The 144179-nt window shown below is 40.2% G+C and overlaps 2 protein-coding genes and 1 pseudogene across 14 annotated transcripts; all 3 read right to left on the bottom strand.

Moving 5' to 3' along the window:
- Positions 1–37799: 37799 nt before the first annotated feature.
- FMR1NB (FMR1 neighbor) lies at positions 37800–96057 on the bottom strand. Of its 2 annotated transcripts, XM_070784274.1 has the most exons (7): positions 92949–96057; positions 83783–83851; positions 59012–59131; positions 55422–55562; positions 53409–53505; positions 39631–39779; positions 37800–37954 (listed from the first exon to the last, which is right to left on the bottom strand). In XM_070784274.1, exons 1-7 carry the CDS (start codon positions 93031–93033, stop codon positions 37938–37940), a joined length of 678 nt encoding a protein of 225 aa, XP_070640375.1. In that variant the 5' UTR covers positions 93034–96057; the 3' UTR covers positions 37800–37937. The 2 variants fall into 2 exon arrangements, with proteins under 2 accessions (XP_070640375.1, XP_019811163.1); XM_019955604.2 differs by lacking the exons at positions 83783–83851; positions 92949–96057 and adding an exon at positions 77452–77848.
- On the bottom strand, positions 44012–44758 carry LOC109555056 (proteasome subunit beta type-6 pseudogene; annotated as a pseudogene).
- A 226-nt stretch (positions 96058–96283) lies between the features above and the next one.
- FMR1 (fragile X messenger ribonucleoprotein 1) lies at positions 96284–135962 on the bottom strand. 12 transcript variants are annotated; one of them, XM_070784267.1, is made up of 17 exons: positions 135675–135960; positions 125706–125758; positions 121500–121593; positions 118931–119002; positions 118507–118655; positions 116747–116840; positions 116535–116651; positions 114170–114340; positions 113996–114074; positions 109951–110060; positions 109135–109269; positions 108568–108630; positions 105891–105977; positions 103322–103517; positions 101600–101746; positions 100819–100901; positions 96284–98210 (listed from the first exon to the last, which is right to left on the bottom strand). In XM_070784267.1, the coding sequence occupies exons 1-17, from the start codon at positions 135723–135725 to the stop codon at positions 98100–98102; spliced, it is 1812 nt and encodes a 603-aa protein (XP_070640368.1). In that variant the 5' UTR covers positions 135726–135960; the 3' UTR covers positions 96284–98099. The 12 variants fall into 12 exon arrangements, with proteins under 12 accessions (XP_070640368.1, XP_070640366.1, XP_070640365.1 ...); XM_070784265.1 differs by having other exon boundaries at positions 101600–101782; positions 135675–135959; XM_070784264.1 differs by having other exon boundaries at positions 96284–98261; positions 135675–135959.
- Between the last annotated feature and the right edge of the window lie 8217 nt (positions 135963–144179).

The raw sequence follows: 144179 nt of genomic DNA, 5'->3' as shown, positions 1-144179 counted from the left end.
AAGAAAAGGGGGGACTGAAACCTTATACAAGCTCCCATGTCCCTGTATTTTGAAGTAGAAGGCTCTTACTTTAGTCTCCCAGGCCTCTCCTGAGTCTCAGAAAGCTGTCTAATGAGTAGGAAGTGTGAAGATGTATTGTTCTGTAGGTGTTCTGTGGGTTGACTGCAATATGTCTAGATGGGGATTTTGTTTTATTGCTTAGAATTCATTTTGGCTTACTGGATCTGAGGATTGGTTTCTCTCAGCAATTTTGGAAAATTTTCAGCAGTTAATTCTTTAATATTGCTTTTTACTTTATTATCTCCAACAAAAGCACCAATTACATTAAGCCTCTCATTTAGTCCTCCATGTCTTTGGTATAGCTTTCATGTTTCCCGTCTCTGTATTTCTGAACTATATTATGGAGGACTTCTTCACGTCTATCTTACAATTCATGAGTTTGTTTTCTAACTGTGTTTAATCTTCTAATATAGTCACTGAATTTTTAATTCCAATTATTTTAAGATGATTTTATAACATTCTTTTTGTACTTTTTTGTATTCTTTACGTTATTTATAATTAGAAATTTTCCTTTATAACAAAACATTTCTAATTGTTTAAAAATTTTGAATGATGAATGAGGAAGTAACTTTGGGGACTATCTAGTATAACTATTTCATTTTACATGTAAGAAAATGAAACTGAGATCCGATAACACACTATTTCAAGGTCACACAGTAAGTTAGGGCAAAACCAGACTTGAATTCAACTCTTCTGACCCGCAATTCCAGGTTCACTCCACTGCACTCCAATTCTGAAACAATGCTCCTTATACAGAGAAATGGTACTGCCACCTCCCCAAACTGTACATTTTTCTTTTGTTTTTTTTTTTCTTTTCTATTTCATAATAGTTTGTTGAGATAAATCATCTGTTTTAATCCTTAAGTTCTAAGGTCCCCTTTGACTGATTTCACTTTTGCATTCATACTATCATTTCTGAGATAACATGAAATGATATCTCAGAAAAGAGATCAGTTAAAATGTCCTCCATGTCATCACTTCAACTAGAAATTTCTATGTAAGACATCAAATTAAGCATTCTAAAGTTTGTTCCACTCTCATAGACCTACCACACTCTGCAGTTTACAAAGCATTCTCACATTCACTACTTCTGGGATCCTCACCAATCCTGAAGCAGGTACTCAGAGGTTGTTGTTTCCCTAGAGGTGGATTCTCTGTACTAATGAATCAAATATCCCTCTCTTACACTTCACTTTGTTTTTGTGATTTTTTTTATTACTTTTTCAAGAGGAGAACCCAAACAGTGTAATCTTGAGCCACATAAAACCTGGATCTGACCTTGATAACCTCCAGACAGCAACTGAGGCTAAGTGAAATTAAGTGATTTCACCAAGATATAATGGCCATTAAATTATGTGTATAGAGCAAGACCAATTAATTATTCTGAAGTGAGTGTTTTTTCATAGGCTGTCATGGCAAAACATCCTGAACTGGACCACATTTCCACATAGTTGTTAACTGAGCTAAGATGACTTGCTGGTAGAATATTCTGAAATATTCCCTGGTGTTTTTCCACATTCACATATCCCTGCACTACACAAGCCCAAACTTCTGGAGCATTCCACACACACTGCCTTCGAGTTAGTACTGTCACTGCAGAGAGGTAGAGAAGAGAGACGCGAGTGGTCCCCTCTTGAATTTCAGCTTTTGAAGCCCATGGCAGACATACCTGTAAGGAGACAGTCTGGCAGGAGTTCCCTGTACTACCACAGCATAGGAACCATACGGATTAGTGCCAGAACAGTACAGATTACAAAGGGGTGAAATTAAACCCTGTGATAACCAGAAATGGTGTGTGTGAGAGAGAGAGGAGGATATCCCCTTATTCCCGAGAGAAAGTATGAGCTGGTGGGCCCAAAAGAATCATATCGTTGTGAGGAGGGGACAATGCTGGATAAAGTAGCATGCACCATACAATGGGAGGCCATGGGGACAGTCTCAGAGGATGCTCCATGGAGGTGACAGTGGACAAAAATCATAGGGGATGATGGACCTCACGGGAACAGCTGGCATGACCCATGCCATAAAGTTTCATAAACCCCCTATAACCTAGGGGCTTCCCTTGTGGCTCAGCTGGTAAAGAATCTGCCTCCAATGCGGAGACCTGGGTTTGATCCCTGGGTTAGGAAGATCCCCTGGAGAAAAGAACAGCTACCCACTCCAGTATTCTGGCCTGGAGAATTCCATGGACTGTATAGTCCATGGGGGTCGCAAAAAGTCAGACACAACTGACGGACTTTCACTTTCACTTTCATAACCTAGAAGGCAGTCAAGGGGAGGGAATGGGAAGAAGGATCCTGATGTGAGCAAAGACCTAAAAGTAACTGACATTGCACTTTGCACCATCTAGCAAATTCAGGACTTGAGAAAGAAGCCAAATTCACTTAGAAAAATAGTAAACCAAGTCGAGAAACTGAGTTGTGTGCACTATGAAATTTGTATCCACTATATGAGTATTTTTCAGCAAACATTACTATATTGGCAGAAGGTGTGATTTAGTAGAAAAGACTTCTACTTAGAATGAGAGTGTGTATCTTTAAGTCCCAGCTCTGCCAGTTACTAACTCTGTGATCTTGAGCAAGTAACTTAACCTCTCTGAAACTCAGTTTTCTCTTTTTTTTAAATGTATTTATTTTAATTGGAGGCTAATTACTTTACAATATTGTAGTGGTTTTGCCTTACATTGACATGAATAAGCCACAGGTGTATGTGTATTCCCTATCCTGAACCCCGCCCCCACCTCCCTCCCCATTGCATCCCTCAGGGTCATCCCAGTGCATCAGCCCTGAGCACCCTGTCTCATGCATTGAACCTGCACTGGTGATCTGTTTCACATATGATAATATACATGTTCAATGCTATTCTCTCAAATCATCCCACCATCGCCTTCCCCCACAGAGTCCAAAAGACTGTTCTATACATCTGTGTCTCTTTTGCTGTCTCGCATACAAGGTTATCATTACCATCTTTATAAATCCCATATATATGCGTAGTATACTGTACTGGTGTTTTTCTTTCTGGCTTACTTCATTCTGTATAATAGGCTCCAGTTTCATCCACCTCATTAGAACTGATTCAAATGTACTCTTTTTAATGGCTGAGTAATATTCCATTGTGTATATATACCACAGCTTTCTTATCCATTCATCTGCTGATGGGCATCTAGGTTGCTTCCATGTCCTGGCTATTATAAACAGTGCTGCGATGAACATTGGGGTACACGTGTCTCTTTCAGTTCTGGTTTCCTCAATGTGTATGCCCAGCAGTGGGATTGCTGGGTCCTATGGCACTGTCACAGCCGCCCATGTCCGAGGTAGGGGGCAGAAACCAGGAGAACCCCATGCCCGAGGGGCAGCGGCCGAGAGGAGCTGCCCCACATCCGAGGTCAGGGGTGGCGGCTGAGAGGAGCTGCCCCATGTCCAAGGAGCGGTGGCTGTGTGGGCGCCGGAGGGCCTAGAGGAGCTATTCCACGTTCAAGGTCGGGAGGGACGGCCGTGAGGAGATACCGCTCGTCCAAGGTAAGGAGCAGTGGCTGCACTTTGTTGGAGCAGCTGTGAAGAGATACCCCACGTCCAAGGTAAGAGAAACCCAAGTAAGACGGTAGGTGTTGCAAGAGGGCATCAGAGGGCAGACACACTGGAAATATTCTCTTAAGCTGTGTTAATGAAACTATGTATTTGCTTGGAAACCTGCCTATCTTCAAGATTCATGTCAATTGTTTTATGGCCCAGGATGACTCACCTCATGCCAGTGCTATCTCAAAATGCATGTTGTGGGTGAGGGGTCTGGTGTGGCTCTCTCAGTTTTGAGGCATTTCTTGTCTCTATGCTATAAATTAGTAAGGGGGCACTCTTTCTGCCCCCTTCTGATGTCTATGTTGGAAGTTTTCTCTATCTCTTATATACTTTAATAAAACTTTATTACACAAAAGCTCTGAGTGATCAAGCCTCGTCAGTGGCTGCAGATCGAATTCCTCTCCTCTGGAGGCCAAGAATCCTGGCATCATTCAAGGCTCGTAGCAACAACCTTTCACTTGCCTCTTTAGTTTCTGGCAGTCGCAGGTGTTCTGGGGCTTGAGGCTGCACTCCTTGATCTCTTCAGTCTCCATGCCTCCCGTGTCATGTGGCATTCTCCTCTATATCCCTGTGTCCAAACTACCCTCTTTCTGTAAGGATGTCAGTAATTCTGGGCTAGGGGAACATATGACTTCAACCTAACTTAAGTAACTACATCTGCAAGGACCCTATTCCCAACTGAGGTCACACTCTGAGGTGTCTGGGATTAGGGCACCAACATATCTTCTGAGGGGACACAATTAACCCCCAACACCCTGTAAGGTAACGTATTCACAGGTTCTGGACATCTTTGTCGGGGTGGAGCATTCTACCTACTGCATCCAGGTTCTCCAGGTCGCTCCACTCACCCACAATGGGGAGACCTCTAGGCCTTGCAGGAGAGGTAAGGGCGAGCCAGCATTGGAGAAGGAACCGGCAACCCACTCCAGTGTTCTTGCCTGGAGAATCCCAGGGACGGGGAAGCCTGGTGGGCTGCCGTCTCTGGGGTTGCACAGAGACGGACACGACTGAAGAGACTTAGCAGCAGCAGCAGCAGCCTTCTTTATGGTCCAATTCTCACCATACATGACTTCTGGAAAAACCATAGCTTTGAGGCTCAGTTACATCATCTAAAAACAGATCCTAAGATCTCCATCTCCTAAGGGTAGTTTTCATAACTCCACGAGGCAAGTCTGTGAAGTGCCTGGCCCATCGAAAGCACAAATGAAATGGGAGCTGTTATCATGTGTCCCCACATCCCAATTTTTGAGGAAAAAAAGTAAGACTGTGCTCCATATAATTACTCCCACTGCTACTTCTATTCCACTTTGAAACAATAGATTTGTCTGTGTGCCCAGGTGGCCGTGCCAAGGCAGAGGAGGAGTTAAATTAAGAGGCCACATGCCAGGTAGGGGCAGGAGAGACCTAGCAGGCCGCTGAGAGACTGTTCCAAACCCCTGCCTGGAAACATCTTCCCTGTGATGTGACTTTGTTAACACACCAACCTTAGCAGGAAGGTTGTATTTGTTTGCTAGAGCTGCCATCAAAACAGGTACCACAAAACAGCTTAAACAGGAGAAATGGATCATCTCACACATCTGGAGGGCAGAGTCCCAGACCAAGGTGTCAGCAGGGCACTTTCTCGCAGCTTCTCATGCTGTTGGCAGTCCCTGTGTTCACTCCAACCTCTGCCTCCCTCCTCACATGGCCTTCTTCTGTGGCTCTCTGTCTTCTTATAAGGGCATTGGTCATTGATTAGGGCCCACCTTATACCACTATAACCTCATCTTAACTAATTACATCTGCAGCAACCTTATTTCCAAGTAAAGTCACATACTGAAGTACTAAGGGTTGGGACCTCAACATCTTTTGGGGGTGACTCAGTTCAACTTAGAACAGAGGTGAATTAGGCCACGTTTGGTACAAAAATCCAAAACACAGCCTGCTGAAAAGGCTTTACTATGTCACACCAGAATATCTCAACCTGGGCGATTCTGATCCCTGGGAGACACTTGGCAGTGTCTGGAGACAGTTCTGTTCTCCCGTTTGGTGGAGCAAAAGTTCTGTAAGGTGCTACTGGCATCTAGTGAGGAAGGGCCAGGGATGCTGCCAAACCTGCTAGAGTGCACAAAGAGAAGTATGGGCCCCTGGTGCCCAAGCTGAGACCCTTTGTGCTACAGGATCCAAACTGCATCTGTCTCCACTACTCTCCCCATCAGAAGAGTGTCCCACTCTACCCAACCTGCTCCCCAAGACCTGTCCCCTCTCTCTCTCAGGAGCCATTGTTGGCCTTTTGACTTCCAGTGCTGTTTATTCCCCTCCCCTCCAGACTTGCCTATTTGAGGCAGGGTCTTCAAATTGATGATTTCAAAGGTTTCTCCTCTGCCATGCTGCTTGGCTCCTGCCTGCCTGCTGAGCCAACAGATGAAGTTGTGAGGGCTGCTGGCCTCCCTGCATCTAATCCTGAACCTCGACAACAGCAGGGAAGGTGGCAAATGTTGAATAGCTGTTGTTGGCAAAGAAGCACAGCAGTGGCCAGACCCACTGATGCCACTGCGTGTGCAAAAGCTGCTTTAGCAAATTTCTCCTCATGATCAAATTTGCAACCGGGACAAAGGTCTCTGCTGTGTGTGGGTTCTGGGCACAGGGAAACACAGAGCTCCTTTTTAATTCTTTGCTGGTTAATTACTTTGGATAATTGGCTGAGATCTATTCCACTTCTGTGATTAATATTGATAAATTCACCTGATCTGTGAAATGCAATGGGGGATGAACTTATGTGGCAGTAAAATATAAAGCAGAAAATTTCCACATGAGTATGGTTTTATCTAAAGTAAAATGGCTTCTGCACTGATTAGGCTCTGGTCAGCAAAGCATAATAAACTACTCGCCCGTTTGCTAGATTACATTAATTAATTAATGATTGGGTAATACTTGCAAACTATAAAGGGCTGATTAACAGCGAATAATCTTACAATTAGGCACAAATGTGATTTTTGTTACCTCCTGATAGAGTCTTTGGGTTTCTATTCTTGTCTTTTAACATTATTATGTTTGTTAATCAAATAGCAATGTGTCAGAATTCAGTAATCCATCCTTTCAAATCCTAGCCATAAACATCAGATAGTCACATAACCTTGTATTTAATTTGGGAGGAAAATGTCATCTCAAAATTTAGCATTTGGGCCCTAGCTACCTGTTGTTTGAATCGGTTTGGATTTGGGATTGAGGAGTTGGCAGAGGTTCCTACTGTTCTTCTATTTTCAGATCAGCTGTGCAATCAAGGGCAAGCAGTCACCCTTGCTCAAACAGCAAGTCGGCCAGTGTCTGTTACTGTTTCCACGGTGAAGTATTCTTCCCCAGCACCCTCTGTTAGTTCCCTTTGCCCACAGCTCCCTCGTGTGATTTGTCACTATAATTGTAAAGCAACCACAATGAACAAATATAGCTCTTTTTGTTTGAGAAATGCCAAGCCTCCGTTTTAAACTACTCATCTCATAAACTCTTTGGATCCTCATCTCCATCGGAAAGCATGAAATATGATAGAGTATGAATTCATTTAGAAAGTACAAGCACCTCTTTTGGGGGTTATATTTTGCTTTGGGGACAAGACAGTCAAATCTGCTGTCTTATGGAAGTCTGGCACTTGAGAAAGTGACTCTAAGCCAAGCTAAAGAGAAGGCGAAGTCTATATTCCTCAACTTTTATCTGAGTGTCAACTAGGGGTCAACACAGGGCCTGGGGTCCTGAATCCCTTTGATTTATCTTTTTAGTTCAGTTCAGTTCAGTTCAGTCGCTCAGTCATGTCTGACTCTTTGTGACCCCATGGACTGTAGCACGCCAGGCTTCCCTGTCCATCACCAACTAACGGTGCTTACTCAAACTCATTTCCATCGAGTCAGTGATGCCACCCAACCATCTCATCCTCTGTCATCCCCTTCTTCTCCCACCTTCAATCCCTCCCAGCATTAGGGTCTTTTCCAGTGAGTAAGTTCTTCGCATCAGGTGGCCAAAGTATTGGAATTTCAGTCTCATCAACAGTCCTTCCAATGAACATTCAAGACTGATTTCCTTTAGGATTGATTGGTTTGATCTCCTTGCAGTCCAAGGGACTGTCAAGAGTATTCACTGACACCACAGTTCAAACGCATCAATTCTTCAGCGTTCAGCTTTCTTTATAGTTCAACTTTCACATCCATGAGCTTGCCTAGTAGCTCAGTTGGTAAAGAATCTGCCTGCAATGCAGTAGACCCCGGTTCAGTTCCTGGTTTGGGAAGATCCCCTGGAGAAGGGATAGGGCTCAGCTGGTAAAGAATATGAATGCAATGCAGGAGACCTGGGTTCAATCCCTGGGTTGGGAGATCCCCTGGAAAGGGAAAGGCTACCCACTCCAGGATTCTGGCCTGGAGAATTCCATGGACTGTATAGTCCCTGGGGTTGCAAAGAGTCCAACATGACTGAGTGACTTTCACTTTCACTCACAACCATACATGACTACTGGAAAAACCATAGCTTTGACTACATAGACTTTTGCCAGCAAAGTCATGTGTCTGCTTTTTATGATGCTGTCTAGGTTGGTCATAACTTTTCTGCCAAGGAGTAAGCATCTTTTAATTTCATGGCTACAGTCACCAACTGCAGTGATTTCGGAGCCCCCCAAAATAATGTCTGTCACTGTTTCCATTGATTCCCCATCTATTTGCCATGAAGTGATGGGTGCTATGATTTTAGTTTTTTGAAAGTTGAGTTTTAAGCCAGCATTTTCACTCCCTTCTTATCACTTTCATCAAGAGGCTCTTTAGTTCTTCTTCACTTTCTGCCATAAGGGTGCTGTCATCTGCGTATCTGAGGTTATTGATATTTCTCCTGGCAATCTTGATTCCAGCCTGTGCTTCATCCATCCTGGCATTTTTCATGATATACTCTGCATATAACTTAAATAAGCAGGGTGACTATATACAGCCTTGATGTACTCCTTTCCCAATTTGGAACCAATTTTCCGTGTCCAGTTCTAACTGTTGTTTCCTGACCTGCATACAGATTTATCAGGAGGAGAAGGTGGTTTGGTAGTCCCATCGCTGTCGAAATTTTCCAGCTTGTTGTGACCTACACAGTCAAAGGTTTGGCATAATCAATAAGGCAGAAGTAGATGTTTTCCTGGTATTCTCTTGCTTTTTTGATGATCCAACAGATGTTGACAATCTAATCTCTGGTTCCTCTGCCTTTTCTAAATCCATCTTGTACATCTGGAAGTTCCTGGTTCATGTACTTTGAAGCCTGGCTTGGAGAATTTGGAGCATCACTTTACTAGCATGTGAGATGAGTGTAATTGTGTGGTAGTTTGAACATTCTTTGGCATTGTCTTTCTTTGGGATTGGAATGAAAACTGACCTTTTCCAGTGTGGCTACTGCTGAGATTTTCAAAATTTGCTGGCATATTGAGTGCAGCACATTCTCAGCATCATCTTTTAGAATTTGAAATAGCTGAATTGGAATTCCATCACCTCCACTAGCTTTGTTCACAGTGATGTTTCCTAAGGCCCACCTGACTTTGCATTCCAGGATGTCTGGTTCTAGGTGAGTGATCACACCATCATAGTTATCTGTGTCATGAAGATTTTTTTGTATAGTTCCTCAGTGTATTCTTGCTACCTCTTCTTAATATCTTCTGCTTCTGTTAGGTCCCTACCATTTCTGTCCTTTATTGAGCCCATCTTTGCATGAAATGTTCCCTTGGTATCTCTTATTTTCTTGAAGAGATCTCTAGTCTTTCCATTTCTATTGTTTTCCTCTATTTCTTTGCACAGATCACTGAAGAAGGCTTTCTTATCTCTCCTTGCTATTCTTTGGAACTCTGCATTTAAATAGGTATATCTTTCTTTTTTTCCTGTGCCTTTAGCTTCTCTTCTTTTCTCAGCTATTTGTAAGGCCTCCTCAGACAACCGTTTTGCCTTTTTGCATTTCTTTTTCTTGGGGGTGGTCTTGATCACTGCCTCCTGAACAGTGTCATGACTTTCCGTCCATAGTTCTTCAGGCACTCTATCAGATCTAATCCCTTGAATTTATTTGTCACTTCCACCGTATAATCATAAGGGATTTGATTTAGGTCATACCTGAGAAAACCACTAGACCATTCAGGTATGACCTAAATCAAATCCCTTACGATTATACAATGGAAGTGAGAAATATATTTAAGGGACTAGATAGATAGATAGAGTGCCTGATGAACTATGGATGGTGATTCTTGACACTGTACAGGAGAGAGGGATCAAAACCATCTGCAAGAAAAAGAAATCTGAAAACGGCTCTCTGAGGAGGCCTTACAAATAGCTGTGAAAAGAAGAGAAGCGAAAAGCAAAGGAGAAAGGGATAGATATACCCATTTGAATGCAGTGTTCCAAAGAATAGCAAGGAGAGATAAGAAAGCCTTCCTCAGTGATCAGTGCAAATATAGAGGAAAACAATAGAAAAGGAAAGACTGGAGATCTCTTCAAGAAAATTAGAGATACCAAGGGAACATTTCATGCAAAGATGGGCTCAACAAAGGACAGAAGTGATATGGACCTAACAGAAGCAGAAGATATTAAGAAGAGGTGGCAAGAATACACAGAAGAACTATACAAAAAAGATCTTCACAACCCAGATAATCATGATGGTGTCATCACTCACCTAGAAGCAGACATCCTGAAATGCGAAGTCAAGTGGGCCTTAGGAAGCATCAGTATGAACAAAGCTAGTGGAGGTGATAGAATTCCAGCTGAGCTATTCCAAATCCTGAAAGATGATGCTGTGAAAGTGTGGCACTCAATATGCCAGCAAATTTGGAAAACTCAGCAGTGACCACAGGACTGGAAAAGGTCAGTTTTCATTCCAATCCCAAAGAAAGACAATGCCAAAGAATGTTCAAACTACCACACAATTGCACTCATCTCACATGCTAGTCAAGTAATGCTCAAAATTCTCCAAGCCAGGCTTCAGCAATATGTGAACTGTGAACTTCCAGATGTTCAAGCTGGATTTAGAAAAGGCAAAAGAACCAAAGATCAAATTGCCAACATCTGCTGGATCATCAAAAAAGCAAGAGAGTTCCAGAGAAACATCTACTTCTACTTTATTGACTATGCCAAAGCCTTTGACTGTGTGTATCATAATAAAATGGAAAATTCTGAAAGAGATGGCAATACCAGACAACCTGATCTGCCTCTTGAGAAATCTGTATGCAGGTCAGGAAGCAACAGTTAGAACTGGACATGGAACAACAGACTGGTTCCAAATAGGAAAAGGAGTATATCAAGGCTGTGTATTGTCACTCTGCTTATTTAACTTATATGTAGAGTACACCATGAGAAATGCTGGGCTGCATGAAGCACAAGCTGGAATCAAGATTGCCAGGAAAAATATCAATAACCTCAGATATGCAGATGACACCACCCTTATGGCGGAACGTGAAGAAGAACTAAAGAGCCTCTTGATGAAAGTGAAAGAGGAGAGTGAAAAGTTGGCCTAAAGCTCAACATTTAGAAAATTAAGATCATAGCATCTGGTCCCATCAGTTTGGTTCAGTTCACTTCAGTTGCTCAGTCATGTCCGACTCTTTGCGACCCCATGAATCGCAGCACGCCAGGCCTCCCTGTCCATCACCAACTCCCGGAGTTCACCCAGACTCACGTCCATCGAGTCAGTGATGCCATCCAGCCATCTCATCCTCTGTCGTCTCCTTCTCCTCCTGCCCCCAATCCCTCCCAGCATCAGAGTCTTTTCCAATGAGTCAACTTTTTGCATGAGGTGGCCAAAGTACTGGAGTTTCAGCTTTAGCATCATTCCTTCCAAAGAAATCCCAGGGCTGATCTCCTTCAGAATGGACTGGTTGGATCTCCTTGCAGTCGAAGGGACTCTCAAGAGTCTTCTCCAACACCACAGTTCAAAAGCATCAATTCTTCGGCGCTCAGCCTTCTTCACAGTCCAACTCTCACATCCATACATGACCACAGGAAAGTGAAGTGATGGGACCAGATGCCATGATCTTCATTTTCTGAATGTTGAGCTTTAAGCCAACTTTTTCACTCTCCACTTTCACTTTCATCAAGAGGCTTTTTAGTTCCTCTTCACTTTCTGCCATAAAGGTGGTGCCATCACTTCATGCCAAATAGATGGGGAAGCAGTGGAAACAGTTTCAGACTTTATTTTGGGGGGCTCCAAAATCACTGCAGATGGTGACTGTAGCCATGAAATTAAAAGATGCTTACTCCTTGGAAGGAAAGTTATGACTAACCTAGACAGCATATTAAAAAGTAGAGACATTACTTGGCCAACAAAGGTCCATCTAGTCAAGGCTATGGTCTTTCCAGTAGTCATGTATGATTGTGAGAGTTAGACTACAAGAAAGCTGAGCACCAAAGAAATGATGCTTTTGAACTGTGGTGTTGGAGAAGACTCTTCAGAGTCCCTTGGACTGCAAGGAGATCCAACCAGTCCACCCTAAAGGAGATCAGTCCTGAGTGTTCATTGGAAGGACTGATGTTGAAGATGAAACTCCAATACTTTGGCCACCTGATGTGAAGAGCTGACTCTTTGGAAAAGACCCTGATGTTGGGAAAGATTGAAGGCGGGAGGAGAAGTGGCCAACAGAGGATGAGATGGTTGGCTGGCATCACCAACTCAGTAGACATGAGTTTGGGTTAACTCTGGGTGTTGGTGATGGACAGGGAGGCCTGGTGTGCTACACTCCATGGGGTCACAAAGAGTTGGACATGACTGAGTGACTGAACTGAACTAAACTGAACTGAATGGTCTAATGGTTTTCCCTACATTCTTCAATTGAGGTCTGGATTTGGCAATAAGGAGTTCATGATCTGAACCACAGTCAGCTCTTGGTCTTGCTCTTGCTAACTGTATAGAACTTCTCCATCTTTGACTGCAAAGAATACAATCAATCTAATTTCAGTATTTACCATCTGGTGATGTCCATGTGTAGAGTCTTCTCTTGTGTTGTTAGAAGCGGGTGTTTGCTATAACCAGTGCATTCTCTTGGCAAAAATACTCTGTTAGCCTTTGCCGTGCTTCATTTTGCTTCATTTTCGCCAAACTTCACTGCTACTCCAGGTATCTCTTGACTTCCTGCTTTTACATTCCAGTCTCCTATAATGGAAAGGACATACTTTTTGGGTGTTAGTTCTAAAAGGTATTGTAGGTCTTCATAGAACCGTTCAACTTCAGCTTCTTCAGCATTACTGGTTGGGGCATAGGCCTGGATTACTGTAATATAGAATGGCTTTCCTTGGAAACAAACAGAGATCATTCGGTCATTTTTTAGTTTAACCCCAAGAACTGCATTTTGGAATCTTTTGTTGACTATGAGGGATACTCCATTTCTTCTAAGGGATTCTTGCCCACAGTAGTAGATATAATGGTCATCTGAGTTAAATTCGCCCATTCCAGAACATTTTATTTCACTGATTCCTAAAATGTCCATGATCACTCTGGCCAACTCCTGTTTGACCACTACTAATTTACCTTGATTCATGGACCTAACACTCCAGAGTCGCTATGCAACATTGTTCTTTACAGCATTGGACTTACTTCCATCACCAGTCACATCCACAACTGGATGTTGTTTTCACTTTGGCTCCATCTCTACATTGTTTCTGGAGTTATTTCTCCACTCTTCTCCAGTAGCATATTGGGCACCTAGCAACCAGGGGACTTCATCTTTCAGTGTCATATCTTTTTGCCTTTTCATACTGTTCATAGGGTTCTCAAGGCAAGAGTACTGAAGTGTTTTGCCATTCCCTTCTCCAGTGGACCATGTGCTGTCACAAATCTTCACTATGACCTGTCCATCTTGGGTGGCCTTACATGGCATATCTCATAGTTTCGCTGAGTTAGACAAGGCTGTGGTCCATGTGATTGTTTTGATTAGTTTTCTGTGATTGTGGTTTTCATCTTGTCTTCCATCTGACAGATAAGGATAAGAGGCTTATGGAAGCTTCCTGTTGGGAGAGACTGATTGAAAATATGGGAAACTCATTCATTAACATAAAAAACCCAATATGGGAAATCCATTTATTAACTAAAGCCTCTGACCTTGATCAGGTCTCCTAATCAGCCAGCCCTTGAGCCAAATAAGAAAAGTAGGAAGTCAGTCACAGGAAGGGCTTCTCATGGTGCCATCCCTGCAGATGCCTCAGTCTATAAAATAACCTGAATGTTTCTACAAGACTTCTCAGGAAAAAAGCACAATATAAGATGCTTGCTTAAACTTCCAAAATTCATCTAGAATATAAAGTGATTCAGCAAATAAAAATCTAGGATACCCAGTTAAATTGGTGGTGGGGGGGGCACCAGAGAAGCAGCATCCCTATTCAGAGTCATACCATGGATGAGAGCAGAACCCCAGCTTCTCCAAGGGATGGTTTCAGAGCTACTTTGGACAGCTTTTTCCAATGAAGGACAGTCTCTCCCAAAGTACAACATGATGCATGCTCAGTCACTCAGTCGTGTCCGACTCTTAGCGACCCCATGGACTGCAGCTCCATGGGGTCGCTAAGAGTCGGACACGACTGAGCGACTTCACTTTCACTTTTCACTTTCTTGCATTGGAGAAGGAAATGGCAACCCACTCCAGTGTTCTTGCCTGGAGAATCCCAGGGACGGGGGAGCCTGGTAGGCTGCCGTCTGTGGGGTTGCACAGAGTCGGACACGACTGAAGCGACTTAGCAGCAGCAGCAGCAGGCTTCTCTAGCCATGGGATTCTCCAGGCAAGAACACTGGAATAAGTTGCCATGCTCTCCTCCAGGGGATCTTCCCAACACAAGGGTGGAACTCACATCTGTTACATCTCCTGCACTGACAGGTAGATTCTTGACCACTAGCACCACCTGGGAAGCCCCTTCCCAAAGTACTAGTGATGCCTTACTGGAGCAACACTGTGCCAGATGTCTGTGTGCTAAGGGCAGCTGTGCTTATTTTAGTGTTGAGTTAGCTATTTTATCAGTTCAGTTCAGTCACTCAGTCATGTCCTACTCTTTGCAACCCCATGGACTGCAGTATGCCAGGCCTCCCTGTCCATCACCAACTCCCAGAGTTTACTCAAACTCATAACCATTGAGTCGGTGATGCCATTCAACCATCTCATCCTCTGTCGTCCCCTTCTCCTCCCGCCTTCAATCTTTCCCAGCATCAGGGTCTTTTCAGATGAGTCAGTTCTTCCAATCAGGTGGCCAAAGTATTGGAGTTTCAGCTTCAACATCAGTCCTTCCAATGAATATTCAGGACTAATTTCCTTTAGGATGGACTGGTTGGATCTCCTTTCAGTCCAAGGGACTCAAGAGTCTTCTCCAACACCACAGGTCAAAAGCATCAATTCTTCGGCATTCAGCTTTCTTTATAGTCCAACTCTCACATCCATACATGACTACTGGAAACACCATATCTTTGACTAGACAGACCTTGGTTTGCAAAGCAATGTCCCTGCTCTTTAATATGCTGTCTAGGTTGGACATAACTTTTCTTCCAAGGAGCAAGCGTCTTTTCTTTTCATGGCTGCAGTCACCATCTGCAGTGATTTGGGAGCCCCCCAAAATAAAGTCTATCACTGTTTCCATTTCTTCCCCATCTATTTGCCATGAAGTGATGGGACCAGATGCCATGATCTTCATTTTCTGAATGTTGAGCTTTAAGCCAACTTTTTATCTCTCCTCTTTCACTTTCATCAAGAGGCTTTTTAGTTCCTCTTCACTTTCTGCTATAAGGGTGGTGTCATCTGCCTATCTGAGGTTATTGATATTTCTCCCGGCAATCTTGATTACAGCTTGTGCTTCTTCCAGCCCAGCGTTTTTCATGATGTACTCTTTGTGTCCAACTCTTTGTGACCCCATGGACTGCAGCACACCAAGCTTCCCTGTCCTTTACCATCTCCCAGAGCTTGCTCAAACTCATGTCCATTGAGTCAGTGATTCCATCCCACCATCTCATCCTCTGTTGTCCCCTTCTTATCCTGCCTTCAATCTTGCCCAGCATCAGGGCCTTTTCTAATGAGTCAGCTCTTCACAACATGTGGCCAAAGTATTGGAGCTTCAGCTTCAGCATCAGTCCTTCCAATATATATTCAGGATTGATTTCCTTTAGGATGGGCTGGTTTGATCTCCTTGCAGTCCAAGGGACTCTCAAGAGTCTTCTCCAGCACCACAATTTGAAAGCATCAAATGTCTAAGGCTGATATTTATTTCAAAAATTAATGTAATATTTGAATTCAGCTTAATAATTAATCCATTTTAATAGAGTAAACATTATTTATCTTTGAATAAAACATACACTAAAGGCAAATGTGCTATGCTTATTGTGTATCACAGATCAATGGTTCTCAAACCAAGATTGCACTAGAATATGGACAAAACACCAAGAACTACAGATTCTCGAGCCCAGTGCAAGATCTTCAGAATGAGAATCTCTAAAGATGCACGGTGAACCAGGGAACTGGAATATCTAAATGCCTCCCCCTAGTTGATTCTGATGTGAATCCTCATTTCACAACAATTTGTTTGAATCATCAGGAAAATAAATATGTATTTGGACTATATCCCCTCAGTTTCCACAAAGAGATTTTTTTCTGCGACAGAGTTATGATTTGACATTTTGGCTCCATTTTTAACAGGGTAAGTGAAGAAAACATTCAGCCAGAAGTTTCTGTGTCTTTGATAAACATAAAAACTACTGTCTAATATGTCACTTAATGTTGCTTATATAAGACACCATACAATAAATTTCTTTAAGTATTTTCCTTCAGTATATATATACAAACAACCGAGCAAACCTAATTACCATTTTTGGTTCGGAACCAGAAACCTCAGAGCTAAACCCTGTGTTTTATTTAATAGAAAAGTCATTCCATATTTCCAATACAGTTATCTCATTCCCTCCAAATGGTTATTTCATTTCTTCTCAACAATTTGTCATTTTTAGTTTATACATTTATTTTTCTTGTTCCACTTCAGGTCTTTTAATATTGTAAACAGCTTCAAATGTACAAAGGATATAAGTTAACTAATTGGTTTTCTTTAGCTTTGGTCTATTCAAGATGAATGCCAGAATTGATTATACTGAGCAACAATTATATTCAGCATTATGAAGGTCTCACAGGATTGCGCCAACATATGTTCCTTTATATCACAATTTATTCAGATTACATTCTCATAAAAAATCCAGACAACAGAAAAACATATAAAGTAGAAAATACAAGTCCCCTTGCACTGCAATATACTGTCTTCCTCACGACATAAATAATCCACTTTAAGCAAATTAGTGAATAATCTCCTAGATCTTATTTTCTGAACATATAAAAGAAAATATATATTTCAAACAAGGATCATACTTTACATATTGTTCTGCAACTTGCTCTATTTCTCTTATAATTCAGTTTGGATAACTTTCCATGTCAATATTTATGAGTCCATGTCATAATTTTGAACAGCTACATACAGTCCATCATATGGATGTGTCATGATTTATTTAACCAGTTCTTTACCTAACATAAGTTTTTCTACCAAAGAACACAGTGTTTCCACTGGGAATACAAGAAGGGAGAAGTTAAAAGTTCCTTTCTAAAGACAAGATTATTTTGCTATTCAGTCTTTCACTTGCAGTCATATTGCTAACTACTGGTAGTTTATAGACCATCAATAAGGAAGTCTCCAATGCTAACCAAGTTGAGAGAGTGAAAAATGGTAAGAACTCAGTAAATGATAATTTAAACCAACTACACGCTGCCAATGCATCTTAAATGGGCATTTTATTTTTCCTATTACATGACCCTCTTTTAAAAATGAAGGTGCTTATTACCAAGGATTTTCTTTTATAATCGAGTCAATATGCAGGTTTTTAAGATAGCTATCTACCAGGTTATTTTCAGTTCCACAGAAACCAAAGCCCACTCTTCGGTTAGTGAATCAAAAAGAGAAGAGTGTTCTATGGCTTATCCCTCACATTGCAAGCTGCTGACGTTGCAATCTGTAGAAACCTAGACCTGATACAAACCAGGAACTCTTGGAGGAAAATGAGTCACAGGTGACACTCACAGGAGACTAGAAACTTTCTGTAATCACAAGAAGCTTGGCTCACATTACCCTAACAAATGAACTCTTTTGATATATGTTTACATAGAAAGTTTTATATGGCTAGCATCTCCATTGACCAATAAACTATTTTTCTTTGAGGAATAAAAAAATAAGCAGAGGCAAATGACTGACTCTGGTAGGGAACTGCTTTGTTGTTGCTGTTGTTGTTCAGTTGCTAAGTCGTGCAACCCCACAGACTGCAGCATGCTACACTTCCCTGTCCTTCACTATCTCCCAGAGTTTGCTCAAATTCATGTCCATTGAGTTGGTGCTGCTATCTAACCATCTCATCCTCTACCGCCCTCTTCTCCTTTTGCCTTCAATCATTCCCAGATTCAGAGTCTTTTCCAGTCAGTTGGCTCTTCACATCAGGTGGACAAAGTATTGGAGCATCAGCTTTCAGCATCAGTCCTTCCAATGAATATTCAGGCTTGATTTCTTTTAGGATTGACTGGTTTGATCTCCTTGCTGTGCAAGGGACTCCCAAGAGTGTTCTCCAGCAGCACAGTTCGAAAGCATCAATTCTTCAGCACTCAGACTTCTTTATGGTCTAACTCTGACATCTGTACATGACTACTGGAAAAACCACAGCTTTGACTATATGGACATTTGTCAGCAAAGTGATGTCTTTGTTTCTTAATACGCTATCTAGTTTTGTCAGGGCTTTCCTTCCAAGGAGCAAATGTCTTTTAATTTCATGGCTGCAGTCACTATCCTCAATGATTTTGGAGCCCAAGAAAATAAATTCTGTCACTGCTTCCACTTTTTCCCCTTCTATTTGTCATGAAGTGATGGAACCAGATGCCATGATTTTCATTTTTTGAATGTTGAGTTTTAAGCGAGCTTTTTCACTCTCCCCTTTTACGCTCATCAAGAGGCTCTTTAGTTCCTCTTCACCTTCTGCCATTAGAGTGGTATCATCTACATATCTGAGGTTGTTTATATTTGTCCCTGCAATTATATGACCACAAATATTTTGCTAAACACTTTTTATCTTGGTGCATGGGTTTGAGGAGTTGCGTGGAGATGAGGGACACATAGCTATTACATTTACACCTAGGTCTTCTGGCTACCATCCATACACACCCACTCATTCCTACAGCAATCAGTTTAGCAAATACTCAGTGCCAAGACTCTTCACGAAAACTCAAACACTTTTAGACAACTTATTAAAAGAAAATAACAAGTTACCAGCAACTCTGATATGGTTAAGGCATTGACCTAGTACCACTTTCTTGAGCCCCTCGAGCTCGTCAGTGTGGGGACAGATAACTACTGTGAGACATGGTGAAAACTGTGGATATGCTTATCAGAAAAATGCTCATTTACACAATATCTTAAATACATTTCAGAAGTGTTGTGGATCAAATTTAACAAAATGGTGTATTTTTTAAATATTTATATTTATTTATTTGGGGGCACTGGGTCTTAGTTGGGGCACACAGGATCTTTGATCTTTGTTGCAGCACACAGGATCTTTAGTTGTGATATGTGGGATCTAGTTCCTCAAGCAGGGATTGAACCCGGGCCCCATGTATTGGGAGCATGGGAGTCTTAGGCAGTGGACCACCACGGAAGTTCCAAAATGGTATTTATTTCAACAAAAGCAATCCATAGAATGATACAGCCAAATGGCATTTTGTGTTCGTGCTCTTGTTTAACTTTTCATATAAATGTATTCACAGAGCAAAAGTAATCCTTTGTTGGATCTTGCATCCTGCTTCTCAGATGAGAAAATAAGGTCACCTTATAAAAGGCTACAAAGAAGCACATAAGAGCATTCCTCTACTGCCATCTTGTGGGTTTTGGCTGAAAAACAGCAGAAGGCTACCAGGGCTTTTCTCCCCCTTCTCATTTTCAACGCCTTCATCTATGTCTGCCAATATTTAAATCTTGCAACATCCACTCCATCTCTCCACACACTCACACATCCAGTTTTTCAAATCACACTTTCATCACTACACTTCACCATGAAATATGTCAGTATACATTTCCCAAGAGTAAGATCCCCCTGTTTAACTATAGTATAAGCACACCTAAAAAAATTCACTATAAATTCAGTATCAAGCATCCAGCCCATACTAAATTTATTTTATTGTTCTCAAAATGTCCTTTATGGATTCCAGTTTTCCAGTCCAGGATCCATTCAAGATTCACTCCGAGCATTTGACTGCTGTGTCTCTTTAGTTTCCTGCAATCCAGAACAATCCCCCTGACTCCCTCTGTTCTTCATGACATCAAGTCCTTTGAAGAAATCCAGGTCAGTTGTCCTTTATCATGCTGCACACTGTAGAATTGTCTATTTCCTTCACTGTAGAATTGTCTATTTCCTTGCAATGAGATTCAGGGCAAACATTTTCAATAAGAGCATCACATAAATGACATTAGGTACCAACCACTGAGTCACACTGAAAGCACACAGTGTTAGGTCAAACCACTACTGGCAATGACAAGCTTGACCACTTGGATAAGGTGACGACCACCAGACTTTTCCATTGTAAGAACATATTTTTGCCTTTATGAAAAGTAATCTATGGAGTGATAACTTCATACTTGTTCCCAATAACATTTTACCCAGTCATATTTGCATCAACTGATCATCCTTATTCAAACCATTTATTACTTTGGAGATTATAAAACAGCAGTTTTCTAACTATATTATTCTTTCTACATTGAGTAGCTGACATTCTTCTGTAAAAAATAAGAACAGAGCTTTCTTCATCCTTACCTTTCTTTACAATATGCACCATGCATTTATGCATTTTTCTTAATTAAATGCATTATAAACCTTTAGCATCATTTTTTTGATATTCAAACAGTTCCACATTTAGCCATTGGATGTCCTTTCAAGTTGGCTTCTGTGTCCTTATGACATGTTCCCATCATTCTTTGGTCACTGTCTTACTTTCTCATACAGCAGGATACCCAGGCTTGTACTTGTACTTTACTTGAAACCAGCCATTTCTTTAAGGAAATCTGATTCATCTTTAGTGAGAAATGATGCATAGAAACAAAGATCAAGTGCTAGATGTGCTCACTGCTATTGGAGAGTTATTGCTCCTATATCCTTTTGGTCAACATACAGAAAAATGTACAGGGGAACTACACACACACATTATAATCATGAGCTCAGAACTATGATGGCATAGCTTTGTAGTAGACCAATAACCTAACAGAAAAACTAGAGGGTAGGATGATTTGAGGAATAGCATTGAAACATGTATATACGTGTACACCTGTGGCAGATTCATGTTGATGTATGGCAAAACAAATACAATATTGTAAAGTAATTAGCCTCCAATTAAAACAAATAAATTTAAATTTAAAAAATAAAATTAAATTAAAAAAAGAAAAAAATAAAATATGAATTAATTAAAAAAAAAAAAAGAAAAAGAAAAGTTCCATCATCTCTGCTTCCCTATTCTTGGCTTTTAAAAAAGATATCCATTCAACCTTGAGGGTATTATGCTATGTGGAATAAGCCATAGAGAGGAAGACAGATATTGTATGATCACTCTTATTTATGGAATCTTAAATCAAACAAACAAAACCAAGCTCTTTGATAGGTGAGAACAGATAGGTGCTTTCCAGAGGGAGAGGATGGATAAAGGGTGATCAGAATGGGTGAAGAGAGTCAAAAGGTAAAAAATTCCAGGTATAAAATGAATGTCATGGTGATTTTATGTATAGCCTGGTGACTAGTTAAGAATAATGTATTGCATATTTGAAATTGTTAAAGAATAAATGTTAAAAGTTCTCATTACAAGAAAAAAAAACATGTATATTACCATATGTAAAACAGATGACCAGTGCCAGTTCGATGCATGAAGCAGGGCGACCAAAGCCAGTGCTTTGGGACAACCCAGAGGGACGGGGTGGAGAGGGAAGTGGGAGGGGGTTCAGGATAGGGTGGACACATGTGCACCTGTGGTCAATTCATGTTGATGTATGGCAAAACCCACAATATTGTAAAGTAATTATCCTCCAATTAAAATAAATTAATTAAAAATATCTTTTGTGAAGAAAGAACTGGAGAGCTACTGAAGCAGTCAGGACTTGAGAGACGAGATCTAGAAGGAAGTCTGGCAGCTTGTTAAGGTGAGTCTTACTTTCCGCATACTACTTTTCCCTCAGGATAATTTTGGCATGGAGTTGAGACAGAGAAGCCAGCAGATTAGCTTTAAGTTGCCTCATGGGCTAGGGAGACTAAAAATGAAGTTTGGCTGCCAAGGCAGCTGAATGTTGACAGGCCAAGATCCTAGAAAGCCAGGAAATCATGGAATAGAATACAATACTAGAAACCAGATTTATTTAGAGGAATTAACAGGTTAAATTGTACAGAGAATGAGGCTAAGAAGTCAGGGAGAAAGCATGAGCAAAGCAAAGCAAGTCTGTGACAGGCGCACAGTGCTGAAGAGAGAAAAAGTGGTTTATGACCTACCAGGTAGGAGGCGCCCTAGCAACCAACCTTGATTCTTAGTTGGAACTCCTAGAAGGCTATGCCCTACAGGTGGGGGTTAACCAGAGGTAAACCTGGACATATAAAGACTGCATACTAGCCTTGAGACAGCCAAGTCCCTAGTTGAATTAAGGTGATCAGATCCTCTGCTGCCTGCCAGAGGAAAAGGGTAGTTCTCTCTGGAGTAAGATAACATGATCGACAGTCACTACCATTCTCATACATAACATTGAGCATTCAATAAAAATTTACTGGCATAAAAATACACAAGACAAGGGAAAAAGAGAGGGGGTAGAAACAGAAACATAGATGATATTGTAGTTACCAGACACAGACTTTGAAATAACTGTGATGAATAGGTTCAACAAAATATATGGCAACAGAGAGATTTTCACCATAGAACTGGGAAATATAATAAGAAGTCAAACTTAAAGTCTGGAACAGAAAATAAATGGCTAAAATTAAGAACTCAACATATGGGTTTAAGAGTAGATTGGGCAAAATTGAAAACATGATTAGTGCACTAAAAAATAGGTCAGTAGATATTAGCTAGAAAAAAGAATGGAGAGAAAAAGGATGAGAATTCTTGAAAACAACATAAGAGACATATGAAATATGGTAGGGCCTCCCTGGTGGCTTACACGGTAAAGAATCTGCCTGCAATGCAGGAGACTCAAGTTTGATCCCTGGGTCGAGAAGATCCCCTGGAGAAGGGAATGGCTACCTACGCCAGTATTCTTGCCTGGAGAATCTCATGGACAGAGGAGCCTGGTGGGTTAGAGTCCATGGGGTTGCAGAGAGTTGGACACGACTGAGCAACTAAGCACGAGCATGAGGAAAGTCTAACGCAAGCGCAGTTGGCAGACCCAGAAAGAAAAAAGCAAAAGAGAATGGGTCAGAACCAGCTCTAGAGGAAGTGGAGAAATTCCTTGAGAAACGTGAAAGGCTCCTATATCTCTGAAAGACATAAAACCTGTTCTTTAAAACCTCCCAATGAAGTATAACTCTAGGCCTAAATGGCTTCATGATAAATTATTTCAAACACTTGAAGAATAAATACTTCTTACACAAATACTTCCAGAGATCAGAAAGAAAGAAAAAGAATACCTGCCATCTTATTTTATGAAGCCAGCATAACTAAAACTTGAAAATTACATAACATAGTAATGGGGAAGGAAGAAACTCTGCAAGAAGATAGATATGTCTAGGATATTTATGGTGATGATGGTTTCCAGGTACATGTAAAGTGAAAGTGTTAATTGCTCAGTAGTGTCCAACTCTTCGTGACCCGGGGACTGAACCCAGGTCTCCTGCATTCCAAGCAGATTGTTTACAGTCTGAGGCACTAGGGAAGCCCTCCAGGTACATGAATTCATCAAGTTTTATACATTAAATAGGTACAGCTTTTTAACATCAATTATAACTCAATAAAACGGCTTTTAAAAAGAAATCAAAATTATGTATAGATGAAAAGTGTGTGTGTTAATCTACTCCAATGATATTTAACAATGATAGTATATCTCAAACAAGTAGAGTTAACGGGAAAATCAATTAGTATAATTTACTATATTAGCATGAAGAGAAGGTAGAAAATTATATGATCACTTCAATAGATGCAGAAAAGGCATCTATTTTCTGCAATAGATGCAGAAAAGTCAAAGATAAGACTGAATTCTTACTTGTGGTTAAAAAAAAAACTCTTAGCAAATTTGGAAGAAAAGGGAAATTCCTTAATCTGAATAGTAACTACCAAAAAAATCACATTGTTAAATTATTTTTTAAATTTCACCTGAGGTCAGGAATAACACAAGGATGTTTGCTAGCAACACTTCCATTTAACACTGTACTGGAGGTCCTAGACAGTGTAATCAAGCAAGAAAAAGATATAAAAGACATAAAGATGAGAAATGAAGAAATTAAAACTATCATTTGCAGATGACATGATTGCATACATAAGAAATCCAAAAGAATCTACAAACAATGTGAATTGATAAGTGGGTTTAATAATGTTGGTATAAGGTCAAAATACAAAAAGCAATTTAATTTTTACAGATCAGGACAAGTCAGTAGAAAATAGATGCTTTTTAACTTTACATTACCAACAAAAAGTCATAAAATACCTAGAAATAAGTCTAACAAAAGATATGTAAGATCTTTACAATGAAAACTAGAAAACACTGTTGAGAAAAAACTTATGTATGTCAATGTAGGAATATACTATGTCCATAGGTTAGAGTCTAAATATGTGAATTGATTTATGGAGTCAATGAAATTCCAATGAAAACTGCAGCATGTTTGTGATGAAAACTGACAAGTTGGTGTGAAAACATATGGAAATGCAAAAGGCCAAGAATAGCCAAAGCAACCTTAAAGAACAAAGCTGGAGGACCTACCCACCCAGATATCAAGACCTATTATATAGCTATAAAACAGTGTGGTATTAGGGGAAGAAGGAACACATCAGTGTAGCAAAACAAAAAGTTTAGGAACAAACCACAACTATATGATCACCTTATTTTTATATCCTTAGGCTATATCCTTCTGAGATTGTTCAGAGTCAAATTTGCTTGAATTAATTTTTTCCTCTGTGATTATGTTATCACTCTAAACCATTTGTTTTTGTAGGTATTCAACTTAAGGTTTGCTTCTCTTAAACCCCTTCTGACTTTACCTTTTGAATATATAAAATATTTACATGGTTCAAAAGTCAGAACTATATAAAGAATGGAAATAAAACAGCACATTTCTTAATAATCATATGATCAAAGACGAAATCACAAGCAAAATAATAAAATACTTTGAGATGAATGAAAATGTAAAACACAGTATAAAAAATTCACAGGATATAGCTAAAACCCACTGTTTAGAGAGAAATGTATAGTTGTGAAGAACCATATTAAAATAAAAAAGATTTCAAAACAATAACCTAATATTCCACCTTAAGAAACAAAAAAGGAAGCCAAAACTAAACCCAAAGCAGTCAAAAGGAAGGAAATAATACAGATTAGAGCAGAAATAAACAAAATAGAGCTGAAGAATAGAGATTAGTGACATCATAAGTTGGTTCTTGGAACAGGTCAGCAAAAATGGAACATTTTTAACTATATTAACCAAGCAATAAAGAGAGAATTCAAATGATTAAGAAATGAAAGAACATCACTACCAAACTTAGAGAAATAAAAACAATACTATGAACAATTATATTCCAAAAACTTAGACAACTTAGATGAAAGGAATAAATTTCAAGAGAGGAAAAAATTAAACTCAAGAAGAAATGGAAAACTTTAAATAGACCTTTTAAAAGTAGAGATTCTATCAGTAATTTTAAAAGTATTCCCGAAGAGAGGCCCAGGTCCAGACGGCCTCACTGGTCTTTACAATCTCTTTCAAATAATATAAAAACAGGGAAATTTTCCAACTCATTCTGAGGCCATTATTATTGATACCAAAATCAGACATAGACAAAGAAGCTAAGCCAATATCTATTATGAATATAGACACAAAAATCTTCAAAGAAACTACCAACCCCGCAACATATAAATAGGATTATATACCATCATCAAGTGGGACTTATTTCAAGAATGAAAGGTTGGTTCAGCATATGAAAATCAATCAAGGTAACACAATGTATCAGTAAAAGCAAGGGGGAAAGCACATGATCATCTCAATAATCACAGGGAAAGCATATGACAAAATCTAACACCCTGTCAATAACAACAAGCTAGGAATGAAAAGAATCTTCCTCAACCTGATAAAAGGCATTGAGGAAAACTACACAGCTAATGTCTACACAGCACATTGCAAGGCAGAGACAGCCCTTTGCTGACAAAGGTCTGTATAGTCAAAGCTATGGTTTTTCTAGCAGTCATGTAAGGATATGAGAGTTGGACCATGAGAGTTGGACTCAGAAAGCTGAGTGCTGAAGAATTGATGCTTTTGAACTGTGGTGTTGGAGAAGACTCTTGAATGTCCCTTGGACTGCAAGGAGATCAAACCAGTCAATCCTAAAGGAAATCAGTCCTGAATATTCATTGGAAGAACTGATGCTGAAGTTCCAATACTTTGTCCACCTGATGTGAAGAGCCAACTCATTGGAAAAGACCCTGATGCTGGGAAAGATTGAAGGCAAGAGGGGAAGGGGGCAGCAGAGGATGAGATGGTTGGATGGCATCACTGACTTAATGGACATGAGTTTGAGCAAGCTGGGAAATAATGAAGGATAGGGAAGCCTGGTGTGCTGCAGTCCATGGGGTAGCAAAGAGTCAGACATGACTTAGCAATTGAACAACAATATCATAATTAATGATGAAAGACTGGAGACTCCTCCTAAAGATCAAGAACAAACATTTCCATAACTCTTTGAGTATATACCTGGAATTACTGACTCGATGGATGTGAGTCTGAGTGAACTCCGGGAGTTTGTGATGGACAGGGAGGCCTGGTGTGCTGCGATTCATGGGGTCGCAAAGAGTCGGACATGACTGAGCGACTGAACTGAACTGATGGTGTTACTATGTTTAACATGTTGAAGAACAGTCAAACTAGCAAGGCAAAAATGTTCCAATTTCTCCAAATCCTCACCAACATTTATTATTTTCTTTCTTTTTGACTGCAGCCATGCTCACAGTTATGAAGCAATATTATTACAACTCTGGTTTTGATTTGCATTTGCCAATGGTTGCTGAGGTTGATCTTCTCATGTGTTTAGGTCAATTCTATATCTGTTTGACACATTATGTCTTAATTCAGCACAATCTGTATTAATTGTGCATTAGTCAATAAACTTCAAACGGAAAACTGATCTCTTTTTTCCAATTATTAAATACATTACCTTAAAAGATACTTCCCTTGCTCTCTCTATCCACCCACCCACCCCAACTGCCAACTACTGCTTGATTTCTTTGTTCTCTGAAGCAAGTCTCTCAAGAGTTGCCTATATCTGCTGTCTCTAATTCTTTTTAGTCTTTTAAAACTCATTCCAAGTAGGCTTTCACTCTTTTTAGTTCATCACAGGGATCTCATCAAGGTCCACAATGACCTCCATATTGATAAGCCTTCAAGTCTAAGCTCTAATTTTACTGATCTATCAATAGAATTTGAACATGGATCACAGTTTTCTCTTGGCACTCCCAGCTTTCTTTCCTGGTTGTCCTCTTTTTCCCTGTATCAATTTTGGCATGGCCCAGGGATTAGTCTTTGGTCCTTTTCTTTAACCATCTTATTCACCCAATGTTTGTTGTTTAGTCACTAAGTCGTGTCAGACTCTGTGACACCGTGGACTGTAGCCTGCCAGGCTCCTCTGTCAATGGGGTTCTCCAGGCAAGAATAATACAGTGGGTTGCCATTTCCTTCTCCAGGGGATCTTCCTGAACCAGGGATTGAACCTGTCTCCTGCATTGGTAGGTGGATTCTTTACCACTGAGCCACCAGGTAAGTGGCAATCTATGGCTTTAAATACACTTCTCAAGTTTTTATTTCTAGCCCTGAATTCCTGACTCATACATAATATATCCTGACTCATATATCCTATTCAGCATCTCCACTTGAATATCTAATAATCGTCTCAAATTCACCATGGTTGGTTCTTATCCCCTGTAACTTGCTTCCCCGCCAGCCTTCCCTGTATCAGTATTGACAGTAACTCCATCCTTCCAGTTTTTCCTGCATTACTAGCTTTCCCTTACACCTCACATCCAAACTGTCAGGAAATCCTATCAACACTTCTTAGTACCCCCAGGATCAGACCTTCTTAACACCACTTCTCACCTTGCTTCCACACTGGTTTGAGCTACCTACACTGCTGCAACAGGTTCATAACTGGTGTCTCTGCTTCTCCTCTTGCCATTCTATAGTCTATTATCAACACAATAATCTAAGTGATTCTATTAAAACACAAGTCAGGTCCCATCACTGCTCTGCTTGAAACCCCCCACCAGCTCCCATCTCACCCAGAAAGAGCGCCCAAGTCCTCACCACAGCCTACCAGGCCCCTTCTGTCTTCTGGCCCTGACCACTACTCTCATCTCTTCGCCTTATCCCCTCCCCTTGCTCTCCGAATCAGTCACACAGACCTCTTAGCTCCTCTGCAAACAAGCCAGGCACATTCCTGCACTGGGGCCTTTGCTCGGACTGTCTCCTCTGGTGGATGTACTTCTCTTGGATATTAGTTCAGCTGACTCCTTTACATCCTTCAAATCTTTCCGCAAATCTTCTACCTTGACTATTCAGTAGTACAACCTGTGCCTCCCCTCGATGCCACTCTGAACTCTCCTTCTGCTGTTTTTCCACAGTGTTTATGACATTCTAACATATCACATGATTTACTTATTATGCCTATTGTTTCTTCTCTGTCTTACCCCGCTTCTCAGTAGAATGTAAACTTCTTGATGGCAAGGTTCTTTACTGTCTCCCATGATGTAGTCTAAGCACCCAGAACATTGCCTGGAATATAGTAGGTACTCAGTAAACATATATATTAACTTTTTTGCAATTTCTTTTAAAATTTTTATTTATTTATTTTTGGCTGTGCTGGGTCTTTGCTGCTGCTGGAGAAGGAAAAGGCTACCCACTCCAGTATTCTGGCCTGGAGAATTCCATGGACTGTATATATAGTTCATGGGGTCATAGAGTCAGACACGACTGAGCGACTTTAAATGTAAATGTAAAAATGTGCTGGGTCTTTGTTGCTGCGTAGGCTTTTCTCTAGTTATAGCAAGTGGCAGGCTACTCTCCTAATTGTGGTGCGCAGGCTTCTCATCTCGATGGCTTCTCTTGTTGCAGAGCACAGGCTCTAGGGCATACGGGCTTCAGTAGTTGCAGTTCCCAGGCTCTAGGGCACAGGGCTCACTAGTTGTGACACACAGGGTTAGTTGCTCCGCGGCATGCAGGATCCTCCTGGAACCGGGATCGAATTCTATGTCTCCTGCACTGGCAGGTGGATTCTTTACCACTGAGCAAGCAGGGAAGCCCCAATAAACATACTGAGCGAACAAACAAATTTGCTCCAGTTTTTCCAGAGAAAAGTCACTGCCACTGCTGCTCTTGTCCTTGAGAAACTTCTATGCTCAGGATGCTGTCTTCCAGTGCTCTCAACCTGCAGCTTCCCTTCAGTCCTCATTGCACTTTAATCCTATGTTCTAAGGTGAAATAAAAAATGCTCTTTTCTCCTTAAGACTCCAGCCTAGTCTATGGTGGGGCCAGTTAGAGAAACAGGCACTCTGTTCATCCACTCATCACCAAAATTCTGCCTCCAAGAGTCGAACATAAGCCAAAGTTCCCCAGGAGCTAGACACAAACCAAACTAGGCTCCATACCCTAGGTGACAAACCTGTGAAAATGGATGCCTAGATATATCAGAATCTTAGCTTTTAAAACTCAGCTATAGCTTTTACTCAGATATAAACTTCTGCTATATATAAAATGAGGTAATTGGATGAGATAATTTTTGGTCTTTTCTAGTTCTTGATGTTATTGTATTTAAACTTAGCTTTAACAGTTAAGGTCAATGTCCTAATATACTAATTATACTAATACACTAATTAAAATACCTAGTATACTAATTACTTTAATGCCCATTTCAAGTATGATTCTCTACTTTAAAAAATTATAAGTCAAATTGCCTAAAAGCTGTTCTGTGAGCTATTTTATCACGAACGTGTATCTCATGTCTGTCTATATTAAGTGAAGGACTTGACATCCTGATTCAATTCATTAGGTGATTTTTTTTTCAGCCTCCAGTAAATAAACTGGTCATTTGACTGATATGTCTAAATAAAACAGTTGTAGAATAATGTTTTAGAAGGCCATTTCTCTAACCGCAGCAAGACACTGTGGCCTATATAAAAGTGAAAATGAATAAGGCTCTTAAGTCTGTATTTATCTTTCTGTCATCTAAGGCATAATTTGGCAAGGCACACAAGTGCCAGTCAGCCCAAACCTCTTCTGCCAGCCTTGGTACCCAACTAAGACAAAACAGGCATGTATTTGGGGGTCATGTTGGCTTTTCCTGGGAGATGCTAGTCTACATGACCCATTTTTTGCTGTTCTTGTCGTGTACACCCGTGGAAGATTCATGTTGATGTATGGCAAAACCAATACAATATTGTAAAGTAATTAGCCTCTAATTTAAATAAATAAATTTTAAAAAAACCTTTTATTTTGAAATAATTCTGAATTCCTTGGAAGTTGCAAAGAGAACAAAGCGGGTCCCACAAATCCTTCACCCAGTTTCCTCCACTGGTTACATCTCACATAGCTACAGTACAATTATCTGAAACTAAAATAATATATAAATCAAATATACTTCAATTAACAGCAAACCCAGGAAATTGACATTGGTAGTGTGCAATGCCATTTTATCACATGTGTAGGTTCACTGTTACCATTACTGCAATCTGGATATGGAACTACTCCATCATCACAAAGATCTTCCTAGTGTTCCTTCTTTATATCAATAGTTACACCCATCCTCCTCCTTCCTACAAAACCTATTTTACATAACTATTTAAGGAATATACTTCCTCAGGCAGGATTTCCCTATTTTGATGCACTTATACCTAAAAATTCTAAGAACAGACCTCCATCATTTTAATGACTAAGAAACCTCTTAACAACTCATCAAAGCTCTGTTTTGAGCCTGGGTTTACAGATACTGGATTGTTTAATTAACATAAAAAAAAACTTGAACCACATCAGAGTCTTTCTAGGACTAATTAACATTCAAATGTATTTTAGTTAACTTATTTTATTCTTTCCCTGGTTAATGCACAGATTTTTTAAAAATTCCCTTAGTAAGTGATTGTTTAAAATGCCTGCTCCAATGACCTAGCTGCTGCTGCTGCTGCTGAGTCACTTCAGTCGTGTCTGACTCTGTGCGACCCCATAGACGGCAGCCCACCAGGCTCCCCCATCCCTGGGATTCTCCAGGCAAGAACACTGGAGTGGGTTGCCATTTCCTTCTCCAATGCATGAAAGTGAAAAGTCAAAGTGAAGTCACTCAGTCGTGTCCGACCCTCAGCGACCCCATGGACTGAAGCCTTCCAGGCTCCTCCATCCATGGGATTTTCCAGGCAAGAGTACTGGAGTGGGGTGCCATTGCCTTCTCCAATGACCTAGCTGCATGCTCACTAAGACAATGTAATCTGGATCCAGGTCTCTGATGAATAACAGTTGATCACCTTCTCCAAGATAAAAGTAGTCAGACAATGTGAGAGAAAGAGCTACAGGTTGTAAGTGTTTAAAAATACAAACTGTCTCACTGTAATGAAATCATTCCCCCTTGGTTATGTCTCGCAGTCTTCACCATTTTTCTCTCCTATCCTCCATCCTTCCCCCTTTCCAGCTGCTCATCCTGTAAGATTTCTTTTCCATTTATCCATAGTCATCTCCTCTGAAAGAGACTGAAGTCAATTCTATCTGAAGTTCTGCTAGCTATCTCAAAAATTTTCAAAGATGTGAATACATATCTTTACAATAAAAACAGAGTTGTATAGTCTGCTTTTTTTCACTCTACACATGAACATTTGCTCGTGTCATTAAATGTTTCCTTATTCTTAAAGGTTTAATAAGGGAAATTCTGGCAAAAGTAAAGATGAGCTGATGCAGATCCATACCTTATGCTAAAAATATCTAGAAATGCTGGATAAACTGTAATATAAAACAAATTTAAATACATAGCCTAGCTTGAAAGGAAATATCCAGGGGTTATGAGAGAAGAAAGAAATCCAAGTCAGAACTAGGGTGACTGTTTCATTTTTAGCATGGAAAATTCTGCATCCAGGGAAATCCCTCAGTCCTGGGCAACCTGCAGTGGCATACTTGCCCAGAGCAGTAAGAAGCTGACAAATATTGGATATCTGTGGACATACCAGGACTGATAATGACTCTAGGGGCTAGATCCAACACTCATTAGTCCCAGCGATTTGTAGATTTTCTCAGATTGTCTATGTAAATGATATTTGTATGCAAATAACAGTTGTTGTCTTTTAGCCATTACAAATCATGTTTCTATTATATGATTCTTTGACTAGACCGTCTAGTATTATGTTAAATAGCAGCTGTGATACAGGGCTTCATAGCCTTTTTCTTGACCTCAACGGGACTGCTTCTAGAATCTCTACATTAAATATGTTTAGTTTACTTTTAAAAGGTCAGCGGAGCTCCCTGCTATTCCTAGCTTGCTAAGATTTTTTAAAATCATAAATGAGTGTTGATATTTCTCAACTGGTTTTCTTCACGTTTTCAGAAAATTGTATCATTTTTAACCTTCAGCCCGTTGTGATTCTATTCCTCTGCATTCCAGCACTGAAACATACTTGCACTTCTGGAACAAAGCCTACTTAATACATTATTGGATTCAGTATACACACACACACACACTTGTGGGATTTTTGTATCCATGTCCTTAAGTTAAATTGGCCTCTGATGTTCTTTTCTTGCACGCTCTTCTTCTGGCTGTGTTATCTACAACACACTAGCTTCATAAAAGTGATGGACAGCTTTTTCTGTTATTCTACTTTCTGAAACAAAATGTGTAAGATTGGAGGTCTCTGTTCTGTTTGTAAGAGTCACCTAAGAATTTGGGGTCAGATCTTGGGGGCAATGAAGGAAAAATAAAGAGTGCAACTAGAAGCCTTTGGCCTAACCACTCTGGCATCTGTAGGCCTAGCCATCTCCCACATTTCCCTTCATATACTGACTCTGCCTGGGGGCCTTTAACAGGTTTTTAGTTGTTTGATGTTGAGTTCCATTAACCTCCTTATCACTTTTTTAGCAGACAGGTGTGAAGGTGGTGGAGGAATCCATATACAACTTGGTTTGCCATGTCACAACTATTCCCCAAGGTGTGCATGGATATGCAACCTGTGTGATCACGTAAGGCCCAGCTCCTTGAACAGCCCTGTACTTGGTTTAATGTCCTGTTGTCACCATCTTAAAATTCTTAATAATTTTGAATATGGAGCCCTGTATTTTCATTTTGCACTAAGCCCCACACATTCTATAGCCAGTCCTACTATTCCTGGATACCTTCCCATTTGAGTATCACCTCCCTTTGCTCTGTCTTCTACCCTAAAGCAATAACCCATGCACAGCTATGTTTTCTTAGCAAGTCTCTGAGGTCTGGGGCAGGCAGCAAGTAACTTGGATGGTCCACATGTTACAGCTTGGTCTAAGGCTCTAAATTCAGCCTAGCAATTCCATAGTAGGTATATCAGTTTCGCAGTCCTCCTAAGGGCAAGTTGTGAATCACTTAGGCCATAAATAGACAAAAAAATAGTCACAAAATGCCATAGCGAATAAAATAGGCCTTTATCACAGTAAAGAGAAGCCCTTCTTTTATGGAGAGCTCCAATTATCTGTGACAGTGACATTCAAGAAAGATTTTGTCCTCATTTTCCAAGTGACCTAACTTTACATCTATCCAGATTCTTTTTTTTTCCAAATAGTTGCGCTACACAGCATGCAGGATCATAGTTCCCTAACCAGGGATCGAACCTGTGCCCCGTGGCACTGGCAGTATGGAGTCTTAACCACTGAACCACCAGGGAAGTCCCTCTATCCAGATTCTTTTACCAACATCTGGTTGGCCAATGATCCAGATATGAGATCTTTTGAGTGGTGATTTATAATTTAAAGTCTCAACGCCCATGGAGTTTGGGAGAATATCTATCACTTCTAATTTTAGAGCAGTCACCATGATCAGTTTAAGTTCAGGCTCTGCATCATAGTACTTATCACTTCACTAGTATCTTTCCATTTGGAATAGATATGGTAATAACTTAAGGGAAATGACTCTGTGACTGTTAAGGTTTGAATGCTAGTGACATATGTATGATCTACTCATCTGTCTCGTTGGGCTTGATCATCTGTGTCAGACCAGACTTTAGTACTGCTGACTACTACTGTTGTTGTTGGCACTGTTGTTGGGAGCCAGCACTCTGAACCACCTTATTTCCTTCCCACTCCTGTGAGGGTCCCTTTGGCTTTTAATCTTTGATAACAGCAACCTTCAATTGTTTCAGCTTTTCATCTTGGGTCCAGTATTTATTTGGCTGCCACTTATGTTCACATTCTTTCCTCTCATGTTACCCACTTCGTGGTAATCTCTGTCAGTAGACCCTGCAACTCAGCTTCTAATCTGTTAAACAGAGAAGAGTTGCAGATGTTCCTCTCTTTTGCTTTCAGGGTACTATTTGTTTCAGACTATGCTTATATTCTGCATAGACTGCAGCAGCTTTTGCTAAAATCTCAATTTTGTATTCTAAAGTATTTGTTTCCTTATGGAGTTGTCTTACTTATTTCTACCAAGAGAAATTTTTGGTTGTTCTTTTTCATTTAGTTTTCCCTGAATGCACTTCTTAAAATTTAGAGAAGCAGTATTAGATTCTTGGGCAACAGCTTTAAAAGCAACCATTTGTTTTACTGAACTGTTTTTCTTCCCTAAGAGTTCAGTTCACTTGAAAGTATCTGATCATCATAGCAAAACATCTTTTTTCCTAATCTAATCATTCAATAGGTATTTTATTTGTTGAGCACTTACTATGTGCCAGACACTGTTTGAGGCACTTGGGAAATATCACTGAACAAAACACATAAAAATCCCTCCCCTCAAAGAACTTATATTCTGGCACAGGAAGACAATAAGCACAAAAATTATTAAATTACATAATATATTAACAGATGATAGATGCTAAGGAGAAAACAGAGCAGGGTACGGTCCCCACGGATCAGGAGGGCAGATGGAAATGTCCCTACATCCCCAGCCTTTATACTCAATGTTCCATCTACTCTTCTACCTTGAAAAAAATTATTCTACCCCATTCTGTTACCAATTGATCACTGCACTGTTGTTTCTGATTCCTTTCAGAAAGTTTTTCAACAAATAGTCTATACTCTTTCACTTTCTCACTTTCCAGTTACTCTGCAACTCAAAGTCATCTAGTTTCTGCTCCTACCTCTTCCCTGAAACCGCTATTGCCAAAGTCACCAATGACTTCCATGTTATCAAATCCAGTGGAAATGAATCTGAACTTTGATACTCTTGAGTACTTCTTCCTTGAAACATGCCATCCTGCTGAATTTCATTATATTGTTCTCTCCTACCTATCCTCCTACTCTTCAGTTTCCACTGATAGCCACACTACTTCTGACCATCCTATAAATCCCAAGGAAACCAGAATTGAAAGAGACACATGTACTCCAATGTTCACTGCAGCACTATTTACAACAGCTAGGACATGGAGGCAACCTAGATGTCCATTGGCAGATGAACAGATAAGGAAGTTGTAGTACATATACACAATGGAATATTACTCAGCTATAAATAGAACACATTTGAGTCAGTTCTAATGAGGCGGATGAACTTAGAGCCTATTATACAGAATGCAGTCAGTCAGAAAGAGAAAGACAAATACTGTATACATGTGTGCTAAGTCACTTCAGTCGTGTCCGACTCTGTGATCCCATGGACTGTAGCTCACCAAGATCTTCTGTCCATGGAATTTTCGAGACATGAATATTAGAGTAGGTTGCTATTTTCTTCTTCACAAATACTGTGTATCAACACACACACACATACACACACACATATATATATGGAATTTAGTAAGGTAGTAATGATGATCCTACATGCGGGGCAGCAAAGGAGACACAGATATAAAGAAGAGACTTTTGGACTCAGTGGGAAAAGGCGAGGGTGGGATAAATTTTGAGAGTATAGCATTGAAACATATACATTACCATATATAAAACAGATGACCAGTGCCAGTTCAATGCATGAAGCAGGGCACCCAAAGCCGGTGCTCTGAGACAAGCCAGAGGGATAGGGTGGGGGGGAAAGTGGGAGAGGGGTTCAGGATGGGGGGGACACAAGTATACCTATGGCCGATTCATGTTGAGGTATGGCAAAAACTGTCACAATATTGTAATGTAATTATCCTCCAATTAAAATAACTAATTTTTTAAAAATGCTTGGGATGCTTGCAGTGTTCCTCTGGATTCTATTCCAGTCCCCTTTTCCCCCCTTATTCCTTCTATTTAGAATCAATCATTCATTGTGATTTCAATTATCATCTATATATTGATGACTCTCAACTTTTATATGCAGCCAGATCTTTCTCCTGTGCTCCAGAACCTAGTCATATCTACTTGGATGGCCCACAGACACACCCGTGGCTGATTCATGTCAATGTATGGCAAAAACCACCACAATATTGTAAATTAGTCTCCAATTAAAATAAATAAATTTTTAAATAAGAGCTCATTCAAAATGACCCATCTTCCCCTGCCAAACCTGCCCTTCTCATTGGTCCAGCTCAGCACCACTATCTTTCCAGTTGGCCCATCACTGAGAAACCTGAAATTCATACTCTCCTTTCAGCATGCTAACTCTTGCCGCACATACATTAATCACCAAGTCCTATTGATGCTACACACTTAACAGCTCTCAAATCTACCTCTATCCACAAGTGCCACCACCCCAGCCCAGGACACACTTTCTCATCCACATTAATACAACAGCCTCATAACTGGTTCCCTTGACCCCAATATTGTTCACTGCCAATTATCCACACAATAGTCAGACTGACTTCTAAGGATTAGATCTAACCATACCATTCTTTTGCTTGAAATCCATCATTGTTTCCTTCTGTCCACAGGATAAAACCCAACCCTTTAATGTGGGTTATAAGTTCTTCTGATTTAATATCTAAGTCAAAGTTGCTGCCACCCTAAACTGTTTGCAGTGCTTCACATAGTCCATGAAATTTGGCCTTCATATCTGAAACATTCCTGCCACTACAGTGACTGCATGGCAAACCCTGTTCAGCCTTCTTATCTTTCATTTTATATCTCTTTCTAAAGTCTGGGCTAGTTCCCCTGCCATCTACTTCCATAAAACTTGGTACTCCTGTTACCACAGCCCTGTCATTACTTTATGTGGCTTCCTCCCCAGCTGGATGGTGAGCTCCACGAAGGAAAGGTTAAGTCTATCTTGCTCATGACTATGTCCCAAGTACATACCCTAGCAGGGGCTAAAGCAATGTTTGTTGAATGAATGAGCAACAAGCCCAGGTAAACTTGAGCCCTAGACATTTCAAAGAGGAAAGTAAATCATAAAAAAGCATCAGTTTCTTAAAAAGTCAATTTTACATATGTCACAGGATGTAACTGTTTCTTTAAAAAGTAAAAAAAAAAATATATATAGTAACAGTGTTCAGCTCTGGGTGGTGGATTATGGTTGATTTTTCCTTCTTTCTTCTACATAACCTTTTTACCAAGTTCTCTGTAATGAGTGTGTCTTACTTTCAGGGTGGAAAAAACGCTATAAATTATAAACTACAAAGAACACTAATATAAAATACTTTTACCTCTTTTCCTCAAAACAAAGTGTCATATAGAGTGAAATTTGATCACTTTTTTTTTTCATCACTTTGCTTGAAGGTGAATAACAGCGTGATATCTCTGCCTTATTTAACACCAACAGAAGTATATATGTTGATAACATAACCCAAGTTGCAAAAATCCATCACTGTCCAGGACCTGAAATGCAAGCAGTACTTTTCATATGCTTTTTTTTAATTCTATAGAAGCTACTTTTAATAAGAATTCGGATTATGGTTTGATGCACAAAACTAAACTACAACTTTATTTTATATTTGAAAATAAGCACAACAAAAGTTTTTATCCTTCTAAAACGTTCCAGCAGATTTAGATGACTGGGACAGTCTCCTCTTCTCTGAAAGGTACGCGTTCTTCTCACTGGGAAAATAATGCTACAGGAGAAAAAGTAAAGCAGAGTTAAAACAACTTCAGAACTAGTATACGTACATCATACTTTGTTATACAAGGAACTGACTGCAACAAAGTTCTCAAACTATATACTGAATGCTACAATTAGTTTATTTTCAGTTTGCCAATGTATCATCTTATTACAGTGAGGCATACAGACAAAATATTGATATACTACAACAAATATCATTACAATGACAATTTCTGAATAACAAAGGTAAATCTCATGCCCTGAAGAACTGCCCATAGAAATCAAGTTTTGTTAGTCTACTTATAATTTCATATGTATGTGCATATATATATGCATGTGTGTACTGCATTAAAGTTATACATGGTAATATATAGGTATGTGTAATAATATACATGTATTACTATTATCATATATACTTATGTATTACCTTATATAAATAATATATCAATTACATACACATATATAATATCTTGTATAAGGATTTTATTTTGTTTTTTCTGATATAAGTCACTTTTCTTATTCATATAGTCCAAATCTCTATTTTGCAGTTTAATCAACTGAGCAAAGGTAAAGGGACTTACCCAAGCTCCCATTGTAAATAACAGGAAAACTAGGACTAAAGCCAGAATCTCCTGACACTCAGTTTAATGGTCTAGTATTCCACTCTTGCCCTTACCCATAAGTGAGGCTAGAAATTAACACCTTACATTTGAGTAATGCGCTGCAATTTTCAAAGCATTTTCACATATGTTATATTGCTGCAGGTACACACACACACACACACACATACACACACAGTATCTCAGCTAATCAAGGACCTGAAAGGTTACTTGCCATTGGAAACACTAGTTAATGTCCTGAGTCCCCTGACTCGCAATCCAGTCCTCTACTCCTTGAAGGACACTCCTTTTCCCACAAATCATTTTATTCTCACTTGGTCCCTCACAATTAATTTGGGATGAGGGAATCCAGGCCAAGGCTCAGGGATCTGTAAGCCTACACAAGTGAAGTGAGGCCCAGGGAGTCCCTGGTGTTTCATTCTGAGATCCCCTCTCTGAACCTTTTCTAATACTACATTGTGTACCTTTGGGGAGCAGGAAGCTGAAACTAGGATTAGCTAGGATCTAGGACTGGAAGAGTTGACTCATTGGAAAAGACTCTGATGCTGGGAGGGATTGGGGGCAGGAGGAGAAGGGGACAACAGAGGATGAGATGGCTAGATGACATCACTGACTCGATGGACATGAGTCTTGGTGAACTCCGGGAGTTGGTGATGGACAGGGAGGCCTGGCGTGCTGTGATTAATGGGGTCGCAAAGAGTCGGACACAACTGAGTGACTGATCTGACGACTGGATATGTCATGTAGTCAACACAACATGGAGGACCATGGCCACTATTATACTTAGCAAGGGTGTCTATTATGGAGCTTCAGAATTAGGGCAGGCAGATTCTATTTCTTTGTTTCCCTGAAGGGCTGAACTACATATACCAAATAGTATGGTACCCAAACAACCTAGCACATTTCTTGTCCACCTTCTTTCCATCCAAATGGTAATAATGACATTATTTCAGAAGCTGATACTCCTGTGGTCCAAACATTTGCAGGATAAAAAAATAAGCATCAACTGAACCAAGATGAGGATAACAATCAAATATCAAATACTTCAACTTTAAATCCTTGTCATTACCTGTAGTCTCCTGGTCCTTTTCATCACCATATCCTTCCTCATCCACTGCTGTTTCCAACATTTCAGTATCCCTCTTTGGTTTCTTTCTGTGTTTCTTCAAACGCTTTAAAGTTCTGTTGAATCTTCTTCGTAAAAGACCAGCCCATCTACTGTAATATTAAAAGTTCAAAGTGAAACTTTATTTCTCAAGACTGATAAAATAATAAATAAAGGAAAAGGTTATTTGGTAACATAACCCTTTACTGTGAGGAGACATCCCACGTCCAAGGGCAGAGAAGCCACAGTAAGACAGAAGGAGGGGCAAAATTGGGACCCAGAGACCCCAAAGAGACTGAGACAGAAATGTGTTGAGTGTCTACTGAGGAGGTACGGGTCAGCAGTGGACTGCTGCAGCAACAGGGGCTCTGGGTGCAGTAGACCTGGGTATGGCATAAGCACTCTAGGAAGAAGTCGCCATTAACCCAATCATAGAGCCGCCAGAACTTACACAGGACTGGGGAAACAGACTCTTGGAGGGCACAAATAGAACCTTGTATGCACCAGGACCTAGGAGCAAGGAGCAGTGACCCCACAAGAGACTGACCCAGACTTGCCTGTGAGTGTCCAGGACTCTCTGGCAGAGGTGTGGGTGGGCGGTGGCCTGCTGCAGTGGTGGGGGCACTGAGTGTAGCAGTGTCTGAATGGGACCTTTAGAAGGAGGTCGCCATTAACTTCATTACCTCCACCATAGTTTGGCCTCAGGTCAAATAATAGGGAGGGAACATAACACTACTCATCAACAGAAAATTGGATTAAAGATTTATTGAACATGGCCCTGCCCATCAGAACAAGATCCAATTTTCCCCTCAGTCAGTCTCTCCCATCATGAAGCTTCCAGAAGCCTCTTATCCTTCTCCATTAGAGGGAAGACAGAATGAAAACCACAATCACAGAAAACTAACAAATCTAAGCACATGGACCACAGCCTTGTCTAACTCAGTGAAACTATGAGCATTGCTGTGTAGGGCCACCCAAGACAGACAGGTCATGGTGGAGATTTCTGACAAAATGCAGTCCACTGGAGAAGGGAAAGGCAAACCACTTCAGTAATGTTGCCTTAAGAACCCCATGAACAGTATGAAAAGGCAAAAAGATAGGACACTGAAAGATGAACTCCCCAGGTCGGTAGGTGCCTAATATGCTACTGGAGATCAGTGGAGAAATAATCCCAGAAACAATGAAGAGATAGAGCCAAAGCAAAAACAACACCCAGTTGTGAATATGACTGGTGATAGAAGCAAGGTCTGATGCTGTAAAGAGCAATACTGCATAGGAACCTGGAATATTAGGTCCATGGATCAAGGCAAATTGGAACTGGTCAAACAGGAAATGGCAAGAATGAACGTTGACATTTTAGGAATCGGCAAACTAAAATGGACTGGAATGGGAGAATTTGACTCAGATGACCATTATATCTACTACTGTGGGCAAGAATCCCTTAGGAGAAATGGAGTAGCCATCATAGTCAACAGAAGAGTCCAAAATGCAGTACTCGGATGCAATCTCAAAAATGACAAAATGATCTCTGTTCGTTTCCAAGGCAAACCATTAAGTATCACAGTAATCCAAGTCTATGACCTGACCAGTAATGCTGAAGAAGCTAAACGATTCTATGAAGACCTACAAGACCTTTTAGAATCAACACCCCAAAATGATGTCATTTTCATTATAAGGGACTGGAATGCAAACGTAGGAAGTTAAGAGACACCTGGAGTAACAGGCAAATTTGGCCTTGGAGTACAGAATGAAGCAGGGCTAAGGCTGATAAGAGTTTGGCCAAGAGAACACACTGGTCATAGCAAATACCCTCTTCCAAAACCACAAGAGAAAACTTTACATGTGGACATCACCAGACGGCCAACACCAAAATGAGATTGATTATATTCTTTGTAGACAAAGATGGAGAAACTCTATACAGTCCACAAAAACAAGACCAGGAGCTGACTGTGGCTTAGATCGTGAACTTGTTATTGCCAAATTCAGACTTAAACTGAATAAAGTCAGGAAAATCACTAGACCATTAAGCTATGACCTAAATAAATCCCTTACGATTATACAGTGGAAGTGGGAAATAATACTTAAGGGACTAGATCTGACAGACAGAGTGCCTGATGAACTATGGACGGAGGTTTGTGACACTGTATAGGGGACAGGGATCAAGACCATCCACAAGAAAAAAAAATGCGAAAAAGCAAAATGGCTCTTTGAGGAGGCCTTACAAATCACTGTAAAAAGAAGAGAAGGGAAAAACAAAGGAGAAAAGGAAATATATACCCATTTGAATGCAGAGTTCCAAAGAAGAGCAAGGAGATATAAGAAAGCCTTCCACAGCAATCTGTGTAAAGAAATAGAGGAAAACAATAGAATGGGAAAGACTAGAGATCTCTTCAAGGAAATCAGAGATACCAACGGAACATTTCATACAAAGATGGGCTCGATAAAGGACAGAAATGGTATGGACCTAACAGAAGCAGAACATATTAAGAAGAGGTGGCAAGAATACACAGAAGAACTGTACAAAAAAGATCTTCATGACCCAGATAATCATGATGGTGTGATCACTCACCTAGAGCCAGACATCCTGGAATGTGAAGTCAAGTGGGCCTTAGGAAGCATAACTATGAACAAAGCTAGTGGAGGTGATGGAATTCCAGTTGAGCTATTTCAAATCCTAAAAGATGTTGCTGTGAAAGTGCTGCACCCAATATGCCAGCACATTTGAAAAACTCAGCAGTGACCACAGGACTGGAAAAGGTCAGTTTTCATTCCAATCCCAAAGAAAGGCAATGTCAAAGAATGCTCAAACTACTGCACAATTGCACTCATCTCACATGCTAGTCAAGTAATGGTCAAAATTCTCCAAGCCAGGCTTCAACATGTGAACTGTCAACTTCCAGATGTTCAAGCTGGATTTAAAAAAGGCAGAGGAACCAGAGATCAAACTGCCAACATCCGTTGGATCACTGAAAAAGCAAGAGAGTTCCAGAAAAACATTTACTTCTGCTTTATTGACTATGCCAAAGCCTTTGACTGTGTGGATCACGATAAACTGTGGAAAATTCTGAAAAGAGATGGGACTACGAGCCACCTGCCCTGCCTCTTGAGAAATCTGTATGTAGAACTGAACATGAAATAGCAGACTGGTTCCAAATCGGGAAAGGAGTACATCAAGGCTGTATATTGTCACCCTGCTTATTTAACTTATATGCCAGAGTAAATCATGAGAAACGCTAGGCTGGATGAAGCACAAGCTGGAATCAAGATTGCCGGGAGAAATATCAATAACATCAGATACACAGATGACACCACTCATATGGCAGAAAGTGAAGAAGAACTAAAGAGCCTCTTGATGAAGGAGAAAAAGGAGAGTGAAAAAGTTGGCTTAAAGCTCAAAATTCAGAAAACTAAGATCATGGCATCTGGTCCCATCACTTCATAGCAAATAGATGGGGAAACAGTGGAGACAGTGACAGACTTTATTTTGGGGGGCTCCCAAATCACTGCAGATGGTGACTGCAACCATGAAAATAAAAGACGCTTGCTCCTTGGAAGAAAAGTTATGACCAATCTAGACAGCATATTAAAGAGCTGAGACATTACTTTGCCAACAAAGGTCTGTCTAGTTATGGTTTTTCCAGTAGTCATGTATGGATGTGAGAGTTGGATTATATAGAAAGCTGAAGAATTGATGTTTTTGAACTGGTGTTGGAGAAGACTCTTGAGAGTCCCTTGGACAGCAAGGAGATCCAACAAGTCCATCCTAAAGGAAATGAGTCCTGAGTGTTCATTGGAAGGACTGATGTTGAAGCTGAAACTCCAATACTTTGGCCACCTGATGCTAAGAACTGACTCATTTGAAAAGACCCTGATGCTGGGAAGGTTTGAAGGTGGGAAGAGAAGGGGACGACAAAGGATGAGATGGTGGGATGGCATCACCGACTCAATGGACATGAGTTTGAGTAAACTCTGGGAGTTGGTGATGGACAGAGAGGCCTGGCGTGCTGCAATCCATGGGGTCACAAAGAGTCGGACATGACTGAGTGACTGACCTGAACCGCACCTTTTTTATGGAGTGTGACTTTCTATCTTGGATACTTTTATATATTTTTATTAGACTATGTGCCCCTTGAAAGCACACACCATGATCTGATTCACCTTTTTGCCCTTCGTAACACCCAACAGAAGGCCTGGAATCAGTATCATCTTGAATGAATTTTAAGTTCTTTTTTTTCTCACTGACAGAATGAATTTTAAGTTCCTTTTTTTTTTCTCACTGACAAACTGTTTATTGAATTTTGAAGCAGTATGGGGTGTCTCTTATTGTATCTTAGAATCTCAGGATTCAGAGAGGTGGTAAAGTGGCATTGGTGAATTTGGGACTCTGGTCTCGAAGAAGTACCTGCCACTCTACCCCTGATTCCTCAATGGCTGCCAGGTGGATAACCCCTCCACTGGAACCATCCTGCTCCATGTCCAAAGTGAAAGCACTGGCAGTAAACTGCAGGCATTCTTCCTTGGTCATGCCTTCCCAGTAGGTAGCATTGACACAGCCAAAGAAATAGGAGCTCCTGGAGCCCCCAGTGGCAAAGGACTGTTGTACTATCATACTCCCCATAGGCACTGAGTACACCTGCCCCCTTCTTGGGGGTTCCAGCCAGCAGTGATGATTTCTGCCATCAGGTCTTCTTGGTATCAATAACACATTTCCTTAAAGAGGCTGGCTGCCGTGTATACCAGCAGAGGCTCATTCAGCTCAATGCTGTGGAAACCAAGCTGATTAAGTGACTCCATCAGCTACTGCCTGGGTATATCAGCTGCTGAGCCTGAGTGGCAGCAGAAAATACAGTCATGAATAGGGGTCAGAAAACACAGTCACAAATAGGGGTCAGCTTGTCAGTCACTCGATTGGTGATGTACAACCCAGTGGTTGATCTGGAGTCGGTTCCTAGAACCACGCCCTCAGCAAATTGCATGGCCATGACAGTGGTCCCTGTGGAAACTTCCCTGTTTTCCCAGTCGGAGGCAATGGCCTCAGGCCCCCAGGATGGTGCCAGCCCGGCTCCCCAGCAGCCACTAAGGTGGTCACCATCTTCCTCTTCCAGTATTGCCCAAATTTTAAGTTATTGAATGATATAATGAGATGAAATAATGCTGTTTTAGGGAGATAAGCCTGGCTGGATGTAACAGGGTGAATTAGAAGGAGAGTAGATGAGGAATTCATGTATACATCCAAATTAGCTTGGCAAGCATCCTTACTCACTCCCTCCATGTGAAAGGCACAGCCATACTCTTCAATTGAAGTACCAGGAAAGTTCTCCAGGACCTAACTCTTAGCCATCTTCTAAACTCCACTTGCAGCCCCATTCCAGTTATTGTCTCTCTTGTATAAATTCTTTGGATTGGATGCATCATCTCAATGTTCTCCTCAGTTTCCAATTCTGCATTTGCATTTGAATGCCAGCTAGCCTCCTGTTACAGACTGAATGTTTGTGTCCCTAAAATTCATGTTGAAGCCCTAGCTGCCAGTATGGTTGGATTTGAAGACAGTACCTCTAGGGAATACTTAAGGCTCAATCAGGTCATAAAGGTGGGGTGCTGATCAGTAAAATTAATTTCAGTATAAAAATAATAAATTTTTGTTTTACTAAAAATCAGAATGCCTGCTCATCTTACTCTCACACACATCATAGAAAGGCCATGTGAGCACACAAAGAGAAGGTGGCCATCTGCAAGCCAGGAGAGCCCTCACCAGAAACCAAATCAGCTGGCATCTTGATCACTGACTTCTAGCCTACAGAACCATGAGAAAATAAATGCCTATTGTTTAAGCCAACTGTGGTATTTTGCTACAGCAGCACTGGAAGACTAATACATTTTGCCCTTCTTTTGCACCTCAGGAAACCACTTGCTCATTAGGACAGCAGGTGACAAGAGGACTACACCTGGACTAAGCTGTGACTATAAAATATGAGAAGAGGTGAATCCCCAATTCACCCCAAAGGAAACCAAAAAAAAAAAAATGACAGGGAGTCTGAAAGAATAGAATTACATATTAAAGATAAAGGAAATAGTCACAGATGATTCCAAGGATTCTAGCATGAGAGACTAAAGAAATCACTGAGAGAAATGAACAGGTGTCAAGGGGATATGATTTGGGAGAAAAAGAAGTCTAGTTTTGCACACATTGCATTAAATGCAGTTAAAAATACAAAATAGGTGGAGGTGATTTCAGGATGTATGAGTCATTTATCCAGAGAAACCAAGAACACTATGTTCAGAAAGGACTTCAGAAATTAACTCAATTTTCTACTCTAATATTATGAGAAAATCAACATCAAAAGAAGTTAAGCTCACTATAAAACTGGTAGTAAAGGCAGAACTAGAACAAAGATCTTTTAAAATACTCTTTCTGCTACATACTTGTAATATTTTCTGATAGATGAGAATAAGGCTTTGGGAGACAACCACAGTTGGGAAAACAAAGAAAACCAAACTGAGGTGGATAAGAATGGGAAGGGGAACAATGAAATCCAAGGAAGGAAACTTTCAAAAAGGGAGCAGTCAACAGTGTACTTATGTGATAAAAATGTCAAGTCAGATGGAAATTCAGAAAAGGTCACTGAATTTTGCAATGAGGTTATTAGTTACTTGGCAACAAATTCTTCCTTTTAATAGTACCTAATATCCCAGAATTTTAATATCCCAGAATTTTCTAAAATGCTGCCCTTGGAGTCCTTGCAATAGGAACACCTTGGACATATAATCCACATATAATGAGGTTCTCTTATTATTTCAGTAACTAAATTACCTTGAATGGGGTCCAATAAGAACTGGTGTTATGTGAATTTCAAGTCTATAGTGACTCATGTTCAAGAAGGGTTCCAGTTGCTCACATTCTCATCTGATCGTATTTTATCAAAGTTCTTAGAGCCCAGCAATACTTTTATAGACTCTATTTTCTTTCTTTGAATTCATATGTCTATAATCCTAGGAACTTCAAACCTTTCAGCAGTTGGCTAATTACTGCATAAACCTTTTCAAAATAACATTACTAATTATATTGTACAGTATAATGAGACAAACAAACATGGGGTTTTGAAAATGTAAATGCTCATTTTTAAAATTCAATGGGTCATGATTTTTAGGCAATTTTTGGCATATTTATTCCCAATTCTTTACCTCCCATTCTATGAAAGTAAGTGGTAATAAGACTGTCTACATAATGAAAACCACATTATAATACAGAGAATCACTCAGCAGGATTTGTCTAAATGTAGAAATTTTCAGTAGCAGCCATCTGGCAAGCAGCAACATTGAAAGAGTATGGGGGATGTGCTATTTACATCATCTGTGTATCAGATGATCTAGAATCTTAAAAAACACGGTTTTATTAGTTGAAAGAAACATAGTCTTGTCATTTTCACACTGAGTTCTGAATTTTCTTAATTTGAGGTTACAAATTCAATCTGATAGGAAGAAAAAGAACATGAAAATACATTTCATCTGATTTGAACAGGCACTGCATTACAGTGTTTGAATCTTTCCCCTTGCCAAAGCTATGTATACACTCAAGTATCATATCCCTATATAATACACAGATGTTTAACTGGCATATAAATACAGATTAAACTTTATATAAAAACAGGTAAATATTAGAAGCTAAATTCGCACTTTAAACTACTGTTCTTGGCACTCTACAACTGTAACAGGAATAATTCAGCCACTCTCCTCTCTCACTCTAGAGCCCCCACCTGCTTTCTTTTGTCCCAATCCACCTGATATTTTTGCTTTTCATCTCTATGTAAGTCTTAAGTCTACCAGTGACACTTAAACCTAATGAGGTTTCTGATCCCTATTAATGAGAATAAAAATAGATTTTACATAACCTTGAGGACATAATGAATTTCAAAATGCATCTTATATACGTTAATAAGGATATCAATAGCAAATTCTTAGAAAGCTTTTCACTAATATTCTCTGCTCCCTATTGTATATGTGAACCAGTTCAAACTAGCTTCTCTGTTTACATTTGAACTCAAGTAGAAGTAAACTACACACACAAAATAAGTAAACTACAGATTCAGTTATAGATTATAAAAGGGACAAAGTTCAGCCACTCTTGCTAAGAAATGACAGGCATTTAAGGGGTCTATATTATTAAGGAGACTACATCTCAATGTAATGAATTCTGTGGGAGAGCCCCCTTCCCACCTAACCCAAATGTTGTTCTCCCTTCAGAAATTTAGCTCAAATATCATCTCCATCATGGAGCCCACCTGCTCTCTACCATTCAACCTGATTCCCAATGCCTCAGAACTTTTACAAGTCATTGTCACCACTAATTTTAATCCTTAATTATATTCCACCTTATATTGTTCTTAGTATGTCATGCTTGGGATTTATTTTAAGGTATATTTAAGTTCCTCAAAATGAAAATCCATCTCTTAAGACATTTCTGTATCCTAATATCTAGCATAAGTAGTGACTGAATATGGTCAATTGCAGAAAGCCTGAATTAGGCATTAAAAATGAAATGCATTTGTCTTTGGAAAGTGACTATCTTCTTTATATAAGCTGCTTTCATTTCTCCCCTCTCCTCATATTATTTCTCATTTTTCATCCCTCCAACTCTTGCAGGTTGTTAGCTCCTTAGGTTGGGGATTCCCTGGTGGCCCAGATGGTAAAGAATCTGCTTGCAATGCAGGAGACCTAGGTTCAATCCCTGGGTTGGGAAGATACCCTGGAGGAGAGCATGGAAATCCACTCCAGTATTCTTGCCTGGAAAGTCTCCATGGACAGAAGAGCCTGGCCAGCTACAGTCCATGGGGTCATAAAGAGTTAAGACATGACTGAGCTACTAAGTACAACATAGCTCTCCTTAGGTTGCTGGTGGTTGTTTAGTTGCTAAGTCATGTCTGACTCTTTGAGACCCCATGGACTGTATCCTGCCAGGCTTCTCTGTCCATGGGATTCTCCAGGCAAGAATACTGGACTGGGTAGCCATTCCCTTTTCTGGGGGGAATCTTCTTTGAGATGGAAAACAGAAAGTGAGTTAATGGGATAGCTCTAAAAAGATACCTTGCCCCTCTAAAGGAGGATTTAGCAGACTTTGGCCTTCATTTAAACTCCTTGTTTGGTATCAAGGATAGGATCTTTAGTCTAACACAATGATTGCCCTTGACTATAAAATGAGCTTACCAGGAAAAGCTGCCAATGCCCCATCCACCCTCAGCCATCCATTGTTCCTGAAACTTCAGCTAAGCAGCAAGCTGAAACTGACACCTGCTCTGAGGCTGCAACGAACAGCTCAGGACGACTGAAGGTACCTACTACTATTACACAAAATAGTAAAATAAGTAAGGAAATAAATAAATCATAGTAAACCAAAGTTTATGGTGTTCAATATATACATACTATTCACATTGTTTAAGTCTCTCAAGCAGTTTGTTTATTATGTAAAACGAAGAAAATATATTCCTATCAAGGGATAATCCTCTGGAATTCATTTTAGAGAAAAATCCAGTGTACTTTAACATCCCCATACCTTGTCAGAGGAACACTAGGAGGGACCATAACAGAGGTATTATACAAGGCAGAATATATCAGACACTCTAAATTGCTTGGCAAAATGCTAGGTCTGATGCTGTAAGAGCAATATTGCATAGGAACCTGGAATGTTAGGTCCATGAATCAAGGCAAATTGGAACTGGTCAAACAGGAAATGGCAAGAGTAAACGTTGACATCTTAGGAATCAGCGAACTACAATGGACTGGAATGGGTGAATTTAACTCAGATGACCATTATATCTACCAAGAATACCTCAGGGAAAATGGAATAGTCATCACAGTCAACAAAAGAGTCCAAAACGCAGTACTTGGATGCAATCTCAAAAACGACAGAATGATCTCTGTTCATTTCCAAGGCAAACCACTCAATATCACGGTAATCCAAGTCTATCTCCCGACCAGTAATGCTGAAGAAGCTGAATTTGAACGGTTCTATGAAGACCTACAAGACCTTTAGAACTAACACCCAAAAAAGATGTAATTTTCATTATAGGCGACTGGAATGCAAAAGTAGGAAGTCAAGAAACATCTGGAGTAACAGGCAAATTTGGCCTTGGAGAATAAAGCAGAATAAAGCAGGGCTAAGGCTTATAGAGTTTTGCCAAGAGAATGCACTGGTCATAGCAAACACCCTCTTCCAACAACACAAGAGAAGACTCTACACATGGACATCACCAGATGGTCAACAGCGAAATCAGACTGATTATGTTCTTTGCAGCCAAAGATGGAAAAGCTCTATACAGTCTGCAAAAACAAGACTGGGAGCTGACTGTGGCTTAGATCATGAACTCCTTATTGCCAAATTCAGACTTAAATTGAAGAAAGTCAAGAAAATCACTAGACCATTCAGGTATGACCTAAATTAATCCCTTACGATTATACAGTGGAAGTGGAAAATAATACTTAAGGGACTAGATCTGACAGAGTGCCTGATGAACTATGGACGTAGGTTTGTGACATTAGACAGGAGACAGGGATCAAGACCATCCACAAGAAAAAGAAATGCAAAAAAGCAAAATGGCTCACTGAGGCGGCCTTAAAAATCACTGTGAAAAGAAGAGAAGGGGAAAACAAAGGAGACAAGGAAAGATATACCCATTTGAATGCAGATTTCCAAAGAAGAGCAAGTAGAGATAAGAAAGCCATCCTCAGTGATCTGTGCAAAGAAATAGAGGAAAACAACAGAATGGGAAAGACTAGAGATCTCTTCAAGAAAATTAAGAGATACCAAGGGAACATTTCATGCAAAGATGGGATCAATAAAGGACAGAAATGGTATGGACCTAACAGAAGCAGAACATATTAAGAAGAGGTGGCAAGAATACACAGAAAAACTATACAAAAAAGATCTTCACAAATCAGATAATCATGATGGTGTGATCACTCACCTAGAGCCAGACATCCTGGAATGCAAAGTCAAGTGGGCCTTAGGAAGCATCATTATGAACAAAGCTAGTGGAGGTGATGGAATTCCAGTTGAGCTATTTCAAATCCTAAGAGATGTTGCTGTCAAAGTGCAGCATGCAATAAGCCAGCAAATTTGGAAAACTCAGCAGTGGCCACAGGACTGGAAAAGGTCAGTTTGCATTCCAATCCCAAAGAAAGGCAATGCCAAAGAACGCTCAAACTACTGCACAACTGCACTCATCTCACACGCTAGTAAAGCAGTGCTCAAAATTCTCCAAGCCAGGCTTCAGCAATACATGAACCGTGAACTTCCAGATGTTCAAGCTGGTTTTAGAAAAGGCAGAGGAACCAGAGATCAAATTGTCAGCATCTGCTGAATCATTGAAAAAGCAAGAGAGTTCCAGAAAAACATCTACTTCTGTTTCATTGATTATGCCAAAGCCTTTGACTGTGTGGATCACAATAAACTGTGGAAAATTCTGAAAGACATGGGAATATCAGACCTCCTGACCTGCCTCCAGAGAAATCTGTATGTAGGTCAGGAAGCAACGGTTAGAACTGGACATGGAACAACAGACTGGTTCCAAATAGGAAAAGGAGTACGTCAAGGCTGTATATTGTCACCCTGTTTATTTAACTTATATGCAGAGTACATCATGAGAAATGCTGGGCTGGATGAAGCACAAGCTGGAATCAAGATTGCCGGGAAAAATATCAATAACCTCAGATATGCAGATGACACCACCCTTATGGCAGAAAGTGAAGAAAAACTAAAGAGCCTCTTGATGAAAGAGAAAGAGGAGAGTGAAAATGTTGCCTTAAAGCTCAATATTCAGAAAACAAAGATCATGGCATCCGGTCCCATCACTTCATGGCAAATAGATGGGGAAACAGTGGAAACAGTGATAGACTATTTTTTGGGGCTCCCAAATCACTGCAGATGGTGACTACAGCCATGAAAATAAAAGACTCTTACTCCTTGGAAGACAAGTTATACCCAACCTAGACAGTATATTAAGGAGCAGAGACATCACTTTGCCAACAAAGCTATGTCTAGCAAGGCTATAGTTTTTCCAGTAGTCATGTATGGATATGAGAGTTGGACCATAAAGAAAGCTGAGCACCGAAGAACTGATGCTTTTGAACTGTGGTGTTGGAGAAGACTTTTGAGAGTCCCTTGGACTGCAAGGAGATCCAAGCAGTCCATCCTAAAGGAGATCAGTCCTGAGTGTTCATTGGAAGGACTGGTATTGAAGCTGAAGCTCCAATACTTTGGCCACCTGATGCGAAGAACTGACTCACTTGAAAAGACCCTTATGTTGGGACAGATTCAAGGCAGGAGAAGAGGGGGACAACAGAGGATGGGATGGTTGGATATCATCATCGACTCAACGGACATGAGTTTGAGTAAACTCTGGGAGTTGGTGATGGACAGGGAGGCCTGTTGTACTGTAGTCCATGGGTTTGCGAAGAGTCAGACACAACTGACTGACTGAACTGAACTGAACTGAATCCTAGCCACCTATTTCTAAGAAATAATATTTCAGTTTTATTCATGGGTTTTCTTTTACATGAACACAAGCTTTGAAGGGAAGATGTAAGGATCAAAAATTCTACTCCTATTCCCATTCAGCTGTGAAAAGAAACAAAAGAAATAAACCTAGGAATAGAGATAACTCACTCAGTATAAGACACTAAGTAAAAACTGAGAAAAGAATTGACAGTCATGCAAACTGGAAAAGCTGAAAGAAAGGCTGTGATCCAACAGTGTCTTCAAATTCGTCTGAGAAAGTTATGAAAGCATGAGAACGTTTAAATCAATATAGAACTGCCTTCCAGGCTAGCCATCTCCATCCACCATATTCCTTTATTTGTTCAAGTACTCATTTATTCAACAAAAATATATTAAGCATCCACTGTATCTGAGGCACTTTGCTTTAAATTGAAAATACAATGAAGAAGATGACAGGTTCACCAGACTCAAGAAAAAGGTACAGAAAAGAAAAAAGACAGAATCTTTTTTTTTAAGACAGAATCTTTATGCAAAATAAGATAACATGTATAGTCTAAATCTTCCAGTGAAATCTAACTCAAATAAAAACATAAAAGATGCTTAATCTTCAACAGGCACTTTATCAGAAAATGTAATAGGTACTTGTTCTCAGGGTTGTGCTAGTGCCAACCCTGTACTTGCACAAACCTGACAGTGAGTGCCTCACTCACTCCATCTTAGTCCTGGCCCTGCTCTCTACCTCTACACACATTCTGTCTCAGTAGGCGAGAAGCTATTTAAAAAAAAAAAAAAAACTTAACAAGCATCATGCCAACAGCCCAATGGGATTTTGATAAGAAATCTGATACAAATTGGTTTGAAGTCAGATCAAGGTTTTCCAACCCAATAGTAGATGACCATCTATTAGATGGAGAGTAGCGCTTCTGGGAATCCTTCTGATTTGCAGTTAACCACCTCTACTCCACATACCCTCAGCTCGCTGATTTATTTTTCCTTTCAGTTGGGATTTTGTTTTGTTTGATGAGGGAATGTACAAACTAGGACATGCAAGAGGATGTCTTAAATGGGTGGAAAAATAAAAATAGCATGCATGAAGAAATATTCTGGTAACTTAACTTTTTCCCAAGCTACCTTCTGTTAAGCAAAAGGGACCAAAACGTAATCCCTGTACTTTTGAAGCTATGAATGAATGTGTCTACACAGGAATGCTCAAGTATACGCAGCACTTGGCAAATAAAAGTTGTTTGCCTACCTCTTCCAGCAAAAAGAGCAGCAATACATGGGCAGACATCCCAGGAAGACCATGCTCATCGCACCAAACCCAAACATCCGGAACATCTGCGTAGGCTCTGGTGGTTTAATTATATCCTGTTACTTTTATGACTTAAGCAAGAGAAGCAAATCTGAGCTCTTTCATAAAGTCTTTATTAAAAAAAAACTATTAGTTAATAAAGTAAAATAAGGAGATATTCTTATATGGCAGGTAAATATCATTGGTACTCTATAAGCAGCAGGAGTTTATGAAATGTTCTAGAAATACAACTAAAGGTTCAGTTTGTGTGTTCTCTCCAATGGACATGATTTAGCAACTGAACAACAACCCCAAAGGAAGCCTTAACAAAACAATCCTGTTTTTGTTAATATACTAGATTATTACTATTCAGACTATATATATTTCTTCCTGTGACGTAAGCATGTTTTTTCCTTGGCCATATGTTATACATTCTAGAATACTCAGGGAGTGAATCAATCTATGAATAGCTAACTTGAGAAAGGAATGGTTTCTTAAATGTTTACTTCTAAGTATAAAACATTATATTAAATGAAAAATCAAGAATTTGCAGGTGATTAAGTATATTTTTTCTTATATTCATTGGGAAATGTATTCTAATATGACTGGGGGATTGTAAGTCATGGTTCAATTTTTCCCTCTACAAGAATCAAATGTTTCTTAACACATAATATAAAGACTACATAAATGAATGAATTATAACACCATATGACATTGTTAAAACTGTAATACTATATTCACGATCGAGTTTAGGTTTCCATCATTAATACTAGATGCTCAATAATTGAATGCGGAGAAGGCAATGGGAACCCACTCCAGTACTCTTGCCTGGAAAATCCCATGGGCGGAGGAGCCTGGTAGGCTGCAGTCCATGGGGTCACACAGACTCGGACATGACTGAAGCAACTTAGCAGCAGCAACAACTGAATGGGGCCTATACTAACCTAAGACACTGTTTTGCATGCATCCTTTTAGTACCATTTGTTAGTGCTTAATCATATAAATCAAATATGTCCATAAAGGGACCAACTGGTAGGATGTCCCCACTATCCAAATGAAGGAGTAAAAGCAGATGGTCTGGTGCTCAAAACATTGTAAAGAAAAAAAATTCTTAAGAGAAGAACCTAATTCAAAAACAAAATAACAAAGAAAGAAACTGATAAACAGACTGAACAAGAAACATTCAATTTACTGTTACATACTGAGATGCTGAAGAAAAAGATAAATGAGAAGAATTCTACTCAGGAAGAGAAGGTGGGAAGAGAAACTAAGCTAAGAAATATATTTATATATATATAAGACTGGTATTATCTCCCAGGCACATTGATGGTTACATCTCGTAGAGCCTGGGATCTATGGGAGAAGATAGTGACTAAAACAAACTCAAACTGCAACAGTTAGGACTTCCCTGGTGGTCCAGTGATTAAGGGGCTTCCCCGCTGGATCAGCAGTAAAGAATCCACCTGTAAGGCAGGAGATGCAGAAGATGCGAGTTGGATCCTGGGTAGGGAAGATCCCTGGAGGAGGAAATGGATACCCACTCCAATATTCTTGCGGGGAAAATCCCATGGACAGAGGATCCTGGTGGGCTACAGTCCATAGGATCGCAAAAGGTCAGATACAACTGACTCAGCAACTGAGCATGCAGGCACCAGTGGTTAAGACTCCATGCTTCCAATGCAGAGCATGCGGATTTGATCCCTGGTCGGGAACTAAGATCCCATGTGCCACTTAGCCAAAAAATTATAATAAAAACAACAACAAAAACCCACCATAGTCACACCTAAGGACTATGCAGAAACAGCTCATGTATAGAGGTCTCCAGGCCTTTCTACAGATGGTAGTATTGCTCTAGGGCTGGGAGCCTCCTTTAAGGGTTAAGCTAAGAGATCCAACTGTAAACATATGCCATTGTGACCTGTTTATTCAATTTTAAAAAACAGGAATATAATAAATGTAAAAGGATTAACTTACTGTCTCTCAGAGGGGCAAAACAGCTAACCGTAGCGGTCTCGATTGAAGAGTAACAGCATTTGTATTTCAAACATTCATCCTTGTTAAGATCTTGCCCCTGCTTGCAAGGCGTTAGCACCTGACCCTCCACTGGAACGCATGCTTTTAGAAACAAAATGCAAGAAAGAGATTTCAGCATGGTTAATAAGCACTTCCCCTAAATTAAATAATTACACAAGACAAAACCAAGGAAAAAACAAACAAGCTTGTACATTTAAAGAAAAGATTGAATGACATATACAAATAGTAATGAATGCTGAAAAAATAATTACTTAACATCACATTTCCAATTCTAGATGAACTCCAGAAAAATATAAATTGTTAACAGATCATTGGTAAGGTAGTTTTAAAATGACTTTAAACTTAAGTTGAGCAGTAGTGATACAAATATAACACAGAACAGAAGGTGTTAAATAGCTAGAACAGGCCAAATGCCTTTAAAACTAACACCTTGTTAAAAGAATACTACAGATACCCTCTTACTCAATGTTACTAAGCTACAGAAATGTACTGAATTCATCAATGAAAATGAATGTAAGTAAAATTCACACCATTCACTGCTAGAAAATACAGTAATATTATTGGCATCGACCTAGTTTCTGTCAACACTTAATCATATTGGCACTGCAATATGTTTTAAGATTCTTCCTTTTGGCCTTAAGTTACAACTCTAATTCTGAATAGGCAATAATTTATGGCATGAATACCAAGATTCATGCAACTACAATAAGTTCATACATAACTGAATCTGTAAAATTCACAAGCTCAAATAGCTGATTTTTTTAAAACACCTTGCTTTATATGAGAAACAAATGACAACTAAATAGACAGATATCAGATTTTTATTCAAAAAGAAAACCTCTACAGTATGGCTTAAGGTCAGCATAGAATCAATCTCCAATATTATCAACAACTACAGACTTAGAAAAGTAGTTAAGTGATGTTTTACAATCACTCTAAAGCACTTCAACATCAGCAAAAAACAACATAATGGTTATATTATTACCTCCTGGTATATTCTTATTATATTCTGCTTCTTTAAAGATTGACAATTCCTGAAGCTCAGGTAAAAATAATAACAGCTACCATTCATTAGTCATCTATTTGGGCCAAGTATCTTGCTTTACACATATTATTTCTAATCTTCACAAGAAACTCTCAAAATTGGTTTTACAATCTCCAGTTTTAAAATTAAGAAATAAAGGATCAGAGTAACTTGTGCAAGGTCACAAATTTAATACATTACTGGTTGGCCTGGATACTCATTTCCCAAACATTTTAGACATGTGAGAGATTAGCCTACTTTGTTGTTATACTCTAAACAAGTTGTTCCTCAATCTTGCCAGGCCCAGAGTGACTCTCCTCCCCAGGATGGACTGCATCTGGAATACCATGTTCAGTCCTGGACATCACACACTCAAGAAAGAGTGATAACTGTCAGGCTCTGGTCAGAGAGCTGATGAACTTCCTGTGTGCTGAGTTCCTCACTATTGGTATTATTCAAAGACCACTTTCCAGGAATGAAAATCACACAAGAAAAGATTTTAAATCATAGAAGAGACTGGGCTAGATCATCTGTAAGGTCCCTTCTAATGCTGGGCTTCTGTTATTTTATATCTAAATTAGTATCTGGAGTTTATGCCAGATACTAAAATTAGCTTTCAGATTCAATCACCAATTTTGAATAATAAAAAGGTAGAACAATTTTTATCAGCTATAAGTATATGATTTTGTCCAAAGGGAGAAGAACTGTGGGACCTCTCAAAGTTCCCTGTCTGTCTCAACATTATCATTTAAATCTGCAAGAGATGAATCTACTACTGTGCGTGCATGCTAAGTTGCTTCAGTCGTGTCTGACTCTTTGTGACCCCATGAACTGTAGCCTGCCAGGCTCCTCTGTCCATGGGATCCTCCAGGCAAGAATACTGGAGTGGGTTGCTATGCCTACTAAAATACTAAAAACAGTCTAATAATGAGATGACAGTCTTTTTGCTAGTGCTTAAGTGGGATGGATATTCATTTTTAATTACATAGGGGAAGAAATATATTGGCTAAAAGTACTTCATATTTTATGAACTTATAGTTTTTCTTTTTTGAGAATAAGGTATGTACATTTGTAAGTATTAATATTTAATGACTGTTGAAAGATGTGAATCAACCTGTGCTGTGTTTAGTCTCTCAGTCCTGTTCGACTCTTTGCGACCCCATGGACCGTATCCCGCCAGGCTCCTCTGTCCATGGATTTTTCCAGGCAAGAATACTAGAGTGGGTTGATATGCTCTCCTCCAGGAGATATTCCCAACCCAGGTCTCCCATATTATGGGTGGATTCTTTATTGTCTGAGCCAGCAGGGAAGCTCTGAATCAACCTAGGTAAGATATTTCTCTTAAAATGGGACAGTTTGATTTTACTGGGCGAAAACATCAATTTATAAATTGGTTTTCACTCAACTTACTGCACTAGGTTGGAGGAGTATTTCATAAATGCAGATACTTTATTTAGACTATTTTTAAAGGTGGCTTCAGTGTTTGTATAATGTACTTATTATAAGTAGCTTGGGATAGTTTACATCTGCTATCTTCTTAAGCTCTAAAGCTTGAATCATCATTTGTTGTTTATGACCAACTCCAACACTCATTAAACTATTCTCTTAGCTTCACAACAAAGCACCTTATCAGACTTCTCTTTCTCCAATCCATTTAACTGTAGAAGTATTTTAAACAAATTATTTGAGTTTCTTTATTTTGCTATTCTCATTAGTAGTATAGATGTTATAATGCTTGTTTTGAACTTGAAATCTCTATAGAGAAACATGAAGAGATTTATGCAAAGTCACAGAAGAATTCAGTGGTAGAGTCTGGAATTAAACAATGGACACAATTTCGTGCTTGTATTTATACATCAAATTTTGTTAGAATAAACTCTGCATGACTTTTAATAAAAGCTTCATCTTTGTAATTCACATGTCAATTTATTTGAACTTTCTCCTTGAAAGGGCATCACATGCTGTACAAAATGAAATGTGTTTATTTGTGGTTAATCTCAGGAGCCATCATGTGCTTGATAAACACATTATATACAGAACCACAAAAAGACAAAGATAATGTGACTTGAAGCCTGAACTTTTTATCATTAAAACAGATGGGAAAACATCTGGTATATTCCATAATATTAGAGCTACACAGTACCCTGATTAATGCCACAGAAGACACTGCTTTCACAAAACTGGATCAGTGACTAAATTTCAAGCAATGCCATTAAGGTAAATTGAGGTTTAGAAATTTGTAAAGGAAAAGTATTAACAAGCATTTATGGAATGCCTTAAAATACTGCCTCAATTTACTTCACAATTATTTCTGATAAGCATTTTCATTTTAATGATGAAGACATTGAGGCTCAGAGGTTATCTTGCCTAACGTAAAGGGCAGAGTCAGGATTAAAAATCAGGTGTATCTCACTCCACTACCAATAGACTACACTGCCTCCTGAACATTTAACTACTGGTTTCAAAACAAGGACACTGGGAGGAATAAAATAAAACAGGAACTTACTTGTTGGAAAGAAAAATCTTATCAGAGATCTCAAGGCAGAAGTTTCATTCAGAGATTGTCCATCAGCATTTTCACTGCTCCACAGAATATAGTTATTTGCAGATACAGAATCCATATACCCTTAAGAAAAGTGAAATTATTAACCCCAACATAAAGTTATCACCTTCCTTGACCCTTTAAAAGTAATTACCTTTGCTTAAATTAAATATGCAAAGTCTAAGAACTAACAGACATTGTATTTAAAACTCATAGCTGCTGCTGCTGCTGCTAAGTCACTTCAGTCATGTCCGACTCTGTGCAACCCCATAGACAGCAGCCCACCAGGCTCTCCCGTCCCTGGGATTCTCCAGGCAAGAACACTGGAGTAGGTTGCCATTTCCTTCTCCAATGCATGAAAGTGAAAAGGGAAAGTGAGGTTGCTCAGTCGTGCCCAACTCTTAGCGACCCCGTGGACTGGAGCCACCAGGCTCCTCCGTCCACGGGATTTTCCAGGCAAGAAAACTCATAGCAGCTAGATACAATTAATAATCAGAATACGTTTTTGCTGTGAAACAAAAAACTGAGTATTAAGTTTAAATAAATTAATTAAAAAATACATTTTAAGATGTTTAAACTATAGGCCGGAACATGCCATTGTTGAACTGTAAACTACAATAGTCAATTTGCCTCTGATAGTCTTGACATTCGGTGTGAAGATCACTCAGTCATGTCCTACTCTTTGTGACCGCATGGACTATAGCCTGTCAGGCTCCTCTGTCCATGGAATTCTCCAGGTAAGAATACTGAGTGGGTAGCTGTTCCCTTCTGCAGGGGGTCCTCCCAACCCAGGGATCCAACCCAGGTCTTCTGCACTGCAGATGCATTCTTTACCATCTGAGCCAGAAGGGAAGAACAAGAACACTGGAGTGGGTAGCCTCCACTTGTGGAGGATCTTCCAGACCCAGGAATCGAACCAGGGTTTCCTGCATTGCAGGCGGATTTTTTACCAGTTAAGTTTCCAGAGAAGCCCTTGACATTCAGAAGCCCAGTCAATTAACAACTTGGAAACAGTATGTATTCCAATTAAATTAGATGCCATCACAGGAACTCTTGGCAAATATGTTGGCTTCTTTATTTACTGATTTAAAAAAAAAACAACAAGGTTTTAGACATTGTAAACATTATCTCCTTCCTCACCACTTCAGAACAATCTGGTTGTAGTTTTACTGGCATAATTCCCTCCTATATAAGGGGAGAGTATATCCATCCTCATTCCCATAATAAGGATTTGTCCATATCATTAAGGATTTTCCAACATTGTCTTTAATAACTTAACGGCATTCCATTATACAACTCTATTATAAATGAGTTGATAATTTCTCCCATACCAAGACATTTAAGTTTTTTACAATTTATTGATATTACAAAGAACACTGGAGAAGGGAATAGCAAAGCACTTCAGTATTCTTGCCTTGAGAACCCCATGAACAGTATGAAAAGGCAAAAAGATAGGACACTGAAAGAGGAACTCCCCAGGTCAGTAGATGCCCAATATGCTACAGAAGTGGAGAACTAACTCCAGAAACAATGAAGGGATGGTGCCAAAGCAAAAACAACACCCCAGTTGTGGACGTGACTGGTAATGGAAGCAAGATTGTAAAGAGCAATATTGCATAGGAACCTGGAATGTTAGGTCCATGAATCAAGGCAAATTGGAAGTGGTCAAACAGGAGAGGGCAAGAGTGAATGTCGACATTTTAGGATTCGGCAAACTAAAATGGACTGGAATGGGTGAATTTAACTCAGGTGACCATTATATCTACTACTGTGACCAAGAATCCCCTAGGAGAAATGGACTAGCCATCAGTCAACAGAAGAGTCCAAAATGCAGTATTTGGATGCAATCTCAAAAACGACAGAATGATCTCTGTTCGTTTTCAAGGCAAACCACTCAATATCATGGTAATCCAAGTCTATGCCCCGACCAGTAATGCTGAAGAAGCTGAAGTTGAATGGTTCTATGAAGACCTACAAGACCTTTTAAAACTAACACCCAAAAAAGATATCCTTTTCATTATAGGGGACTGGAATGCAAAAGTAGAAAGCAAGTAACAGGCAAATTTGGCCTTGGAGTACAGAATGAAGGAAGGCAAAGGCTCATAGAGCTTTGCCAAGAGAATGTACTGGTCATAGCAAACACCCTCTTTCAACAACACAAGAGGAGACTCTACACATGGACATCACCAGATGATCAACAGTGAAATCAGATTGATTATGTTCTTTGCAGCCAAAGATGGAGAAGTTCTATAAAGTCTGCAAAAACAAACCGGGAGCTGATTGTGGCTTAGATCATGAACTCCTTATTGCCAAATTCAGACTTAAATTGAAGAAAGTCAAGAAAATCACTAGACCATTCAGCTATGACCTAAATCAATCCCTTACGATTATACAGTGGAAGTGGGAAATAATACTTAAGGGACTAGATCTGATAGACAGCGTGCCTGATGAATTATGGATGGAGGTTCATGACACTGTACAAGAGACAGGGATCAAGACCATCCACAAGAAAAAGAAATGTGAAAAAGCAAAATGGCTCTTTGAGGAAGCCTTACAAAACACTGTAAAAAGAAGAGAAGGGAAAAACAAAGGAGAAAAAGAAAGATATACCCATTTGAATGCAGAGTGCCAAAGAATACCAAGGAGAGATAAGAAAGCCTTCCACACCAATCCGTGCAAAGAAATAGAGGAAAACAATAGAATGGGAAAGACTAGAGATCCCTTCAAGAAAATTAGAGATACCAATTCTATGGGAAATTGAAATACCAATTTCAAGGGAACATTTCATGCAAAGATGGGCTCGATAAACTACAGAAATGGTATGGACCTAACACAAGCAGAACATATTAAGAAGAGGTGGCAAGAATACACAGAAGAACTGTACAAAAAAGATCTTCATGACCCAGATAATTATGATGGTGTGATCACTCAACTAGAGCCAGACATTCTGGAATGTGAAGTCAAGTGGGCCTTAAGAAACATCACTACGAACAAAGCTAGTGGAGGTGATGGAATTACAGTTGAGCTATTTCAAATCCTAAAAGATGATGCTGTGAAAGTGCTGCACTCAATATGCCAGCAAATTTGGAAAACTCAGCAGTGGCCACACGACTGGAAAAGGTCAGTTTTCATTCCAATCCCAAAGAAAGGCAATGCCAAAGAATGTTCAAACTAGTGCACAATTGCACTCATCTCATACACTAGTAAAGTAATGCTCAAAATTCTCCAAGCCATGCTTTAACAATATGTGAATCATGAACTTCAAGATGTTCAGGCCGGTTTTAGAAAAGGCAGAGGAACCAGAGTGTAGGAGACAGGAAGAATAAAAGAAAAGCATGTCCCGCTAAGGGCCACAAAAGAAATTTATAATTATTGATAAACTGGATGCTATGATACTCTTGGAACCAGTCCAGAGGGAAGAGTTCATAGTCTTGAAAACAAGATATGATCCTAGTTGCTTTAGGTATAGAGTTAGGTTATTTGACTTTTTTCTTGTTTCTTGAGGTTAAGCCTGTATTGCTATGAACATTCCCCTTAGCGCTGCTTTTACAGTGTCCCATAGGTTTTGGGTTGTTTTGTTTTCATTTTCATTCATTTCTATGCATATTTTGATTTCTTTTTTGATTTCTTCTGTGATTTGTTGGTTATTCAGAAGTGTTGTTCAGCCTCCGTATGTTGGAATTTTTAACAGTTTTTCTCCTGTAATTGACATCTAATCTTACTGCATTGTGGTCAGAAAAGATGCTTGGAATGATTTCAATTTTTTGAATTTACCAAGGCTAGATTTATGGCCCAGGATGTGATCTATCCTGGAGAAGGTTCCATGTGCACTTGAGAAATTTAGTTTCACTTTTTAAATGTAAATCTTTAATTCACCTGGAAAACATTTTGATATATGAAATAGGGATACATTTTTTTCCAGTTTTCTTAAGTCCATTTATTAAATCCATCCTTTCCTACTTATGATATCACCAGAATATTCTAAGTCCTCAGTCATAGATTTGTTTCTTGACTTCCTATTTTGTTCCATTGAAGTATCCATTCATGCACCAATAAGCTTTAGTAACTGATCTGGCAATCTTTTCATTAATCCTCATTATCAAAATTTTATTCTCAACTCTGAAGAATTTTTTAGATGAAACTTAGAATCATTCTGTCAGTTCAAAGAATCCTAAAAATATTTTTATGGTAATTATGTTCCTTATTTAACATTCGTTCAAAAACATTTATTGTGTGCCTTGTATACCTAGTTTGAATTTTCTTAAATGTAGATTCATTGAGAGATAATGGATAACAGTACAAAATTACCTCACTCAAGAATCTCACTCATTCAAGTCTCTTTTTTATCTCCCCGAGTAAGGTTTATAGTTACATTCATATAGGTCCTATACCATTCTTATTACACTTATTTCCATATGTCAAGTATATTTTCTTTTTATATGAATATGATCTACTTCACCACATTTTCTAGCTGATTACTGCTGGTATGTAAGAAAGGCAAGGAGTTTATTTTCTAACTTACTACTTTATTTTACTCTCCTTAGTGCTCATTGGTCTTCAGTTTCATTTCAGATCTATACAACCACAATATCACTAAATACAGATGAAGACAGAAATTTCTGGCTTAAGAAAGAAATTTTTTACTAATTAAGAATGTACTCCCCTAGTCCTAATTTACTATAAATTTTCTGTTATTTTGCTTTATTTTTAAGCAAGAATGGAAGTGGGATTTTATCAAATGTTTTTAATATTTACTACCATGATGGTATTTTCCTCTGCCTCTTAATTGTTGAAGATTAACATATTTCCCAATATTAAAATATTCTTGCATTCCTGAAATAAAGCCCAAAGTATTAATGCTGTATACAGAATTTGTGGATCAACATTTCTAAGTCAAGTGTGCCTGCAGCTTTCTGTTGTTTGCTATCTCTATAGGTTTTGGCATGACAGTTATATCTTCTTTCTAAAATAATCTGGGAAGCTTTTCATATTTTTTTCTATACTTAAACAGTTTAAACAGAAAAGGAAATATTTGATCCATTAAAGGTTTGGAAAAACTCATCCATAAAGTCTGAGTCTGTAAGTTTTGAAGGGGGATTGTTCCTCTCTAGATGGTTCTATTCTATAGAAAATAACTACTGCTTCATGCTCATGAGTTTAATTTTCCTAGGAAATCATTTGCTTATAAAGTAATTATCAAGATTGAATCATAAGAATATTCACTTGCAATTTTTAAATCTCCTTTATATCAATGAAATATTCTTTCTTATTTTAATGAGACCAGCTTCCATACACATGTACCTGAGTGTATATTCTCAGCCTGTAGGGTACTTTATTGCAATATGAACTTTATTATATGAATATGAACTTTGTTATACATGTTAAATCAATCTAATTGTATTATTCAAACGGTCAATATTTTTACTTTTTTCTGTCAAGGACTAAAATATGTGTATCATAGTTTGCCACTACAATTGTATATTTGTCCATTCCCACTTCAATTTCTAAAACCATTTGTGTTATATATTTTAGCATTATGCATAAATGTTCATCATTATAGTTTTATCTTCACTGTGTATTACAATATCTTGGCAATGTTAAAAATACCTCATTTTGTTCTGTTTGTTTTATCCTAACCCCTACTCGTTCAATAAATATGTTTTTAATGCCTATTATATTTGAGGTTTTGGGAATATATCAGTGAACAGATCAGGTAAGATCTCTACCCTCATGAAGTTCACCATATAGTGGAGAAAACAAAAAAAGTAAACTAACAAATAATTATGGGCTTCCCTGATAGCTCAGTTGGTAAAGAAACTGCCTGCAATGCAGGAGACCCCAGTTCAATTCCTGGGTTGGGAAGATCGCTGGAGAAAGGATAGGCTACCCACTCCAGTATTCCTGGGCTTCCCTTTTGGCTCAGCTAATGCCTATTATATTTGAGGTTTGGGGAATACATCAGTGAACAAATCACATAAGATCCCTACCCTCATGAAGCTTATGATGTAGTAGAGAAAACAAAAAAAAGTTAACTAACAAATTAAATAACTATAAATTGCAATGTGTGCTATGAGGAAAGTGGATATCAATATAATATAGGGTAGAGGATCTACTTTAAACAGGAGCTGACCTCTCTGAGATATTTCAGCTTACAAAAAAAAAAAAAAAAAAAAAGATTAGGAGAAACTGACCATACAAGGGGCTTGGAAGCCCAGGAAACAAGAAATTAGATTAATATTGCCAGCCATATTTTGCCAGATTAGAGAGCTCATTGCTCTGCATCATACAGGAAAGGAACCACAGTTGGAAGGAGCCTTGACAGGATCTTTGTGTTCTGTACTGCCATTTGTTCACTCAGTGCCGACCTTGACTACCCTTGTCAACACGCCATCTGAAGAAGTATCAGCTGGCAGTGGCATAAAGCGACTTGAATCTCCATACCAGGTTGTCTTCTGCAGGGGGTGTGCTCTCTGGAGTCCTTGCAGGATGCAAATTGATCTCCAACTCAGGGTACTCTAGCCTCCAAACCCTCCCAGACAGGCTTGGCTTTAGCTGAAGTGAAATACAGGTATGCTGCAACTTCTCTCAGTAGTGTCTAGCTTGGCTATCTTTTAGAAATCCCTCCAAATTTTTGGTATATAAATAAAGATAGCACCCTTCTTGGCTCTCTGAGTTTTCAACTATTACAGATATTTTGGTCACTTCAATGGGTACAAAAGAAAGAGGCAATTAAATGTTTACTCAGGTAAGCACCCATCAGCAGCAGCCTGAACCAAAAGCCTCCAGCATGTTTAATCTGCTCCCTACCACTGCTCTTTTCCCTACTCTGAAAGACAATTATTTTAAAATTAACATGAGCACTATTTCCTAAAGTATGTATAAATACCATCAGCATTACATGATTTGATTTTAGGTGGAACACAGCTGAGTATTTATGGGTGTATTTAATTTTCACTATTTAGGTATTTATTATGAAAGTGTAGAAAAAAATATACACGACTAGTATAGAAAAACTACCATGACACCAAACAAGGTTTGACACCACTCACCATATGGCAAACCTTTATAAAAATCCCCTTTGATATCCCTGTTCTTTCATTCTCAGAAGCAGCTGTCCTTTTCTCTCTCCAGTATCTCCCATCAGCCAGTGCCCAGGTCTTTTCAGAGCTTCCTCTTCACCTTATTAGGCTCCATACTCTTTCCCCTCCCCCATTGTTTTTCATATGCAGAATAATTCTATCCTCTATGCTTCTAATTTGCATCTGTACACTCATTAAGCTCAGCAAATAAAAGATTAGGAACAAGCATCCCTAAATGGCAACAAGAAATGGTAAAGAACCAATTATGTTTCCCTGTCACAAAGAATTTTTTTTAATTTCCCTGTTACCAAAAAAAAAAAAAAGACTGAAGATCTAACTAAGTTTCAAAGTGAAAAAATAAAACAGACTCAAAGCTGTGGGCTTCATGGGCATGTGACCTGTGCAGTCTACAGCATGTGACTCTTAAAACAGTCCTGCTGCTGCTGCTGCTAAGTCGCTTCAGTCCTGTCCAACTCTGTGCGACCCCACAGACGGCAGCCCACCAGGCTCCCCAGTCCCTGGGATTCTCCAGGCAAGAACACTGGAGTGGGTTGCCATTTCCTTCTCCAATGCATGAAAGTGAAAAGTGAAAGTGAAGTCGCTCAGTCGTGTCTGACTCTTAGCAACCCCATGGACTGCAGCCTACCAGGCTCCTCCGTCCATGGGATTTTCCAGGCAAGAGTACTGGAGTGGTTCGCCAATGCCTTCTCCAAAACAGTCCTACAGTTGGTTTAATGTTCTTCTATCATCTTGAAATTCATAATACATTTTGAACAAGGGAGCCCCCTGTCCTACATTTTCATTTGAAAAATCATGATGCCAGCCCTGCTCTGTAGTGAAGTATGTCAGATGAAGAACTAGATTAAAGGGTGAAAAGACAGAATGTGAACAGTAGCTAATGGTATTGTTAGGGGAAGCACACAGATTGAGACTGCCCACCCTGGCCAGGCACTATAGTAACCATTTGCATGAGTTGTTTTATGACAGGAGATACTGATAAGGAATACGGAACTAATGAGCCACCACCAACCAGAAGAGTTCGAGAAAGGTCTAAAGGAGACACCGCATGTCCGTCCACTTCCCAGAATCCCTCTCGCTAGCATCCAACTTGGCTGAGTGATGTGTGCGCCACCAGGAAAGACTCTGAATTAGAGTGATTGGTCAAAGACCACCCGGAAACTAATCCCATCACCATAAAACCCGAGACTTCGAGCCACGTGGCAGAGCAGTTTTCCTGGGTTCCCTTACCCTACTGCTCTCCACCCGGGTGCCCTTTCCCAATAAAATCTCTTGCTTTGCCAGCACATGCATCTCCTCAGACAATTCATTTCCGAGTGTTAGACAAGAGCCCAGTTTCGGGCCCTGGAAGGGGTCTGCTTTCCTGCAACAGTATCAGCTTGAAGAGGATTTTGCTAGGGCTTTATTTGAGGGTCTACCTATGCTGCAGTCTTTTCTGGGCCTCAGCCTCAAATACACCTGAATTTGCATTCTGACTCTGCCAGGTACTAGCTAGTCAACTTGGACAAATTAGTAAACTTATCTTTGCCTCAGTTTACTCATCTGAAAAATGGGAATAGAATTTACTTTGAAGAATTCTAAGCATTACATGAAATCATACATGAAATGCTTAGTACAATGTAAAACCATAAATATTTCATCATATGTCTTTCACTTTTTAAACTGTTTCTAACTTTAATAACATTACTTTGTTTTCATGATACTGATTTTTATAAATAATTCTCTTAATCACAAATATGACCAGTTTTCCATTTATAACAGTGCTACAGTTTCCTTTTAAAACAAATGCATTTATATTAAAAAGTGAGGCAATTTAAAGAAAATATGAATAACTGGTAGCATTAAGATCACAAATTATGAAGGTGTTATACAAATGACTGAGGCAGGAGAAACACCTGCCTAATGAAATCCCAATTTTTAGACAAGATAACTGAAACCTAAACAGGTAAAACGATTCCTCAAAAGTCACATAGCAAGTCAGTGGCAGAATCATGATGACTCAAGTCTCCTAACTCCTAGTTCGGGGTTCCTCCAACTACACCGCATATACAAATGGTTAAAGCAAGACCAAAGTTCGTGCTTAGTGTGGTACCAGGCAGTCAATCGAGGTGCACTGCCTCATTTACTCACCAAGCATAACAGAGAAATGAAGTATAATAATACAAAAACTAGTCAAGAGGTTCCCCGCCCCCCATGGAGCTAAAACATTCTGAATATGTTACCTACTGGTCAATCTTTATTTCTCTTTTTTAATCTCCCCCCAAAATAGACATGCAATAAGGACTAACCCAGTAAGTTAGAGAACTGGTGGAGGAAATGGGATCAAATTCCCAGTCCTGATCTACTGGTCTCTTCATCCTGTATGCCACTAGTTTATATGCCTTGTGCATAAAAACAACCTGAAAAGCAAGGTTAAAATGACAATACAACCTGGAGCTATCCCAGCAGTTACTTCAGATCCCTCAACCTCAATTCCCCCTGGTGGCATTAAATCTAAGAGAACTCAGAAGGGCCTGTCTATGAAGAAGGGAAATTTTAGCTCTGGGACCAAGTACCCTGATTTCACTGCAATACTCCAAGGGCATGGCCAAATTATTTTTATTTATTTTACCCTGAATATACTCTGACCACCTGATACAAAGAGCCGATTCATTGCAAAAGACACTGATGCTGGGAAAGACTGAAGGCAAAAGAGAAGAGGGCAGAAGGGGATGAAATTGTTAGACAGCATCACCGACTAAATGGACATGAATTTGAGCAAACTCTAGGAGATAGTGAAGGACAGGGAATCCTGGCATGGGGTCGCTAAGAGTCAGATATGACTTAGCAACTGAATTAACAACAACAGTATGTATTAGTTTGCTAGGGTCATTGTAAGAAAGCACCATAAACCTAGTGGCTTTAACAACAGAAATTTATTGTTTCAACAATTCCGGTGGCCAGAAGTTCAAAATTGAGATGTCAACAGGGTTGATTCTTTCTGAGAACTGTGAAAGAAAGCCTCTCTCCTTGGCTTATAGATGGCTGTCTACTCCCCGTGTCTATTCATATAGTCTTTATGCTATCAATGTCTATCTCTCTGTTCAAATCTCTCCTTTTTATAATGAAACCATTCATACTGGATTAGGGCCCACTTCACTTTAACTTGATTACCTCTATAAACACCTTATCTCCAAATCAGGTCACATTCTGAGGTACCAGTACAAAAAACGTACTACAACATTTTTTGATGCAGGGAGGGGGGAGATACACGTCAACCCATCGCATAATTGAGTTAAATCATTTTAAATGCAAAATGATTTTTAATCCATCCAGTCATATGTTACCTTTTGAGGATCTGGGAAATTTGACAACATAAAGAATGAATCATGGATTATTTTAAGAGAAAACATGTTAAACCTATATTGGAAAAAGTCCTCATGGAAATAAAGAAATTACACTGAATAACAGTATTCTCTTTTTCAAAGAGATCTATTCAAAACAGAAGTAGAAAATTAAGAACTCATGAACTAAGAAAATACAACAATATATAGTTGTATTTTCTAAATTACTTTTTCAGAGAATGAAAAAGGTCTCAGTTTGTAAGGTTCTCAGTTTTATTTGTAACTAACATTTACAAATACATTAAAAGTAATTCAGAAATACTTTGTATTTTAGATGAATAGTAGGAAAAATACATATGAATAATCTTAAATAATATGATTTGTAAATGATCATTTAAAATGCATCTTAAAATATTTTTCTAAGAGCAGGAATCATATTTTTCTACCTTACTTAAAATAGTTGATAAAAGAATGCATAACGTATACTTTATTTAACACTAAATTTTATCCCCAAGCAGCCATGACACAGTATATAGTGGTTTCTGTTCCTTTAACTTACAATGCCTCTGCCCAATTTTTGCCTCCTCCTTTTGACTGTGGAGGACCTTAGCTGAAGAGATGGAAGGACTCTGGGGAGGGCAGGGAGAGAGAAGTCACTGAGATTAGACGTGGGGATCATGGAAGGTCTTTGGGTTTGAAGCTGGAGCTTGAGGGAAGGAGGGAGGGAAGAATACTGTGGGAAACCCAAGTTCTTTATGCAGAGGAGGAGACAAAATACCATAGTGAGGGGGTTGGGAGGGAGGGCAGCCTGAAGGAGGTAAGGTAGACAAGGCCCTTTCTTGACAAGGGTATCTTTGAGCTAAGAGAGCAGGCTGTGGGGAAAGGAAAAGTACTGGATTTGGGGGCAGGGCAGCAAGAAAGATCTGGAGGAGCAAAGACTTTGAGTGAGGAAAGTGAGGCCACAAGAGCACTGAGTAGGAGGAAAAGAAGACTTCTGAGAGGAGAGTACCTGTGGGTGGTGAGGAAGAAAAACCTATGAGTTGGGGAGATTAGGGGGCCTTTGGAGGGCCAAAACAAGCATCTAGGGGAGGGGGGTGAGCAAAGGTCTCAAGGAGGGTAAATAAGAGAAGGAAAAGATTTTGACTGAGGAGATCTTTGTGAAGGTATGTTAAGAGTGAGAAGAACAATGAAGGCATTTTAAGAGGGAGGTGAGAGAGTAAAGACCTTGAGTGAGGGGAGTAAAGGGCTTTGTGAAATAAAGAAGAAAAGTTTTTGAATGAGGGGAGAGAAGGCTTGTATGGTGATCCAAGAAAAGTCATTATGGGGAGGTAAAGAATGAAAGGACCTTGACTAAAGGTTAAGAAGAACTTCTGGAGTGGTGATGAAGAGGGGAAAGCACTTGTGAGAATAAAAGAGGAAAGGGATTCGTGGCTGAGGTGACAGCAGGAGTGTCTTCGTGAGCATACGTAAAGGAGAAAAGTTCTTTGAGAAAGGTGAGGGAGTTTAGTACTATGTGGAGAGAGGGAAGTTCCTACTTTGTGAAAGGATTGGAGGGAAAGAGGCCTTACAGGGGAAGAAGGGAAGTCATTTTGTGAGGTTAGAGGAGGCAGGGATGGCAACCATGAAAAAAAGGGAAGGGCTTCCCCGGCGGCTCACTGGTAAAGAATCTGCCTGCAATGCAGGAGACCCGGGTTCGATCCCTGGGTTGGGAAAATCCCTTGGAGAAGGACATGGCAACACACTCCAGTATTCTTGACTAGAGAATTCTATGGACAGAGGAGCCTGGTGGGCTACAGTCCATGGGATCGAAGAGAGTCAGACATGACTGAGCTACTAACACGTTCACTTCCACTTTTGTGAGAGGAAGTGAGCAAGGAAAGGTCTTTGAGAAAGGAGGTGATGTAGAAATGAATTTGATAGGTTAGGTAAGGGGGGTTAGTAAGGTGAGGTTAGAGGTGGAAGAGCTTTAAGAGAGGAAGTGTGGAGGTTAGCACTTTTATCAGTGAGGTGAAGGAGCTTAGTAATGATAAATAGGAAAAGGAGTACATCAAGGCTGTATATTGTCACACTGCTTATTTAACTTATATGCAGAGTACATCATGAGAAACGCTGGGCTGGAAGAAGCACAAGCTGGAATCAAGACTGCCGGGAGAAATATCAATAACCTCAGATATGCAGATGACACCACCCTTATGGCAGAAAGTGAAGAAGAACTAAAGAGCCTCTCAATGAAAGTGAAAGAGGAGAGTGAAAAAGTTGGCTTAAAGCTCAACATTCAGAAAACGAAGATCATGGCATCCAGTTCCATCACTTCATGGCAAATAGATGGGGAAACAGTGGCTGACTTTACTTTTGGGGGCTTCAAAATCACTGCAGATGGTGACTGCAGCCATGAAATTAAAAGACGCTTACTCCTTGGAAGGAAAGTTATGACCAACCTAGACAGCATATTAAAAAGCATAGACATTACTTTGCCAACAAAGGTCCATCTAGTCAAGGCTATGGTTTTTCCAGTAGTCATGTATGGATGTGAGAGTTGGACTGTAAAGAAAGCTGAGCGCCAAAGAATTGATGCTTTTGAACTGTGGTGTTGGAGAAGACTCTTGAGAGTCCCTTGGACTGCAAGGAGAACCAACCAGTTCATCCTAAAGGAGATAAGTCCTGGGTGTTCATTGGAAGGACTGATGTTGAAGCTGAAATTCCAATACTTTGGCCACCTGATGTGAAGAGCTGACTCATTTTAAAAGACCATGATGCTGGAAAAGATTGAGGGCAGGAGGAGAAGGGGATGACAGAGGATGAGATGGTTGGCTGGCATCACCGACTCAACAGACATGGGTTTGGGTGAACTCCGGGAGTTGGTGATAGACAGGGAGGCCTGGCGTACTGAGGTTCATGGGGTCACAAAGAGATACAACTGAGCGACTGAACTGATAGTGATTATGAGATAGGAGATAATAAAAAGTTCTTAGGAGAAATGAGGGATGGAAGTCATTCATGAGGGAAAGAAGGGTGTTTGTGCAAGTTGGTGAGGAAATTTAGTAGCTTGTGAAAGGAAGCTAGGGAAGAAGACCTTTTAGAGAAGACCTATTTTAAGTAAAGACACTGAAACACTCATCAAAACTTCCCTATAAAGAAAAGTCGCTTCATTGGTGATTTCTATCAAATATTTAAAGAAGTAATACTAATCCTTCTCAAACTCTTCCAAAAACAGAAAAAGAGGGAACAGGTCTTTCCTCATTCTATGATGCCAGTATTAACCTTATACCAAAGCCAGACAAAGATACCACAAGAAAAAAAATATACAAACCAATATCACATATAAATACAGATACAAAATACTGGCAAATCAAATGCAACTGCATATTAAAAACAGTATACAAAATAACCAAGTCTAATGAGGTGGATGAAACTGGAGCCTATTATACAGAGTGAAGTAAGCCAGAAGGAAAAACATAAATACAGTATACTAACGCATATATATGGAATTTAGAAAGATGGTAACAATAACCCGGTGTACGAGACAGCAAAAGAGACACTGATGTATAGAACAGTCTTATGGACTCTGTGGGAGAGGGAGAGGGTGGGAAGATGTGGGAGAATGGCAGTGAAACATGTAAAATATCATGTAGGAAACGAGTTGCCAGTCCAGGTTCGATGCATGATGCTGGATGCTTGGGGCTGGTGCACTGGGACGGCCCAGAGGGATGGTATGGGGAGGGAGGAGGGAGGAGGGTTCGGGATGGGGAACACATGTATACCTGTGGCGGATTCATTTTGATACTTGGCAAAACTAATACAATTATGTAAAGTTTAAAAATAAAATAAAATTGGAAGAATAAAAAAAAAAAAAAAAAATTAACCACATAAAATTAAAAAAAAAAAAAAAAAAAAAAAAAAAAAATAACCAAGTGGGGTTTAATCCCAAGAATCCAAGGATGGTTCAACATAATAATATCAATGGAACACACCACCTTAACAGAATGAAGGAAAAAAAAACTCACATGGTCATCTCAATTGGTACGGAGAAAATATTTGGCAAAATCCAACAACTTTTATGATCAAACCACTCACCAAACTATGAATAGAAGGGATTTTCCTCAATATGATAAAAAGCATTTATGAAAAATCAACAGCTAACATCATAATCAATAGCGAAAAACCAAAAGCTTTCCCTTTAAGATTAGAAGAGAAGGATGCCCACTTCTACCACTGCTATTCAACACTGTATTGAAAGTTCTAGTCAGAGCAAGTAGAATATAAAATGAAATAAAAGACATCCAAAATGTAAAGGAAAAACAACTATCTCTATTCACAGATAAAATAATTCTATAGGCAGAATATTTTTTAAAGTTCACAAAAAAACTTACTAGAGCTCATACAATTCAGCCAAGTTGTAGGGTACAAGATCAACATGCAAAAGTAAGTTGTGCTTCTATACACCAGCAATAAATAATCCAAAAAGAAAATTAAGAAAACAACTCCATTTACAATAGCACCCAAAAGAATGAAATATCGAGGACTAAATTTGACCAAGGAGGTTAACAACTTGTATAATGAATACTATAAAACATTGCTGAAATAAATTAAAGAAGATATCCATTAATGGAAAGACATGCCATGTTCATAGCTTGAAAGACTTAATGCTGTTATGATGGCAATACTGTCCACTGTGATCTACAGATTAAATACAATCTCTATCAAAACTTATGACCTTTTTGCATAAATAGAAAAGTTAGTCCTCAAATTTATATGGAATTATAAGAGGCCTTGAATACTCAAAGCAATATAAGAAGGAACAAAATTGAAGGAATCACATGTCCAACTTTTTCGACTTGCTACAAACCTATAGTAATCAGAGTATGGTACTGGCACAGGAACAGACACATAGACCAACAGAACAGAACTTAAGAGTCCATCAATAAACCTATAGGTCTATGGTCAACTGATTTTCAACAGGGTGCCAAGACTACGCGAAGGGGAATGAATAGTCTCTTCAACAAATGGCACTGAAATAACTGGATCAGTTCAGTTCAGTTCAGTCGCTCAGTCATGTCCGACTCTGCAACCCAATGAATCACAGCACGCCAGGCCTCCCTGTCCATCACCAACTCCTGGAGTTACTCAAACTCATGTCCATTGAGTCAGTGATGCCATCCAGACATCTCATCCTCTGTCGTCCCCTTCTCCTCTTGCCCCCAATCCCTCCCAGCATCAGAGTCTTTTCCAATGAGTCAACTCTTTGCATGAGGTGGCCAAAGTACTGGAGTTTCAGCTTTAGCATCAGTCCTTCCAATGAACACCCAGGACTGATCTCCTTTAGAATGGACTGGATGGATCTCCTTGCAGCCCAAAGGACTCTCAAGAGTCTTCTCCAATACCACAGTTCAAATATTCACATGCAAAAGAACGTTAGACCCCTAACATGCACCACAAACAAAAATTAATACAAACCAGATCAACAACCTAAATATAAGGACTAAAACCACAAAACTATTAAAATAAAACAGATGAATGGATAAAGAAGCTGTGATGCATACATACAATGGAATATTACTCAGCCACAAAAAGAACATGTTTTGAGTCAGTTCTAATGAGGTGGATGAACCTAGTGCCTATCATACAGTGAAGTCAGAAAAACAAATATTGTACACTAATTCATATATCTGGAATCTAGAAAGATAGTATTGATGAATCTATTTGCAGGGCAACAATGGAGACTCAGACATAGAGAAGACTTACCAATATGGGGGCGGAAGCAGGAAGGAGAGGGTGGAACAAATGGAGAGAGTACAGTGGAAACATATACATATTACATTTTACCATATGTAAAATATATAGCCAAAGGGAATTTGCTGTTTGACTCAGGGAACTCAACCTAGAGGGGTGGGATGGGGTGGGAGAAGGGAGGCGGAATCAAGAGAGAGGGGACATATGTATACCTATGGCTGATTCATGTTGATATATGGCAGAAACCAACACAATACTGTAAGGAAAGTATCATTCAACTAAAAATACATAAATTTTTTAAAAAGAAAACTTACAGAATGAGAGAAAATATTTAAAAATCACATATTCTGAATATATGAAGAACTCTTACAGCTCAGTAACAAAACCACAAACAATCCACTTTTAAATGGTTAAATGATTTGAATAGGTATTTCTGCAAAGAGCATATGAAAAGCTACTCTATATCATTAGTCATTAGGGAAACACTAATGAAAACCACAATACGATACCACTTCACTTGCACTAGGATGGCGCTCATAAATAATGGAGATGGTAAAAAATCCTGGTTAAATGAGGACCTTCATACACTGTCATGGGCTTCCTAGGGAGTGCTGTGCTGTGCTGTGTACTAAGTCGCTTCAGTCATGTCTGACTCTTCACAATCCTATGGGCTATTGCCTGTCAGGCTTCTCTGTCCATGGGATTGTCCAGGAAAGAATACTGGAGTGGGTTGCCATTTCTTTCTCCAGGGGATCTACCCCACCTAGGAATTGAATCAGTGTCTCTTAAGTCTCCTGCATCAGCAGGTGGATTCTTTACCATTAGTGCCACCTGGGAACCTGCCTGCCAATGCAGGAGATGTAAGAGACATGGGTTTCACCACTGGTTGGGAAGATGCCCTGGAGAAGAGCATGGCAACCCACTCCAGTAATCTTGCCTGGAGAATCCCAGGGACAAATGAACCTGGTGGGCTACAGTCCATAGGGTCCCAGAGTCAGACATGACTGAAGAGACTTAGCACACAGCACACATACACTGTCAGTGGCTCAACCACTTTGGAAAAAATTGGGGACTTCCTCAAACAGGTCAACATGGAATTCCCATTTGACCTAGCAATTCCACTCCTAGGTACATGCCCAGGAGAACTGAAAACATACACAAAAATTTGTAGAAGAATATTCATAACAATGGGGCTTCCCTGGTAGCTCAGCTATAAAAACCTGCCTGCAATGCAGGAAACCCTGGTTCAATTCCTAGCTTGGCAAGAGCCCCTGGAGAAGGGAACGGCACTCCACTTCAGTATTCTTGGGCTTCCCTGGTGGTTCAGATGGTAAAGAATCCACCTGCAATGCGGGAGACCTGAGCTTGATCCCTGGGTTGGGAAGATCCCCTGATGAAGAGCATGGTAACCCACTCCAGTATTCCTGCCTGGAAAATCCCCATGCACAGAGGAGCCTGGCGGACTACAGTCCATGGGGTCGTAGAGTCGGGCATGACTGAGTGACTAAACACATTCATAACAGTATTATTCAAAATACCCAGCAAGTGGAAAGAGAAAAACCCTGAGGAAAAACCCAAAAGCCCAGCAATTTGATAAATGGACAAACAAAATGGAGTATATTCATACCACAGAATAGTATTCAGCCATAAAAAAGGGATGAAGCACCAATACATATGCTACAACGTCCCAAAATCTCGAAACCATTACACCAAATAGAACAAGCCATATACAAGGAAGGACAAATAGTACATGTTCCCATGGATAGTAAAAGTCCAAAACAAATCCATAGGGACAGGGCCTGGGAAATGAGGAGTAACTGCAGTCTTAGTGGGTATAGGTTTAAATTCGGGGTGAGGAAAATATTTTGGAACTAGAGAGAGGTGGTGGCTGCTCAACGTTTCAATATCTAAATGCCACCACACTGTTCACTACCAGTTCATTTTATGTTCCGAGAATTTCACCTCCGTTTTGTTTTATAAAATGGCGGGAGGTGAGAGGGGGTAGGGCTTTGTGCAGGCAAGTGGGGAGGGAAGGTTTTTCTGAGCTGACAGAAGGGACGGAAGGTGCTTCTGAAGGGAGAGAAGGAGGGAAGCCATTTGTCTATCAATAAGAGGGCCGACTGTGAGGGAGGCATGGATGGCCTTCGCACCACAGCGCGCAGAGGTTCCCCCCTCCTTTGACATCTTCCCCTCCCCCTCCCCCTCCAGTTCCCCTGAGGGACCCCTGCGCAATGTCCTCCGGGCAGGCACTCACCAGTACTCATGTAGAAGCACAGCAGCAGGAGGAACCAGAAACCTAGCAGGAACAGCCCGAAGCGCTGGCTGACCCACACCTTTAGTGTAGACCGGCGTGTCCCACCCCGGACGCCGTGCACAGATGCGGCCTGCCCCCTAGACTGCTGTGCGGACGCCATGCTACCCCTAGGCTGTGACCCCATCGCTGGGTTCTCCGCACGGTTCTCCGCACTGCTCTCCCCTCCCAAATTGACCTTCTTGGAGCGCGCCCGCCGCAGTGCTCGGATCCTTGCCCGGGTCCTCGACCGAATCCTCCCCCGGGTCGACTTTCTATCAGTAGGCATAATTCGGGGTGGCTGCCACGCTGAGGTACTCCCTCTCTAATGGCCGCCCAAGACCCAGAAGACCTCGGGGCAGTGACGCTTACGTGACAGCCTCTCCCCTGCGGCACGTGCGGCTCTCGTGCCGTTCCCAGGCCACGCCCATTCGTAAGGGCGTGGCCTGTCTAGTTGTTTGTGCCCATGCGCCCCACGCAAGGCCCGGCCCTTCTAGGGTGTGGTCAACGTTGTCTAATGAATGAGTGGACCCAAACGGCCTGTGCCAGCTGCTGAGCGGCATCAAGCACCACCAAAAAGCCTCGCTGGAATTCGTACATCAGCCTTGGCTCTTAATTCCGCTTCAAAGTCAGTCCTCTGACACCTCTGTGGTCACCACATTTAGTCACTGCAACACCGCCAGATAAATGTGGCTTTTTAAATGTACATTTTCATTAATTAAAATTAAATGGAATTAAGAAATTGCTTTCTCAATCCCCGTAGCCCCGTACCAAGTGTTTGGTAGCTACACACGGCTCTGGTGACCATATCAGACAGGGGGAAAAAAACGAGGATCTCCGTCATGGCAGAAAGTCGTTATGGGAAGCGCTGGATGGGACAAGTGACCGTTGGGACTATGATATATATTCGGGTGCTTGCTACCCTGCAGTAGGAGCTTTTAAGTGGAACAACATGGTATTTGCCTTTAGAGACCTTAAGGTTGTTATGAATAAATTATACAGTGGGACAATATGATAATACAAAGTGCGTGTTGCTGCTGCTGCTAAATTGATTCAGTCGTGTCCGACTCTATGCAACCCCACAGACGGCAGCCCACCAGGCTCCTCTGTCCCTGGGATTCTCCAGGCAAGAATACTGGAGTGGGTTGCCATTTCCTTCTTCAATGCATGAAAGTGAAAAGTGAAAGTGAAGTCGCTCAGTCGTGTCTGACTCCTAGCGACCCCATGGACTGCAGCCTATCAGGCTCCTCCGTCCATGGGATTTTCCAGGCAAGAGTACCGGAGTGGGTTGCCACTGCCTTCTCTGCAAAGTGTGTGAGGAACACAAAAAAGAGACTCAGAACCCTTCAGTTTGATTCCCATCATTTGTCACTAATGAATTAGGTGCCTGCCTTCTCCTGTGCCTCAGTGCTGCATGTGTAAAATGAGAGAGTTAACATTGTCTGAAAGTCCCCTCCTGATTCTAAAATCTGACACTTGGGCAAAATCCCATTAACTCGCTTGGTTTGGGCACATCTGGAAAAGCATCTTGTAGGTGATGCTGGAGCATTTGTTCAACTACCTTGGTCTAGTTTTCAAGTGATGTGAAGACGATCCCCTTCAACTGCATTTCCATCTGTTTTCTTACTAAATTTTACTCTGACCTTCCAAATGGTTTTCTACTAATTGTATTCTATTGTCCTTGTTATTCTTTCCAATGTTAATAAGCATTCTATAGTGTAGCAGGGAGGCGGAGAAGGCGATGTCACCCCACTCCAGTACTCTTGCCTGGAAAATCCCATGGATGGAGGAGCCTGGTAGGCTGCAGTCCATGGGGTCGCTAAGAGTCAGACAGGACTGAGCGACTTCACTTTCACTTTTCACTTTCATGCATTGGAGGAGGAAATGGCAACCCACTCCAGTGTTCTCGTCTGGAGAATCCCGGGGACGGGGGAGCCTGGTGGGCTGCCGTCTATGGGGTCACACAGAGTTGGACAGGACTGAATCGACTTAGCAGCAGCAGCAGCATAGTGGGGAGGAAGAAGGAATTTTTCCTACATAAATAATTCTTGAAATGTAGCATACTCCACCTCACCCCCACATCTAGGAGCAATTCATAATGCTCTGTAGTTTATTAAAGGAGCTGACAGAAAAAGGCACTGCTTTCCTTCCCTTTTATCTTTTTTTAATCTCTCTCTCTCTCTTTTTTTTTTTTTTGGCCTCAACTTTTCCAAAACTAATTTGACCAGAGGACAACTGTATTAACAGCTTTTGAAATTACTGTCTTCAGCTGTGAGTTGAAGTGTCTGAGAAAAGTGTCTGAGATTTTACTGTACTTCTGAGTAACAAGGCAGACTGCCATAGTCTCACAAATGCTGGCAGAAGATGCAAGACTGCTGGGTTAAGGACAAAGGACAAAACCTCCCCAAGACATGCAGACACTCGAGAGACTCATGAACAATTGTCCAACAGCAACCTCATCCGTGTCATAGAATCCGTGGAAAATGAGCCTGTGACCAGGTGCACATAGCCACCCTGATCTCTCATGGACTAAGCTAGAGCACACCGTTAAGAACTCAGCTCTCTGCCACTTCACGGGTTGTGCTTTCTGAGCTTTAGTTTTCCTTTCTGCAAATTATGGGCTGTGGACATCCTGGTTGTGAAGAGTCTTTCAGCTCTGGCTCGCTGTGACTTGTACTTGATTGCAGCATTTGATGTTGCTGTCAACAGGCAAGGCATGGCAGTTCTGTACCAGTGCAATACTCGTGAGCAATTCACATTATGCTGCTAGAAATCTACATTATTAACAAAAACTCAGGAGGGTGAAATCTGTAAGATTGAGCCTAGGCACTTCCTGTTTTACAAAACACTAATTCAAGATTGGTGGGGGGCACTAAAAGCCATGTGAAGTATCCACCTTATAGACTATCAGATGGAGATTTAAATCCTGCACTGGGTTTCCTCTTTCATCCTGTATTTTTAAGGGAACTAAATTTGATAGTTTTTCTTCCTGGGCTCTAAAATCACTGTGGATGGTGACTGCAACCATGAAATAAGAACACAATGCTTCTTGGCAGGAAAGCTATGACAAACCTAGGCAGTGTGTTGAAAAGCAGAGACATCACTCTGCCAACAAAGGTCCGTATAGTCAAGGTTATGGTTTTCCCAGTGGTTCACGTACGGTTGTGAGAGCTGGACCATAAAGAAAGCAGAATCCCAAAGAATTGATGCCTTCAAACTGTTGTGCTGGAGAAGACTCGTGAGAGTAACTTGGACAGCAAGGAGATCAAACCAGTCAATCTTAAAGGAAATCAACCCTGAATATTCATTGGAAGGACTGATGCTGAAGCTGAAGCTCCAGTATTTTGGTCACCTGATTCAAACAGCTGACTCACTGGAAAAGACCCTGATGCTTGGAAAGACTGAGAGCAGAAGAAGAGGGCATCAGAGGATGAGATGCCTGGATGGCATCACTGATGGAATGGACGTGAACTTGGACAAACTTTGGGAGACGGTGAGGGACAGGGAAGCCTGGCATGCTTCAGTCCATGGGGTTGCAAAGAGTTGGAGACTACTGGGTGACTCAACAAGAACAAAATTTGATAGTAGTCAACCCAGATGTAATTAGGGAGAAAAATCTGTTGCATGGGTGTGAATACAAGAAGTGCTTCATGAGATGGTACATCCACTGCTCAGAATGTAACTATCATTCTTGTGGACAATTGAGAATTGACACTTTTAAAAATATCACTATAGACAAGTAATCAGGGGAATGCAAATTAATCAACAATGAGATAATTTATGCTCGTCAGATTGGCAAAAATTAATAAATATTCACAAGAATGCACAGAAATGTGAACTCAATAATTGCTGGTGAAGGTGCAAAAGGGTACAACCACTTAAGACAGTAATTTGACAGCATCTTGAAAGGCTAAATATTCACGTTGTCTGTGACACAGAAGTTCCAATTCTAGGTATATCTCCTGTCACCCATGACATGTACAAGAACATTCACTGTTATGATGAAAACAACGTAAAGGATCACTGAGACCTGGCTTGCCTTGTGATGCAGGGAAGTGGAAACAAATTGTTTCCGCAATGTATTAATAGGTAGTACTTAGTGATGATCAGGATCAATCACCTTAGCTGACACAGTTTCTTTTTATTTATTTATTTTTTGGGGGGATGTATCTGCCTAGTGGCATAAGGTGGCAGTTTCAGCTTCTAATTCTGTGGAACCACTGTTGTGTTCCCTGAAAGAGATATTTCTCTCTTGAATAATAAGCTTTGAAAATAGCAGAAATCAGAGAATAAGAAGCAAAGTGCAAACATTTGTACTAGCGTGTCGTTAGGCATCATTCTCATCATCATTCCTTAGTCCTTAGACCCGTGTATTCTGAGTCTGGGGAACATGGTGCCTCATGTTGGTTACTGGCCCTGGTTCGGAATGCACCACACATCCTGCCAGACAGCACCCCAGACTCAGAGTGTGCTTTCTCGGAGGTGGTATCATAACTAGTTTTTCAATCATTGATTTAATTGTTCTAGTAAGTCAACTTTTTTCCCCAGTTTTTTTTTTTTTTTTTTTTGTGCTATAATTGACAAAATTGAAAGATACTTAAAGTGTACACGTGATGATTGTGAGCAGATTCCTACCATCGAGTTAATTAACACATCTATCACCTCATATCTCTGTCTCTCTTTTTTTGTTGGTGAGAAACTTTAAGTTCTCCTCTTAGGACATTTCAATTATACAATATAATGTTAGTGACTATAGTCACCATGCTATATGTTAGATCCTCAGACCTTATCCATCTTACGAGTGAAAGTTTGTACCCTTTACCAACCTCTCCTGGTTTCCCCTGCCCACCAGCCCACCAGCCCCCTACTCTCTGTTTCTGAGTTTCACTTTTTTTTTTTTTTTCTGCGATTCCACATATAAGTGATACCACACAGTATTTGCCTTATTTAACTTAGTATAATGTCCTCAGGAGAAGGAAATGGCAACCCACTCCAGTATTCTTGCCTAGAGAATCCCATGGACAGAGGGACCTGGTGGGCTGCTGTCCACAGGGTCGTACAGAGTTGGACATGACTGAAGCGACTTAGCACGCGTACATGCATTGGAGAAGGAAATAGCAACCCACTCCAGTATTCTTGCCTGGAGAATCCCAGGGACACAAGAGCCTGGTAGGCTGTCGTCTATGGGGTCGCACAGAGTCGGGCACGACTGAAGCAACTTAGCAGCAGCAGCAGCATGATGTCCTCAAGTTCCATTCATGTTATCACAAATGGCAGATTTTCTTTTTCCTTATGGCTAAATAACATTCCAGTGTGTGTGTGTGTGTGTGTGACATCATCTTTGTCCATACTTCTTCAGGAGAACTTTCCTAACCCTCAGATCAGGTTAGATCCCCGGCCCAGCATAGATTGACAGGGGCATTCTGCTGATTGTCATCACTGAGACCTGGCTTGCTTTGTGATGCCACCATCTCCACTTGAGCTTCCAAATTGCCGTGTCAGGAAAGCGAGCGCTCAGGAAGGACATATAGTCTTTCTCTTTCCACCTTATTGGCTGAAGGAAGTTATAGGGCCACGTGTCACTTGAGGGAGACACATGCTCAGAAGGAAACAGGATCCAGGAAGTTGGGTGAGCCCTAGAAACATTTAACACCAGCATCGTTGCTAACAGCTGTCCTTTACTGAGGAGGTGCCATATGCTGGACATTCTGCTAAGCACATTTCACTCATCCTCCTTACAGACCTGAGGTCAGTGTTAATATCTCCACTTTTAGGGAAAACAGAGATTCAGAGAGATTATGTGACCTTTTTGAGGCAACAGGTGATATTTAAGCTGCCCCTCTGCCCACGCACACCTGGCAGGTGAGTCTGCCAATCAGACTGCATCACCTACACTACACCACAGTACTCGATGCCCTTTCCAGAACCCTGTGTTTTGACACTTCTGATGTTCCTGTCCTGGCAAAAGTGTATTTTATCAAACTCCTGTTCACTCCTTGGGACCCAGTTCTAACCAGATCTCTCTGTGAAACTTCTTCTTTTTAAAAAATTATTTATTTATTTATTTTTTTGGCTGTGCCGGGTCTTAGCTGTGGCATGTAGGATCTTTAGTTGTGACATTCAAACTCTTAGGGACTCGTGCCCTCTGCATTGGGATCATCTTAGCCATGGGACCACCAGGGAAGTCCTCTATGAAACTTCTGACTTCCTCCTGCATAATTCATTGCCCCAGCCTCAGTTGCACTCAATTCAAATCCCTATCAGGACACTCATCACATGAATTTATTAATATTACCTGTTAACCTTCTAATTTCTTCCACTGGACTATGGCAGCTTGAACAAGGGAACCACATCCCATTTCTCTCTGTATTTACAGGGAAGAAGCAGAATAGCTTAAATACAGCCAAAATTAGTTATACATACATGCCAGACATGGGTCTAAGGCCTTTACATATCCTCACTAATTTCACTCTCATACCATTTCTATAAGGTAAGCACTATTACTGTGTGTGTGTGTGTGTGTGTGTGTGTGTGGACTCAGTTGCTCAGTCCTGTCTGACTCTTTGTGACCCCGTGTACTGTAATCCACCAGGCTCCTTGGTCCATGGAATTTTCCACACAAGAATACTGGAGTGGGTTGCTATTTCCTTCTCCAGGGGATCTTCCTGACCCAGGGATCAAGCACACATCTCTTGTGTTTCCTACGTTGCTGGCAGATTCTTGACCACTGCACCACCTGGGAAGTCCCAGGTACTATTATTAACATCATATATATTTTTTTAAACCGATGAGGAAATGTAATGTATAGAATGTTTAAATAACTTATCCAAAGTCTCATATGTAGTGCACAGCTATGCTGAGATTATTAATAGAACTCAGGGAGTCTAAACCCAAAGTCTAAGCCTGCTTAGCCACAATGCTACTGCTCAAAACTTCCTCCAGCTTATGTCTGAGCCCTTTGCTTCATCTATTTTTTTTAAAGAAAATTCTCTCACATAATCATAGTACAATTCTCAAAACTGGGAAATCAACATTTTCTTACTATGTAATCTACTTGAAAGTGAAAGTGAAGTCACTCAATTGTGTCTGACTCTTTGCAACCGAGGCCATGGACTGTAGCTTACCGGGCTCATCCGTCCATGGGATTTTCCAGGCAATAGTACTGGAGTGGGTTGCCATTTCCTTCTCCAGGGGGTCTTCCTGACCCAGGGATCGAACCCGGGTCTCCCACATTGCAGGCAAACGCTTTACCATCTGAGCCACCAGGTAATCTACTTTATAGCCAAATTTCCCAGTAATGTCCCTTATAACAAAAGACAAGATTTTCTGGTCCAAGAAGCAAATCCCTGATCACATATTGTATTTAACTATCGTATCTTCCTCGTATCATTTGACTGGAAACAGTTCCTCAGTATTGTCTTTCATGACCTTGATAGGTATGAAGAGCACAAGCCATTTATTTTGTAAAATGTCCATTTTTTTTTTTTTTTAGCATGTGTGATGCTTCCACATGGTTAGATTCAGTTTATTAAGTTTTTTAGCTGGAACACTACCGAAGTGTGCTCTGCCTTTCTCAGTGCTTCATATGAAGAAGTACCTATCTATTTGTACCTGTAATTACCTTTTATGCTAATTTTTCTGTGTGCCAATGTCTTTTTCTTCTTTATCTCCAGCATCAAATTCACTGCCTGACTCATAGTATATGTTTAATAAACAGTTGATTGAATAAATCTCCTTTCCTCTAAAAGAAAACTATAACTCAAGGCACAAATTTGTGAATCATAACATTAGTTTCTTCCCTATCCTTTTCCCCACAAGTAATAAGCATCAAGTCTCACTAATTCTATGTCCTAAATATCATAGCAGTCTCACCCGTCTTCATTCTCACTGCCATTGCACTGGCTCATTATTCCAACACCCTAGCCTCCCTGCCTCTAGTCCTGCCCCCTGTAATCCATCTTTGGAAGGTGAGTTACAGAAAACACCACTGTATCATGGAGACTGGGCACAATAATAGGTTTCATTGAGATAACTTAAAAGCCCAAGTGTTAGTAAGATGACATACGTGGTCTCTTATTCTGTCAGCATCCCACAGTGAGACCTGCCTTCCCTCTGGTGACAGAAACTGATTGAATTTTTCAGTAGGGTTTCTGGCGTTAGTGAGGATGGCAAAGAAGATGTTGTAAAACAAGGAGGGTTCTAAATAAGAGTACAAAGTTCATCTGTGCAAAGAGTACAAAGTTCAACTATAGAGTTTTCCAAAACCTCTAGTCATGGACTCCAGGCCAAGTCATGAGAAAAAAATCCTAGGGCTGAGATGGGGAGGGGTTTAGAGTCACGTAACTAGCTCCTATAAGCTTGCAGTGAGCTATTCAGCCAGAAGCTGACCACAATGCACACTGCCTAGTCAGTAATAACCCAAAGCTATGCAGATATCCAAGACAATCAGAGGTAGGGAGTCAAGAGTATCTTTGCTAGTGTAACTCTCAGCTATCTCTTTGGTAATCTCCCAGATGAGCCTTAGAAACACCTCTTGATGGAGGGAAATGCACGTAAAATGGTGATGCACTGCATCTTTTATTGCCCCCAAGGCCAGCCTGCTGATGGAACCAGAGACTGGGCATATATAGCCTATGCCCATTGGATCTTTGATTACTGAAGAGTTGTATGCTACTTTGGCCACTTGACGTGAAGAACTGACTCACTGCAGACCCTGATGCTGCGCAAGACTGAAGGCAGGAGGATAAGGGGACAACAGAGGATGAGATAGTTGGATGGCATTACTGACTCTATGGTCATGAGTTTGAGCAAGCTCCGGGAGTTGGTGATGGACAGGGAAGCCTGTCATGCTGCAGCCCATGAGGTCACAGAGTTGGACACAACTGAGCAACTGAACTGAACTGTGTGCTACCTGCATGAAGTGGGTCACCCTGTCTCCAAGTGGAAGGCAGTGGAGGCAAGGGAGGCTGTCTCAGCCCCCAGAAAATCTAGTCCTGGAAGTGGGTGGGAAGCACATCATGTTGCTTCGAGTTGGTTCCAAGGTGACCCTCTGCATCTATTTAGCATGGACATCATGGGGTGTGGATGCATGAGTGTGGAAGGTGAAGGAAAACGGTGGCTGACGCCACTGCCTGGGAGAAGTGATGCCTGAGACATTGTCTGATAGTGGAATGCTGGTAAGATCCCTTATAGACAAATGAAATAGGGGATGACAGATCTAGCCTTGTGATAGTCGGTACTATGGTCACTGCCCCAGACTGGTACAGTCTGTCCATAACTGGATTAGGAAAACGGAGAGGTTATGTCCTCTTTAGTGCTCTACTGGCTTCACAGGTTTGAATCTGTCCATGTGGGGCCCTTGAGCTACCCTCAAGAATGAACTGGACTTCCCTGGTTGCCCAGAGTTTAAGAATCCGCCATACAATGCAGGGGACGTGGGTTCAGTTCCTGGTTGGGAAACTAAGATCCCACGTACCATGGGGCAACTAAGGCTGTGTGCCACAACTACTGAGTTGCTGTGCCACAACTAGAGAGTCCATGTGCCACAGTGAAAGATCCTGCATGATACAACAAAGACCCCACATGCCACAACTAAGACCAGGTGCAGTCAAATAAATAAACATATATATATATATATAGTTTCACCTCCATGGACTGTAGGCTGTAGGGCTTCCCAGGTGGTGCTAGTGGGAAAGAACCCACCTGCCAATGCATAAGACATAAGAGACATGATTCTGATCCCTAAATTGGGAAGATCCCCTGGAAGATGGAATGGCAACCCACTCCAGTATTCTTGCCTGGAGAATCCCATGGACAGAGGAGCCTGGTGGGCTATGGTCCATCGTGTGTGCATGCTAAGTTGCTTCAGTCGTGTCTGACTCTTTGTGACCCTATGGACCATAGCCCACCAGGCTCTTCTGTCTGTGGAATTCTCCAGGCAAGAATTAACCAGACCTAATTTTACATCCTGGAATGAAAAACTGCACAGAGACCCAGGGTTAACAATTCTTTTACCCAAAGCAATCTCTTCAGATTAAGGAAGAGGGCTTCAGGACAAAGGTGACTTTGCTTTAACAGAAGTATCCCCCAACTTTCAGAGGAAGTGAGTGGCTAACCCAACATCAGAGTTGTCTGCCCAGTGGGAAAGAACACAAGAAGCCATTCCACATTTGTGTTCATCCACATTTCTGTGATTCATGCGGTAAAATCTTCCCAGCTACTCGCCATGGTCAGTGTGGGTCCAAAAAAGGAGGGAAATGATTACTGTGCAGTGTGGCAGCCACACAAGTATGCCACTTCAATCTGTTGTCTAGAGCCTTACAGTCCCAGGCACTGTCTTTACGATCCTCCACTGAGTCTGTTCCAAGGTCATATTTCTTGTAGACTACTTCCAGTCAATAACCGAGCACAGTGGGATATAGATCCAGTAAGCACTATGGATAAGAGGGCTCAGAGGTCCAGTTGATTTTCTCATTGCAGATGCTTTGTTTTTTCCCAGGATGTGGTCTTTTCTAGGAGACAAATATATATGTGACTTATTAACTGGGCTTGTGAGTGAGTTGTATTTGTTTCTACCAGGTATAACTTTAATAGTTTTGGGTGACTCAATGACCTGACTCCTGACTAAAGAGTGAGGCAGCAGCCCATGAGTCTGTGTAAAGGGATATTTCAATGCTTTATTACCCAAGCACTGCACTTCCACCCATTGTGCAGATTAGTCAATGCCAGGGGTTGTCAGCATTTATCATCATGTAACAAATGGCTTAGCAGTATCCCACTGAAAATTGTTAACCCATCAGTGAAACAGGCTTCTGTGTTTGGTACCAAGTCTCAAACTTGAGGCCCACATTAAGCCAGTAGCTAAGGCAAGGCAGGCAACAGGGCCATCTCAGTACCTACTATGTGGGTAGTCACCTATTCTTGCAATTGGGTTGACCATTTGGATGTACCATTTCCGTTTTGAAATTTTTCCAGCTTGCTGCACTTTGTCAATTATTTATCTCAGTTCCAAACAATCCTTCTACACTTTGCTTTGTGAGGCTGGGGCTGGCATTCTGCACACCCCATTTCTCCTATGCCAGTGTTGCCTGTTAGATTCTGCTGATAAGAGGCTCTAGAGGGAGACTGGAAGACTGTGGTTCTTCATTCTGGCAGGAATAGTTGGGTCTAGTAGCAGCTGCTGAATCCAATTTCCAGGTTTCACCCTCTGACTCCCACCCCTCTCAGAATCAGCATCATCATGTCTCCTCAGACACACCAGCACCAGAGTGTTGGCTGGCACCCTGTCCTCAGTGGTCTAATTTCCCACATGTTACTGGGGTATCACTACTGACCAACAGTGCTCCTTTCCTTGAGGTCTGGGTTTTTACCTCTGCGGGTCTTGCTTTTGAGCTTTTGGCTGCTCATCATCCCGGCCTCCTCCCATTGTTCATCCAGGCCTCAGATGGTCAATGTTACTTGCAGAACTCAACTCTGTGACATCTTAATGCTCCAGTTTTGCATTTTCAGTCCTTTAAGACCAATCTCTACATTAAAGTCTCTGTTAAAATCACTGGGATGTGATTTCTGTTTTCCCGACTGGACCATCAGGGATCCACCCATGTGATGGAATTCAGTTCGGTAACAACCCACTGTAGGACGGGAATGTTGGATCTGAGAGTCACAGTTTTCCCATTCGCCGGGGCCAATAATTGTCATTCAAAGTGCCTGCACCATTCAGTAGCAGTGAGACGACCCACTCCCAATATTGGCAGAGTCTTGTTGTCAGAGACATCAGATGTGAGGCTTGTCACAGATAATGAAAATTCCATGGGATCAGAATGAGTTGGGGGTGGGGAGAGGCAGGTATTGCTTCTGTGGCTTCTTACTGTTGTGGCCCATGGTCGAATTTAGCTGCTTCCCAGGTGACTCAGTGGTAAAGAATCACCTGCCTATGCAGGAGTTTCAGGAGACCTAGGTTCAATAGCTGGGTTGGGAAGATCCCCTGGAGAAGGGATTGGCAACCCACTTCATTATTCTTACCTAGGAAATCTCAATGGCAGGTTACAGTTCATGGGGTTGCAAAAGAGTCGGACACAGTTTAGTGACTACACAACAACTGGTGACTTATATATTCCTGAATAGCATTCCTATGTGCAGGAAGTGCTGCCTCTAATACCCAAAGAGGGCTCCTTTTGTGTAGTATCTGTAAGGTTGCAGTTTTTCCTCCCGCCCCCCCCCCCTTTTTAGCAGCTCCCCGAGGCATGTGGAATCTTAGTGCCTGACTAGGGAAAGGGGACGACAGAGGATGAGATGGCTGGATGGCATCACCGACTCAATGGACATGAGTCTGAGTGAACTCCGGGAGTTGGTGATGGACAGGGAGGCCTGGCGTGCTGCGATTCATGGGGTCGCAAAGAGTCGGACACGACTAAGTGACTGAACTGAACTGAACTGAGGGATCAAACCTGGGCCCCTTGCATTGGAAGTGCGGAGTCTTAATCACTGGCCCACCAGGGAAGTTCCTTGCTGCTTTCCTTATGAGGTTCTGGAATATCTCATAAGTACTCCAGTGATCTCGCTCTGACCTCTATCCTCATTCAAGGCCCTGCCACCCATGGACAGCTGCGCTTAGAGAGCTTGCATTAGGGAGAAAACTTTTCTCTGGGGGCCACTGTCAAAGCTGCCATCAGTGAAAGACAATGGGCTTTCCCAATGGATTATTGATCTTCATAATCTTTTAATAAACAATGGATTATTGCAGTTATTAAGTATTTCTGGAGAAGTTCAATATGCCTGAGGGAGGATAGTCTTTAAGGTGAGGTTCATGCTCTGCCAAGTGAAAACAATTTTTTAATTCCTGGAGAAATCAAAAGCAGGGAACATGAGCAATGTCCAGGGCAATTCTGTCCAAGAGTCATATAATGTGAGCCCCACATGTAATTTTACATTTTCTAGTAGTCACTATATATTAAAATAGAAAGTAAAAAGAGACAGGTCTAATTCATTTTAGTAACATGGTTCAGTTAACCCCAAATAGATCCAAAATAGTAACATTCCAGCATTTAAATATAAAAAACAGGTATTTTTCATTCTTTTTTCAAACTAAGTCTTCAAAATCTGTTGTGCATTCTACACTGAGAATTGCACATCTCAGTTCAGAGCAGCCTTTGAGTGGTCAGCAGCCACATGTGGCTGGTGGCTGAGGGCCTGGACAGTGCAGCTGCCGACCACAAACGGAGCGCCAGTGATGGAGGCAGTTATTTGAGTCACCTGCTGGTTTATCAGGTGCTTTGAGTGACTGGGTGACCACTATTAAAGCCACAACGATCTGTAATCAGACACTGGATTTAACTGACTGCCTACCCAGGCTGGGAGCTGGCAGATAGTACGCGCTACCACTCCCTCCTGGCAATGGAATAAGCCTTCTCCGTCTTGTCACCAACTGGTATTTGATACTTGTTTCAATGGCACAATCCTGACAGGCTTTGGAAATTTAAGAGGCCCTGAAGTCACCAGGAGGGATGGCGGTGCCCAGAGCCACCCAGCAGATGAGTGTACTCTGACGGACTGAGGGAACCCAGCATGTCTATACTAGTCCTGCAGTCAGTTGTAGGGACACCAAGCATGGTCCCTTCAAAGGAGCCAAAGGCCTCTGCAGCAATGGTGCCAAGTGTCTTGGGTCTAAGTGAAACCAGTCCCAAATCCTGTCAGGGAAACTTACTGTGGACCCATCAGGTTCAAGAATTTCAGTTACTGGGGCACCAGTGCCCGGTAGGTCTGCATAATTCTCCCTGCACCTATGTTCCAGGCTGTATGGACAAGGGCAAAAGTCAGCCATCCCTCTGAAGAGGGCAGAGGAAGGCCCAGGGCCAAGTTTGCTTTGGAAGGGACTCAAATCTGGACTGAACGGCCCTCTAGCAGTTGGGCCAGAAAAATCAAGTCTCCTGGATCACACAAAGGCCTGTGGACCTGGGGAGTCTCATTCTAGCAGCATGAATATGTGGCTAAGTACTCAGCTTCCTCCTCTGCACCCTTCTCCAAGTACACAACAGGCTATGAAGACTTCCTGGCTAGGCAGTGGGAAATACTAGTGGCCTCCAACATCCGCTACCTCCTTGTGTCAGCTCTCCGCAGGGCTCGCCTTAATGCCCGCTCAATTGAGTCTTTTTTGTTTCCTACACCCCTATCTTCTCTCTACATCTTCTTTAGGGTGATTTGGGTTGTTGATCCCCACTCTTGGTTTTCCCCATCCACCTCCTTCCTTAGGGATCCCTTTGAGGACTAGAGCCCTAAGAGCACTGCGGCAAGCCTGAAGTGTTGGTCTGGGCCTTCTCACTTTTGCTGAGACATGGGACAATTTACAGCCCCCTTATTTCCTCTTACTCTTTTGGGTGGGGCCTAAATCAGCACCAAGGGATCATCCCACCCCTTACTCCTGGTAGGAGGAGCAAAATTAGAGGGACGTCCTCCATGGCAACCCACTCCAGTACTCTTGCCTGGAAAATCCCATGGACGGAAGAGCCTGGTAGGCTGCAGTCCATGGGGTCACTGAGGGTTGGACATGACTGAGCGACTTCACTTTCACTTTCCTCCTCGTATAAGATCCCATCCGCTTCTACAACCTTCTCTGAATTAAGGTCCTTTGCTCAAGAGTTAACCCTGAGGCCCAGGGTTTTCATACAATCCATCTATAAAGCCCAAGTGCCTTGAAGCACCTGCAACCTCAGTAGGGAAGTCTCCTCTTTGTGGTATGTGAATCTGACTTCCCTGCAAGCACCTGATTATAAGCCCAGGGCAGGCACATGTGCTTGGCTGAACCAGCCAATTCACTTGGTAAAAGGGAATCTGGTGGTAAAGCTCCAATGCTGGCCATCCATTGCCACTTACCTCCTGGGTGTAGCTTCTTCATCATGTGTAAGTAGTTCAAGCCTCAGTGGACTTCTGTGACTACTACAGGGAGTTGGATTCCCTGTGTGATGAAGCCTCTCTCTGGACCTCAACCCCCGACCCTCTCCACAAGCTCCTGGGTGGTATACTGTACAACAGGTCTCAAATCCGAGGACAGGTTGTATCTACTGCTCCAACAGCACTTTAGACCAAGGGCTCTTTTCTCTCAACTTCTTTTTCCTTAGGGCTCACAGGGCTGGCTGACTTGTAGGGAGTGCCAAGGAATCGGTCTCAGTTTGCCCTCCATGGAGGGCTTTCCATGGTCTTTGTAGCAACTGGTGTGGGCCCAGACAAGCCCTGAAATCACGTCACCAGTGATTTCAGCTCAGCTAGGTCTCCCACCACCAGCCCTACCTAGGAGGGGTGTCACGCAGCCCTGGTATGGCTTAGTTGAGCCCTTTTGTGGTTTCCCAAAAGCCAGAGCTGGAAGAAGAGGAGCTTGCCTCCTGTGGGACACAATCTATGCCTCAGTGAACAAAGGTAAACAGCATACCAGCATGCTAAAGGAAAAGGTTTTAATGAGGGAAACTTACCAGCAAGGCTCAGGAAGAAGAGGCTCAGGGATGCCCAGGCTCCCAGCAGAGCCACAGACAAAGGCTGGGGCCCTGTAGCCTGCATCCTTGGGGCTGGGCTCCAGGGAAAGGTTTTCCCTGGGAGTTACTGTTTTGCAGGACAGCATTGACGCTGGTGGCCTTGCAGGCTGAAGTTCAAACCAGGGCTTAAATGCTGGCTGTCAGGGGAGCTGTCTGGGAACACAGGCTGCTACCACCTGTGACCTTGTGGGAAGCCAGATTTGGACCACGGGTGGCAGAACTTCCGCAAAGTTGGATGTGGGCCCAGTCCCTCCTGCTCATTGGTTACCAGGCAACTTGACAGAGGCTCCTGAAATCGTGGGCAATCCTGTCCCTCCACACCTCAAGCATAAATCTGACCTCGTTTAAAACCCTTCAGAGGCAGAGGCTCCTTCAAGTCAAACCTCTAACACGGTGCCCTTAGGCCTACCTTGGCCATATTGCTTGTCTCACCTCTCACTCTCTGCTTCAAATTCTCTGTTCCAGCCACAATGAAACTTCTGGAAGCTCCCCCAATTGACTTTTTCATGCCCAGATCAATGGCCTGGGCCCCTTTTCTCCTGGCTCAACTTTCCAATCTGTCCTCAGATTTCGGTAAATTTCATTTCACTGAGAAGCCCTTTACGGACTCCACACCACCCTGATTTGGGTTGTTTCTGTGTACACACACCTCACCCTGTGCATCTGAACACTGACCGTACCATGTGTTGGAACTGCCCACTGACTTACCAAGTTCGCCCACTTGACACTGAACGTCTTAAAAACCTGAAACAGTATCTCTCTATCCCCAAGCTGCCTGTGAAGTGCCTGATATACAGTGAATGTTCACTGAATATTTAATAAGAACCAGATGAAATCAGGTGGGTGGCTCAATAACAATGACTAGCTTTCTCCATGTAAAACATGTTGCTGTTGTTTAGTCATTAAGTCGCATCTGACTCTTTTGCACCCCATGGACAGTGGCCTGCTAGGTTCCTCTGTCCATGGGATTCTCCAGGCAAGAATACTGGACTGAGCTGCCATGCCCTCCTCCAGGGGATCTTCCCAACCCAGGGATCAAACCTGCATCTCTTGCATTGGCAGGCAGGTTCTTTGCCACTGAGCCACCAGGGAAGCCCCTATGACACCTTAGCAACCACTTATTTAACCCAATGAAGAAACTTGAACATGAAGAGGTGAAATGACTCTTTCAGGAACCAGAGAGCTAGTGTGCACCCAGGTCAAGTGTAGAATCTACCTCCTGATTCCTCCCTCTTCACAGCCTAACTCTTTAGGTTCCTTTTTATCATGTAATATCCAGGCTGCACTTGCAACTTTTAATGGTATTTATTCCTTGAGCACTAGTATTCTTTGATGCAGTATCTTACAGGCTTTGATCTCCAGAGAAATCTGACAAAGATGCCTTACTATTTACCGAAAATAATACTGGAATTCTTTTCTTCTCTTACCATAAGCCATCTATGTTCTCTTTGATACTGAATAATATACTCTAGTTCTCAGGATTCCATGTAACCATTTTCTGTTGACAATTTTCCTTCTAATTTTGACCTACCCCTGTAATTAAGTGTACTGTATTAGAAATTGGTGGGAAAACCTTTAGGCACTTAGTTTGAAGCTTACTCTTGAATCACTTAGCAAGTGCAACTTGCAAAGACTTTTAATGCGTCTCCCATTAACATGAGACTCGTTAGCATAAAACATATTTCTTCATGGAAAGTTCTGAGAGAAATGGAAATAAAAATTTTAAATAGCAACCTTCTCCCCCCAAAAAAACCCTTCAAACAGCCTCAGATAAACAGAGGGAAAGATGGTCAAAATTTAACTACTGGTACCCATTAAGCCTTCTGAGCAATCAAGACTAGTATTCTGTAACGGCTATTTTAGAATAACTGCTTATCAGAGGCTCGAAGTGTCACGACGCAAAGACACTATTTATGGCCATGAAGCAAAATGGTCAAAAATGATCTAATCAGTATATCGACTCTAAAAGGTACTATACTCCTAACCACCAGGAACCGGAAGTTCATAGTCAGATGAGAGAAATGCCTCCAAGTGAGCCAATCGAGACAAGACAGGCTGCTGCCACCAGTAGGGTATTCACATGTAGCAAGCACTGAAACATGAAACCACGAAAACCCAACAAAGTTACCTGAGGATGGTTGCTACTTACCAACTCTAATGGATTGTGCAAGAGTCTAGAACTAGGCTGAACAGGTAACAGAAATTCAAAAAAAGTACCAGAATGAAAACTAGAAAGCCAGAAAATAAAGATGGGTTTTTCTCCAGAAAAAACACACAATTATATATAGAGAGACTGTCCTGCTTATCACTGGATCGTTTTGGATTCTAACACGGGGAAGCACTTAGATACCGTCATCTATTTCTATCTACTCTTCTAGGTTGTGCCAGAGTTTCCATCAAGTTATCACAGTAATCAATTCAGACATATTCTACCTACAGACTGTCACGTTCTCTATTACTGACATCAACATTTTTTTTTTAAAGATTCATAGACGTATTTAATAATTTCCAAATGGCAAGTAGGTTTGTTTATGTGTTCACTGACAGGAGCATGTCTTTAACATGGTTTAGTAGCATCCTATGTAATTAATGTGTTCAAATCCTCTAACTGGGAATATATAGAATTATTTTCAATTATCTACATTTCTGCCTTTTAGAAGCACATCAAAGATTATTTGCAAGGCATAATATATGCTTTGCATGATTAATACCTCCCCCCATCTCTAAGTTTTGTTACATTTAGAAATTTAAGACCAGGAACAAACATCTGTCAGACTAAATTTTTGCTTTTTCATAAGTGCAACTTTTTAATAAAAATTTACATCTAGATAAACAATCTTCAGATTTTTGAAATTTTAATAAGATTTTAAAAACATCATGACTTTGAACTGAAAAACATACATGTTTAGCACACAAATATTGTAATATGAATCAACTCCAACTCCACATGAAAACATGTGACTCAAATTACAGTTTTAGAAGTTAGTAATTCACATTTAAGCAAGTTAGCGCCTTGCTGAATTCAGCTGTGGTAAAAAAGAGACTTAGTGCATATTGTAATGGCACAATGTGCTTTTGTACCATTTTGTTGGTATTTTTCACCTTATTAAACAAGATCAAGTTCTTGAAAGTTGGTAGATAGCGGCTAACTTCCTATGACATGTGAAATTTCCAATGGTAACAGATACATTTTGTAACAGAACACTTTTCTATAGACTTTTCCTATCTTAAAATTTTAAAAGCAACCATTTGTAAGGATTGCATCAACATCAGTGTAGCAGAGGAAGATCAAACTTTATTGAAACTGCTTGCATACAAAATATATTGCACTATAACCAAACAAATGTCAACATAAAATCCAATCTGTTGTCGCTAATATGTACAGAGAATATTGCCCAAGAGCAGTTACATTACAAGGTCATTCTACCTTGGTTAATTATCTACAGTATTTTAAACCGAACAGCTTACAGATGATGTGTGCAAGGTACCAATTTCTGTTTTCAAATACTATACATTCCCAGAATAAATAACTAGAAATCAACATTAATGTTTGGCAATACTTTTAAAAGACTTTTTAATATTCTTGAAATCATGTGCAGTTTGTTGCCATTTTTATATGCTTATTTGTATGCAAGGAAAAGTAACCGTAATATGAAAATTCAAAGAAACAAACTCACAACAGACATCAGAGGCAGAACTTCGGTTTGTACGGCACTGTACAGATTCAGTGGTACCCCTACTTGGAGTTATTTTTTAAGAAAAATATAACATCTTAGAGTGAAGGTCCTTCACATATTTTCCTCAGTAAATCTCGTAAAAAAAAAAAAAAAAAAAAAAAACCCTCAAAACTGAAACCCAATATGTCAAAAAAAAAAAAAAAGGAAAAAAAACTAAAGAAAAAAGTTTCATGTGTTAACCAATCCTAGTCTGCTTTCCAATTCTGCTTATACATTAGACCTAATATTTCAAAGTTTACAAAACATTTAACCTGCTTCCAATGTTTCTCAGACAAAGTACCTGTACTTCACAGGATTATTATGCACACATGGAAATGACCTTTCTACCTCCCCCAAATAAGCTTGAAATGAAAATGAGAAACTTCACAAAACTCGGGGAGGACAAAATAAAAGACAGCTCTAAGTTAAAACTGGTCATCAGGCCAAAGAGCAGGCATATCCTACTAACTTTCGACCAGGAAGATTTATTCCTAGCTGAAAACATTTGAGCCTCTTGCAAATGAAAAGACCGTTACTACTTTTCCGGTCTATACAGAAAAATTACACATCCCTCCAATAACACTATTTGTCAAACTTCAGTGCAACAGAACAAAAACAAAAGTCTTATTCTTTATACTGCCTAACCTGATGTTTATGTAAGAAAAAAAATATGGAAAGCATGCATTCTTCTATAAAGTACTAATGTTTGACAGGGTTTGCTACATCTTTTAACATTTAGTGTTTCCAACTTATCTTCCCTGAACTCTGCATCCAAATATAATATTCCTACCTGCCAAGATATAAAAAAGGCACAGATCATACAACTTTTTTTTTTTTTTTTTTTGCTAATGAAAATGACAAACGTCACATCACACACATCTCAGGGTCCACTAAAATACTGGAAAAGTGGACCAAAACATAAACTGACACAGGACATGAAATGCCATAGTATTTTATGGACTTCTATATGAGATTGAAAATAGAAGTCTAACATGATTACCATAAATGCTATTATTCAGAAAAACTGAAATATACCAGTGAGTTATCACCCAATGCAGGGTAAACGGTCCAAATTAACAAAGAATATCACTGCGCGGTATTTAAAAAATAAACCAAATGAAAATCCTGTCCTGAAGTGCTAAGTATACTTAATTATTTAAAAGTAATGTTTCAAAAATTTTAAGACCTCATTTTGTGCAAATTCGAAAATTGCTGCTTATGGCCAATGTGAAAAAAGCAAAATTCTTAACGGAATTGTTCATTTCATGCCCTGTGCCACCTTGCCTACTATTTGTCTTTGGCCTAACAAAGTTTTCTAATATGGAATAAGAATTATGGAAATGGTATAGGGGATATCACTCCAGAATTATGCAGTTTAGGGTACTCCATTGACAAGTGGTTGCTGGCCATCCACGGTGTCTGGCTTTTCCTTCCTCTGGTTACGATCTTTACCCGTGCGCAGCCGATTACCTTCACTGGAGGTATTCTGTAATGTTTTAGTGTGGACACTCCTTTCATTATTGCAGTCAACTCTGATCTAAAACAAGTTATAGTTGTTATATACAAAGACCATATTCTGTTGTAATCTGTAATTGGCCTGACAAGAAATTTAAGCCCAAAGTGTATATTCCACATGTTAAAAGGGATTTGAATAGAAGAAGTGTGAGAAATTAAGGTCAGGTAGGAGCTTTATTTGGCTTATGATTCTAAAACACTCTTCTTCTGTAACTGGAACACCTTGGTCATCTCACTGCATCCAAAGTTAGATAAAAACTCACAATCCTACTGTGTCTTCTTCTAAGTAGAACAAAACAATGAGAAACAAATAGTTAAAATGAACTCCCATTACGGATTGCAAAATATATATGCAAAATATACAGGTCTGTTCAAAAAAATGGTTTATTCTTCAAAGATATGAAACCCAGGAGGAGAGAGACAAATTATTGTCTTCCTATTCTGATGTTACCAGAGCAATAACTTAACTCACTTATTAACTAGCCTTTAGTTGACATCTTCATTTCTATCATAAGTATGATTAACTTTTTCTACAGTAAGGGCTCCCTTTGTCTTACAATGTGTGTGTGTGTATATAAATATACACATATACTGTATATACTCATAAATATACACACACACTATATATCCTCATATGAACACTGGTTTCTAGTAGCTTGTATTACAGTAAGGCAAGTCAGAGGATCATACAACTTAAACTCTGAAGAATAAGAATAGTACAGGGAAATTTGAAGACACTAATGTGTGGGACTGGAATCCCAGGAAGAGGACAGAGACGAGTATGATTTAAAAAGTAATATTGAGATTTATATAATATTTTAAGTGCCAGCATTGAACACTTAAAATACTGCTAATGCAATTGTAGATGCTGTACAAAAGAAAGATAATGTTGACACACAGGCCTAAAACAATTAATAAAAGTACTGATATGCTTCAAGTACAAATGGGACTACCTATAGCCCCAAAATGGTGCACTCGAATTTCAAAGTGTGTTTAATTGTTGGTCCTGGGTGAGTGTTTTAACTGTTTGGTTGTCAAGAGGGGAATTATAAAACTGGTACATAAACACCTTACACTTGTGTAAAACACATGTGTACATAATTTCATCAATCTCTAGGTCTAAGATCTTTTCTGTGATGATCCTTAAGCACCAGCTAATAGTTAACACCTACTTACAAATGCTAGGACTTCCCTGGTGGCTCAGACGGTAAAGCGTCTGTCTACAATGTGAGAGACTTGGATTCAATCCCTGGGTTGGGAAGATTCCCTGGAGACGGAAATGGCAACTCACTCCAGTACTTCTTGCCTTGAAAATCCCATGGACGGAGGAGCTTGGTGCAGGCTACTACCCATGGGGTCACAAAGAGTCGGGCATGACTCAGCGACTTCAATTTCTTTCTTTCTTTCTACAAATGCTATGAATTCTAAGGAATATTCTGTCATGAAGTTTCTGCTCTTAAAATTTATGTCTCACTAATTTTAGGTACTGGTCCCAAACCAATCCATAGTCATGAAAGGACCCCCAACTACTTGGATTAAGTCCTCAGAGTTAAAGCAGCAGCCGAAGAGATCATGTGTTCTGGGAATGAGGTACCAGGGTTCAAATATCACTCTGCTGCTGCTGCTAAGTCGCTTCAGTCGTGTCCGACTCTGTGCGACCCCATAGACGGCAGCCCACCAGGCTCCGCCCATCCCTGGGATTCTCCAGGCAAGAACACTGGAGTGGGTTGCCATTTCCTTCTTCAATGCATGAAAGTGAAAGGTGAAAGTGAAGTCCCTCAGTCGTGTCTGACTCTTAGTGACCCCATGGACCAGCCTACCAGGCTCCTCCATCCATGGGATTTTCCAGGCAAGAGTACTGGAGTGGGGTGCCACTGCCTTCTCCGAAATATCACTCTAGTGTATGCTAACTATGTGACTCAATCTTTCTAAACTTCAGTTTACTCATCTATAAAACAGAGTAATAAAACTTCTTACCTCAGGGTACTGTTCAAACATTAAGTGAGATACAATACACCCAGCCAAGGTACCTGGCCGTGCTTGGGGGCTCATTTTAAAATTATGTTAACAATGTGTTCAGCACAGGTGCTGGCCACATGAGATGGGTTCTCAGGGAAGAGGCTGGCTCTAAATAGGCAGCTGACTGATTCAGCATGTACTAGCCGAGTGTCATCAGCCCTGTCTATTGTGAGCTAGATACCTTCTTTTTCTTACTTTCCAGTCAGAGAACACCCTATCCTTGCAACTCTGGTGAGGAGGGATGTGGGTTCCACAGGGCTTATGCAAGTCTCTCTCAGTACATTCCTGGATGTTTCTTTCCTTGGAGAATGGGGGTAGGGAGGACCACCTATGTGGTACTGAAGTCATAATGTGGTTGTCAAAATCTTTACAAATACTGAGACTGCACATTCTCTAGAGAAATCTTCTTTGTATACTTGTCATAAAGGACTAAAATTGACCACAAATGTAATGTTGAAAAGAAAGTATTTCACAAATACCTATATAGTATAGCAAATTCACATAAATCTCAAACTTCTGTAACTGGCACAATTTAGATGAAAAGAGGCACAAAGGTTTACCTGGAGGGATCCATCTGCTGTTCTTCCTTTAGCCTCTCTTGGATTACGTGGACGATTATCTGTTCGGGAGTGATCGTCGTTTCCTAGAGGGACATTTTTAAAAGGTTCAATGGTCACTGATTCTGACATGCCTATTGGAGAGTTCTTTGTTCCCACATCCTCAATTTATTTAGACCAATCACAGAATCTAAAATATAATCAACAACCTAGCAATTTTAGTTACACACTGTCTAATAATCTAGCATCCAGGTGGCACTAGTGGCAAAGAACCTGCCTGCCAATGCAGGAGACATAAGAGACCTGAGTTCTATCCCTGCATCAGGAAGATCCCCTGGATAAGGAAATGGCTACCCACTCTAGTACTCTTGCCTGGAGAAGCCCATGGACAAAGGAGCCTGGCGGGTTACAGTCCACAGGGCTGCAAAGAGCTGGACATGACTAAAGCGGCTTAGTGCACAGCAGCACATGTTACAGAAAACATTTCTAAGCCATTACAGTCCTACATCAACTGTGTGATATGTCAACCTGAACTAATGATTAGATGTGATGTTTAGAGTACCCAAAGAAGCTGAACTAGTTATCAGGGGTTATTCATATGTTTGTAAATTGTAAGGAAGCCTGTCTGATATTGCTAATTACATGAGCCTTTCTTATGGTGACCAGTACAAAATGGGAGAAATGGGGGCTTGATAGTATGTCACTTAATCACCTAGCTTTTTCATAGAACTTCAGACAGTTGTTACAATTCAGCTTCATTTCTTAAATGAAAAACCCTCCGTACCTTTGAAGCTGCCTCCACGTCCTCTTCCTCCTTGTCCTCTTCCTCCGCCGCCACGCCGCCGCCCGTCTCCTCTGCGCAGGAAGTTCTCCCTCTCTTCCTCTGTTGGAGCTAATGACCAATCACTGAGTTCATCTCTGTGGTCAGATTCTGTTTCAGAAGCATTTGATGCTTCAGAATTAGTTCCTATCGAGAGTTAAAAGTTATATACCATTGTCCGACTTAAAAAAATGTTAGGTTAACAGAAACTTCCAGAGACGTTTCTGGGGGCAATCCATTACACTTCCTAATTTATAAGCCCACCAAAGAGTATATTATCACCTTCCATTTTGTAAAACAAATTATCTTAAGTTTAAAATGAAGGTTTTCATGATATTTGAGGTCATTTTTGTTTCAAACATTTTTGGTTCTCATTAAAAAAAAGGAATTCTATTAGCCATCTAAGTTCAAACCTGAGTATGCCACATCATTAAACAGCTGTGCTCCTTTAAACATCTGTGCTCTTTGGAGGAAAAGTTGCCTACAACAATTAAATGCAATACCTTGATAAACAAAACTTCTAGAAAGAAAGTTCCTTTTAACAAGGTTTGGCCCAGGGACAAAGGGGAATGCACAAATTTTGGTCATCTTAGAGAGAGTGGCAAAGGTGGCCATTGTGGCTACTATCTCAGGGAATGGTCTCTTGTGGGATCAGGGACTGGACCTCGCTGAATGGGGATATGCTTGTCTGATGCTTGGTCCACAACCTTCCCTCCCACTCCCACAGGAATAACTGATCATTAGAAAGAATTTACTGTAGTGAACTTATTATGCCTGAGTGGGTGGGTTAATGACACAGGGGATGGGAGATGGGAAAAGAACTTCCTGGTGAGAGGGGACCTTCCAAAGCATCAAGAACAGACAGTTGGGAAAGGGATGAGGGCTCAGGTTCAAGGTTGGCCTTAGGAGTAGGTAGCTCTCTCCCCCACTCCAGAACATCAACTCTACTACCTCTCTCTTCCTCTGTTGGAGCTAATGAGAAATTATAGCTTCACCATTATAGCTTCATTCCTGTGGATCTTGAAGGCTTTTCCATCTTACTGAGTTCCTTTTTGAAACGCAAATATTTGTGAGATGGATTATACCTTATACCATCATTAGCCAGTTACATAGTAGATACACAGTTGAGCAAGACAGTAGGCACGGGCAGTGGGACAGCGTTCAGTGAAAGGTACTGGGAGAGAAGAAAGCAGCACTGAGCAAAGAGCTGGGGAGGCAAAGAGAAGCTTCGCCTACTTCTTGACTTTGCCTAGGGCTGACTTTGGCCATGCCACTCAAAATCACCTTATGAGCCACAGGATGCAGACCCCTGATTTACACAGTCCATCCAGCAAGTATGACCAGCACATGCCTGACAAAACATGAGCCACAGTACACAAATGAAAAAAAGTTTTGGCTATATAGTAATAAAATCAGGAAAGGCCTTAGGAAAGGCATTAGCATACAAGGGCTTAAGCAGATTTATCCCCAGTCACACTGTGGACAGAACTCACACCTGCCCTGTGAACTCTATGGGTTATTATCAGGTTTTTCACTCTATGTGTCTTGCAACACAATTTGACCCACTGTGAATTGGAAACCATGTAGTGAGAAATTGTTATAATGGAGTTCTAATGAATATTAGAGATTAGCAGCTATTAAGTCTAGGAACAGATAAAGTTACTGAGTAAAATGCTTAGTTTGTACCTGAAGTATATCCAGGACCGCGTCTGCCGTGCCCCCTATTTCTGTAAGGTCTACTACCTCGACCCAGTCCTTGACCATCATCAGTCACATAGCCTTTTTCCTTATCTGTACGATTTGGTGGTGGTCTAGAACTAGCTCCAATCTGTCGCAACTGCTCATCAATTTGTAATCTCTCCAAACGCAACTGGTCTACTTCCTATTTAAAATATACAAGATAACAGTAAAAATAATTTGACATTTTACTTAACAAAACCTTTCTCCTTTTCATCAGATAAAAAGTATACTGGAAATATTTCAATTTCAGCTCTAAGTTTATAGTAAACACTGTTACACAGAATTATCAGGAAATCGAACGGTCTCCTTAAAAAGAAAATTACTATAGGTAACGTATTATTGATGTCTAGAATTAAGAGATATAACAAAAATACTCAGCATTAAAATTATACTGACAGAATTTAAAGTTATTTAATTTGGCAATATTATCCAATAGATCTGCTAAGGCACAAATATGGTAGTTTGGGGACTTCTTGATAATAGGTTATTGAATAAAACAACTCTAAAATGTATGAATACAGATAAATGACATTTAAGACTTAACCAGCTAAGCTTAAAAATCACACATTGTAAATAATCTTAATTAATAAAACACTGAATGTGGGCCATCTTCTACTTTCAAAGAACAGGAACTATCTAACAGTTAACCCAAAAAGTTGGATATCATGCCTTGAAAACCTCTTAAAGACTACAACTCTGCTAAAACAAGTATGATGAACAGTATAAAGTTAATTGATCAAAATATATACCTGGGGTCCACTAATAGACCCTCACACACAATGCTTCCAATATGCTAGGTTCTGTCAAAACCAGATGATGTCTCAGTTCTAACCCTTCTCCTTCCAATTTATTCATAAACATCGATTTACTAGCTGCAGGGAACTGGATCCACAACTAGAGTAGTGGTTGGGTGTCTCAGTCAAGCAGAGGCAATCATAGGGACTGTCCACATGAACAGTCACTGGGGAAGCCCCTGTAAAGCTAAGTTCTTAAAATCTTAGTATAGCAGTTTCAGGAAAAGGGCAGGTAAGGATCTAGATGAGTGCCATCTGTGCTCTGAACCAGACATTGTTTTACAAAGGACTTAATTAAAGGAGAGACTGCCGCTGAGTGAGTGGCTTACTCCAAAAGTACAGTTATAGCTCATGGAATGGGTGGATCTTGCAAAACAGAATGGTAGTCCAGGTTATCCCATGGGGGCAAAGCAGTCATCACTTGGTGAGCGACGCCAAGCCCACTCAAGGGAAGATCTGGTGATGGGAAGCATGGCAACAGGACAGCTGCCAATAATCCAAAAAGATATTCAATTGTGAAGAATAAATCAAAAGATCTAAAGAACACTGGTTAAAAGAACAAGGGACTGACATAATGCAACCTTAAATTTCCAGGTCTTCAACATTATTTAAGCTAAGAATAGGAAGAAAAACACATACAACAGATTACACGTAAGACACACTTTAAAACAAAAGTGAATAAGCAAATCAATGGGGTATCCTACCCACACAAACCTTGCTGGATGAAACCTCTCCATTTTCAATTATTAATTGACCACCATAAGAAGGATAAGAAGTGCCTAGCTATTATGTTTTTCTTCCTTATTTACATGTAACTATAAATTGCTTCATTTTATTTAAGAAGTCAGCAGAAAAATTCTTAACAGGATAGCCTCATAAATACAACAGAAAGTTGGATTACTTTAAAAATAATATTTAGTACCCGTTACAGTATGTTTCTGATACATGTGGATACAAAGATGGAATTATAAAAGTGACATTGGTAAAATTCTATTTTGTTGAATTACAGAACAGTTGACCAAAATAAATTTTAAAAAACACCTAGTCTAGGGAGGTGATTTGCCTACAGACACAGAGCTGGTCATGGCAGAAGACTACCATCAAGTGCTGGACTGCCAATCCACTGCTTTTACTGCTATGCCCTGCAGCCTCCTGGTTCCTGCTTTCCAGATTCTAAGCTGGAGTAGGCACAGTGGTACAAATACCAACTAAAATGAGCATTTATACAAGGAGACATAAATTGCTTCTAGTTTGTAAAACGGAGTATAGAGAAAATTATGAAGGGTACACATTTAAACAGAGGACTTCATGAAACTCTGGGCTATTCCTGATAAATGACATAAAGGGGACAACAAAGCAAGTGTTACAGACATAAAATTTGGCCTGGAACAAACTCTCAAGGGCTAGAAAGGATCAATGGGATGAAAAGGATTTTAGACAGGATTGTCTAAAGTGGATATGAGGGTTTAACAGAAGAATAATGGGAAATAGGGAAATTTCTTCAGAATGGGGATACTGATTCTTTAAATGATGGAAAACTGACTTGTGTTTTCAGAAAGAACACAATAAGCTAAACAAAATGAGTTTTTTTGTTTTATCTTTTATAGGTCTTTCATTATCATGTACAGGCTAGAAGAAATCTTAATTGTGTTAAGATTTACTATGGAGTATTTCTATTTTAGCGCAAAAAGATTCAAAGTTAAAGTTCTTCCTGTTCTCACCTTTAAATAGTTCAGATGATAATCCAAAAGAACAGTGGCATTAGCGATGCTGTCTTTTGTTCCCACAAAAACAAATGGTACCATACCCTGAAATAGAAATGACAACAATAATCTTATAAAATTAATGATGAATTACAATCTGAAATATGCAAATAATGACTAAATCCCTAGCACAGGATCTGACAAACGGTAGGTACAGAAAAGTTTGTTGAAAATATGAAATACATAAAAACAAGAGTAGTTAGTATGTTTTACACATCTCCTGTGTATAAGGACAGATCAACATAGCAACCATTAAATCCATCAGGGTTACTACGATTTAAACACTATTAAATGTTGGCAAGCTTATAAATTATGTAACTCAAAATTATACAAGTTTGAAAATGAGACACATAAACAAAATAAGTACTTTAAAATACTCTTATTAAATTACTGCAGGTTTTATTTAGACAAAATTCCAAATTAAAATTAGATACTAGGGCACAAAAATAAAAACTAAATCAACTTTGCTAACCAAGTCAACAGAGTAAAAATAAGAGACAAACAAAAAGAGTTAGGCTAAATTAATGTGCACTTAGTAATTATTCTGTGAGAGGGGGGAAACTGGGCATATTCATGAACATAAAATTTAACATTTCAATATAATGTACTCTGAACACTGTAAAGGACTGAACCATTAAGAAAGTTTGATCTCCCTATGATACAACTTTAAGGATAGATTTTTTGAAAAACAAGTATACTAAAAATGTGTACTTCTAGCTCATCAGTAGAAATGAGGGGGAAAAAAATTGTTTCTTGCGGCAAGTTATAGGGAAGCCTAGGCCAGTTCTGTCGGAGAAGGCAATGGCACCAGTACTCCAGTACTTTTGTACTCTTGCACTCCAGTACTCTTGCCTGGAAAATCCCATGGATGGAGGAACCTGGTGGGCTGCAGGCCATGGGGTCGCTGAGGGTCGGACACGACTGAGCGACTTCACTTTCACTTTTCACTTTCATGCATTGGAGAAGGAAATGGCAACCCACTCCAGTGTTCTTGCCTGGAGAATCCCAGGGACAGGGGAGCCTGGTGGGCTGCGGTCTGTGGGGTCGCACAGAGTCACACACGACCGAAGCGACTTAGCAGCAGCAGCAGCAGGCCAGTTCTGTAAACTAACAGCTGGCAATTATGACCTTCAAAGCTGAGAATAATTCAGTATTTCACTACTGATGAAATTCTCATGGTTACTGATAGTCACAAGTGACTAAAGAAAAGTACACAGTAGTTTTGATGTAGATATATTAGAATTTTCTAGGTGAAAGAAGCCAAGAAACTTAGCAAGTATCACTCTTTTAAAAAGAGCATTTGTTCAATAGGTGTTGGTACTGCTAGGCTGCTTTTGTTTGCTTGCACTCAGTATATAGCACCTTAAACGTATGTGGGGTTGGAATAGGTTTTTTTCTTTTTCCTTCCACATGAACATGGCTGTTCAGAGGGTACAAGACTGAATAATTAGGAAATATTGCTTGCAAACTGGCATCCGTCTGGTAGGCAAGTCATTGCTTCCTAGTAACTAGAACCACCTGAAGAATCAGGTGCCACTGAAAACGCATGGGCTTCTTTTTTTCACCGAATGAACTATGGAATTAATCAGGCCTATGACCCAGATCTTTTTTTGTCAAAAACATTTTTGACTGTTGAGTTTTTTTCCCCAACTGACTTTCTTACAAAGCAGTTAACCATATTATTTTCCAAAATGCCCTATGATGAAATGCTATGCCCTGCTCCTTGGATCACATACTATCAAAATAAGCTTTAATGCCACAGATTTAGCTGATCAACTTTGAAGCAAATAGTGAAAAGCAAAATTATCTTTCAACATTTCCAAACTGATGATGTACCCAAGTGCCACTCTATTAAGCACAGCACTAGTGGACCAGAATAGTTAAGACAAAGAAAGGCAAGAGCAGAACAGTGACCTTCAATGTAGATACCAGGAAAAAGTGATCCCCTGATCTGGGATGAGAACTGGACTCCCCCGCACAGAGGAATGTCCAATCCACTTGCAGTTACATTTCTCTTTATAAAATGCTATTTTCGCTTTTAATCTCTTGTTACTCATAACTTTTCTTCCCATCAACAGTTCATACAGGCCAGATGAGGCGGCATGCCCTCAAGAAACTAACAATGTAAGGATAAAACAAGTAAACATCTATGTGCTAAGTGCTACAGACAGGGATGACCACATCAGATTATCAAAGGGGAGAAAGGCTCTTGAGCTCAGGGGGAGGGACCTGATGGCAAGTACACAAGGAAAGAGGCACATGGAATAAGCCCACAGCAAGGTGGCAAGCTGGAGAAAACAGAGGGCTTCTGGCAGAGGAAGCATATGCATGTATCTAGGAGCAACAAGCAGTAGACAGCAGTGTTTGGACAACTCTAAGTATGGCTCAAGCCTCTCTCCAGTGCAAGGAAGAGGAGTGGTAAGAGATGATATTGGTCAGGTGGCTGTGAAAAAAAGGCCTTGTAAGCAACAGGAAGGAGTATCAGCTTTCTCCCCAGGGCAATGGAGCAAAAAAACCCACAGACACACCTCCACCATGCCCCAATTCTGATGATCATTTGAAAGTCTTTCTTAACAAGGGGAATAAACATTAAAATATAAAATTAAAATGTATTTTTCAAGGAATGGTTTCCTACCTGCCAAGCCTTGAGTTCAGGTTTCTGGGATTCCCCTGCTACAATGGATGAAACCACTAACACCTAAAGCAGTATAAGGAATGCAAGTGATGTCATTAACTATAACAAATGATACACAGAAGCCTGAACGCAGGACTTTCACTGTAGGACTTCTAAATTCGTTTCTAAACAATTCGGTTAGTTCAAATATTGAAAGTCAGTTTAAAAATATGGCTTTAGGTAACAATTTATGCATCTAACACAAGGTACATTTGGATATATTATAACCTGCAAAATTTCAAGAGCTAGAGCATGAAAAAATGAAAGTCCACCCTCAGAAGAAAAATGTGACCACTAAATGCAACCCCATATTTTATGTTTACAGCATAAGATTTGTCACTGTGAATAAACTGAAAAGTAATTATCTCATTGGTCTGTAATATCTTGTAAGCTGGCAATCAGATCTGAAACAGATATAGCATGAATAGTCTATAAGCCTAACCAGACAACATACCCAAAACAACAACTGTGACATTTGGGGCAAAGAAATTACTTACAGTATAATTCCAAGTGACAATTATTTCTTACCCTCTGGACTTTTGTGCTGTTAGGTTGTGAAAAGTGAGTGCTGTTTTCCTTTATATCTGTATGTTTTTTATCTTCTGAGGGAATAGGTCCAACCCTTGAGTTACTGGAAGGTAGGGAATTTGGTGGCATCATTTCCTTGGTGAAAAACACAAAACATAAAAGAGGAAAAAAAGGATCCATTTTTAAAATTTTACTTAGCACCATTATTGTATCAATGATCATCTTTTTTAAGAACAGAAACTATTATAGACAGTTTTGGTAAACAAACTTAGAGAATGCAAAAACTGTGCAATAAAAATGCACACAGATTGCAGTTAAAAGAACCTTTCACAAAAGCAAAAACTAGACAACATATGAAAATTATGGCAATTTGGAAGGATTTTATTTTAAACAGTATCATTGTATAGAAGAGCACGCCCTCACCTCCTCCATCCCAAATACTTCAAAAAATGTAAGGCAACACAAACACAAACATACAAACTAAAAAAGCCAAAAGATGAAAGCCAAAAACCTAATTAGTATCCCAATTTTGTCTCTACCAGTAACTTAAGTGATTTGAAGTGTGCTTCAGATTTTGTTTTTACATTTGTGATGGCCCATGCTAAAAATCTAGAAATAAGACTTAAGGAGTTAAAGGGACTAATACACAATCACAGCATCAGAGACTAGAAAGAGGCCGTCATCTATAACTCCAATTAGCTGGCATGCCTGACAGAGGTTTTACATTCACATTATGTGCATATTAGAGGCCTCTAAGTTACTGTGTCAAATAAAAGACTTTATTAGATAAACCAAAAACATGCACTAGAAACATACCTCTTCTTGTGGAACATTTTTCTCATTTTCAGCCTCAATTCTCACCCTCACAACTCCTGACTTGTCCACAATCTCTTGAATCAGTTTTCCATTTTTTCCTATTACTTTGCCTAAGTTAAAAAATGAATAATTCATGTTTGGTTTTAAAATCACACACCTCAAACCAGTAAGCACACCCTACTGTAAACTATAACATTTTATATATGTATAAAATTTCATATAATTTGAATTCTATCTCAAAACCAAAACAGAGACTTTTTTCAAAAACAAACAAACAAACACAGTTTTTCATTCTATGAAGTCATCACAGTTCAAACTCCTTTGGTCTGGTATGAATTGAGTCACAACTTGTGAACTGTCAGGATAATTTTGCATTTTTAAGGCAGTTCAAAATATGCTCTTATTTGGCATACAAGGGCACACTTTAAATGTTCAGATAGAGTGGTGTGTATCCTTCTTTCTGCAAAGCTCTATAAAAAGAATTAACGAAAAGGATAAATAATAGAAAATACAATTGCTTATTTCACAATTTCAATCCTATCTGTATCTGATTTACACCTGCTTCTTTGCCCATGGCAAATATTTTTAGAATTTTATACGGCACATTTATAAGACACTCTAAAAGCAGCATAAGCAGCTATGCTGCTGCTGCTGCTTAGTCGCTCAGTTGTGTCCTACTCTTTGGGACCCCATGGACTGTAGCCCGCCAGGCTCCTCTGTCCATGGGATTCTCCAGGCTAGAGTACTGGAGGGGGTAGCCATCCTTCCTCCAGGGGGATCTTCCCAACCCAGGGATCGAACCCTGATGTCCTGCATTGCAGGCATATTCTTTACCGTCTGAGCCACCAGGGAAGCCCATAAGCAGCTATACATTCATCTAGAAGTACACATTCTTCAGGCCAATGTGTTAGTGGATTACTACTCTTGTGCGTGACTCACAAATTAAACTAGTATGCTAGAAGGTGATTAGTTACAGAATAAAAGATTAAGAAATCACACTTTAGCTTAACACCACAATGAAAAAGTTTAAAACCAGTTCCAGATTAAGTTTTATCATATCATCTGTTAAAACTCTGAAGACTTCAAACACCAGCAAGAGAGAGGCACTCAAATCTCTCTCACTTTAAAAAATTTAATCATATACTTAGCTGGGAAATGACTGCTTTCAGAGCCAGCAAAACAAGACATTCCAAATACTAAAAACAACTGATTGTAGAAATCTACATACGAATTACATCCAATTGCAAGGGCACTCCCAGGTACTTAAAGCAAGCTGAGCTGGCCATGCCCATAAATGGGTTTGCCCCACCACTTCATCTAAGGTAGGGATGGGGATCCTAAAGAATTCCTAAATGAAATCCTAAATGAATCCAATGAATATTCATTGGAAGGACTGAAGTTCCAAAACTTTGGCCACCTGATGCAAAGAACCCACTCGCTGGAAGATATCCTGATTCTGGGAAAGATCAAGGGGGAGACAGAGGATGAGATGGTTGGATGGCATCACTGACTCAGTGGACATGTTGTTTAGTTGTTCAGTCACGTCTGACTCTTTCCGAGCCCATGAATTGCAGCTTGCCAGCCTTCCCTGTCCTTTACCACCTCCCAGAGCTTGCTCAAACTCACGTCCATTGTGGAAGGACGGGGAAACCTGGCGTGCTGCAGTCCATGGGGTCACAAAGAGTTAAACATGATTTAGCGACTGAACAACAATAAAGGAAAAAAACAGGAATGAAAATTTGCTGAGCCAATCCTAGATAAAAATGCAGGGAAAGCCTTCTCAAAGCAAGACCTTGTGGTTCTTCAAATCAGAATAGCCTTGGTATTCCTGCTGTGTGTGCCAGTCTCATTTACCCCCACAACCTCTTCTGCCTGGTCAGTGGTCAGGGAAAAGAACTGACACACTAAATCAGGACTCCTGACCTAGGTGTTTCTGCAATTATTTCTGTTGTTCTTCCCCTCAAATGAAAAGGGAAAGAAGGAGGAGGGAAGTTACATGGAGTCTTCCCATTTTTTTTTTTCTTTAAATCTGTAGCACATTTTCATGAATTGATGCTGATTTTAATAAAGGTCTTTTAAATGAGTTAGCAAAAGGAAAAAGGAGATTTTGGCACATGTTTCTACTAATATCTTAACAATCCTATATATAGATAGATAGGATATATACAATTTTATGTATTTATATAAATACATATATCCTGTGTATTAACTACGACTGAACAATTAAATTCAATGTCAAAATGGGTGAAGAACAAGCAAATTATTAGAAAAGTTTGTGGGAAATAAGAGATATCTTGTTTGAAATCTGATTTTTCAGCACTTTGAGTGATAGGTTTTTAGAAAACACTTTACTGAATAAAAGGAACAAAATATAATTAATTTCAGTTCCATTGTTATTGTTGTGTTAGTCACTCAGTCGCTTCTGACTCTCTGTGACCCCAAGGCTTCCCTGGTGGCTCGGACAGTAAAGACTGCCTGCAATGCAGGAAACCCGGGTTCAATCCCTGGGTTGGGAAGATCCCCTGGAGAAGGAAATGGCAATCTACTCCAGTATTTTTGCCTGGAAAATACCATGGACAGAGGAGCCTGGCGGGCTACAGTCCATGGGGTCACAAACAGTAGGACACGACTGAGTGACTAACACTTTCACTTTCATTCTAACTATAAAATGTATGCAACTGCTTGACAATCTGTAAATAAGAGGAAAAAATACCATTCACAAGCCCACTTCTCCTGAGGTAATCAGGAGAGTGCTAATCATACATTTCCCATACACACAACTGGCAGTGACATTACATCATCATGCTCTTTAGTTGACTGTATGTAGTATATAGTTGAGAAAATAATTCTGCATTATTTCACTAGTATTTACACTTTATCCTCAAACTGATTTTCTTTGGGTGAAAAATACTATTCTAAGTGTTTTTATAATGGCATAGGAAGATGTTTACAATTCTATGCTGACAAAAACAGCAAGCTAAGTAGAAGTGAAAGTATGTGAAGAAAATGCACAGAGTCCTTATTTTCTCTTTTAAACCTTCCAAAGGGCATGCATTACTTTTTGTAATTAGCCAAAGTTAAAAATGTTTTTTTGGAGAAGGCAATGGCACCCCACTCCAGTACTTTGTCTGGAAAATCCCATGGATGGAGGAGCCTGGTAGGCTGTAGTCCATGAGGTTGCGAAGAGTCGGACATGACTGAGCGACTTGACTTACACTTTTCACTTTCATGCACTGGAGGAAGAAATGGCAACCCACTCCAGTGTTCTTGCCTGGAGAATCCCAGGGATGGGGGAGCCTGGTGGCTGCCGTCTATGGGGTCACACAGAGTCGGACGTGACTGAAGTGACTTAGCAGCAGCAAAAATATTTTTTAAATGTAGTATGTCCCAATTTTATTGATAAATTTAAAACATATGCAGTATTCTGATAAAACTCCACTTTGCTGATAGATTTTACTAAAGATAACTGCACTATTGAAGAGCACGGGTGGAGAGCTCCTACGTTATTTACACATGATTGTGATGGTCATGAAACGAACTCAAGTCAAAATGAAGAATTACAGCTGATGTTGCAGAAAGCCCAAGAGACATTCAGAATTACTTCTAGCTTTGGAATTTATTAGATTTAAATAACCTATATTCAGATCTTCAACGCTGAGGTAACTGTTAATTTTATAGCCCCATTAGAGAGATCAAATACCAATCTACTCTAAATTATAAAAAGGCCCCAAATGGCATTCATTTTGAAAAAACATTATTTAACATATAAATATATACAGCGAAAAGGCTGTGCAAAACTTATCCTTCCAGGAACCAGTAGGTTTGAACTAGCAAAGCAGTATCTTTTGTATGCCTTCTGAAAATGTAATCTTTGAGTGTATTTAACCAAATATTTTTTTGTATACTGCAGCAATAGACTCTATTTCAAAGACTAAGCTTCAGCTAAATGACTCCACAATGAGTGAAAATGGAATTCTATGAGCATAAGTAAGTTATTTACCTAACTTGTTTTTGTAGTGCGTGTCAAAAGCAATTTGTGACTCACCTACTAAGTTCCTTGGAACTTGTATGACATCTTCAGCAAATTCAAGAAAGCTTCGAGCCTTTTTCACTGCATCCTGATCCTAATCAAAATGGGGAAAAGGTTTAAATCAACAGAAGATGAGCTATCTGAAATATTGTTTTTATTTTAGAAAAAACTATTTAGTAAAATATTTACCTCCCCATAAATATGAAATGTGCAGGTATCTTCATCTAGATCAATAGCAGTGACCCCAGGTACCTTTCTAGCTTGCTGAATATTAGCACCATGAGTACCAATAGCTAGACCCATTAGATCTTCTCGTACAACAAACTGTTCATGAAACCTTGAGGCAAGCTGCCTTGAACTCTGAAGAGAAATGCACATCTGATTAGTATGCTTTATCAACTATTAAGACAACTGTATTTAGGTCAGCCACGTAAATTATCTTGACCCTGTGTATCAGTTTCTATTGGAAACTAACAGGTTTAAGAAAATATTTTGCACAGCTTAAGTACTTTTTAGGTTACTAAAGGTCTATGTCATTTGATATATTTTTGTTAATAGGAAAGGGCTTGTTGACAATTTTCCAAGGTAACCTTTGAAAACCTATTTGCAAGGCTGCCTTAGTTAACCAGTGACATCAATGTAATAATTAAGAAGCAGATCAACTGTTCCCAAATAAAAACCAGCTCACTGGGTCTGACAGACTCAATATTAAGTAAAAAAAAATTTTAAATACCATCTTCACAGAACACTGTATTCATTTCATTTTATTAAAGGATATTGGTGTGTATATTTTTCTAGAAATGGTGCCATTTATATAACATCACTAGATACTGTGGGTTTAGATACCTCTCTGATGAACATTAAAAGGACACCCTCCTACCACCACCCCCAAACCTGAGTAAAGGAATCATAAAAATTGTTGGTACATTAAACTGAATAATTACAAAGTCAGAGATTTACAACTTATCTTACATATCTGTCTGCAACCTAAAACAAGATCAGAGTCTGTAAGACCTTGTGATCTGGATCCACAAGTATGATGAATTCTTTATATTCAGTGATGACTTAACTACATTATACTGACACCCCAAAACTTGTGGATAATCACTCTCTTTAGATAGTATCATCAGTATTACCAAAATTTAATGTTTAGTTCTAGCATGCCATTAATGAAAACCAAACATATTAGTGGCTCATGTTGAAAAATGGAAATTTCTTATCTGAATATGTGGATCTCTTTAATATTAGTAGTGAGGAAAGATAGGCATGCACACTAGTTTCTCATTATTCAAACATACCTGATAATCTGAATGAATGTTAACTACTATAAACAATTTTAAAAGTATAAAATCCTTTTTGTAGATTAGAGTAAAAAAGTGAATCAAATATTCCTAGGACTTTTCAAGAGGTCATGTTTTTTGACTCCTGGTTGATTCACCTGGTTCATTCTTTTCACTGATAATTCACTGATAAATGATAAGCCAAAGTTATGATAACAGATCATTTAAGAAGAATCAGATGTTTAAGAAGAGGTAAATGAGTATATTTCCATATTACTCACAACGAAAGTAAGGAGGCTGTTCTGGCCTAAAAGCTATGAGAGAATCACTAAAGAAACCACAAACTTGTGAACACAGGGACATCAAGAAAGAATGAGAGTAAAAAGTAATTAAATAGACCTCCATGGCCAAAAAGAAAATAAAGGAGCAAAAGGAGATATGAATGTCTCCTCTCCGGCTAGGTGTTCAGCAATCTCAATTAAGTTGGAAGGTGGCAAGTTTTACAGACTTTTACAAGAATACAGCCTTTAGTAGTGGTCACCTTTTCTCTTCAAATGCAGTCTGGAACTCCTTTTTTTTTTTTTTTACTATTTCAACTGCTTGGTGTTTTCCCTCTAATGAAATGAATAATGATGAGGAAGTCTGGAATCTGACAATTACATACTGGAGTTGGCACATTACACTAAAATCCATTTAGTTTCTATGGTAATGGATGGAAGTACTAAACAGTTATCAATGAAAATAAATGTATGGTAATGAAAATTATTGGAAGATTAATAAAAGTAGATAAAATGCACCTTAAAAGACGAAATAGTAAGTTAGGGAAAGAGCCTCTGGCAGGAATCTGAAGACAGGAGTTTTAAAGAGTGACAACCAATTAGAATGAAGAAGTTCTATACCCTTTTAAACAGAGATAAACATACATAATGAAAGGAATATGATTAGATATTTAAATACTCTCTAGTACTTTAATGATAACATGTTACATGGGAGCAGCATTGCTTCACTTTATTAGCAGCTTTGATGAACTTCTAGCAAAAAGTGAGTTGGCCAGAAGTTCCTTAACATACATAAACTGCTGCTTAATTCTGAAACCTCAGGCATAAAAATTTTAGTATGATTATGCATTGTACAGTTTAACTTTTTAAAATATAGAATACAAGGAATTGCTAAGAACAATAAACAAAGGACAAGCTGCCCAAAGTCATGTTTTGTAACCACACAGTTATCATTTCTAGATAGCCTTACAAGCATCGCTAGGGAAAACCACATACCTCCAGCTGCTTACTGGCTTCTTCATTTCTCAGTATCAGAGACAGCTTAGTGCGCAGACTCCGAAAGTGCATGTCAATCAGCATGTGTGCTCGCTTTGAGGTGACCTCACTGATGGACTGAAGGATATTTAAAAAAAAAAAAAAAAAAAGTTATGATCAAAGCAAATGCCCTAAATGAAGCACACCAAAATAGACAACTCAGAAACACTCACCAAAACCACGAGCTGATAATTTTCTGGATCGTAAGTTACAGAAAAGGCACCAACTGCCTTTTTAAAGTCTTTATGTGCAGATTCCTTGGCACACCTAGAAATAAAAAGAATAACCATTGTGAAGTTAAGATGAATGATTACCAACTACTGGTATAAATATATGCAGAGACATTTGCACTTAGTAGAATTGTAGATTCATATTAAACTTGATTTATGCAAAATATGCTATATCCATCTGTAAATTCAGTTTCTTTGCTGGGCTTCTCAGGCCAATCAAGCATTTGAGATTATAGAGAAAGGAAAAAACCAGTTATGCTCTTAGGAAATTACTGGTGGTCCTAGATAATCAAAGATGACATCTTTAGGGGAACTTACCTCTCTGGTGGCTCAGCAGTCAATAATATGCCCGCAATGTAAGAGATTCAGGAGACCAGAGTTTGATCCCTGGGTTGGAAAGACCCCCTGGAGGAAGAAATGGCAACCCACTCCAGTATTCTTGCTTAGAAAATCCCATGGATAGAGGAGCCTAGTGGGCTACAGTCCATGGGGTTGCAAAGAGTTTGGACACAACTCAGAGACTGACCACCACTCTCCTCTGCAGGCTTCCTGATTTCAGTTATACATGATGCATGCATGGTCAGTCGTGTCTGACTCTCTGTGACCCGAGGACTAGAGCCCACCAGGCTTCTCTGTTCATGGGATTTTCCAGGCAAGAATACTGTAGTGAGTTCCCATTTCCTCCTCCAGAGGATCTTCGGGACCCAGAGATCCAACTCGCATCTCCTGTGTCTTCTGTATTGGTAGGGAAATTATTTTACCACTGAGCCACCTGGGAAGCCCTAGTTACATACGGTAGGTCACTAATTTTCTTGAGTCAACTGTTAAAAACTTTTGGGGATAGCTACCGGGTATCCAATTTTGTTCTGCTGTTTCTTTTCTAAAGAAAAAGTGCTGATCAATTTTAGCTTGAGAAGAAAATGTGTATGAATCAGAAGGCACAAACATACATATGCAATCTTTATAATTAAGAAGTAGGATTTCTATGCATTTTGAACTATTAATAGAAGTTAATGTTTATCTAAAGTGTAATGTCTAAATCAAATTTAATATATGCTCTTTCTTCTCTAAAGAGTCTTATTTAAGCATTACTTCGTATCAAGGATGATGAGAGAAGACCTTTGGAAGCTTCTTTGAGCCCTACTTGTTATATACGTATCTCAGAATACTAGCTAAAAGGGAAAAAAACCTGGAGAAATCAACATTGCCTAGAAATTGGTTTGTAACTTATGACAGAACTGGATTAATCAGTTTTAAAAATCTTAAAATTCTATGATGAATGTTTATGTTAGAAAAAAAATGTACATTAGCTATCTATGTGGCCAAGTAAGTTTAAACAACTGGAATGTTGGCTTGATTCAGTTCAGTCGCTCAGCTGTGTCTGACTCTATGTGACCCCATGGACTGCATCACACCAGGCCTCCTTATCCATCACCAACTCCCCGAGCTTGCTCAAACTCATGTCCATTGAGTCAGTGATGCCATCCAACCACCTCATCCTCTGTCGTTCCCTTCTCCTCCTGCCTTGGCTTGATTACATAACCAGAAAAAGCTAAATTTTTTTTTTCACTGCTTTTGTAAGCCATTTATGTCAAAGTTCACTGAGGTTAAAAATTGATTCCTATTATTTGAAAATGTATTATTCTTTTAAATTAATTGCACAGCTCCTCTAAGTTCTCAGCCTTTCTTGCAAATCAACTCACATTTGTCTTAAGTCTTCTGGAACATCCAGTTTGATTTTATGAAAAGTCTCTTTTGTGGCAGGTTTGTTGGGATTGACCGATCGCAAACGTTCAATTGTGACAATTTCATTGTATGTAGCATCACAAGCTGCATATTCTATCACGTAAAACTGTGAGAGAGAAATCAAAGTCATTCCTGATCATAGTGTTTAAATTAAGAACAAGAAGCTATACCTATTCAGTTCTTTTAAAATTCTTTAAAGGGAAAAAAAGCTATTTGATCAACTAACTGAAACACACAAAACATACTCAACATATAAACATTTAAATAAGGTAATCAAGCTAGCTATTACTTTCAAATAGAAATCCAAACAGAAATGTATATACCTGATTTTAGAAAAGGAGAAGAGTGTAAGAAAAACAATTGAAATAGGCATTTTCCTACCTCACCCTTTATCATCCTCACTTTAGCTAACCACCAACAGCAAGGCTCTTTTTCATTTGCTCTGGAATAAACCTACACAAAAATTACAACATAGAATATTTCACGATTAAAATCATTCAGAAATTTGTAAATTATCAGACATCAAGGAAAATTTCTTAAAATGACCTTAGGTATCTTGCAAATCTGTTAAGTTGTAGACTTTTAACCAGACTGCACCCCTGCTTCTAGACAGAGACATTCAGAAACTACCTGGTTACCAGGAAGAGTACTGTAAAATATGCTTCCCTATTTCTCTGTGCTGTCTTTGTGCTGCCTCAGTAATCATCAGTATTCTGAATATGAAAGCTCGAGAAAAGCTGACCACTTATAAAGCTGGGCATGCTTTCTTTGGGTACTTTATGAGCTATGAAAATGTATCTAAACATGTAAAGATGAACATGTTTTTGTTTTACTTTAATAAGCAAGTAACAAGCTGGAAGTTAGTGACCCTGGCCTACTGCCTGGCTCATGGTCACTAAATGGGTAAGGCCACTGACTATTCAGCCCACTAAGGATACCACCTGGTGTTCATGTCTCCTGGGACTAAACGGACACTAAATGGGTCACTCTCTGGTCTCCTGTCCCCTTCTCCACTAAAATGGACAACTCTACACTGGCAATCCTCTGGATACCACCTTTCTCCTCTCACATACTGTGGATCAGTTCTAAACTGATCTCTCTGGTGACCACTTCAAAGTTCACCTATGATGTGCAGCATGGAACCTTTTGTGAAGACACTAGCAAATCAAGGTTAATAGGGAAAGAGACACATGGTGAGTGACAGAAATACTCAGAAGTAGAAAGAAGACAGGGAGGACAAGGGGATGGGGAGGAAAGGACAGAAGACAAACAACTCAGGTCCCCCTTTTACTACTGAAGTTCATAGTGACAAAACACAGTGATGAAACACAACTTAACTCAACCTACCTTTCCCTCTTGCCCCCATTACTTCCTTTCACCTCTGCTCTAGTCAGAGAAATAATGTCAGTTATTTGTTAACTGTTTTGTCATCCTAACAACAGCTTTTCATTGGTTCCCATTGGTCATGTGACTAAAGTGCGCAAAAAGTCCCCTCTATCCATTACTATTATGAGCATTCCTGGTGTAGACAGACCAAAAGACCTAAGTTAATGGTTATACAATACAGTGACTAAATATAACTGGATTGAACCTACATTTTCTTGTAACCATCAATTCCTTTCATCTCTGCTCTAGCTAGTGATAACCTCAGTTATGTATCACTGTTAGTGGGGTCATGTGACTCAGTTGAGCACTATAAAGAAAAAACAGTCCCTTTTATCAACCCAAACACTACTATGAGGCCTTCTGATACAGACAGACCAAAAGTCCTGGTCCTTGACCTCAGGAGGCATGTAGTCTCCTGGGGAAGTGAACAACTAAAGGTCCTCAAGTACAGTGTTTGTACTCTCTACTTGAGTCCTGACAAAACCAAACCCAGTTCCTTTCACCTAGTTTAAGTACTGAGTACATCTTGGGTAAATAAAGAGCACTTGAGAAAAGAACACAGGCTGGACATCGAGACCTTCCTTGAGCACTCCTTAAAATGGCACTCTTGCCCATACATCACCTTCCATCCTTGGTTTTCTTTCTCGGCCTATTCACAATGGCCCTAATATTAACTCTCCTCACTAGAACAGGAACCTGTTAAAGGCTGGGGCCTCTTCTGTTTCACTGCACCATCTGTACCCAGCACAGAAAATAAGAATTCAAGGACCTAGTACACCTCACCGACCTGCACAAATGGATTCTTAGCTGCTTCCATCATCCTGCAAATAAAACTGCTACCATTAACAAGGCATTGTGGAGAAGAGAAGCGCCTTAAAATTGAGTATGTGCAGGGGGGTGAAGAAGAGGATACTACACAGGCCAGCTACAACATAAAGCTGACTTGAAGTTCCTGAAGTCTCACAAAAATTTCCAGTGGCTACAGAAATCACAAACACAATCTTTCTGTCAATGTGTTACATCTCCATAGCACCTTTTGGTCAAAGACATTACTGGCACATAAGCAGTTAGTTCACAGCATCTCCTGTGAAAAGATATTTTACCTATAGGTATATATACTAAAACTCGTAGATGAGTTTTTAAAAATATCCCAGAAGGCTCTATCACTACTTAAAGAAATCCTAGGATGCTGCTCTATTGAAAGGCATGGTTCTTTTCCTAACTCATTTTGCTTAAAATGGGGACATGGTTGTAAACTAACAATATATTATTCAAACAAGATTCAGAAATTGAGGAAATGGGGAAAAGAAATCCTAGTGGACAAGGGAAATCAGTGACTTTCCAAACTGTGCCTTGAATGCTGTTCAGGCAGCCACATTTAAGCATCAATAATGTATTATGTCAAATCATTACTAGGATGGTGCAGTCAAAAGCCTATTTGCATAAGAGCTATAATTCTCAAGGTAGACTGAAAAGCATTAAAGACAAGGGATACAAACGGCGCAAACAAGTTAAATGTTCCCAGTTCTTCAGTGCTTAATAACTTGATGGTGGGGAGACTTACCTCTACTTCATCGCTTTCATTTATATCTTTATTATAACCCACAGGTGGTGGGAATCTCACATCATGGAATGGAATCTGCCTGTCTGGCTGCCAGCTGCAAATAAGCAAACACAATTATTTAACACGTTTTCTGGTTTAACGGAAGGGATGACTATGCTGCCATCAACCTTTGGTTAAGTATAACCCTTTGTTTTTCTAGTTTAAAGAAGCAAATGCTTTAAAACTGTCAGTGTTTCACTGAGTGGGGGCATAATGGTAATATACAGACATTTCAACAAAGTCTGCATGCAACACAGCAGCCTTGTAGTTCTATTTGGAGTATTTCTCTAAACACAATAGATCAACATTACAACTTAACAAGTCTTTCTTCCAATAATTTCAACTTCTAAGGATTCTAAAATTCAGGCCATGACAGCAGTTTCCTTTGGTGCTTTAATACGTTAGTATCAGTATGTGTTAGTAATGTCATCACCATACTTCTACTTGCAAAGGAATTTTAACCACATTCCAACAACCACAGAAACTGATCTTAATGCCCTCTAATTTCCAAGCAAAATGGGGTGGTCAGCACATTAGCAATTCACAACTCACTTTTCCCCCTTTAAATTTTAGATCCCGCGAGGTGGTCAACTCTTGCCACGGATAGCTGGCTGCTGATCAGTATGACGTACCAGCATGCACTGGACGGGTGGGGTCTCCTAAACCACAGAAACCCAATGGAGACAGCCTACAGGAGTTCAGTAAGTTGCCTATGTTTTTTCATTTAAAGTTATATGGAACAATTTTGAAAACACCAAATTATTATATCATGATGATATGAAATATTAAAAGATAAACTCTGCAAAACGCTGGCAGATTCAACTGCTAGAGCAGTCATTTCTGGGTTTTCTGTTAAAGGGCTTTCTTAGTAAAATCCTATCAAGAAATTTGCTATTTGTTTTGGGGGATTTTTTTTTTTATATTCTATTATATAAGATAGCAAGGTAAAGTCAGAATTTGTGGAAATCTGATTCAGGCCTATGTTACACTGCACCTATTTTCTGCATTATTATAAACCCTTGAAAACTCTGCAACTTAAAAAAAAATTATCTTCAGGGAATTCCCTGGTGGTGCAGTGGTTAGCACTCGTCTCTCTCACTGCTGGGACTCTAGGTTTGATCTCTGGTTGAGGAACTAAGATCCCACAAGCCGTGCAGTGTGGCCAAAAACAACAACAAAAAAGTGTCTTTACTGCAGAAAAACTTTTTTTAATATACTTACTGAAATTAGTGATCAATGTTACAGATAAACATATATGTCACAGATTCATTGCTAAATTTTATTGGTAAAGCATGTAGTAGTACATAATTTTCTTCATTCCAAAGAAGGAAGAATTATTTTAAGGATACAGAGATAAAAATTCAAATTCTTTTTTTTTTTAATGTGACACATGGAAGACAAAAAGAAGACATCTAAAATTATGTGGTATTATAGGAGTTTATCATTGAAAGGAAACAAAGGATATAAGCTGAAGTTTTATAAAACATCAGGTTTGTTTTTGTATGCTTGCTTTTAAAAAATCAGAAAACAAAAAGGAAATGCAAAGGAGTGCAAAGACACTACTTTGGTAGGGACCTATCAAATTCTGGTAACATGCTCAAACCCAGTGTTGAATCACATACATAGTACACAAACACAAGGAAAAAGTTGATCTATTTCAAATTCCCAGCATGACAGTAAGAAGAGAAACTTGTACACAACTATAGTACAGGAGAGAACTAAAAGGTCCAAAGACAAAATAATTTTAAGTTTATAGTAGAAATCTGATTGAAAACATACGAGAACTGACCACTGTAAAAACTAGAAACCAAACACATTCTTAAATGCATAGAGGAAATAAGTATTTGCTTAATACTTTAAAAGAGTAGCAAATAAAGAAAACTCTCCCTTTATGGAAAATAGTGTTTACCTCATGATGGAAGCAAGCAGATAAAGAGTGTAAGTACAAGAAAAAAATTCCTCTCCAAGTTATTAAAGATTCCTCTGTTAGAGGCATGATGCTGTTATCCAGTCTATAATGCATGGATAATCATGTAATGAAGCAGATTCTGAAACTTTTGGCTCTATGTATTCAAAGAAAGGTATTCTATTACCCAAACTTGTATTTTGGACCAAGACCATTTGTCTAGAACTGAAAATATGATTGGATACTCTAAATCCTTTTATCTGTCCCCTTAAATTTTAGGCATCCGAGACTACTACAGTTGACCCTTGAATAACTTGGAGGTTAGGGCCACTAACTCACTCTTTGTGCAGTTAAAAATCCATGGATAATTTATAGTCAACTTTCCATATCCAGAGATTTATGGTTTGTATCATGGATTCAAATGACTCTGATTCATGTACTACTGTAGTATTTACTACTGAAAAAAAATCCACATACAACTGGTCCTTTACAGTTCAAACTCATGATCCTTGGTCAAGGGTAAACTGTACTTTGTCCTGTTGGTAGCTAAAAGATCCTGCTAACATTCTATTTATACCATGTCTTGGTCAGATACTGTATTTTAACAGATTTATTGAGATATAATTCACATAACCCTATAAGCCATCCACTGAAGTGTACATACAAGTCAGTGACTTTAAGTAGATTCATAGATATGTGCCACCATTACCAGGGACTTCCCTGGTAGCTCAGTTGGTAAAGAATACACCTATAGTGCAGGAGACCCAGGTTCTATTCCTGGGTGGGGATGATCCCCTGGAGAAGGGCATGGTTAACACACTCCAGTATTCTTGCCTGGAACATCCCACAAAGGAGCCTGGCAGGCTACAGTCCATGGGGTTGCAAAGAGTCGGACACAACTTAGCAACTAAACCACCACCATTACCAGTCAATTTTAGAACATTTTCATCACTTCAAAAAGAAATCCCACACTCTGGCTATGGCTTTCCACTCCCACGAGCCCCAAGCGACCACTAATTTATTTATTTTCTCTATAGATTTGTAATCTGTTTTTGATACACTACTAATTTCTCTAAACGCCAAAGAACTGATGCTTTTGAACTGTGGTGCTGGAGAAGACTCTTGAGAGTCCCTCGGACAGCAAGGAGATCAAACCAGTCAATCCTAAAGGAAATCAGTCCTGAATATTCAATGGAAGGACTAATGCTGAAGCTGAAGCTCCAATACTTTGGCCACCTGATGCGAAGAGCTGACTCACTGGAAAAGACCTTGATGCTGGGAAAGATTGAGGGCAGGAGGAGAAGAGGGCGACAGAGGATGAGATGGCTGGATGGCATCACCGACTCAATGGATATGAGTCTGAGCAAACTCTGGGAGACAGTGAAGGACAGGGAAACCTAGCATGCTCCTAGTTCATGGGTTCACAAAGAGTCGGACATGACTAAGCAACTGAACAACAACAATTAATTTCTCTTGGTAAATAAAAAACAAACATCATAACTGCTGACCATCCTTGAGAATTTAGTAAAATCCTAAGATCATGATCACATTTTGGGGTTTGGCAAAGGAGTTTATACGTACTTTAGAATCTTGAATCGCTACTATGAAAATACCTCTCATTAACAGCATTCAAAAACTTTAGTCAAAAGACCTGTCTCCCCAATAAAATGTTAACATCTACCTCTACTATTGATGCCTTTGTATATACAACTAATGTGCCTAGGCCTCTAAGTATTTTTATGTACTCATTTAACAGTAAACAGAAAAGATCAGTTACTGCTCTCGATGATTTTAAATTTATGAAAGATAAAAAATGTTAATAGGCAAACATAATTATTTCTAATAAAATATACCAAAGGACTAAAACTATCAGTTTTAGATTTAACATTACAAAATTCACATCAACTTTCCCAATGGATTCCCATGAATCCATTCACTTTCATCTTTTAATATTTACAAATATTTCTATTCAAACTCTCAGTTACTAGCACAGAACAATCTGGTTTCTTTGTTCACATTTAAAGGAACTAAGATGTAAGGGTCAAGATTATACAAAAGGGATCTCCAAGGTCATTAGCAGGAACAGTCATTCCATTGGTTTAATATTGAGTTGTTCACGAACTTCCTGGTCAGTTAACATGAAGATCCATTCCTGAAAAACACTCAAACTAGACTTGAATTTTTTTAAATGAGGAGTAAAAGGAAAAATTAGCATAAAATGTTAAAGAACCTAAATATTAAAATTATATCAAGACACTTACTTGTTTTCAAATGCCACTGTTATTGAATCTTCATGAACATCTTTTACAAATGCCTATTAAAAAAACACAGTTAAATTAATTTCTAAGCTTAAGTATCGTTTTTATTTTTAGTTACACTTTACAGTGATACAAATATTTTATGTTTAACAACAGAATGAAGCTTTAAGTTTGTTAGTTTGCGAGGCTCACTCATTCATGAATCACATCTGTATTTACATACCTACAGCATGGTAGGCCCTAGGAATACTGATTATTTAAAATAGAGCAAAAAGAATTGCTCTAGAATTCAGCGTCTAATAGGAGAAAGACAGATAAATAAACTGAAAATTACAATGCAAAGCTGAAGGTATACTTTAGATTAAAAGTTTTAGAAACTAAGAAACTTGTTACAGAGCTATATACCAGTCAGTATAGATCTGTTGTAACCTATCTTTTTCTCCTTAATACAATTTTAGAATACAATAGTAAATAACTAAATATAATCTCAAATCTATGTGAACACAAGTACACCAAGTTCTCTTTAACAATATGCTGCTAATACCACTAAAAAGTCCAATTACTAGAGTTTAATTAAATTCTCAATCTCACAGGCACTTGGTGGAAAAAATAGTAATATAAAGTACAGACGTTTAAATCTTTTAAATCTGATGACGCAATTGCTAATAATCCGCAAAAGACATAACAAAATAGCTAATTATCAAGAAATCTTTAATCAGCATGCTGTCCCTAATTCTATAAAATGACATAACAAAACAGCTAACTATCAAGAATTCTTTAATCAGCATGCTGTCTTTAATTCTATAAAATTAAGTTTTTAATAGGTGCAGGAAAGGAGGCTTTGTTTTTTGTTGTGACAATTAGAGGAGTAGGATAAAGGATAAAGAAACCCAAGGGGCTTTATATCTTAATTCATTTTAAAATGGTTTTAGAGATTCCAGCTTCTTACTCCAGCGTGTTCTGGGCATGTCTCTGTGCTTTCGTGGTTTCTGTCTACAGGATTTTGGTCAAACTCCTCCAGCTGTAGAAGGCCCGTGGTGACCCGAGGTGAGCATTTTTGGAGGCTGTAACCCAGCAATGCTAAACTACTTGGGCCTCTCTTCCTGCCTGCCTGCTGTCCTTCCCCTCTTTTCACTGAGCTATCTCCTATGGGTTTTATTTCAGTTCAGATGTCACCTCCTATGGGAAAACCCAGAAGACTAAGTTCAATTTCACCTTCAAACTTCTTAGAGCATCTTATGAGTATCCCCCACTATAAACTACCCTACTAGAGTATTTTGCCCATTTTTGTACCAAAGGTAAGCTTCCTGAGGGTGTCTTTTATTTACGGTTGAACTTCAAAGTACCTATTAAGGGTTCACTGAATAGTTATTATCATAGATCACTGCCTAAAGGGTTCTTATCCTAGCCTCCAGGAGGAAAAGTATTTGTGTGGTTTGAAGGGATGGGGCTGGGTGGGGATGCTGATCAGGGAAGACAAATAGAAGAGGTTGAGGTTCTTATGCAGCAGGCCTAAACGGGCAGTGGGAACAAAGGCTCAGACCTGGAGAAACAGCTAGGGCTGTGGTAGAAATAAATCCTCCATGGAAAGGAAGTCAAGACAATTCAATGGGGGGAAAAGAACAGTGCTTTCAACAAATGGTGCTGGGACAACTGGATTATCCCCTTGCAAAAGAATAAATTTTGGCCTAACCTTATACCATATACAAAAATCAACTAAAAAATATCAAAGACTTAAAGGTTAGAGCTAGAACTATACAACTCTTAGAAGAAAATATAGTAGTAAATCCCCCTGACTTAAGACAGCTAGCTTGGAGTAAGACCCTTCTTTAACTTCTCTATGTATCCTCAGTAATTGGCACAATTTCTGGTATACAGTAGGTGCCCAATAGATGAGTTAAACAAATGATTCAATGCAAATATCTTGATAAACAAATACATTGTCAAAGGCCAGAAATTAAAGCATTGTTTAAAAACTAAAACTTCTCAAAATATCAAATTAAAACATATCAGTCAAGTATTAAATAGCTGTGCGAAGTCACTTCAGTCATGTCCAACTCTATGCGACCCCATGGGCTGTAGCCGACCAGGCTCCTTTGTCCATGGGATTCTCCAGGCAAGAATACAGGAGTGGGATGCCATTTCCTTTTCTATTAAATAGCTGCTCCTAAGAAAAACAATGGCAAGTAAGGCAGGGCTCTGGAAACCATTTATAGTTGACCCTTGAACAACACAGGTTTGAACTGTGAGGATCCACTTACACATGGACTTTTTTCCAGTAAGTGTAGTACCCATATTTTCACTTCATAGACATTTAAATTATCTCAAGGGGGGGCGGAGTTTGTGTTCAATTAGAGGTCACAATATGTGGAATCAAAGGAACTTGGGTTTGAGTCTTGATTCTGTCCAAGCTATTTCACCTTCCTGCCTTTGGGTGAACCATTTATCAACTGCTTTTGGTACCCTAGCCCCAGTGTTCAAGGGTTGACTGTACATTGAACCTAAACAGAGACACCAAACTCCTGTAATTATGCTGTAAAGAATAAAGCAAAGCTATGCTAAAAGAAAGTTTCCTTGTAAGATCAAGGTGGACTGTAATGGAATCTAGGTGTTCTGCTATATCCAAGATGCCTAAATAATTATTTCTAAATTAAACGTATGTCTGTATTTTTATAGTTGTTCATCTCAAGTGGGGGGAATTCACATTTTCTTCCTATCATTTTGATATTGCTTATTTTCCCTCAGCTATATTTAAATCACACACATTTTCAACAGAGTGTTGAGAACTCTAGTTAAATACTGACCATGATATCCTAAAACATACTCAAGATTTTGTAAGGGCGCATGCCCGTACTGCTCTAAGGGGTTTGCCTCACTATTACTATAGAAACAGAAAGGCTTGATTTTGAGTAAAGTTGGAGGAACTGGACATTTAGTTTTCTAAAGTAAAATTAGCTTTTTAGTTTTAGTAATTAGTTTTCCACAAATTACAAAGAAAGGGAGAACAGGGCCCCCCTGCCCTCAATTTCTCCCATCTTGACAGTGATGGCTAATACCAAATTAACAATTTGCTTTTTGAGGGTGGGACTTCTATTAGGAGCTAATCCCTTATTTACCGAAAAATGTCATGGCCTCTGTCTTCATCCTTGTCTAAAGTTTTATGTTTGCATGTCACGGCAGTAACAAATATTAGTTCCTTACTTCATATTATGGGGCTTTCCAGGTGGCTCTAGTGGTACAGAACCTGCCTGCCAATGCAGGAGACGCAAGTTCCATTCCTGGGTTGGATCCCCTGGAGGAGGGCATGGCAACCCACTTCAGTATTCTTGCTTGGAGAATTCCATGGACAGAGGAGCCTGGTGGGCTATAGTCCATAGTGTTACAGAGTCAGACATAATTGAAGTGACTGAGCATGCATGCACTGTATATTAAATGCTAAAAATGTTAAGTCCTTTAGTCAGCTAAGAGAACCTTGTTACAGCTGGGTGAAAATTTGTTCTCACTAAATAAGGTATCTTTCCACTACTACTGCCCTTGTCTAAACTGTGCTACTGTTCACCACAGAAGCTGCTGGTCATATATAAATATTTCTATTTAATAAAGTATAAGTAAATAAAATTAAAAATCAGTCTCTGAGTTATACTTGCCACATTTCAAGTGCTCAAAAGCCACACAAGGCTTAGTACCTACTGCAGAGGACAGCACAGGCAGAGCACATTGCATCACCACAGATGGACAGATCTGTGCACAGCACTGATTTCGACACTTAGAAATCCGGGGGAATGATTTCAAATCCACGTTGAAAGCACTCTAAAAGTTCATCTCATTATTTCACCGCTACATTTTAACTTGTTTTTCTATTTGCAACAAAGTTTTTGCACAGTTTAACCACACTCATTCACCGCATTTGCCTATTTCCTAAAATTAAACATTCCTTCAAAGGAGGAAGATCTGCAATGGTTGTGACTATTTAAAAAAACAAAAACAGCTCTCAAAGACTTTAAAAACAATTCCAGATATACAGTGTAAAAAATGGTTTAAGCAATCATCAGAGCCTACCAGAGCCACTGCTTTCGAGTTAATGAAGCTTATCTATATATGGATGTTTGCATGATTGTTTCAAAACCAGTCATTTTTAGTGGAATAAAAGAAATTCATAGGTTACCTCTGGTTCACACACTCGCTAAGCACAAAGGTCTCCTGTGACTTCAGAGGCCTTTTGCTAAAATGCCAACAAAGGTCCCAATTTTCTGTTTCTCGTCATACCTTCTCCAATAACTCTCCTTTTTGGCCCTGCTCCTCCCTTATCCCAATAATCATGTCCTTTCCTTCCCTGGCTGCCCCCAGAGCACTATCACCCCACCCACCAACGTGGAAAACTAAGGTTGGTTGCACTCTCTACCTATCCACACATGAAAGTTGATGAGAAGATAGGTTGAGGGAATTTCTGTGGGGTTGGATACCAAAGAAGGCAACTGAAAGGGTTTGAATGAGTACAGGAAGAGAGTTGCATGGAACTGGATGAGAACTAGGGCTCTTACAAAAGTCAGTAAACTTGGTGGTTAAGTGTTCTGCTGTGGGGACTTTCCTGGAGGTCCAGGGGTTAAGACTCCACGCTTCTACAGCAGGGGGCCCACATTCAAGCCCTGGATGGAGAACTAAGATCCCACATTGGTCTATGGCCAAAACGAATAAAAAATGCAAACAACAACAATAAAGAAAAGAGCCTTTGAGGAAAAACAAAACAAAAACGAGTTTTGCTGTGAATGAGAGCTAAGTTCAAAATCTTGATTTTATGACATAATAGCTGTGGGACTCTCCAAGAAGTGGTCTCTGGGCCTTGTATGCCTTGTCTGCATAAGTAAGGAATGGATACAGAACTGGACTTGCTGTCTGCTGTCGTGAATAAAGAAATCACACATGTCTAGTGCCTAGCATGAGGCCTAACACATAGTTGGCACTAAGATAAGTTACACGTAAAGCAGAGAGGAGCATATTTTATAAAAGATGCAAAGCCATAAACACTCTTGCACTTGAAAAAGTTACATCTCAAAAAATCATACATTTAAAAAAGATATTAAAACTTAGGACAGAAAAAGAAAAGGATATTTCCTCAAAGATACTAAGTACTAACAGGTCGTTTACACTCAGAAGAAAAAAAAAGTAACAAAAACCTTTGGGGTTTGAGAAACTGCTAAAAGTGCAGTTAAAGACAAGACACCCAAAGCAACTATACTCCAAAAACAAAAAAAAGACACACACGGACTTATCATCAGGGGGAATAAACACAAAATTTAAAAAAAAATCATTATGGGGTCCCACCCACCTTACTGGCAACTGGGCCAAAGAGGCAATCATAACATGATACTAGCCAAAGCGTGTCATGACTAGAGTTATCTAATTCCAACATCACATCACCCAGACTGATGAAACCAAAAGAAAGTCCGTCCCCATTTTGGTGAACTTTTACTCTCCCACTACACCTCACACCTTGGCAAACTCTTCTCACAAACATTGAGAGGGGTGACTGTGTAGAGAAATTTCAGTGTAAGCCACTGACCAGCAATGAACAGCTATTACATTAACACTGAAGACAGCTCATGTAGTGCAATGATGATTCTCATTAGAGAAAACTTAGAAGCATCGCAAAATATCCCTCCTCAAGAAAATCTGTAGGAGATAAGATGACAAGGACATATGAAATCTGATAAAATATGATTCAAAGCCAAGGCTTCACATACAAAGTGAGTTATTGCTTTGCCACCCTTTGAATGTGGGCGCTAACAACATATGAGAATGAACAACGGAGAGGGCAAAGTACAATAAAACTCCTCAACAATTCTTCCAACCGCAGTGCATGACTAGGAATACTTGACTTCATTTGGGCATTTACCACAAATTCTGAGAAAAATGCATTCTTTCTGGTTCACCTTGACCCAAAGACAACACACAGGTACAGAAAGAATAGTATGAAATGAATTATTAATTTTCCTGTGCCTATGTATTCTTTTGAATGCATCAGTTCTTACCTGCCCCTAACATAACAAAAGCAATTATTATAGGAAAATCAAAGATTTCAAACTTTATCTTTCATTAACAGGCATTCACATGAAGAATTACTGTGTGCGGAGTTACTAAAAAGGAGGCCTACATATAAACAGAGTATTTTCATGATGTCATTGTATGAACTTATAGAATAATGCTGAACCTGCATGTCTTACGCCTCCTGCGTTGGCATTCAGGTTCTTTACCACTAGTGCCACCTGTGAAGTCCAGAATAATGTTAAGACAGTGTTATAGTAACAATTACAATTAAAAAAAGTACAATGAAAAATTGAAAGTGAAAGTGTTAGTTGCTCAGTCACGTCTGACTCTTTGGGACCCCCGTGGACTATAGCGTCCTAGGCTCCTCTATCCGTGTAATTCTCCAGGCAAGAATACTGGAGTGGTTTCCCATGCCCTTCTCCAGGGGATCTTCCCGACCCAGGGATCGAACCTGGGTCTCTTGCATTGCAGGCTGATTATTTACCATCTGAGCTACCAGGAAATCCAGTTCATTTCTTTAAGTTAAATTTCATTGCTTCAGGAAGTCAGAGTACCTCATCTCAAAGCCCCAATCTGACCCTTACTGGCTCTGACACTTAGTAATAAGTCACCTACCTCATCTCTTTGTACATCTATGTCCTTATCTATTACCTAAAATGGGAGTAACAATAGTACCTCACCGTTGTGGGAGGTGATTAAACAAATTTAAAAGAGGTAAAGCACCTAGAACAGTGCCTGACACCTAGAAAGCTCTCAGTATCTGTTAACAGTTATGCTCATAGTTATGTCAGGAACCACATTCTCATAGCGGTCAGGAATCAGAAATCCAACTATTGTAATACTGAATTTTACATTTAATTAATAATCTATGGAGATTTTCAGAGTGCTTGAATATGAAGTTGGAAAATGCTCAAAAGGGTAATAATGCTGCTTCCAAAACACTAAAAAGGGTGTTTAGACTGGGAAGAAAAAAAAATGCAGTTGACCTAAAGTTGTACTTCCTTGAAGTACAGAAGACTTCAGAGAAAATATGAAGAAAATGTTCATTTAAAAAATTTCCTCTTGATCATACATTTTTAGGCAGATGCCCTGATGATAAAGACCTTTTTCAACATTCTTTGTTTAGGAGATGTTTTGTAAAAAATTTTGTGAGGTATAATTCAAGTGTTCTCATGTCTTAAGTAACCTAGGCTCTATATGGTGTACTCATGACTTTTCCAAAGTCAAAGAAATACCTAAGCATAAAAATAGTGGCTCTGACAGTTACTAAATTTAACTTTCAAGTTTTTAAGAATAAAGACCAGAGGGAAAAACAGAAATGAGCTGTTATGATCTTAGGTTTAGATTTCATGGTTCTGTTAATTCTGAATCTGAAGTTTAAGTTAATTTTTTAGAGGAATAAACCTACCTGTTACCAGCATACATTCTATCCAGTTTATACTGCAAATGTGGACCATGTGCTCAGAAGACAGAGAACTGCACCTTCCAGTATGGTGGTTCTGGTAGGCAAATCAAAGTCTGAATGCAATTATACTGAAGTCGTTCGAGTTGTTTAGTTTCTTAAGCCTTTTCAATCCGGTGAACCTAGGTTTCTAATTTTTCGTAAATGTAACATTTCTCCATAATAGTGCATTTTTTGTCTTTACTTCCCATCTTTTCTGTCCATCCCACTGGACAACTTGATTTACTTTTGCTTTACTTTTATAACTCAAATCAGTATTGAGTCTGATAAGAATTTAAACCTTTTTCATTCTAGAAACTATTTTTCTATCAACACAGACCATTTGCGGCGTTCTTAAAAACAAAACCTTAATTAAATAAGCATCTCAGCAATTTTTCTGCATGTGTTTGCTCACCATTTAACATTTCCCCTCAAGGAACAGACAACCCATTCTTTCTATTCACCTTCATATTAAGCAACTTTTGTTAAAAAAAAAAAAAAACAAAAAAGAGGGGGTGATAAAGAGGAGAGATAGAGGGAGTTTCTTATATTCCAATCAGTTTGCAAGTAAAATCACAAAGCAAATCATAGGCTGCTTGGAAGAGAACAATAAATCCTTCAAGACTAGGATGTGCTTGCCCTCTATAGCAAGCAAACTCCACTGAAAGACAGTAAGAGTGATATCCGATCTAATATCACAGATTAGACTACCGCTCCACCTTTAGCCCCTACTCATATTTATTATACTTAGCGTTCCAAATCTGGTGGGCAAAACTACCAACCTAGGAATCCCAGGGACTGTGGAGCCTGGTGAGCTGCCATCTATGGGGTCGCACAGAGTCAGACACGACAGAAGCGACTTAGCAGCAGCAGCAGGAAACAGAAGGGTTCTACACAAACTAACCAGCAATAATTATGGATCACTGAAATAAATGCAACCAGAAACTGCAGAGTTAACTGGATGAATTCTATATTGGTGAGATTTAGGAACAAAAATCCTGGGTTAAATTTTTCCTCCTTTTACAGCAAAAGATTTTATCATTTTGCTAAAAGCATGGAAGAGTTTACATACTTTACTCACTTATGAAATATAATGCTCTCCAAATTTCTCCATGAAATAGGTAAACACATATATAGTCAAGTCAGTGTTTACTTGCCTATTCCTAGTTTGAAACGTTTATGTTTTTCTATGTAGATTTAAGAATGGCGCTTGGACAATGGCAATATTTAATTTCCACTTTCTTCCATATGCACCTTCTGTTTCCAAAATACTGTAGTAAGGTGGGACATCGCCCACCGAAGTTACAGAGAGACATTCAAGAGGATACGAGGACTTAGATTGCTAGATCTACAGCAAGTATGAACCAACAGAGGCACCACCTGACATATGAAATTATTATTAATTCTCTTTTTGAAAGTGTAAGATATTAGTGAGATTTGAAATGTTGTAACTTTTAAAAAGCCCGTAGCAAAACCAAAGCCATGCATGCCTATTTAAAACCGCAACAATATAGTTAGCTGCAACATTAAACGTTCAGAGAAGATAAATCAAGCGTTTGAAGCACAAAACAATCATTTCCACTCACTTAAAAAAAAATTCCATAGGAATGATACATGCTTAGTACATTTTCTAAAGTTTCATGGCATATATCCAGGCCTTTGGAGGGTTAATTTTTTTTTCTTAAGTAGCAGAGTTGCCAATGTTTTTAGACGCTGAAGCATCTGTATTCCAGAATATTTATAACGGGGGGGGGGGGCAAACATTCAAGATTACCAAAGTCTTCAATCCATTACTCGGATATGTAAGGGTCTTCCCGAAAACTTTTGAATCTAAACTCTCTTTTGAAATCCACAAAGAGAAGTCACTAATAATCAGTTGCCATTGTGATTTGGTACCAACTACAGCTTCTTACTACTCTTTCTTCACACCGCTTGCCCAGAACAGTGGAGCTCTCCGAAGTCCCAATGCTGGACCGGAAAAGAGAAGGCAAAGGAGAACGCAAACCCTCCTTGCAAGGCAGAAGGCGGCTTGACGGAAGCGCCCCCCGCTCCTCGGCAACTACCCACACGTCAGGCCCGGATCCCACTGGAAGAGGATATTTAAGAAAACAGAAATAAGCCTTCACCGTCACTTCGCGCGGATACTGGTGCTTCCCGCCCGGATCTCTTACCTGCCGTCGGCCCTCGCCCACCCCCAGCGCTCCCTGCTGGGGCTCGGCTCCCAAAAGGGCACCCTCTTTTCCTTGCTCGCTTCTCATTCCGACAGACGCTGGGGCCTCACACTGGAGAGGCAGTGGGGCTCGAGGGGTTTCCCAAAGGCCCGAAGTCCGGTCCTTCCCTCCCTCCCCAAGAACATCCCGCCGAGTGCGCCCCGGGCCCCGGGCGCGGCGCTCGCGAAGAGGGTTCCAGGCCTGCCTCCGGCCGAGTCTAAGAAGAAAAGGGAGGGAAAGCAGGGCGAAGATGGGGCCTGCCCTGGAGTCAAGTACCTTGTAGAAAGCGCCATTGGAGCCCCGCACTTCCACCACCAGATCCTCCATCTTCTCGTCCGCCCTGCTCGCTTCGGAAGCCCGCCCTCGAGAGGTGGGCTGCAGGCGCTCGAGGCCCAGCCGCCGCCGCCGCGTTACCGCACGCCCCCCGGCAGCGGCGCCGCAGTCACCGCTGCCGCCTGCGCTCGCCTTCGGCTCGCCGCCCGCTCCGAAGCAGCCCCTCACCGGAAGTGAAACCGAAACGGAGCCGAGCGCCTGACTGAGGCCGAAGGATCCGGCCGCTCCGCGTGTAAACAGTGAAACCGCGTCATGTGACCGACGCCGCCCCTCCCCCCGCGGGTTCGGCCCCTCGGCCCCGCCCTCTTTCCCCTGGCGGGCCCAGGAGCGCGCGCCTGCGCGCTGCTCTGGATGGGCCAGGGGGGGCCGAGTGCAACGTGAGGCGCGCGGGCTTGGCGTGCGCGGGCTCGGCGGCCGGCGGGAAGGCGGGAAGGGCGGCGACAGGTCGCACCGCTGGCCGAGGTCGCGCCTTTTGGCGTGGCCTGGCAGGGTCCTGAGCGCCCGTTCCGTTAGTGAGGGCTGGGGGTCAAGCCAAGGGCGTGTGAAAGGGCCTCCCATAGCGAACAAGAGTGTTCACTTCTCCAGATCTGGACTGGCTTGGGTCGGAGGTGGTTTTTGTTTTGTGTTTTTAAGTGGGGCAGAGCCTAATGGAGCTGGAGGTGGAGTGGGAGACAAGAATAGAGGTGAAACATTAGATTGACGAAGACTTTAAACTGGTAACAGTGGCAACAGTGGTGACCGGGCTTGTGTGACCCTTAGAAGGTGACAGTAATGCTCTCCCCTCCCCAGGAGATTTTGAGCCGCCCCGTGTGCTAGGAGGGGCAGTGGATTGTGTCAGGACCTCTGGAAATGTCTTTCCTCAGACGCAACTCTGACGCACGTGCTCCCCTTCCCTCTATTCTATTTCATACCGTTTTGACACAGGTTTTAAAAAATGCGCTAAACACTCGTTGATTTCTTTACAGTTAATTTCCCTACTGTTTCACACCTACCACATGCCCGCCTTGCACTGGAGGTGACTTATCTACAGGGGCCAGTGCACCTCTTTGCAGCTCTCCCCGCTTACCCCTCACAGTAAAACAAACCCTAAATTTTTCACATTTTTGCTTCTGCACCATGCTTGTATTCACCTCGACCTCGGTTTCCTTTCGAAGGCTTGTATTCCGCTGAGAAGTTTATTGAGCCTCTACCCTATGCCAGTGGAGAAGGAAATGGCAACCTGCTCCAATTCTTGCCTGGGAAATCCCACGGATAGGGGAGCCTGCAGCATGGCAGGCTGCAGTCCATGGGGTCTCAAAGAGTCAGACACGGCTTAGTGACTAAACAACAACTATGTGCCAGACGGCTTGCTGAGTGCTAGTGAAACATTGGTGAAAGAAAAAAAAAAGTGAAAAAAAATAAAAGACCACCTTCACTGAACTTGGAACATAGAGGAACCTAGATGATCATACATTATCAGAAAAGAAAATCTGGAGTGGCAGCTGTGATAAAGGCTCTGAAGGATAGGTGCACCTATGATAGTGGTGCAGGACCCAGTGTGGGGTGGGGGGAGGGTGGTCACGGCTGGGAAACTCCACCTGGAATGTGACCAGTGAGAGTTAACTGGCAGCACTGAGTTGATGGAGGCGGTTGAACTGCCCCAGGCAGATGCCCCAGAATGCGAGGCATCCTTGGGCCTCCAGTTCCCTTCCCAGCCCACTCCTGGCCAGAGCAGCCGCCTTGCCTCTGGTGGAGCTCCAGCATGAAAGCCTCAGATCAAGGCCACATTCCTTGAGGCCACATAAACAGGAGTGATTTGTTGAACTAGGATTTCTGGAGTCGTCACAAGATGCAAAGATCCCAGTGCAGCTAAAAGAGACTATCACTGTTGACTGGATGGAAGCAGAGCAGAGCATCAGCCTTAAACCCGATATAAAGAAGGGGGACAGATTGATACGGATGATTGTAACTTCCACGTGTAGGATGTTGTTCAGTTTACTCCAGGCATTCAAATATTATCAGCTCTTCATAACCACTGCAACCAACACTAAACCTGGTGCTGTTCCTTGAAGCTCTGATGCACTTTCGTGCCTTCATGTATTCCAGTGCTTCTTGGCCCCCAGAAATCTTCTCATTAGGGTTATCGGCTGGATTCCCATTAGCTTGTTATTTGTATCTCAGGTGCAGAGAGTTTACTCTGCTCCACAATTCTCAGCACGTTGTCATCATCAGTCCCTGCAAGGCCCTTTTCTTATTTATGTTGTTTTACTTTGGTTAAATTATTTGTCCTTGTCTTTCTCAATACCCACTCCCATTCATCTTCTAGATACAAACTGCAATATGTTTGGTATGGATTCTTGATCATTTAAGACATGGGGTTTCGTGTATGCCTTTTACACTTATGAAGATGGTCCTGGACTGTAAATCTCTTATTTCCCACTGTTTTCACTCAATGCTACGTTCTTGAGCTATATCCACATTCCTGCAATTTCCCTAGTGATGGGCGTCTAGGATACTGCCAACTCCTTTATGTCACTCTGTGGTGAAAATCCTTGTGTGTGTCTTTACGAACCTTTGCAAGAACCACTTTTGTGCTCTTAAAGACTTTGTACATGCCTCCTGTTTCTCACTGCACAACTCAGCATATAGAAGGGACTCAGTCGATGTTGAATACCTCACCTAGGATGCTTAATGTACTATCATCACTTATTTACATTTCTGTTTTCTTTGTTGGACTGTGAGTGCCTTATGGGCAGGAGAGATGTCTTAGGTATCTTTACGTCCCTGGCACATTCAGAGGTTGATTTTAGGAAATCTTGGATGAATGAATTCATGCCTATCCTCACTGCCTCTATGTACTATGACTTGGTCTTTCCCAGTTAACTCTCAGTCTCAGCCTTGCTCTTATCTCTAGGTCCTTGAAATGCCCACGTTCAAGACAGCTCAGCTGAATTCAGACACGGGCTCAGTCCCACTCATGACCTTGTTACTCCCAAATTCTTTCTCCCTGTCACTAGCAACCCCTTCTTCCAGGTGATTGCTCAGACCTAAAACAGTCATTCTGACCCTCTCTTTCTCTCATGCATTGAATCCATCAGCAAATCTTTTCAGAGTCCACACTTCTCACCACTTGTGCTGCTAAAACCATGGTTCAAGTCCTTTTCCTCTTTTACCTGGATTATTTTAACAATTTCCCTGGTCTCCCTGCAGTCACTCTTAGCCTCTGTTTGTTATCAGCACAGACATTGACCCTATTCAGGTGTCAATCAAGTCACTCTGTTATTCAGAACCTTCCAGTTGCACCCTAAATGCCTCAGTGTAAGGCCAAAGTCCTTGTTCATTCTGGCCTCAGTGCCCTTCAGTCACTGGCCTCACTTATCTCCTCTGTCTCTCACCTTTTATCTCCTTTATCTCCATTCCAGCCATACTGGCTTCTTTGCTGTCTCTTGAAAACATCAGGTAAGTTCTGTCTTCTATCACTAAAATGTACGCTCAGTGAGAACAGAGATTTTTTTTTTTTTATTTACTGCTGGTTCCCAGTGCCTACCACAGCATTTGGAACATAGCACGTACCTACTAAATATTTATGAAATGAGTGAATCCATGTTGAGGATGTAGCTTGGGTCAAATCTGCTACCGTACTTACATTTACCCAATATGAGAATGATGCTTCAGCACCTCTAGGCTTGCCTTGGCCCCTAGCTTCCATTAAATTGTTACCTGTTGTCTTTGCATTGATTTATTCTGTGTTATTTCCTGCTGCTTTGAAATTTGAGCCCTTTGAATGTTTTTCCTGCCTCAATCCCAACTGAGATACCCTTTGCCCTTTCTAACTCTTGAAATCCTATGTACTCTCTTGGACCCAACGAAAGCCTCACTTTTTTCATGACACATTCTTTGACACATTCATCTTCATTCACTTCACTTTGACATCTTCTTTGAACTAGACATTAGGAAAAAAATTAAATCATAGTCCTTATGTTTTTGAACAGTTTAAGATTTACAGAAACATTGAGCAGATAGTAAAAGAGTTCCCATATTGCTTCCCTGATACCTCCCTCCCAGTTTCCTTTATTATTCACATATTGCATTTCTGTGGTACATTTGTTATCACCAATGAGCCAAAATTGATTCATCTTATTACCCGAAGTCCATATATTAGTTTAGATGGACTTCCCTGTAGCTCAAACAGTAAAGAATCTGCCTGCGATGCAGGAGACCAGGCTGTGATCCCTGAGTTGGGAAGATCCTCTGGAGAAGGGAAAGGCAGTCCACTCCAGTATTCTTGCCTGGAGAATTACATGGACAGAGAAGCCTGGCAGGCTGCAGTCCGTGGGGTCGCAAAGAGCCAGACACAACTGAGAGACTAACACACACGTGTACATTGGTTGTATAGTGTATGGGTTTTGACAAATGAATGATGTCATGTATCCCCCGTTATAGTATCATAGAGAATAGTTCCTCCATCCTAAAAATTACCTGTGCTTCACCTATGTATTCATCAGCTCAACCCCCTACTCTAGGCAACCACCAAACTTTCTGCTATCTCCATACACTTGCCATTTCCGGTATGTCATAGAGTGGGAATCATACGGTTTGGAGCTTTTCCACATTGGCTTCTTTCACTTAGTGATAGCATTTAAGATTCCTCCATGTCTTTACATGATTTGATAGCTCATTTCTTGTTAGGGTTGAATGATATTCTGTTGTCTGTATGTATCTCAGCTTATTTATCCATTCGCCTATTGAAAGACATCTTGATTGCTTCCAAGTTTTGACAGGAGTAGAGCTGCTATAAACATCCATGTGTGCATTTTTGTGTGGATATGTGTTCAACTCATATGGGTAAATGCAGTACCTAGGAGTGTGATTGCTGGATCCTATGGTAAGAGGATGTTTAGTTTTGGAGAAACCACCAAACTGTCTTCCTAATTGGCTATGCCATTTGCATTCCCACCGGCAATGAATGAGTATTCCTGTTGCTCCACATCCTCACCAGCCCAGCCTAACTTTTAGTGCTGTCAGTGTTCTGGATTTGGGCCATTCTAAGGGGTGTGCAGTGGAATCTTATTTTGTTTTAATTTGGAATTCCCTAATAGGGGCTTTCCTGATAGCTCAGTTGGTAAAGAATCTGCCTGCAATGCCTGAGACCCTGGTTCGATTCCTGGATAAGGAAGATCCCCTGGAGAAGAGATTGGCTATCCATTCCAGTATTCTTGGGCTTCCCCTGTGGCTCAGCTGGTAAAGAATCTGCCCTGCAATGTGGGAGACCTGGGTTCAATCCCTGGGTTGGGAAGATCCCCTGGAGAATGGAAAGGCTACCCACTCCAGTATTCTGGCCTGGAGAATTCAGGTCACAAAGAGTCAGACACGACTGAGCGGCATTCACAATGACTTACGATGTTGAGCATCTTTTTGTACGCTTGTTGTTATATGTATATCTTCTTTGAGAAGGTCTCTATTCAGATCTTTTGCTCATTTTTATTTTTTAATTAATTAATTTTAATTGGAGGATAATTATTTTATGATATTGTGATGGGTTTTGCCATACATCAACATGAATCAGCCACAGGTATACATGTGTCCCCCCTATCCTGATGCCCCATCCCACCTGCCTTCCCACCCTATCCCTCTGGGTTGTCCCAGAGCTCAGATCTTTTGCTCATTTTTAAATTGGATTGTTTTCTTATTGGTGAATATTAATAGTCCTTTGCATATTTTAGATACCAGCTCTTTATCAGATTGTGTTTTCCAAATATTTTCCCCATTTATGGCTTGTCTTTTCTTTCACCTGTCTTTCACAGAGTAGAGGTTTTTCACTGAAAACTCCAACTTAATCAATTCTTTCTTTCATGGATTATGCTTTTGGTATTGTACCCCAAAAGTCATCAGTGAACCTAAGTTCACCTAGATCTTCGCCTTTGTCACCTTCTAGAAGTTTATAGTTTTGTGTTTTGCATTTAGGTCTGTGATCCATTTGTGTTACTTTTTCTGAAAGGTATAAGGTCTGTGGCTAGACTTATTTGTTGCATATGGATGTCTAATGATTTTAGCACCATTTTTTAAAAAAAGACTTGTTTTTCATTGATTGCCTTTGCTCCTTTGTAAAAGATCATTTGACTATATTTGTAGGGGTCTAATTCTGGTCTCTGTTCAGTTCACTGATGTATTTATTCTTTCATTAATACCACTGTCTTGATTACTGTTGCTTTTTTAAAATTATTTTTTTATTGGTGTATAGTTGCTTTACAATGTTGTGTTAGCTTTTACTGTTGATTTAAAGTAAGTTGTAAAGTCAGTCCTCCAACTTTGTCCTTCAATATAGTTTGCTATTCTGAGTCTTTTGCCTTTCCATATAAACTTTAGAATCAGTTTGTCAATATCCACAAAATAACTTGGCTGTATTTTGATTGAGATCACACTTGAATCTATAGAACAAGTTGGGAAGAAGTGACAATTTATCAGTAATGAATCTTCCTATCCATGAATGTGGAATGTCTCTGCATTTACATCTTCTTTGATTTCTTTCATCAAGGTTTTGTAGTGTTCCTCATATAGATACTGTACATATTTTGTAAGATTTATGCCTTAGTATCTCGTTTTTTTTCGTGCTGATGTGATATTGTATTTTTAATTTCAAATTTCAATTGTTCATTGCTAATATATGAATCTCCCTTTAACCACTGCTTTTGCTATATCCCATAAATTCTGATAAGTTGTATTTTTTTCATTAGTTCAAAATATTTAAAAGTTTCTCTTGAAACTTCTTTTACCCATGTGTTATTTAGAAGTGTGTTGTTTAGTCTCCAAATATTTGGGGATTTCCCAGTTATCTTTCTGTCATTGATTTCTAACTTCATTGTTAGAAACTTGTTAGAAACATTGTTAGAAACTTGTTAGAAACATTGTTAGAAACTTGTTAGAAACATTGTTAGAAACTTGTTAGAAACATTGTTAGAAACTTGTTAGAAACATTGTTAGAAACATTGTTAGAAACTTCATTTCCTCCTTGGTTAACTTCACCTGGTCTGAAACAGAAGACCCTGTGTGATTTCTATTTCAGATTCGTTATGGTATGTGTTATGGGCCATTCTTGATGAATGTTCCATGTGAACCTGAGGTCTTAGTTAATCTGACTAGGGGCTGAGCTGTGTTTAATGTTTGCTGCAGCTGTTTCCGGAGAAGGCGATGGCACCCCCACTCCAGTACTCTTGCCTGGAAAATCCCATGGACGGAGGAGCCCTGTAGGCTGCAGTCCATGGGGTTGCTCAGAGTCGGACAGGACTGAGCGACTTCACTTTCATTTTTCACCTTCATGCATTGGAGAAGGAACTGGCAACCCACTCCAGTATTCTTGCCTGGAGAATCCCAGGGACAGGGGAGCCTGGTGGGCTGCCATCCAGGGGGTCGCACAGAGTCGGACATGACTGAAGTGACTTAGCAGCAGCAGCAGCTGTTTCAGTTTCTTCTAGTAAACTTGTTTGATTCCTTTGTTATCTTTGAGTTTCCCTAAGAACTCCTACTTACATAGTTTGTTTCTCAGCTCTTTTAGTTCTAATCAACTATTATACTGGAGCCCTACTGATGTGGTGGTAACGTGTTAGGGAGGGGATGCATTCTGTCATCTTATGATTAACTCCCAAATTTTTAGTGTGCATGAGTCCCTTGGCTATGATCTTCAAAAGCCCTTCTTAGTTTTTTTTTTTTTTTTTTCCCTCCCTTTAGGTGATACAGAAAGGTTAGAGGGGACTGGAAATGGCTAATAGCCCCTCCCCCATGTTCGGAAGCGCTTGAGTAAGGTAATTTCCTTTAGAGAGCAGGCATTTGTTACAGAGAACACTGTGTGTATTTTAAAATGATTGTGTTTTACAACCTCCAGCAGGAAAATGGAGGGAATTTTTCTCTGCACTTCACTCTGAGAACCTGGAGTGGGGGCAGGATGGGGGGCGGGGGAGGGCAGGGGGGGAGGGCAGGCTGGGTCCCAGAGGCAAAAGCCATGAAAATATAGGACTTAGCCCAAGATTGATTCCCCCAGGAGTTTTCAACTCTCAAGCTAGTCCCACTCAGCCTCAAGCAATTCATCAAAGCTAGCATTTAAGTATTCCTACCAATAATTGGCTCCAGTGGCTTCTGCCTCAGGTAACCTGAACTTTGTTGTGATTATCTGTATTCACCTGTCTCTCTACATTTGGGACAAGCCTTTTGCCTGGTGATGTCAGTTCTCTAGGTCTAAGAAAAGTCATTGCTTTTCTGTTGCCTCAATGTCTTTCTTATTTTAAGGCTTGGAATGGCAATTTCTAAGCTCTTACTCTACACTTCAATTTCTAAGCTCTACACTTCAGAGCTTGATATTAAACATTTGGGTTGGAATTTTTTTTGTACTTGGGGTTTGAGTGTCCGGATTCATGTTCATAGTCCAAACATCACCAATAAGCCTGCACAGGTGGAAGTATTAATGCTCAAGGTCAG

This window comes from Bos indicus, chromosome X (genome assembly GCF_029378745.1).
Source record: "Bos indicus isolate NIAB-ARS_2022 breed Sahiwal x Tharparkar chromosome X, NIAB-ARS_B.indTharparkar_mat_pri_1.0, whole genome shotgun sequence".
Classification (NCBI taxonomy): Eukaryota; Metazoa; Chordata; class Mammalia; order Artiodactyla; family Bovidae; genus Bos; species Bos indicus.
The sequence above is the reverse complement of the archived record's forward strand: the minus strand, read 5'-3'. Positions and strand labels throughout refer to the sequence as shown.

Coding starts and splice junctions, on each gene's coding strand:
- FMR1NB (XM_019955604.2), bottom strand. CDS start 77,776: ATGCCTACTGATAGAAAGTCGACCCGGGGGAGGATTCGGTCGAGGACC. Junction 59,132..77,451: donor GTGCTTCTACATGAGTACTG/GTGAGTGCCTGC, acceptor ACTTTTCTTAAG/GGTATATGGATTCTGTATCT. Junction 53,506..55,421: donor TTTTGCCCCTCTGAGAGACA/GTAAGTTAATCC, acceptor TTAAACCACCAG/AGCCTACGCAGATGTTCCGG.
- FMR1 (XM_019955869.2), bottom strand. CDS start 135,725: ATGGAGGATCTGGTGGTGGAAGTGCGGGGCTCCAATGGCGCTTTCTAC. Junction 114,075..114,169: donor CATTTCATATTTATGGGGAG/GTAAATATTTTA, acceptor CATTTTGATTAG/GATCAGGATGCAGTGAAAAA. Junction 101,783..103,321: donor CGGTCCTGGATATACTTCAG/GTACAAACTAAG, acceptor AACTCTCGATAG/GAACTAATTCTGAAGCATCA.